The sequence below is a fragment of the Pelobates fuscus genome, chromosome 1, assembly GCF_036172605.1.
Source record: "Pelobates fuscus isolate aPelFus1 chromosome 1, aPelFus1.pri, whole genome shotgun sequence".
NCBI lineage: Eukaryota > Metazoa > Chordata > Amphibia > Anura > Pelobatidae > Pelobates > Pelobates fuscus.
In genome coordinates, this window is record NC_086317.1 from 165774058 (window position 1) to 165918236 (window position 144179).

The window sequence follows — 144179 nt, forward strand, 5'->3', positions numbered from 1 at the left end:
GTGGATGTGAGCTGGATATTTGGTTAAGGACATTGAAACAGAGGTATTTCTCACTAAGTGTATGCTGGTAGGACTGTTCACTCCCCCATGGTGTTACTCATCACACGGAGGAATAGTTGAACAGATCCGAGACATATTAACAGCTAAACAGAACGTGAGAAAGATTTGTTCACATTTTTCTGTACATTTATGTTAAGTAAATACGTTAAGTACCAGTTCCTTATACCTTTACCGCCGCTTTCGCAGCATTTATCCGCTCTCCATTACTTTTACTGCTCTGTATTGCTAGAATCTGACTATTAGCTCTACCCGATATAGGGGAGGTGTATGCTGGTTATTCTGATCCTTTTTTCAGGTCTCTGTACTCCTACCCATCCCTGTCCCCTATAACATATATGGGTACCTACATGGGAACATTTCCAGGCTTTTAATAGATGTTTTTGCATCTTCCACCTTAAAACACTTTTGTTAGGGTGTGTTCAATATTATTTATTATCTTTATATTTTTTTCGGGTGAATTTGTTCACCAATCACTTTAACACTTCTGCTAGGGTATATCTATTATCCTTTTTAAACATTAAAATTAAAGTTCAATATGTATTTTTGTTAGGTAAACCTGTTTACCCATTACTAGAAATAAAGATTTATTACCATATTTTTGTGACCCTATACTTAAGGGAGTAGTTAGAAGTGGGAATGGACTCCACCCATCTTTAATGGGTGGTTCTCCTTTTTCCCATTTTCTTTCCTTTTGCCCAAATTTTTGTCTAACCGGGGTTAAGCCCCTACTACTCCCCGTAACCTCGCTGAAACTTAGATGTGATTCATCTTACATTCTAAGTCTCTTCCTCTTCTTTTGTTATAAACTTTAAGGTTTCAATACCTAGGTTACACGTCACTTCAAACACTATGGCTGGTTTTTTATCTAATAAGCAGGATTTCAATACATGGTGCAAAGACGCCGAAAATGTATTTTCCAATGATAATCTTGAAAATAACTATGCTTCTCCCGACATTAATCAGTCCTTTAATACAGTAACTAAAACTTACAAACAACAAATTAGGACATGTTGGGAAATATCCTCTTTAGAAAACTATATCAAGAAAGACATGATCCCGAGGGGTCTCAGAGTAAGGAACACTCCCACAGCTTACACCGATAACTCTGATTTTATGAAAGAGTGGGAACTCTCAGCTGGAACCTGCTCGAGAAGGTTTATGGAAATTATATGTACATTTGAGAAAGCTAAACTAGACAACACCAACTTAAAACTTGGAGAGGAAATAGAAAAACTAAACCAGTTCAAAGGGGAACCCACTTTCCCACCCCTTGAAAGTAAACTCAAGCTAAACCTGGAAAGGTATCAGGAGTCAATTAAATTTAGGAAGCATCAGAAATTTCTCAGAGACTCTAGGGATTATCAAACCGGTAATATTTACAATTTCCCCACCCGCCGCCTGAGACGAAACTCTGAAAACTACCTAACTTCCGATTATGACTCTTCTGACCCTGACTCCAACAATATACCGTCGAACTCACAACCCCCGACTCAAACCCCCTCTAACCCTGCCAACCCCCGTAGCATTCTAAAAAACAAAGGGGTGGATTTTTTAGAAATAAGCCAACAGGAAGATTTTCCCAACTATCAAACACGGTTCCAAACCAGAAACAGGGACAGAGGGAGAGACAGAGAGGGGAGGAGAGGGGGAAGAAGAAGACGGTATTAAGACCTGACCCTGTACCTAAAACCACCTATACTCCAAAATTGCAAGTAATTAACCTATCATCGTGTCAACTAGATAAATTTCAGCTTAATATCTTGGAAAAAGGCCTTTCATTTGTCCCCACTCCAGCTTTCGATAGATTCATATGGATTAAAGATTTACATCTATTCGTACGGAAGCTGGCACTTCACAAATTTCACGAATTAAACAAAGAGAAGAAAGCTAAATCTCTAGGTCTCTCTGGTAGGGACATTGAATGTCTAAACACTCTAGTCTCCCTCCTTGACGAGAATGATATACAACCATCATTTAAACACACTGAATTAAAACCTAAAAGTCACTTTACTCCCAACTTTTCATCTTTCAGAAATATTGATTTATTCCTTGAGGCTGTCAAGAGCGAGATTGAGGGTATACAATATAACAACCTCCACTCCTTTCCTCACGACAATCTGTCCAAAAAAGAACAGACGGCCCTTAAATCACTTAAAGATAACAATGATGTGATCATTAAACAGGCAGACAAGGGGGGCAATGTTGTAGTCATGGACACATCTAACTATGAGAAAATGGTGAAGAAGGTTCTGAATAATGAAGATACCTACAGGATCATCCCTTCTGACCCTACCAATACTTTTCTCCAGAGTTACAAAGCAATTTTGGACGATGGCCGCAGTGGAGGGTTGCTATCGGATGGGGAATATCACTTTATCCTCAACCGTCAACCAAGGATAGCAACCTTCTACTGCCTGCCGAAAATCCACAAATGTTTGGAGGATCCACCAGGCCGCCCAATAGTTTCTGGGATCAACAATCTCACCCAGAACGGCAGCCTTTATATTGACCAGATCCTCAGACCTTTTGTCGAACGTTTACCCTCATACATCAGGGATACAAAACAGGCTCTATCTTTACTTCTTAATCAAAAGATAGAACCAACTGCAAACCTTTGTAGCCTCGATGTTGAGGCACTTTATTCCTCCATCCCTCACCAAAGAGGGATCCAACATGTCAAACACTTTTTGGACAGAAGAGGCCCTGAATATCAAGCACACACTACTTTTACCCTAAAACTTCTCAACTTCATTCTATCCCATAACTACTTCTTGTTCCACAATAAGTACTACCACCAGGTGAGAGGTACGGCGATGGGCACGGCTTGTGCTCCATCGTATGCCAACCTCCACCTGGGCTGGTGGGAAGAACAGTTGAGGGCATCCGACAGTCTCTCCCCCTTTATATCCAAGATTATTTCTTGGCACAGGTATATTGACGATGTCATTATAGTGTGGCAGGGCACTAGGGAGGAATTCGACAATTTCGTGTCCCTCCTAAACATCAACGAAGATAACCTTAGATTTACTGCAGAATTTGGGGGCTCAACTTTAAATTTTCTCGACCTAACTATTTCGGTCTGTAATGACGGTTCCCTAAATACCACCTTATTCAAGAAACCATCTGCATCCAACTCCCTTTTGAAATGGGACAGTTTTCATCCTAGCCCCTTAAAGCAGGGTATTCCCACAGGACAATATCTCAGGCTGCGGCGCAATTGCACAGATACATCGGACTTCCAATTGAAAGCCAAAGCTCTGAGACAACAGTTCAAGGAGAAGGGGTACCCGAATAGGTGCCTCAAGAGGGCCTATAAAAGGGCACTGTTAACTGACAGGGAGGACTTATTGACAGAATCACCCTACCCTGACAACATTAATAAGAAAACAATCAGGATGATAGGGACTTTCGATACCGGCTGGAACGAGGTCAAACATTCCATTCAGAAGTTTTGGCCCATTCTCCTTAAAGACACCCATCTTAAGGATGTACTGAGCCCTCAAGCCTCCATAACAGCCCGGAGAGGTAAGAACCTCAGAGATATTCTTGTCCCCAGCCATTTTTCAACTAGACAAAACACAAACCCCACATGGCTGGGACGCAAGATCCCAACAGGCTCATATGCCTGTGGCAGATGTGTGGCTTGCAGATTTATCCTTAGAGATTCCAAAAGCGTAAGCGACAGTGAAGGCAAACAAACCTTCCAAATTCCCCATTTTTTCAACTGCAACTCAATGGGGGTAGTATACCTGCTCACTTGTAGTTGCAAGATGATGTATGTGGGGAAAACATTCCGGGCTCTCAAGGAACGTATTAAGGAACACGTCAGGTCCCCAAAAAACCGTCTAGACACTCCAATCTCTAGACACCTCAAGGAATGCCACGATGGGTCCTCTAAAGATATACGATTCTGTGGCCTTGAACTCGTAAAACGCGAACAGAGACGAGGTGACTATGACAAGATCCTACGTCAAAGAGAGTGTAGGTGGATCTACAAATTGAACACCCTAAACCCTAAAGGCCTAAATGAGGGGTTTTCTTTCTCTCCATTTATTTGATTCATCAGGCACCAGTCAAAACTGAGGTGCTTATAGTATATATATTTTCCTTTTTTCTTTCTTGATATTATATTTTTCTAAATGTTAATCTACTGGCAACTAATATACAGTGTGTGGATTAATAGTGACTATTATATGTACACATTTCATGGTAATACTAACAATTTTTACAAGACCACCATATCGCTACTTGTCCACAGGTGACTAACCTATGTCTAATCGACTTAATAAGGTACACTTCTGGAATGAGGTGCCCCAGTGGGGACCTTTGTACACTGGTTCAACACCTACACTACTATAATCCAGACTACTGTCGTCACAGCGGGGATGACTACCTCGACACAAAAGTAAGAGGTCCGCTGCACTAGGGGACACTTTGTATCCAGGCCATACTGCCGGAGAGTCACTCAGCTCCCTATAATGGAGCGATTACACCCCCTGCCTGACGATATAACAGACTTTATACTTCTGTCTCAATGATCCCCGTTGATTTTGACTGACTCTGTACCCATTTACTGAGTCATAGACATGATTTATGCACTATGGACACTGTGCAACACTTTGTGTTTTCACAGTTTAAACCATTGGTAATCATTCCCCTTTAGGGATATAAGGGCCCTGCACCAGTTTAGCAGTGATGCCCCTTTTTTCCAAACACGCCCACCGACCCCTCCAGGATTGGCCTGGAGAGGGAGTGGGTGGCGAAATCCACTTAAACTCAAGTAAGTACGGATTGGATGATTACCAAGGAGGGGAGGGGTTAGACCCCCCTTATAAACAGGTCCGGGAACTCACACTGAGTAGCTCTTGAGAAAGGCGTCCAGTAACGCCGAAACGCGCGTCGAGCTTGCGGGCTTGCTCTTTGCTGATGCATTCACTCTGAAGTCTTGACCCACCTGGGCTCCCACTATGTCTATGCCGACTCTAGCATATTATTTTGAGGGATACCATTAGGCTGCCTCGAAGCAGCAGTTGAGTTTGCTACAAGGTAGTCAGTTAGTTCAGGGCATATTTATAGGCAGTTCACTTTGTATCCGCTGGGATCTTTATTCTCCTATACGTCCATACTAGTAACAACTGTACTTACCTCTCCGCTACTCTCTATCTGCCGCTAGCCGCTGGTCCCACTATTCAAGTTTTGAGGGATAGCAAGAGGCTGCCTTGAAGCAGCAGCTGTTGTGGATGTGAGCTGGATATTTGGTTAAGGACATTGAAACAGAGGTATTTCTCACTAAGTGTATGCTGGTAGGACTGTTCACTCCCCCATGGTGTTACTCATCACACGGAGGAATAGTTGAACAGATCCGAGACATATTAACAGCTAAACAGAACGTGAGAAAGATTTGTTCACATTTTTCTGTACATTTATGTTAAGTAAATACGTTAAGTACCAGTTCCTTATACCTTTACCGCCGCTTTCGCAGCATTTATCCGCTCTCCATTACTTTTACTGCTCTGTATTGCTAGAATCTGACTATTAGCTCTACCCGATATAGGGGAGGTGTATGCTGGTTATTCTGATCCTTTTTTCAGGTCTCTGTACTCCTACCCATCCCTGTCCCCTATAACATATATGGGTACCTACATGGGAACATTTCCAGGCTTTTAATAGATGTTTTTGCATCTTCCACCTTAAAACACTTTTGTTAGGGTGTGTTCAATATTATTTATTATCTTTATATTTTTTTCGGGTGAATTTGTTCACCAATCACTTTAACACTTCTGCTAGGGTATATCTATTATCCTTTTTAAACATTAAAATTAAAGTTCAATATGTATTTTTGTTAGGTAAACCTGTTTACCCATTACTAGAAATAAAGATTTATTACCATATTTTTGTGACCCTATACTTAAGGGAGTAGTTAGAAGTGGGAATGGACTCCACCCATCTTTAATGGGTGGTTCTCCTTTTTCCCATTTTCTTTCCTTTTGCCCAAATTTTTGTCTAACCGGGGTTAAGCCCCTACTACTCCCCGTAACCTCGCTGAAACTTAGATGTGATTCATCTTACATTCTAAGTCTCTTCCTCTTCTTTTGTTACCTCTGGAAATTCTACAGGTGTTCAGATTGACGGCATGGCTGTTAATCATCAGGGTCTTCATGAAGACTGGGTCCAATTACTCCTCCAATCTACCAGACGTTCCACCTCAAAGTTGTACATGAGAATTTGGGTGACATTTCTACATTGGTGTAAGGAACATCAATGTCTTCAAGCGCGTCCTTCGGTTGATTCTATTTTACACTTCAGGATTGGCTTCACAAAGGTCTAGGTGTTTCTACTTTGGAGGTCCAACTATCTGCCTTGAGGTTTTTTTTTTTTCTTCTTTTTTCTAGTGAAGGATTTAGCGTTGCATGTTCTAATTAGGAGATTCTTCAAAGCAGTAAGGCATCTGAGACCACCCAGGAAGTCATACTTTCCTTCCTGGGATCTTTCTTCAGTCAGTGGTAGGTTGCTTGGTGTCTAGTGGCTTCCTGCACCGCTCTCCTGTCTTTGGCGGACTGAAACTGGACAATCAGGTCCCTTGGGGCAGTCGGCGGGGCCTTCGGTGGTTTCGGTGTGCGGAAGAGGCCCTCCGGGGCGATTGCTTTTGCCGCTTTAGGGTTCAGTAACTCAGTGAGGAGCCGTCTGAGAAAGTGTGGGAGTTCTTCGTCGGGTATTGAGTCGGTGACTCCCCGGAGCTTTAAATTATTTCTGCGGTTTTTGTCTTCCTGTGCAGAGATTTGTTGCTCATGCTGCCAGGATTTTTGTTGTAGCGTCCGGACCACCGCTTGGAGGTCTGCTAGCTGGGTGGTGTGGTCAGTGGAGGAGGCTTCCACCGCTCTCAGCCTCGTCGTTAGGCCTTGAATGTCCCCTCTGATGAGGGCCACCTCGGCCGCCAGTTTCTCGTGGTGGGTCGCCATTAGGTCCCCGATCGCCTCCATGGTCACTGGAGTAGGGGATTTCTTGTGGGTTGGCGCCTGTGTTGTCGCTGGCGCTGACTTGGCCACCACGGAGGTACTCTCTCCTTCATCCGAGGAGCCATCCGTGAAGTCGGAGCAGCCGCCATGCAGGTACGCCATCTTGGCCTCCGCCGCCTCTTGCGCTTGCCGCCACAATTCCCCGATATCCCTGTTCTGGCGGGGGCTATCAGGCTTAGCTTTTTTATTTTTTCGACCCATCTGGTTCGCGTGGGTCTTAGGTGCTCTCCTGGCGAGTGTAAGGTGGGTGTATGGGCCCTTATTTCTCGGCTGATTAGCTTTTTGGCCCGGAGGACTGCGGCCATGCGACCGTCTGCTTCAAGCTCTTGGCTCCGCCTCCGTTAACCTCCTTTTTAAACCTTTGGAGACGGTCCCATTGAAGAATCTAACCCTCAAGGCGGCATTCTTGGTGGCCATCACCTCTGCCAAAATAGGTGAACTTCAGGCTCTTTCTTTCATCGGAAGAATTCATTCTATTCCATCAGGATAAGGGAGTGCTCCCTTCTTTTTTTTTTTTTTTTTAAAATTCTTTATTTTGTCGTGCAGATGAACACAAAGCATAAACGTACGCCACAACAGCGTGCATGAATGGATAGACATTGGATTAACAGTGGCATGAGTAGTTTGCACATTTTTGTTTTAAGGAGAAAATAACAAGCTGTTCAACAACATTATGTAAGCTTACAATCGTTAGGCTAGGTAATCTAGTGTGTGGTTCAGTCACGTTGGAAGTTGAGTGAAATGTATAATAAACATAATAAATGAGGGTAATAAACAAAATATAATTAAACAATGGACAATCGTCATGAGAAACAAGGTTGTAGCAAGTACTGATGTTCGTAGCTTACAGGCTATATATATCCTAATCAGCCTCAGTGGTATGCAGTGTTAATGAGTGTGTAAGTACAGAGTATGAGATTTACGACTTTATAACCTGCTGGATATTAGAGATTGCATGCTTTAAGTGCTATAATAGACATCTAGGCTAAAGTGTGGCTAGACAAGATCAGTTTGGCCGCTAGACTGGCTGTAAAGTTATTATTCACACACATAAGCTTATACTTTCCAGTCCTATGGATTTTTGTGTGGAATTGCCACACTGAGTGCAGTGTCCGAGAGCCTGCTGTGAAGCCCTGTTTCAGCCGATTCCGGTCGGGTAGGTGGTACCTGAGTCCGCCGATCGCCTTAGCCTGTGCGAGAGCAGGGCTATTGGGTAGGTTCTCAAGTCGCCTGCAAGCGAGGCACCGGCAGTACGCAGAGGTAGTGTCCACAAGTCGGTGGTGCTTCTCCCGACTGGGGCCTTGGAGCAATGTCCTCTGGAGTGAGGGGGGTTTGGTGTGTAGTGGTGGTCTTGTCGCTTTGTTCGGGTGTTCCCGCCGTAGCTCCGCTTCCCGGGTCTCTGGCTCCGGGCCTTCACGAGAGCCCTCGCCTTGGGTCCATGGAGCCTCCCAGTCACGGTGGTTGGCTCGGGGGCCCGCGGATTCTCCCTAACCCGGGTGTCCCCGCGGGTGTATGGACGGCATGGGGTACTCCCCCGGTGGGCTCCCAGCCCAGAAGGACGTCGGGCAGTCAGGACGGCAGCTTTGTACACCCGTTTGATGGGCGATGCTGGTTTGGGGCCGAATGTGGTCTGGACAGTGATTTTCTGCACATGTGCTGTTAGGCCCGCAGTGCGCCGCTTGGTATGTGGCTCAGTGTCCCTCCCGGTAGCGCCGTGACACTTGCTTTGCCGTTGTGGGGCTTTCGGCTGCAGTGTGGCCACCAGTTTGCGCCAGAGGTCGTTGAAGATTATTGCAAGTCTTTGCTGTGTCTCGTGCTGTGAGTCTGTAGGCTCTAGGGAACATGAGGTGTCCGCCATTTTGGGTGCATCCTCGTGTAGTATATTTCCCCCTGTACTCCCTCTCTGCTCTTTCACCGGACTCGATACCCCTCTCAGGTGTGGACCGCGATCACCCCCGACGGTCCAGGGGGGGGGGTAACAGGGTTCCTTCTTGCGTTGTGTCAGCCTCTTGTGGTACCGGACCGGGGGATCGGCCGCCTCTCCCGCTCTACGGTCACCAGGCCTCATGGCGCAAGTCGGTCTGCCAGCTGGTTCCAAGATGTTCGCAAGCTGCAAGCTTCGTTTAGTACCCTGTCATGGGTTGAGTGAAGCTGTTTGGGTTGCTTTTTTTGTTTAATTTTGGGCCAAAAAGCGGTATTTTGCCCTATTGTTGGAGGAGCTCTGCAGTGGCACGTCTATCAGCTTCGCTGGTCAGGCCCCGCCCCCGGGAGTGCTCCCTTCTAAGCCTTCATTCATTCCAATGGTTATTACTTCTAGAGCTGTTAATAAGCCCATCGTTTTACCTTCCTTCTGTAATAATGCCACCTCGCCACAGGAACAAACATGGCCACAGGAACAAAAATGGCCTAAATTGGATGTTAGAAGAGCTGTACAGATCAGGAGCTGAGGATTATAGAAAATCTGATCCAAGGGAAATTTTAAGGGGGGAAAAAGCCTCTCATAATTCGCTCTCGTTGATTGATACAATAAAGATGGCTTATGCTTCCAGTAACCTTCCTATACTTCTCTAAGCAAATTCCACAAGAACATTGTCCACATCATGGGCAGAAAAGGCTCTTGATTTGCTCGAAGAAATTTGCAGGGTGCCTTCTTGGTCATCCAACACCTTCATCAGTCTTTACAGGCTAGATGTATTTACATCATCTGAAGCTGCATTTGGGCATAAAGTGCTTAACGCAGTTGTGGCGTAATGCCCACCCACTGGGAATCTTGCTATATCACAGGTATTGCCACCATATGCCAGAAAAAAATAATTTTTACTTACTGTAAATTTTTTTTTTTTTAATATGGTGGTAGTACAATACTCCCTCTGACTTAAAAAAATGTACTTGACTTGTGTGGTGTTTTCTTGCTACCACTAAGGTGGGTTTGCCGGAGGAAGCCCTTTATGGGATAAAGGGTAGGGACTTTTAATGCTCATCTTGCAGATGCTTGTCCCAATTAAGGAGGCACAACCCACAGGTACTGCCACCACATAAATTAAAATGTCTGTTTTCTCAAGTTGTGCCTTGTCCGCTAAACGAGCTATACAGTGAGTAAATATATCAGTGTCAAAGATAAGACAAGTATGTGTTAATTAAAAAGATCAGCAAACACGCATATTGCTATAAGTTTATATATATTTAAATAGTAATATAGTGTGATGTATAAATAACATAATACATTCTGAGTTAGCTATATATATATATATTAACCTATAAATACATTTGTTACACAACTTACAAATCTTGAAATAGAATAATGCTTAGGTAAAAAAGGACACATTTGTTTGAACGACGTAAGTCCAAATTGAGAAAGGAGAAACGCTGACTAAAGCATCTAAAAATTAAAACATTCCTCAGGACCACACACCAGCCTAGGGCAAGGTGGTCACCCTCACGAGTACCTACGCACCAGTGGCTTCCCGAGGATCATCAGCGGGTGCCGACCGTCTCCCATAAGAAGGCTGTAGCGGAACGCCGTAAGCCTGTCCTGCAAACTGCCTGTGTGACTATATTCATTATAATTTTACCTGTGTTGAATTGCTATTCATGTATGTAAAGTGTGAATTGTATGTTATTCGGTAGTTTCCCTCCGTACTATATACTTATGGAAACTACCGAACGGAGGGACCACCCCGGAGAGAAGTGTGCCAACAATTAAGGTTCACATTCTCTCCAAAACCACAAGTTAACATTGTATCGGGGTGGCCGCCATTCGGCATGCGTACACGTGGCGGCGGCCATCTTACGCATGAAAATCTCAGCGGTGTTGTGTCGTCGAGTGTCTGGAACCCAAATCGGACACTCAGACAACCAAACACCGCTGAGACCTCCAGAGCTCCGTAACTACCGAACGGAGAGTCCTAACAAATCCCCATTCGGTAGTTACAAAGTACCGAATGAGGGAATCACTATCTGGGTGGATTAAAGTATGGATGGCTGTTATAAATGTCTGTTTTATCTGCCGAACGGAGACCGACCGCAGGGCCCATTCACGTGGAACCCTTTTCGGATACCAACTCGTGTGCGGTCGGTCAAACTTCACCTTCTGGTAATTGCCGAACCACCGGTCCGATCTGGGTGAATTTTGGATATTATATTCACCCAGATCAGGGCTACCTAGCGGTACCCTAATATTAAGGATATGTGATGGTTTAGGGGTACATCCAAGTTTGGGGTAAAGTCCTGTACAAGTTAAGGGGATTATGACTCACACCGAGGGGAGGAGATGTGTGGGAGGTAACAAGCCCTGCATTGGTCACTGTCATAATTATTGTAGTTCCCTCCCTTGCATGGGAGCAGGCTTTATAAGAAACCCTGAAATAAACAATTGCTAGTTCTACTCCTGAAACTGTGTGTCGTCCAGTTATTGGGAGTGCTGTGGGGATATTTCTGTACCTTTTTACCTGCTGGAAACTCTGCTGTGGATTTACTAATGACTTGTTCCTGAGCCTTCCTTGGATCTAAAGTGGAGAATAGCTGCGAGAAATCAGCTCTCCGCTACATTGGTTGGCAGCGCTGGGATCCAGACTCACAGAGGAACAAGGATTAATGGAGATTGACCTTTCTACGCTAAAGAGAACCACATTGAAAGACCTTCTAGGATCGAAAGGTGGTTCTGCCAGCAGCAAATCCAAAGCAACGCTTATCACCGAAGTAATGGCAGAGTACAGAGCAGAAGAGGTCCAGGCCACGGAACAAAGACCTGAAACAGAACAGGAGGAGTTCCAAAGGCACTTACAATTCAGACTGGCCTTTTATGGAGAAAACCCACCAACAGAGATCATCTCTAAAACGATGACAGAGGTGCAGGAGTTTGTGATGAGAAACAGGAGACCACAAACACCGGAAAGAAGTGCAGCAGGAGCTGTGGCACAAGAGGGTAAGCCCAAAATTCCCTATCAAGCTTTTAAAACGTATGTGGAAGCAGAGGAGGATATAGATGCCTTCCTCCAAGACTTTGAGAGACTGTGTACGCTGCATAACATACCAAGGGAAGAGTGGGTACCCATATTAGCAGGACGGCTGTCAGGAAGGGCAGCTGAAGCTTACCGCACTGTGCCTGATATTGAAATTAGGAACTATAATCGGGTAAAAGAAATTATCCTGGCCCGGTATGCAATAACAGCAGAGGCATACCGGAGGCGCTTCAGGGAATTGAAAAAGGCGGACAAAGATTCGCATGCAGAGTGGGCTTGCCGACTGGAAAGGGCAGCTCTTGGGTGGATGCAGTCCAGTAAAGCGCGGTCCATGGAGGACTTGTTACAAATGCTGCTGTTGGAGCAGTTTTATGAGGGGATATCCTCAGAACTACAGGAATGGGTGAGGGATCGTAACCCCACCACCCTCACCGAGGCTGCCAAAAAGGCAGATGATTTTATGGACGCTCGCAGACAGACCAAGGCAGTGAGTACCAAACCTGCCATGCGGCCACCAGGGGGGAATTCCTTCTCTCCTAACCCTCAACCCCCACCAAGACAACTCCCTCCACCAGCACCAGCAGCAGCACAGCAGAGATACCGCACACCTGCTTCTGTGCAATGCCACCGATGCCAGAAGTGGGGACATTTCCAACGAGAGTGTCCACAGTCTAGAGACCGCAACACCTGGATCCGACCAGGGCCTCCACCACCACCACCGAGAGCAGCCGCGCATCACTACCAAGATGAGGTACCACTTCCCTACAGCTCTGCCGTTCCAGTCACGACTGTGGAACAGTGGGAAGTGCTGCATGAGGCCAATCCCTTACAAGCACAGGCGGATAATCGACAGCACCATAGGCAGACCGTATATCTCGAAGGGAAGCCTATGCAGGGGCTCAGAGACTCGGGAGCCACCATCACCCTGGTGCAAAGTCATTTGGTTTCGGACAAAGCCAAACTGAATAAGACTGTGGCTGTCAGGGTTGCAGGGGGAGCCGTGTATCGGCTAGACACAGCCCGGGTACACTTGCATTGGGGTGCGGGGTTTGGGAATGTGGAAGTGGGACTAATGCCGCAATTACCTGCTGAGGTGGTCCTAGGGAATGATCTGGGCAAACTCACCTCCGCCTTTGAACCCCAAACTACTGAGGAAGCACACCCAGTAGTCACCAGGCAACAGGCCCGCACCCAGCACAACAACAACGCACTGCCGGAGGTCCAGGTAAGAGATTCCTCCCCTTCCCTAGACTGTATGCCGTGGGCCCCTCCTGACGAGTTTGTAGCCGAGGTGATCACTGACCCTACCTTACAAGTATATCGAGACAAGGTCACCTCTATCCAACCTGGGGCGGAGGGGGAAAGATTTGTATGGGACAGGCAGTTATTATACCGGGAGACGAGTAAAGAGATAGCTGGGTCAGAACCCATAACTGCAAGACAGCTCGTGGTACCGCAGAGGTACCGAACCGAATTACTCCGGATAGCGCACGATATTCCGCTATCCGGACATTTGGGGGTCAGCCGTACTAGATATCGGCTGACCCAAAGTTTCTTCTGGCCAGGGATTAGCCAGGAGGTGCGCAGGTATTGTAATACCTGCGATATGTGCCAGAGGGTAGGAAAGAGAGGGGATAAGCGTAAGGCGAAGCTGCACCCCCTACCCATAATTGAGGAACCCTTTCATAGGGTTGCAGTAGACATTGTAGGCCCCTTCCGGAAGCCTAGCCCATCAGGCAAACGGTACATTTTGACCGTAGTAGACTACGCCACCCGCTACCCCGAGGCGGTAGCCTTAACTAATATCCATGCAGAGACGGTGGCTGAGGCGCTGATGCAGATTTTCTCCCGGATGGGGTTACCCAGGGAGATCATCTCGGATCAGGGCACTCAGTTCACAGCAGAGGTCACCCAACAGCTCTGGAAGTTCTGTAAGATTAAGCCCATCATTAGTGCCCCGTACCACCCCCAGACTAATGGGCTCTGCGAACGGTTCAATGGCACCTTAAAACAGATGCTCCGAACCTTCGCAGAGACCCACCGAGACTGGGAAAAATTCCTGCCGCACTTACTGTTTGCTTACAGGGAGGTGCCGCAGGAATCTACGGGATTTTCTCCCTTTGAACTGCTTTTCGGGAGGAGAGTAAGGGGACCCCTGGACTTGATTAGAGAACACTGGGAGGGAGACCGTAGCGCTGACGGCACCCCTATTGTACCATATGTGTTGGCCCTCCGAGATCGCCTGGAAGCTCTCACAAAGACGGTAAAGGAAAACCTACAGGCAGCTCAGACGCGTCAGCGCACCTGGTACGATAGAGGCGCCAGGGACCGTAGCTTTCAGGTCGGACAGAAAGTTTTAATTTTAAAACCTGTCCGACACGATAAGCTACAGGCCGCCTGGCAAGGCCCTTATAAGGTGGTAGAGCAACGGTGTGACACCACTTATATAATTGGCCACTGCGCAGGGAATGGGGGGCGACGCATGATCCATGTGAACATGCTGAAGCCTTACCAAGAGCGATCAGAGGAGGTGACAGCTATCTGCGCCCCCACCTCTGAAGAAGGCGACAGCCTACCCCTCCCCGATCTGTTAGAGGACGGACAGATGGCTGGGGATTTAGGAGCAGTTGTACTGGAGGATCGGTTAAGCCCACAGGAGCGTATCGAGGTACAACAACTACTGCAAGAAAAGCAGGAGACCTTTTCTAATGTACCTGGATACACCCCTCTGGCTACCCACCGAGTAGAAACCCCTGGCCAACTTCCCATGCGGCAGACTCCGTACCGCATCCCTGAAGCGGTACGGGAGAATATGCGCAAGGAAATTGAAGAGATGATTCAGTTAGGAGTCATTGAGCCCTCCGATAGCCCCTGGGCCTCTCCCGTAGTCCTCGTACCAAAGCGGGACGGCACGACCCGCTTTTGCGTGGACTACAGGAGATTGAATGAGAAAACCGTATCCGACGCATACCCGATGCCTAGGATAGATGAGTTGCTGGACCGGATGGCCAGGGGTCAATACCTTACCACTATTGATTTGTGTAAAGGGTACACAAATCACCTTCCAACGGATGGTGGACCGCCTCCTAGATGGGTTCCAAGACTATACCTGCGCGTATCTCGATGATATTGCCATATTTAGCGATACCTGGCAGGAACACTTGGCCCATATAGGAGCGGTTCTAGACAGAATCAGGGAGGCTGGCTTGACCTTAAAACCAGCGAAATGTAGCATTGGGATGGCCGAGGTACAGTACCTGGGCCACAGAGTGGGCTGTGGTAAACAAAAGCCGGAACCAGCCAAAGTAGAGGCAGTAGCACAGTGGCCTACCCCGAAAACTAAAACCCAGGTATTAGCCTTCCTAGGGACAGCAGGGTATTACCGGAAGTTTGTGCCCAATTATAGTGCCCTGGCCAAACCCCTCACTGACCTGACCCGTAAAAACCTTCCCCGCCAAGTAACCTGGACCCCGGAGTGTGAGCAGGCATTCCAACACTTGAAAGATGCACTTGTTAATGCCCCTGTCTTGGCCGCTCCCAATCCAACTAAACGTTTTCTTGTCCACACAGACGCTTCTATGTTTGGATTGGGGGCAGTACTGAGCCAAGTCGGGGCCGATGGCGGAGAACACCCCGTGGCTTACATCAGTCGCAAGCTTTTACCTCGGGAAGTAAGCTACGCCGCCATCGAGAAGGAATGCCTAGCTGTGGTGTGGGCCTTAAAGAAATTACAACCCTATTTGTATGGACAGGCTTTTTCTTTGCTCACGGATCACAACCAGTTGGTCTGGCTGAACCGGGTGGCTGGGGACAATGCCAGGCTGCTGCGCTGGAGTTTGGCGCTGCAGCCTTTTGACTTTAACATTCAATACCGCCCGGGTAAGCAAAATGGAAACGCCGACGGGTTGTCACGACAAACTGATCTGGAGAAATAATCCGTGAGCACCCCGGTCATCCCCAAGCCGATCCGTGTGGGATCAGACTGTGTATGCCGGCTTGTGGGCAAGGGGGAGCAGTGTAGCGGAACGCCGTAAGCCTGTCCTGCAAACTGCCTGTGTGACTATATTCATTATAATTTTACCTGTGTTGAATTGCTATTCATGTATGTAAAGTGTGAATTGTATGTTATTCGGTAGTTTCCCTCCGTACTATATACTTATGGAAACTACCGAACGGAGGGACCACCCCGGAGAGAAGTGTGCCAACAATTAAGGTTCACATTCTCTCCAAAACCACAAGTTAACATTGTATCGGGGTGGCCGCCATTCGGCATGCGTACACGTGGCGGCGGCCATCTTACGCATGAAAATCTCAGCGGTGTTGTGTCGTCGAGTGTCTGGAACCCAAATCGGACACTCAGACAACCAAACACCGCTGAGACCTCCAGAGCTCCGTAACTACCGAACGGAGAGTCCTAACAAATCCCCATTCGGTAGTTACAAAGTACCGAATGAGGGAATCACTATCTGGGTGGATTAAAGTATGGATGGCTGTTATAAATGTCTGTTTTATCTGCCGAACGGAGACCGACCGCAGGGCCCATTCACGTGGAACCCTTTTCGGATACCAACTCGTGTGCGGTCGGTCAAACTTCACCTTCTGGTAATTGCCGAACCACCGGTCCGATCTGGGTGAATTTTGGATATTATATTCACCCAGATCAGGGCTACCTAGCGGTACCCTAATATTAAGGATATGTGATGGTTTAGGGGTACATCCAAGTTTGGGGTAAAGTCCTGTACAAGTTAAGGGGATTATGACTCACACCGAGGGGAGGAGATGTGTGGGAGGTAACAAGCCCTGCATTGGTCACTGTCATAATTATTGTAGTTCCCTCCCTTGCATGGGAGCAGGCTTTATAAGAAACCCTGAAATAAACAATTGCTAGTTCTACTCCTGAAACTGTGTATCGTCCAGTTATTGGGAGTGCTGTGGGGATATTTCTGTACCTTTTTACCTGCTGGAAACTCTGCTGTGGATTTACTAATGACTTGTTCCTGAGCCTTCCTTGGATCTAAAGTGGAGAATAGCTGCGAGAAATCAGCTCTCCGCTACAAAGGCATTGGTTAATAGAGACACTACCATAAGCCCACAGAGCGCTCATCGTTCTAGTATTGAGCAGCTACTGCAGCTAGGCTGCTTAACCCCTTAAGGACCAAACTTCTGGAATAAAAGGGAATTATGACATGTCACACATGTCATGTGTCCTTAAGGGGTTAAGAGATCTAGAACTATTCAGACTCGAGGGCAGAATGTTTTGTCACCATCTTACAACGTTGTAACACCGTTTTAGCACTGTTTAATTACTAATGTTTTACTATTGGTGTCACACTGCAGCTCCAGACTACAGTAATCTACATGCCTAAGTGGAGCCTGCATAGACCCATTAAATGAAAGGAAAAGAGGTAAACAGCAACAGGCTACAGATGTTAACATATCTATACATATTTACCATTTTAGGCATTAATCAATATAATCATTAAGTTGTTCTCAAGATATTAAAATTGTGCATGTTCCTGCAACTACCCCAATTGTACCGCATTAACTAAGCCTGAGGACTGCTGTTGGGGCATCTAAGGCCTGTATGTATTGTTTCAATGCACTACAAAAATATAAAATAAAATAAAATTTCAAAAAAATAAATAAACATTCCTAAATTGTCCTAAATAAGAAGTTAACCCTATATGATAATAGCTGGTTATATTCCTGACGTAATCCAACAGCTCCACCTGTTGTTTGAAACATATAGAAATATATGTCAAAATGACATCGGCAGCCATTAAAAAGATTCCCATTGGATCAGGTCAGAAGGTTAACAGATAAGGAATTACATATAACCCCATGTCATAGGGATATAAGGAATCATCATCTTCTCACATCATCGATTCATCATACTACTCGGACAATCTCTTGAAACCTGACTGGCAGCAGACATCTTGAAACTATCTCTACCAGGAAAAAAGTTCATAGAAATTCTACCTATCTCTAGCAGAACATTTAACTAAAATTCACTAACACTGAATCAATCTGCTCAAATCAAAATCCAGCAGACATCGATCGGTAGCCAATTATAGGAAAATTGCATAACTAAAAGTTAGTATTTTTCTCGGTAAAGGCTGATCGGAATCCTCCAGATTGGATTTCATGATAACTCATGATCAAAATTGTATCTCAAACTGCAGATTGGGAGACTAATTGAAATCAGGAAATACAGGTAGAATATCAAGGGTTACCCAGATTAATATTAATCGGATAACAATCTAGGAAATGTTTATCAGATAAGAATTGTTTGAACTAAACCTGCAAGAATTTAGTTACTGGGTGAATTAATTAATCACAATTAATTACTCTGTGAAACAGCACTGAGCTGGTTAAAATTCTTTGGCTAGCTGATAACATTGTCCCTAGAAGTTTGTGTAACTCGTTTTACAATCTATGTCCAGCGAAGTCTAATGGAATGGTGTTTACAATAAACAAACAATCCACACATTGTAAATCTAACTAATTATTAATTAATATTTATATAGTGCCATCAAATTCTGCAGCACTTTACAATGGGTGGACGAACAGACATGTAGTTGTAACCAGACAAGTTGGACACACAGGAACAGAGGGGTTGAGGGCCCTGATCAATGAGCTTACATGCTAAAGTGACACACAAAGGTAAGGATAGTATTAGACTAGTGACAGTTGCAAAAGAGGAACCAGTCGGTAGCTATTAACAGTTTAATTGATATGCTTTTATGAGGAAATGGGATTTTAATGATTTTTTTGAAGGAGTGGAGACTGGGTGAGCATCTAACAGAGGAGGGAATCGAGTTCCACAGGAACGGTGCAGCTCTCGAGAAGTCTTGAAGGCGAGCATCAGAGGTGGGAATACGGACAGAAGAAAGATGCAAGTCTTCAGCAGAGTGTAAGGGCCTAGAGGGGACGTACTTTTGTATTAGGGAGGATAGTTGGATGTCTCAAAAAAAAAAATCTAAAGTTAAAACGTGTACAATACATCTCTTAACAAAAATTTGCTTTTCTCTATTATGTAATGACAAAGTTGAAATGTGTGTCTATGCTCTGTTGTCGTGACAAGGCAGACCATTGTCTAATTCCCTGCACAAAAAATAAAGAATTAAAAAAATAAAAATAAAAAGAATGCAATATTTCTAACTCTTAGTGAAAATATATAAATATATACATATGGAAAAAAAACAGGTTTATTAGTAAAGTTATATCCTATATGGATTCAACTATGCAACTCCTTAGGTGATATGCCTTGACAAAAAGAAATAGAAAAAAAGTCCCTAATTGATATGCCACCTCAATAACCAGTATTGTAGTGAATGAAAGTTATATGGGTAAAGACCCTATCTGCAGTCAGACATGCCTGTCTGCGTAAATAATTGCAAAGAAACAAAATATGAAAAAAATTAAAATAAAAGAACAAAAAACAGAAAAAAAAACTTGAAAAATGTAAAAAATGGATATACAGTCACAGTCCCAGTGTGCACACACTAAAAAAATATACCAAAACATGCACCCATCTGGGGGTGCTATAGGATGGATCTCACCACTCCTGTGTACTGGGTATAGCTGAGCTGATGAGTCTTGGTGTTATAGCTTGTCCAAATCTGTGTGTTACTGCAGCATGTATCCAAATGATTGCATATGCCTTTTTCTGTTTTTTCTTATTTTCATTTTTTTCATATTTTTTTCTTTGCAATTATTTACGCAGACAAGCATGTCTGATTGCAGATAGAGTCTTTACCCATATAACTTTCATTCAAGCTACAATACTGGTTATTGAGGTGCAGGGCCGGACTGGGAAAAAAATTCGGCCCGGGCATTTTTTTATCACAGCGGCCCACTAAGAAGGGGGCGGGGCAGAGAGAGTGTGTTTTGTCATCATTAATGACAAACACGCCCCCTCTCAAAGTGAGCATGTTGGTTCAATGCTCTTCCAGGGCAGACCATGCGCAGAGCTCTGCTGAAGAGCTCTAGCATGAGAAAAAAGCCCTGTATTTGTTCTGCACAGCACAAGCAAATTTAATAACATGCTTGCACTGTGTTTCCTTGCAACTTGTCTCTGGTGTCTCTATAAATGGATACCAGGAGACAAAAATGCCAGGAAAGAGTATTGTGCATGTTTTTGGAGCCTGCCATTGTGTGTGTGCAGAGTGAGCTGATTGTGGTGTGGTATTGTGTTATAAGGTCGGTTTTAGTCGTGTTGTGTTTGTGGTGTAATGTAATGCATATGTGGCTAGGGGCTGAAGAGAATGTGTGTGTATAGGGGATGTAGCAAGAGTGTGCATACAGGCTATAGTTTGTGTGTGTGAATATTATATATATATATATACTGTATATATATATATATATATATTATATAAATATGTTTGGAAGTATTGTGTATGTGTGTGGTGCAGTGTGTCGGGGGGGTTCTGTGTGTATGTGAGGTGTGTGAGGGTGCTGAGTGTGAGGGTGCTGTGTGTGATTGATTTGTGTGAGGGTGCTGTGTATTATGTGTGTGAGAGTACTGTGTATGATGTGTGTGTGAGAGTGCTGTGTGTGAGAGTGCTGTGTGTGTGAGAGTGCTGTGTGTGAGAGTGCTGTGTGTGTGAGAGTGCTGTGTGTGAGAGAGGGCTGTGTGCGTGAGAGTGCTGTGTGTGAGAGTGCTGTGTGTGTGAGAGTGCTGTGTGTGTGAGAGTGCTGTGTGTGAGAGAGGGCTGTGTGTGAGAGCGGGCTGTGTGCGTGAGAGTGCTGTGTGTGAGTGCTGTGTGTGTGTGAGTGCTGTGTGTGTGTGAGTGCTGTGTGTGTGAGAGTGCTGTGTGTGTGAGAGTGCTGTGTGTGATGTGTATGTTAGAGGGCTGTGTGTGATGTGTATGTTAGAGGGCTGTGTGTGAGAGTGCTGTGGATGATGGGTGTGAGAGTGCTGTGTGTGATGTGTATGTTAGAGGGCTGTGTGTGAGAGTGCTGTGGAGTGTGCATGATGGTGTGAGAGTGCTGTGTGTGATGTGTATGTTAGAGTGCTGTGTGTGAGAGTGCTGTGGATGATGGGTGTGAGAGTGCTGTGTGTGATGTGTATGTTAGAGTGCTGTGGATGATGGGTGTGAGAGTGGTGTGTGTGTTTGGGAGGGTAGATAAAAACAAAAAACAAGTAGGCATTATGTCCCCCCCTCCCTTCTTACCTTTTAGCCTGGGAGGGGGGGACCGGCATGCTGGTATCTGGGAGGGGGGACCGGCACGGTGACACCATCCCTGGTGGTCCAGTGGGTGAGTGAACTCTAGCCTGCGGGCTAGAGTTCACTCTCGCGAGATCCGGTCGTTGCCATGGCAACGCTCCGGATCTCGCGAGAGGAACCCGGCGGAGCTGCAAGATAGAGCTCCGCCGGGTCCTCTCCTGGCTCCCTCCCTCTCTCCCTGCTGGCGGCCGGAATATACTGTATGTGGGCCGGTGAGGGAGATCTTTGATCTCCCCACCGGCCCATCATTGAAACCAGCGGGGCCGGCGCTCGGATAGCGCTGGCCCTGCAGGGGCCGGCCGGGGAGATCCTGGGACTTCCCCTGCCGGCCTCGGCCCCACGGCCATCGCGGCCCACCGGGCATTTGCCCGGTGTGCCCGATGGCCAGTCCGGGCCTGTTGAGGTGGCATATCAATTAGGGACTTTTTTTCTTTTTGTCAAGGCATATAATCTAAGGTGTTGCCTAGTTGAATCCATATACAGTTGCAAGAAAAAGTATGTGAACCCTTTGGAATGATATGGATTTCTGCACAAATTGGTCATAAAATGTGATCTGATCATCATCTAAGTCACAACAATAGACAATCACAGTCTGCTTAAACTAATAACACACAAAGAAAGAAATGTTGCCATGTTTTTATTGAACACTCCATGTAAACATTCACGATGCAGGTGGAAAAAGTATGTGACATCTCCAAGAGCTAATTGGAGTGAGATGTCAGCCAACTGGAGTCCAATCAATGATATGATATTTGTGAATGTTGCTATTTTAGACCAGTCTTGTGTGGTGAATGATGTCTGTAAACATAGAATGTGATGGTAGATAAGAGCCATTCGGCCCATCTAGTCTGCCCATTTTTCTAAATACTTTCATTAGTCCCTGGCCTTATCGTATGGCTACGATAGCCTTATGCCTATGCACGCATGCTTAAACTCCTTCACTGTGTTAACCTCTACCACTTCAGTTGGAAGGCTATTCCATGCATCCACTACCCTCTCAGTAATGTAATACTTCTTGATAATTTAAGACTGTCCTCTTGGTAGTTTTTCTTCTTTTAAATATATTCTACTCCTTTACTGTGTTGACTCCCTTTATGTATTTAAATGTTTCTATCATATACCCCCTGTCTCGTCTTTCCTCCAAGCTATACATGTTAAGATCCTTTAAACTTTCCTTGCAAGTTTTATTCTGCAATCCATGAACCAGTTTAGTAGCCCTTTTCTGAACTCTCTCCAAAGTATCAATATCCTTCTGGAGATACTGTCTCCAGTACTGCGTACAATACTCCAAGTAAAGTCTCACCAGTGTGCTATACAATGGCATGATCACTTCCCTCTTTCTACTGATGATACCTCTCCCTATACAACCAAGCATTCTGCTAGCATTTCCTGCTGCTCTATTACATTGTCTGCCTACCTTTAAGTCATCTGAAATAATCACCCCTAAATCCCTTTCCTCAGATTGTGAAAAGTGCTCTGTGCATACAAATAGGCGCTTAAAATAAAAAGATATTTGAAATGCAGATCTTTCAGCTGCTGCAACACTGTTGTGGAGATCTCTCCAATCCACCAAAAATTCAAGTATTGTAGATAAAGGGAATTAAAGGGAAACATCCACCATTAATCCCTTAAGTGGAGCGCTGTAAATAAACACTCACCCTTAAAGAAACACTGTACTATCTATCAGATTGTTATATTTCTGATGTATTTTATATATATTTATATACTTTATTTCACCAAACAGCATTAGAATTATTTAACTAATATTAATATTTACTTTTTAATAAAATAATTACCTTATTTTCTTCAGGTCCAATCACTAGCTTCTCATATGCGCCAATCAAATTACACCCATGTATTCAATGATTCCCTATGAGAAACTCCGAGCGCGCTATTGCGCATGCGCTCCACTTGCGCGTTCACGAGCAGTGAGCTGAATCATAGGTCAGCTCACTGCTGTGAACTAACTGTTGAAACAGGTGCCTATTTTCCCGCCATAATTCCACATACTGTCCCTTCGCCCCCTGCCCCCACCCATGAGTGGAGGGTGGGGGCCTAACATGCAACAGGGGGTTGGGGACCTATTGTCCTGGCCCCCACCCATGGTTGGAGGGTGGGGGCCTAACATGAAAGGGGGGGTGGGGCCTATTGTTCTGGCCCCCACCCATGAACGGAGGGTGGGGGCCTAACATAAAAGGGGGGGAATTAATGGAATTAGTGCCTATCACAACAGTGTAAGCAGTCAGCCATGAAGGGCACCGAAGAAGACAAGTTTTGTGGAAGTATAATTTGTATGGTATGTCACATTCTTTACACATTTATCCATTTAACTGTTAGTACTCCCTGAGCTGAAATGCAAAATACAAAGCACACTTTCAGATTAGTAGATAGTGGAACACAATAGATTCTGGTGTTCACCATAAGAGACAGCACAGGAGCATTTTGAAAACAGATATGACCACAAAGTCAAGTGGCAGCGGACGCAGCCCATACTGTGTGTGGTAGCTCCCCATGGCAGTTAACATCACTTTCCACAGATGGCTTTGCTATATTGGAATGTTTGTAATATGGCAAATATGAGGCAGGATCAGAGTGTGTTTGCTTTTTCTTTTCCGGAGTACATAAAGGACTGAAACTATTTTAGGGTCTATTGCTTTATTAAAATTTGTATTTGAAAATGATTTTATATTTTTTGACAGACATCACCCATCATTAATAATTTGTCAGTTCTGTGAGCTCCTGTACTACTCCAGTAGAAAGATTTTTGTGTCACTGGAAGGTTCTCATGGCTATCACATCTGGAAAGAAAAGAAAAATGTTATTAGAGATTCACTACGTCAAGGATATCTTTAATAAATAGTGTGGGGCATGCTTTGAAATATTTACATGGTCATGGTGTCACTTGAACTATTATCCTAAACGCTACATTGGTGTAAGTGGGTTCATTGCAGAAGAGGAAACAAGGCCCCCCCAGATATTTATGTGATAGAAACAAGAGAGGGCAGATCCCCCAATCATGCTATTCCTTCTTAGGTCAGCTGACTGCCATGCCCATTCAAGCATATCTCCCAACATTTTAAATGGACAGAGCGTCCATTATTTTAGGGGTGTGGTGGGGGTGTGGCTCCACAGCAATAATAATCCTAGTAATGTGTCTTTAAGCTACAATGAATGTGGTTAGAATACTGTTATCCTTGTAAATTACAGTTTAGTTACATAAATTATTTTGAAGTCACCTTAATTTCTCAGAACTGTCCCGTCCACAGCTCCAACTCCACTCACACCCCTAAATTTAAAGTGTCCCTCTTTGTCCGTTTGAAATGTTGGGTGGTGTGGTATTGCATGCTACAGCTGACATCATGAGGTTGATGACGGGAAGAGAGGGGACAGGTACCAACTGTAGAGGTATTTGGGGAGAGTGGGTTGGAGCAGATGAACACCAATCTGGGAGGGAGAAACAATCTCTTGGAGGGATTTGGGGAATAATACACGTCATGGAGGGGCAGATAGGGGCACACATTTTGGAGTGGGATTGGGACAAACAAAAACTGGGGGTGAGAGATTTGGGTAAATACAAAATAGGGGAAGGCACAAACACACACTTGCATTCTTGCACAGACACTGCACATACATTTTAAACTGCACTTGAATACACTTGTATCCTGGCTCACAAGTTGAACCCTGTTTTCACACTCCACTCCACTACAAAGAGATACACACATACAAGGTGTAAAGTGTAAATTGTCAGAAATTCAAAGTGAATTTCAAATTTTACGACAAAATGGACTGAAAACATCAGTAACCAGGTGCATTTGTCAAATTCATTTATTTTGGTCTAAGATTAATAATTCACATTGAACAATTCACTAATATTCAATATAGAAAATACATAAAAGATTCAATATAAATACATGCACACTAAGACTGCGGGCTTTTTATATCCTTTTTAATAGTGTTTCTCATTTGCTGTATAACCTGTTTTGTACCATGTCTGTCATTTTTTAATTCCTGTTTCAGTTTTTTTGTTTTTTGTTTACATTTTTGCTGCTCTCAATGTATCAAAAAAGAGGACCAAATATGCAACGTTGTTTTCTGACAAATGTTTCACCCATTGTCAGAGTGATATGTTTTTCATTACAGATAAGGAGCATGTGATTTGCTGTTGATCCAAAAGAAAGCAAAAAATAAAATAAAAACTGAAGTGCTTCCAATTTTGCAACAAACTAGGAAACATTTTTATTCTTGACCCCAAAATGGCAGTCAAAAATCTCCTTGGAACAAGAAGCTATTATTCCACTAATTAAAATGTATATTCCTGAATATTATGTTTTTGCAAGTATTTAATTGTTGTTAAAATATCTATACAGACTCTGATTAAACCACCTCTCCAGGCAGAGGATTCCACATCAGTATTGTTCTTACAGTGAAAACCTTTGTTCTTTCAGTCTATATGTGTGATCTTGTGTCACACTTATGTATAGTCCTGTGTATGAATATATTGCCAGACAATGTTTTTTTATGGCCCGAATATATTTCTATATTCTGCTATACGGTCTCAAAGGCAACATAGGCCCATCAAACCAATCTGGCAAACTTCAATGTGCAAACATGGAAAAGGGGAAAGCCCTACATTTGACCCATGTAAGTTTGCAAAAACCCATAAAACCCGTACATTGGGGGCACAGTTGTACTCAGGAGATGTAGGACACAGAACTGAAATGTTGATCAACTGTGGCATTTTCTGAATAAAAGCTAAGTTTTTTTTCACCTTACTACTGAATCCTTGGAGTGCTATCTTTACATAGACAGTTTTATATATATATATATATATATATATATATATATATATATAGGTCAAGTTCTGCGGAAAAAAGTTTGTGAACTTACCCAAGATCCACCTCCCCCCCCACCCAAAATAAAATACTCTTGTATGCATATATATATAGCTGGGTGAAGGGGTGACAGTGTGTGGGGGCTGAAAGTGATTGTGGATGGTGATATTGTATGGAGGGGGTGTCAGTGTGTGTGTGGGGGGGTGACAGTATGTGTGTGTGGGAGTGTGACAGGGTGTGTGGGAAGGTGACGGGGTGCGTGTATGGGGGAGTGACAGGGTGTGTGTGTGGAGAGGTGACGGGGTGTGAGGGGGCTGTGACAAGGTGTGTGAGGGGGCTGTGACAAGGTGTGTGAGGGGGCTGTGACGTTTTGTGGGGAGACAGGGTGGGGATGGCTGTGACAAGGTGTGGGTAGAAAAGCTATGAGAGGATAGGGGGCTGTGAGAGGGTAGGGGCCTGTGAGAGGATAGGGGGGCTGTAAGTGGGTAAGGGGGCTGTATGGTGGGTAGGGGGGCTGTGATTGGGTATGGGGACTGTGAGTGGGTATGGGGGTTGTAAGGTGGTAGAGGGACTGTGAGTAGGTAGGGGTTCTATAAGGTGGGAAGGGGGCTGTGAGTGAGTAGGGGGCTGTGAGGTGGGTATGGGGTCTGTACAGGGCAGGACTGGCCCACCGGGATACCGGAAAATTTCCCGGTGGGCCGTGCGGCCGCACGGGGAGCTCTTTTGGCGGCCGCAGGGGGAGCTGGCTGTTCTGTCTCTGCTCCCCCGCCCTCGCGCGCTAGAAAGAGACTGGGGCCAGAATATGACGTCATATTCCGGCCCCGGTCTCATTAAGCTGCGCGATGGGGTGGGGGAGCAGAGACAGAACAGCCAGCTCCCCCATGCGGCCGCCATCAGACTGAGCTCTCCATGCGGCCGCCAGCACACAGGTAGAAATTATGTGTGTCAGGATGAGTGTATGTGTGTGTGTCTGTCTGTGTCATTGTGTGTGTGTCTGTGTCATGGTGTGTGTGTGTTTGTCATGGTGTGTGTGTGTGTCTCTGTATCATGGTGTGTGTGTCTGTCTGTGTCATGGTGTGTGTGTGTGTCTCTGTATGTCATGGTGTGTCTGTCTGGGTCATGGTGTGTGTCTCTGTCTGTGTCGTGGTGTGCGTGTGTGTCTCTGTGTCATTGTGTGTTTGTCTGTGTCATAGTGTGTGTGTGTCTCTGTCTGTCATGGTGTGTCTGTCTGTGTCATGGTGTGTGTGTGTGTCTCTGTCTGTGTCATGGTTTGTGTGTGTCTGTCTGTGTCATGCAATGTGTGTCTGTGTCATTGTGTGTGTGTCTGTCATGTAATGTGTGTCTGTCTGTATCACGGTCTGTCTGTGTCATGGTGTGTGTGTCTGTCTGTGTTATGTAATGTGTGTCTGTCTGTGTCACGGTGTGTGTGTGTGTCTGTGTCACGGTCTCTCTGTGTCGTGGTGTGTGTGTGCCTGTGTGTCATGGTGTGTGTGTCTGTCTGTGTCATGTAATGTGTGTCTGTGTCACAGTGTGTGTGTGTTTGTGTCATGGTCTGTCTGTGTTATGGTGTGTGTGTGTCTTTTTTAAGGTGTGTGTCTGTCATGGTATGTGTGTGTCTCTGTCATGGTGTGTGTGTGTGTGTGTGTGTCTATGTCATGGTGTGTCAGTCTGTCATGGTGTGTCTGTGTTTCTGTCTGTGTCATGGTGTGTGTGTCTGTGTCACGGTCTGTCTGTGTCATGGTGTGTGTCTGTCATGGTATGTGTGTGTGTATGTGTGTTTTTACTCACTTTTTTTTCCCCCACGTCGTGCTGGTCTCCCCACGACTGGCCCTGCCTCTGTGGCTGAGATCATCAAGCTTGATGATCCCAGCCAATCCGCACTGACACAGGAAGCACCTCTAGTGACTGTCTGAGTGTCTGTGACTAGGAAGCAATGTAAACACTGCCTTTTCTCTAAAATGTCAGTGTTTACATTGAGCCTGCAGGGACAGGCTATAGACACCAGAACCACTACATTAAGATGTGTGTGTGTGTGCGCCTGCTAGTGAGTGGGCTTGCTTGTGTGTGTGTGTGCCTGCTACTGAGTGAGCTTGTGTTTTTATGTCAATTACCTTATGTATATCAGTGAAATTGTTTGTCTATGAGGCTGTGTATCAATCAGCTTGTGTCAGTGAGATTGTCTGTGTCTGCATGTGAGTATGCTTACTGTATAATTAAAGATTTTACTCTGAAAGGACCAATATTTTATATTGGAAAAAGCACTATATATATATATCAATCAATCATCTAGGGTGGCAAGACATAGCCTTACATATAACATGCGACAATATATGGCGCAATGACTTATGGGGCTGGCATAGATTTTTTTTCCAGGGCTGTTTTGGAATCCCCAGTCCGGCCCTGGGTCTGTAAGTGGGTAGGGGGCTGTATGGTGGGTAGGGGGGCTTTGAGTGGGTAGGGGGACTGTTAGTGGGTAGGGGAGTTGTGAGTCGGTAGGAAGGCTGTAAATTGGGTAGGGGTTCTCAGCTCCCCTGAGTGGGTAGGGGAGTTTTATGGTGGGTAGGGGGTCTGTGAGTGGGTAAGGGGCTCACTGACTCACTGAGAGACTGACACACTGACAGTTACACACACACTCATTCACTCACACATTTACTGACACACTCACTCACAGACACACACTGATAGATATACACACACAGACTCACTGACAGACAGAGTCATACACACACAGAGACAGGGGGTGTCAGTGTGTGTATGGGGATGATAGAGTGTGTGTGTGTGGGAGGGTGACAGGGTGTGTGTGGAGGTGACAGGGTGCGTGTATGGGGGGAGTGACAGGGTGTGTGTGAGGAGAGGTGACAGGGTGTGTGAGGCGGCTGTGACAAGGTGTGGGGAGGCAGGGTGGGGATGGTTGTGACAAGGTGTGGGTAGGAAGGCTCTGAGAGGGTAGGGGGGGCTGTGACAGGGTAGGAGGGCTGTGAGAGAGTGGGGGCTACGAGAAAGTTGGGGCTGTGAGAGAGTAGGGGGGCTGTGAGTGGCTAGGGGGACTGTGAATGGGTAGGGGGCAGTGAGTAGGTAGGGGTTCTGTAAGGTGTGTGGGGGGCTGTGAGTGGGTAGGGGGGCTGTGGAGTGGGTAGGGGGTTTGTAAGTGGGTAGAGGTGCTGTATGGTGGGTAGGGGGCTGTAAGGTGGGTAGGGGGGCTCACTGACACACACACACTCATTCACTCACTCACACATTCACTGACAGACACACACACATACTCACAGACACACACATACTCACTGACAGACAGACACACACACTCACAGACACACACTGGCAGATATACACACACAGATTCACTGACAGACAGACACACACACTGACAGCTAGACACACACACACACACACATTTCCCCCCAACACTACCTTTGGGAGAGCTGGGTGGATTTTTTACAGTGGGGCTGCTGGCCAGGCTGTTTGGGCAGGAAGGCAGGGGGGCGGTCAGTTGAAATCCAGGCAGGCGGCAAGGGAGCGCTGATTTGTGAGCTCTACCTTCTAAGCTCCCTCGCGCACTGCAGAGTGACGCTAGGAGCCGTAATAAGAAATTACATTTTGGCTCCCGGCACCACTCTGTGGCCACCTGCCCCAAGGCTAACAAGGTAACAAGGCAAATGCGGGCAAACAAGTCCTGCAGGACTACTACAGGAAACTACTCTGTATAGAGTGTTGTGTTTTTATTCCTGTTGTTGTGTAACTCCGACCCTATTGTTTTGTTTTCCTAAGCTCATGGTTAGTCTACTATCTGATAGAAAATATGAAAAATATTTCAAAATGAAAATCTTACGACAGTCGACCATTTTAGATAGGAGCTGTGATAAATAAAGACTATTTATTCTCGTTTGATCATTAGGAATTCCTCACCCCACGACCTCCATGCAATGCATTGAGCTGTGTGAATACACGTCCACCTTCCTCAGGACACACGGTTTTTAATTCCTCACGGCTTAAGGCCAATAACTGGTCCCCTCTAAGGACTCCAAGGCACCGCACTGTGCTGTACAGGTCAACAAAGTGTGATGGGAATAAATAGAGAAAAAGAGAATTAATATTAGGGAATAAAACAAGTATTTGTCTTAATGGTAAATGAGATAAGGGCCCACATACATGTTAGAGAAGCCTTTTTCTTTTAGCCACGCAGTCACCTCCTCACGGCTTGAGTCTTGGTGCAGTGGCACACCGTCTCCAAAAACCTATACAGTAACAGGAAGGATGTCATTTGTTTTATATTTTTCTGTTACCAGTCATACATTTATTATACAGGGTGGGACAAAAACCAGAGCAGGATTTGACAAGTACTAAATAACCTATTTGTAAGTAGTTCCATTTTTTTGATGCAGGTACATATTATAACTGGGTCTTGAAGGATTCATCCCGGGTAATTTTACAAAGGAACAATGAATTAGCCATAGAAAACAATTAATCTATTCATTAACTGAACATGTCTGACGAAGCTCATTTTCAATAAAATGGCTTCATCTATAAGCAAAACTGTAATTTCTGGTTACAGAAAGTCCACAGATAACTCATCAGTGTCGATTAAACCCTACCAAATGCACCGTCTGGTGCGGGGTGACCTTTCATGAACTTATTCGGCAGAAATTTGAGTGCTTGCACCTCAAACATTAGCTAATATTATGAACAATGCAATCGAAAGAGCCCGAGTTTGCGAGGTGGCAAATGAAGCTCATCTAAAAGATGCCATTTTCCATACTTAGTCAAACAAATCTTCATACATATGCATTCATTGCATGTAATACCATTGAAATGGGCTCATTAATAAAAAAACATGATTGACTCCTCAAACCCTACTCTGAATTTTGCTCCACCCTGAAGTATTTTTGTGCACCCCAACAACCGCAGTACTCATACCTGTCCAACTTCACCAGTGTCAAGAATGTTACTTGGGATATATCCTTTCTGTCGTTGATAATCCTCCACCAGCCACCACTGCCGGCTCTGATCAAGAACCTGCAATAAAGATATGGTTTGTAAAAGAGGCCTGATATTGATGGAGGAATTCACAGATATGCATATTACATATATAATGTATACTGCAAAAAAATATATATATATTACAGTGTGTTACATCCCAAGTCCAACATATCTTTTACAACATTTATAAAAAAAAAAAAAAAAGAGAAGGGCTACTAAACTGAATCATGGATTTCAGGATAAAACTTACAAGGAAAGGTTAAAGGATCTTAACAGAGTTGTAATTTGTGTTAATAAAGTTTGTTGTGGGTGGTTGGGAGAGTGCCCACAGAGTGTTTTAAGCTGCTTATCACTTTCACAATTAACATACATTTATAAGCCCCTATTGTATCACAAATGTATTGCATTTTTCTTTTACTATTCACAAGATGGCCTAAAGGTCCATATGGATGCTACTGGTGTCTTGACTTCCCTTTATTAAAGCTGCAACAAGGTTATATATGTACAGAGTACACCTTTACACCTAAAATCTGACTGACCCACTAACTGGTACCATCCAGCAAATCTTACTATATGTCCATATAGTAAGCACTAGCCTTTGCTGGGTGCTAAAAATTGATAGCAAAAATTGATAGCATCAATGGAAATTGATACTCTTGCTGCATGCACGGCCGTCTTTAAAGCGTGGCAAACGGGGCGGCTGCCCCGGGCCCACTTACTCCTGGGGGGCCCAAAGCAGCTACCCCGTGGGCCCCGCTGCCGCCAAAAAAAAAAAAAAGTTATTTTCCCCCTGGGCCCGCGGGTGCTGCGGCTGCACTGGGGGCCCACACACAAGGAGGGCCCGGTCGAGCACTGGGGTCTTTTAACAACGCGACCGGGCCCCCTTGTTTTACTGCAGCAGGCTGGGAGGAAGTGACTGCCGTGAGTCACTTCCTCCCAGATAGAGTGAAGCCGCATGGGAGGAAGGAGGAGGCCGTCAGGAGGGAGCTGGAGTGTCAGAGCCTCACACTCCCAACTACCTCAGCCTGCCACTGGACCCCAGGGAACCCATAAGGTAGGCTGGCGGGTGGCTTTATAAATGTAAACTTTGCATGTGTGTGTGTCAGTATTTGTGTTAGTCAGTATGTCTGTGTGTGTCTTAGTATGTGTGTGAGTATGTCTGTCAGGGTTTCTGTGTGTGTATATATCACCATTTCTGTGTAGGTGTCTGTTTGTGTCTTAGTATGCGTGTATGTGTGTGAGGATGTCTGTCAGGGTGTTTGTGTGTGTGTGTGTGTGGGTGTCTGAGTGTCTGTGTGTGTCTTAGTATGTCTGTGTGTGTCAGTATGTCTGTCAGGGCGTATGTGTGTGTGTGTCAGTGCGTGTCCGTTTGTCTGTCAGTGTGTAAAAATTTAAACGTTGCATGTGTGTGTCAGTATTTGTGTGTGTCTTAGTATGTCTGTGTGTGTGTATGTCTGTCAGGGTGTCTGTGTGTGCGTCTGTGTGTGTCACTGCAGCGTTACTTACCTTATCCAGGGGCCGGCCGCGGTCCTCTCTTCGAGCCGCGCGCGGTCCTGCTGCTGCACGAGCCGCGCACGGCTCATCCGACGGTACAACAGGAAGGCGGGCAGTGACTGCGAGAAGCGGTCATGTGTCCATCCTGAATCTAAGAGCGCGCCGTAGGTCTCGGGCGCGCTCTTAAAGAAACAGTGGGAGCCTAAATTGGCAAAAGGCTCCCATTGGCCCCTGTCATGCCACACTCCCCATACGCTTACCTTTTGGGGGTGTGGATATGACAGGAGCCAATCACATTAATTTAGAAGGTACTTATATATGACCTTTTTCCCTTAGTCCTTGCCCTATCATGGTTTCTGTTGCAGTTCCCTTTAGCGCTTGTTATGTTCAGTTGTGTTCCTTCGTATTGACCTTGGCTTTGTTTCTGACTACGTTATCTCTTTATCCTTATCTGTTCTGTTTGCCGGCTTGCTATTTACTGTGTACCAGACCTCGGCTAGTCCTAGTTTATGCTGTCTCTTTGTGCCCTTGACCTCAGATCGTTCCTGATTCTGTCTCCTCTCATATACGTCGAGTCTGGCCATTCTAAGGTCCGGTAGACATATCTCTCCTCTGTGTTGTCTTTTGTTGAGTTGAATCCTGCAAGTTGGGGTATATTTTCGTTACATTACGATAGGGCCATGGACCCCGCAGATTTAGCTCAGCAAATGGCTTCTCATGAGGCTAGGTTTGTAGAGCAGGACCACCGTATGGATCAGATAGCTCAGGCTCTCCAGACGCTCTTGTCTAGAACTATTCCTGCAACCGCACCTAACCCTCCTACACCACCTCTTCTTCCCAAAGTATCCACTATGCCTAATACTTCGCCCCATTTACCACCCCATCCCAGGTATGGAGGGGAGGCTAAGACATGCAGAGGTTTCATTAATCAAATAGAATTCCACTTTGAGATGTATCCACGTTCCTTTCCCACTGATAGTTCTAAAGTGGGGTTTTTGATGCATCAACTTACTGACAAAGCACTTGAGTGGGCAAATCCTATTTGGGAAGCCAATGGACTTATGGTGCATAATTTCAATAGTTTCCTTACGGCTTTCCGTAGAACTTTTGACACCACTAAAAGATCAAAGAATGCCGCCAGAACATTAATGAGAATCAAACAGGGCTCTAGGTCTGTGGCTGACTATGCCATTCAGTTTCGTACCCTTGCTTCACAGGTAGATTGGACCAACAATGGGTTAACTACTGCATTTATGGAAGGTTTATCTGACACTATATTGGATGAGGTAGCAGCTAGGGAGCTTCCTATTGCATTAGAGGACCTTATTGACTACCTCATTGATATAGATAACAGAATTCGCGACAGGCTCTATACCAAGAACAGGAATAGACGTTTAGTTACACCTAATAACCCCAAAGTTGATAAACCTGAGAGTTTCAGAGTATCTGAGGAGGAACCCATTAGGGGTTGCCAAACTCTCTGATACTGAGAAATTGCATAGAAGAAGGGACAGACTCTGCCTATACTGTGGTAGGAGAGACCATATGATAAAGGAATGTCCTGTGCTTCCGGAAAACTCTCGCACCTAAGACCTTATAGGGGACTGGCCTTGGGTGTGATATCTAAGTCTCCTAAATTGCCTCCTAACCGTTTGCTTCTCCCTGTTTGTCTTCATATGGGAGAAAGTTGTATAGCTGAAAGTATACCAGCCTTGGTTGATTCCGGGGCTGCTGAGAACTTCATAGACTCTGGTTTTGTCAGTGTGTCAGTATGTCTGTCAGTATGTATATCTGTGTATCTGTATTTAATATATCTATGTTTCTTTATGTGGTCTGTGTGTATCTGCATGTGTGTCAGGTTTTGTATCTGTGTGTCTGTATGTGTGTCAGTGTGTGTATCTGTATGTTATCATTGTATGTATCTGTGTATCTGTATGTTGTCAGTGTGTGTACCTGCGTGTGTACATCTGTGTGCATCTGTATATAGTCAGTGTTTTTATCTGTGTATCTGCATGTGTGTCAGTATATGCATCAGTGTGTCTGAGTATCCATATGTGTCAGTGTTTGTATATATGTCTCTGTATGTGTGTCAGGTTGTGTATCTGTGTGTCTGTATGTGTTAGTGTGTGTATCTGTGTCAGTCTGTAACTGCATGTGTGTTAGTGTGAGTGTCAGTGTTTATATCTGTGTATCTGCATGTGTTTCAGTGTGTGTATGTGTATCACAGTGTGTGTGTGTGTGTGTGTGTGGCAGTGTATGTGTACATGTACATACATCTCATCATTCAAATCGCCAACACTACACACAAGTACACCCCTGCATTTAACCTTCAAGACTACATACAAACACAGTCCTGCATTGAAACGTCAACAATACATACAAACACATCTTTGTGTTAAACACCAAAAATATATATAAACACACTCCAGCATTAAAAAAATAAATATACATAGATGCATGCTTGCATTCAAACACCAACACCACATACAAACACACCTCTACATTTACACAAACATACTCTATACAAAAACATGCTTCCATTCAAACACACAAACACAACTCAGTGCTAAATACAACTCTGCATGCATGGGAAAATGGTTCCGCTACTGTGTTGGGAAATGGAGATCGTGATTGCATGTCAGGGAGTGGGGGTCAGGGGCCTCATCAAATGCTTGCCCAGGGCCCAATCAATATTAAAGACGGCCCTGGCCGCATGTCTACTTGACTCACCTTTACATTATCTCCTTTCTGCACAGACAGCTCACGGCTGTTTCGGGCATCAAAATCATACAGAACTTGTAATGTGTGTGACTGATTGTACCTGGAAATTGAGGGAAAAATGACAAAAAGAAGGCATTATCAAAATGTAAAGAACTGTGAGAAAGTAATATCTCCAAAGATCATGAGGAGGGAAATTAAGTCTTTTAAAAATAAATTAATAAAAAATTGAAATTTTAAAAGCAAATAAAACACAAATGTTAGTATAAAAGTAAAAAATAAAGTATGTGATATAAAGTACACAGGAGTTCACATCATAACCCAAAGAGGGAAGATGGGGAATTAAGTTTTTTTGTAATTACCTGTTGATTGGTGGAGTCTGAATGCCACTTTGGATCTGAAGTAACAGGTAAAATGTTATGATATACACAAACTGGAAATTTATAATTAGCATTTAGTTAAAAAGGTATTAAGAAAAATGCATGTATTGACATAGGACCAAATCATAGAATTTCACACAATTTTTTTAATTACAATTTTTAATGAAATCAAATGAAGACCAACATTCTTTTCAGGGAACCTCTTTCGCTCCCCAACAGCCTATACTTTTTCTACTACTTTGCTCTATACCTAATACTTCAGATGGGATTTGCATCTCTTTTCCAGTACCTAGTGAGATGTCGTGGGGAAGTCTCTTGGGGCACAGCAGTGACCACACAGAATGTGCTTTACTAGCACAATACTAGGACTGGATGTTTGGGTTACCTTTTTGTCTATTTAGTTTTACACCCTGTTTCTGATGAAAAAAGTGAATATCCGATATGTCAAATGCATTATCAACATTTTTGTTACAATGCACTTGTTTTTCTTTGGTTTATGCTTCCATGAATGCCATGCCCATACTATCTTGCATTCACAATAAAACATTGTATTTGAAAAAAAAAATAAAGGATGAAAAAAATGCAAAAAAAGAAAAAAGCATATTCTTTAGTGTCATATCACCTAAAGCTGATTTCGCTTCTCTCATGAAACTTTTTCATTTAAACATATCCCACATCTAACCTTAATTACAACCGTTCAGTGTGGGAATGAAGCAAAAGACTGTCTTCTGTTAATTATGTACCAATAGCAATCCTCGAGTCATTAGAATGTTCAACTATAAATTATTGAGTGCATGTATGCTGTTCCTCATACAGATATTTAAAGAGCCCATCCATTGCACTTTGAGGGTATGTGCTCCATCTAAAAGGAATGCACATACACACATGTATATGTAGAAAAACAACTCACCATTCCATTGTGTATACATACACTCATTAATGTTTTCTTTACCAAACCAATGTTTAAAGCGGCTTTGTCATAATTTGCGAAGACCCCCAACAGTGACATCGTTGGTGGGGATCTGGGGCCTATGGGGGGGTGGGGTATGGAAAGTTGAGATTTACTTATCTGAGCCTGTCACTCATGAGTGCCGCCATCTTCTTCCTGACGCTCTTCTTCAGCTTCTGGCGGTCCAGCTGCCAGTAGCCTACGTTAGTACTGTACTCTTAAGCATGCACAAGACAGTATTTCCCTTCTGCTGTCACTGGTGACGGGACAGGGAAATAGCAAGCTTCACGTCGGTTCCTCTGCCTTTTTGTCAAAAATATTGTGCTTTATTTTATTACCTAAATCAGGTAACTGAAAAGAAATTCTCTCATTGACATTTATGAGTGTTCGTTTACCTGAGATATACTATCTAGCGGTCTACCCATTGTGTTTAATTGTCCTATGTTACCTACCTGTGGCTGTTCACTGAGGGAAGGAATTTCTGGGGGGATCCAACCATCAGAAAACGTGGGTATATATTGAGGGACCATTTTTGAATTTGGCCAGTCAGCTCTAAATGGAAGAGACGGGGAAAAAGGGTACAGATCATTCACTTATTTACTTATGATACTATCAGGTTTTTCACTAAACTGAGAATGCCTGGGAATTCAAATAGAATTTCAAATTGAAAACATAGCCGAACAGAAAACATAGCTGATTGGGAGAAGTTTTCCATTTCAGCTATTTTGATCATAAATTGGGATTCACTTTGAAATCCATGTAATTCTCACTTAAGTGTATAACCCTATTTATTTTAAAAGATCATATTCCTCCTACCTTGTCCGCTTCCAAGCATCTCCCAGATCTTCCCAGAATCGTCTTTCCTTATCGGTGACACAAGAGCTCAGCAATGTCAAAGCCTTTTGAGTAAGAAGAGGCGACACCACAGTAGGAGCAACATTTTTTCGAGGACACTTAGACAAGACCTGAGACAAGGACACATCAATGAGTATAATGAAGAAGCTGTAAGAAACATTGTGGCAACACATGTCCTCTATCATCCTCACCAGTGGTAAAATAGTGAACATCGTGTGGACTAAATCTGGTGCGGTTGGCTGTTGCATCTGGCTTTGAGCCTTACCCTGATAAAAAAACAAACAAAAAAAAAAAGAACAAAACATTTATATGCAGTTTCATATAATATCAAAAAAGAAACTGTATGAAATCACCATGATATTTAGTATCTTTACAGGAATTTCTCCACTTCATATAATAACAGACTACTGAGGCTGAAATTGGGTTATATCTATATATTATATTATATTATATTATATATGCCAGTAGGAGAGCTGGACTAGTTCTTTATTTACTTGGTAACTCAGACTTCCTTCTAGGTGAGTACAGTTGGATTCACCCCAGCTAAGGGTGACCATATTCACCATGCTTTAAGGGACACATATAATTTTGTCATATTCATGAAAACGCATGAAAAGGGTTGACCTGAAGTATGTATAATGTATATCCTGCAGGATTCTTCATTTCCTAATTGCTTAATCGTATACACCTTCTTCTAAATTTACATACTACAGGGCAATCCTTTTCATGTGCTGCCCATCAATATGCATACGTGTCCCTGAAAACCTGGTGGTTCTTGTCACACCAGTTGCTCCAATTAACAGAGCAAGCTACTTGAGTTAAGAAACCTGGAAGTTTTGGGATTAATTTAGTGGGACAGAACATAACTCAGCAGCTAGGATTGTTGCTAGGGCAGTTGATTGAGTTCTTTAAAATTATTCTCATTTTATTTATTTCTTTTTCATTCATGTAATGTAGGTAGGTGAAGATATTAAACTGGTATCCATGCTTGTAGCAATCACTTATTGACAAGTCGGTAATCTCTAAAGTGGCGGCCTCTATGTCATGCCGCCGACCTGGGGAGTCCACGTGCCCGCGCCTGATTGGCGCGTTCTGAAATGAAAAATAAACTTCCTCTTGCCGGTTCTCCCTCTGCTCTCCACGCTACACGGCCAGGAGTCACGCTGTAGTTCCCTCGAACGCTGGCTGCTTTCAAAGGACGCAATTTAAAGGCACATCGCCCATTTTGGACTCTAGTGATGCAGATGTTTTAGCGTCATCAGGTCCCAATAACCAATGAGAGCCTTTCCTAGGCTATTTAAACTCCTTTTTTTCCTTTTGTTCGATGCCCTGTCATGGTTTCCATTTGTTTGGTTAATCCGAGAGCATGTTAGTATTTCTGGTATTTTGACCTTGGCTATTCCTTGACTATTCTCCTCTCTATTTGTCCTTGACCTTTGGCTATTTCTAACGTTTATTCTGTCTTCTGTATCCCTGACTTCGGCTTGTATTGTATATTCTAGTGGCATTTAATCCGGCCATTCTAAAGTCTGGGATTGCGTTTTCTGTTCTTTGGTATTTGCTGTGCTTGTCTTTGCTTGTTGGATCCTATTTGTCCGTGACACTGTAAAGTTTAAGTAATAGTAGAGTGTTAAGAATACAAAATTGTTTTCTTAATGCTGTAATGTTCCTTTGCTCTCCACCATCTGGCAATTGAAGGGTTAAAAATGCACACCTGTTTCCAGTGCCAAGGGCTCTCGGTGCTGTATTGGTCTCCTCCTTCTATGGGGATTTTGAAATCATTAGATGACCTCATGCAAAGAGTGAGGACATCCAACTTTGTTTCATCCCCCTTCCCCCCTCCCTCCCAATCCATTTCCAGTAAATCCTCCAGCACAGTGACTTCCTTGGGCCTTCTGGCTGTACCTCCTCCCACAACATCCTCCTGTGAATAAGCTAATGGCCAGCCCAATGCTCCTTATACAGGAGCATTGGAAACTGATTTACATGTGCAGTATGCTTGTCATAGTAAAAATGCTTGTCATAGAAAAGCATTGCATTCAATGCTTTTCTGTGAGCTGCAACAACTGAGTTTTACTCAGTTATTGTTGTTAAGGCACCTCGAGTGGTTGCCTGGGTGTGTTTGACCCTGTTATGTAACATTGCAGTTTCTACAAAACTGCACTTTTTACATTGCAGGGTTAAGATGACAGTACTACACAGACTGATGGTTAAACATGACAGGACCACACAGAGAGGACCTGGTCATTGGAGGATTGGGCGGGTAAAGTGGTCCCATACCTCATTCCTATTCCCCTTTTCCCCTACTCTTTTCCACTTTCTGTTTTTCTTCCTTTTTCTTTTCCCCATACTTTTTTTCACCCTTTCTTTCAATTTTGCATTATATAGTCCCTTTTATTGTTCATGAAGCTGGGGTGCTCTCCGGTCAATGCACACAGAGTTCCCATTAGGGGATGGGGGTCAGCTGTGTAGGTGGTAGGGGTCAGTATGTGAATAAGGTTAATGGTACCAGTCATACTGGTTAAAGTAGCATTTTTGCCTGATCATGCTACCAATGTTCTCTATTTACTGCCAATTGACTTTCTACTATTATGTATTACTGTTTTCTCTGAATCAATAAACAATTATTGGACATAAAATGACAGGACCACTGCACCAGACCACTTCATTGAGATACATTCTCAATGAGATACCACTTCATTGAGATGAAGTGGTCTGGGTGACATTTGTGGTCCTTTAATTGTGACTCCCATAGTTATAACCAGAACATGGTATAAGACCGTGGAGTCAACTCATCTTCTCCATTTCAGTATAAAAATGTCATTGCTGTGTTAAAAAAAACAAAAAAAAAACTATTTCTATAAAAGAAACAAAACCAAACAAAAAAATATTGCACGAAACACAATCGTTGATTAGTAGAATTATAGATCATACATGCTATGTGGGTTATTTTGTGTCTCTACTCTCTAAGCAATGACTACAGACCACTTTAAAATGAACAGAGTTATAGATATTGGGATTTTGTTGACAAGGGAAACAATAGGCATGTGATAGGCTGAATTTCTTGGATGTGCAATTTCCAATACTATGTAGCAATGAAGGAATTCTGTGGTAGAATGAGGCAGATAAGACTTGTGACTAAACTCGAAAGGAGCTAATAACTAAATCAAACTTTCTCACACATTGAAGGCCATTTGTAGCACTCACAAATATGCATGGAACTTGATACATGGGTTTTTGGACATTGTATGGCTTTATTTCACCATTCTAGTGAATTTGTTTATTTGCATTTACTAAGCATTTTTCCAAAACTTTTTGAGCAGGCTAATTTTGTATGTGAAGTGACCTAGGTGTTTAATTGACACTCTAAAAAGAGTTAGGCTGAAATAAATATGATTTCCAAGATTTCTCAAAAATAGAAACAGAGAAAAATTTTCAACATAGGCAGCTCCATTTGTATTGAGCAGAGGCCTGAAAAGGGGTAAAGTAGGGGTAAATTGTGGACCAGTAAGTTGAGTACTAACTTCTTATTCACTTTAAGTGTTGACACATTGGTACTCGATGATCCAAAATTAAAGTTTTGTTTCCTCATAACACTCTATTGGGCATTGCTAAGCAGCCCTCACGCAGTCCAATCACAGACTTCTCATAGACCATTGAACCATTTCACTAGCTCTGAGCGCATGCGTGTGTTCTGAGAAAGAAAGGCATGTGGGAGTGGAGAATCAGAGAGGGAGGGATATTTATTTAGTTATTTTAAAAACTGCTATTTATTTAAAGGAGGGAGGCAGAGGGATCCCACGGAGGGAGAGGATAGCGAGTTTCCCCTTGCAGACATGATGTCTGCAGTCTGCAAGGGACAAGATTGTTATGTGTGTTGCCAGTGCGCAGTGTGCACTGATGACAGATGTAATATATGCACAGAATGCGAGGGGGGGGGGGTTGGGGAAGGTGTGGGGGTGAAGGTGTGGGGGGGGTGATGGTGTGGGGGGATGATGCTGAGGGAAGGGGGATCACGGTGAGGGAGGGGGGTTAATGGTGAGGGAGGGGGGTTGATGGTGAGGGAGGGGGAGTGATGCTGAGGGAGGGGGTTGATGGTGAGGGAAGGGGGTGATGTTGAGGGAGGGGGGTTGATGGTGAGTGGGGGGTTATGCTGAGAGAGGGGGGTTGATGCTGAGGGAGGGGGGTGATGCTGAGGGAGGGGGGTTGATGGTGAGTGGGGGGTAATGCTGAGCGAGGGGGGGTGATGCTGAGCGAGGGGGGGTGATGCTGAGCGAGGGTGGTGATGCTGATGGAGGGGGTTGGGGTAATGGTGAGGGAGGGGCGTTGATGGTGAGGGGGGGTGATGCTGAGGGAGGGGGGTTTATATTGAGGGAGGGTGGTTGATGCTGAGGGGGGGTGATGCTGAGGAAGGGTGGTGATGCTGGGGAGGTTACTTCCGGTCTGCAGCTCAGCAGATCTGTCAGAGCGTTGCCGTGGTAACCCGCGGGAATGCTCTGATTGGCCTGTTTTCGCGAGACACATGGTCTGCAACTCTGCTCACTGCGGAGCTGCAGACCAGTGTCTGTGGTGGCTGGCCGGGCAGACAGGAGGTGCCTCTCACCCGGCGGCATACCGGGCAGGCTGCCGGGCCCCCTTCCTGGTGTTGGGTCTTCAGTCACTGACTGAGGACCCGACACAGTCTGCCCTCAGGCGGTTTAGGCAGCCGCGAGGCCCCAGCCAGCACGAGGCCTTAGGCGGCCTCCTAAACCACCTAATTAGAGAGCCGCTCCTGCCACCGTGGTACTCCACAGAAGTGGCCAAAGTAGTAAAAAACAAAAAGTTAGCTTTAAGTAATTATATAAAAAAAACAGAGTGAGGAAGACAGAATGATCTATAAGATTAGGCAGAAAGAGGCTAAGCAAGTTATAAGAGCTTCCAAATCACACACAGAAGAGAAATTAGCACAGTCAGTTTTTTTTTTTAGAGAAAAGGAAAGTAAAACAAGGATTGGTTAGATTGAAAACAATCCAGGAGGGATAAGCCTAATTGAAAATGATTTAGGTAAACTAGAAAAATGGTCAGAGCTGTGGCAGCTGATATTTAATGTGGATAAGTGCAAGATAATGAATCTTGGATGTAAAAACCCAAGGGCAGAGTACAGACTATTTGATGGAGTCCTAACCTCAACATCTGAGGAAAGGTATTTAGGGGTAATCATTTCAGATGACTTAAAGCGACACTGTCACGCTGAATTTCCCCTATTGATTCCTCTTCTCTCCCCTGGATTAACCCTAGTGTAAACATAGCAGTTTCTCCGAAACTGCTATGTTTACAGCTGCAGGGTTAGCACTATATGGACCTGGCACCCAGACCACTTTATTGAGCTGAAGTGGTCTGGGTGCCTATAGTGGTCCTTTAACATGTATAGTTTGGAGGAAAAACAAGACAGGGGGGATATGATAGAAACATTTAAATACATAAGGGAAATTAACACAGTAGGAGGAGACCATATTTAAAAGAAGAAAAACTACCACAACAAGAGGACATAGTCTTAAATTTGAGGGGCAAAGGTTAAAAAAAAATATCAGAAAGTATTATTTTACGGAGATGGTAGTGGATGCATGGAATAGCCTTCCGGCTAAAGTGGTAGAGCTTAACACAGTGAAGGAGTTTAAGCATGCGTGGGATAGGCATAAGGTTATCCTAGCTGAATGATAAGGCCAGGGACTAATGAAAGTATTTAGAAAATTGGGCAGACTAGATGGGCCGAATGGTTCTTATCTGCCGTCACATTCTCTGTTTCTATGTTTCTATCTGTGAATGTGCAGCATTTCAAGCAGATAATATGCATAGTATCTCTGGAAAATGGGATAGAGCAAGAATGAAGAAAACACAAATTATTTAATATCTAGAATTAGTAGAACTGGTCGAATGTCAAATCTTTGGCTTTAACAGGAATTTTTAAGGGATTTTTCTGCTAGCTTGTTGCAAAATTGGAAGTGCTTCAAATATAGATCCAAATATGGATCAATATAGATCCAAAAACATAGAGAACCGCTATACATAGCTAGATGGTGGTAAATCATACATTTCACAGTCTCAGTGTAAAGGGCAAATTAACAGCAGTCTGAAGCTGACTGATCATATTTAATACATGAGACTTGCTATTTATGTGTATAATATCTATATATTAAGACTGAAAATTCAGAAGAGCACAGGCCAGGCAAATCATCCTTTTAAAATTTGACATTTTAGAGATTTTATGAAGGTTGGCATTAAAACAGAACAAACTGGTTATAAAGTTGGAATTGGAAACGGGTTAATATATTGAATAGACTTTGCATTAGCACATTTAGGAAATTCCCTGGTATAAGAACTGATGATGGATTTGTAACCAGAGCACACATTTAAAGGTCAAGCAGGCAGCAATACAAGAGAGTGGGCATGTATGCAAGTAAGGCTAAACTACAAACTGGATTCAAAGCTACTAACTGGGACTAGAGGGTTATTCACTACAGTGAGAATTCTAAGTTAAATTCAAAGAGAATTTAAAATTTAATGCTAGTGTAGCCGAACTCACTAGCTGACTTTTCCAATTTTGCTATTTTGACCTTAAATTTGAAACTCCCTTTGAATTGTTAAAAATTGTTAAAGGAACACTATAGTGTCAGGAACACAAACATGTATTCCTGACACTATAGTGTAAAACTACCTGCTATGGTTCTCAGTCAACCTTAGATGGGGTAGATGTCTAAAGGTGTTTTAGCCCTGCCTGGCTCCACCTCTATGACTGAGATCATCATTCTTGATAACATTAGCCAATCCAATGCTTTTCTATAGGATGCGCCTCCAAGGCTGAGATTATCAATCCCATAGGAAAGCATTAGGAGGAAATTGCGCATGCGCGGCAAAACGCTATGTTGTGCCAATCAGCATCTCCTCATAGAATCAATGTATCTCTAGGGTGGGCATTCAGCGTCTCCATGCAAAATGTATAGAAAGCACCTCTAGTGGTCCTCTGAGTGACTTCAACTAGAGGTGTTAATAGACACCAATGTAAACACTGCCTTTTCTCTAAAAAGGCAGCATGTACAATGCTCACCTTGCATCTACAAGCTATAGACACCAGAACTACTACATTACGCTGTAATTGTTCTGGTGACTATAGTATCCCATTAAATAGTCACTTCAGTGAATACTCTTATAGGGGTTTTCTGCAGTAGGAGCCTCAGTTTCACCAGGATGATGTACTTCTGCATCTGGCTATAATGGGGGCTTGTAAGTAGTAAGTGGCATTTCTACATTGGTGCAATTTTTCATGTAATGTAATAATAAGCATTTCTACCAAGTTTTATTCCTCTTTCTGAGTTATTGTTCCCCTTTTCTTCCTGTTGATTTCACCATTGATTGCTTTCACAAAAAAGGGCAAACAACTAATATTAATAGGAGCAAAAGGTGCCATCACAATTTGAAGGATATTTTCAGACATTAAATAAAATATAAAATTGCAAAAACTCCTAACCACTCCTAACACCTGCCAATCTGACAGTAGTGAAAATGTATTGGAGCATAAATGTGCACTTTTGTACCTCTTTTTTCTACATTGGAAGTGACAAATTTGTGAACCGCAACAAATAACAAAAAACGGAATGGGAAAATGCAAAGGCGACACTGAGAATTATTTTTGTGCAAATAAGGGGATAAATAGTCACAAATAGAAACAGCGAAAGAAAAAACAAGTGGACATTACACTTTTATATATAACACCAGTTTAGTCTACTCCTATATATTATGTGCTCTCCCATTAAAACACAAACAAACGTTAGAGCAATAATTGTGGCTTTGCGTTCGTAGAAGTCAATCGTTAATTTGCATTCTAGTATTTTTTGCTTCTGCCCTTAAAATTTGGAAACTACATATGTATATACTATCTGTTTATTAACCTCATAAATGCTCTCACCTGAGGAATTTAGGAATTTATTTTAAAGCTGCAGTTCCACATTTGGGGAATCTAAAACATCATTCACATAGTTCTTATGTAATATTTCTAGCATTAGTTGACACATATTTTGCTTTTAAATTCTTATATCCAGTTTACCATGATCCAATGACATTAATGAACAAATATGTGTAGGAGCTATTGTGTTCCCCCGTATGAAACCAATAACAGTACAAACAGCTAATATGTACATAATGCACTTTCACACACACTGCATTAGATTGTTTGAACATAATGTACCAGTTAAACTAAGCAGTTGCAATTACTGTTACTGTTGTGTCGCGTGTACATATGCTACAAGGAAAACCTGACATCTGCTGTGTAGAAGTGGTACTGCAACAGATTTCCCCTGACACTTAAACGCGTAATATTTGCTTCAATGATCAAATTACATTTTAAAATCATCTTCAGTCTGAATTACCAATATATATATATATATATATATATATATATATATATATATATAAAATTAAATTATTAAAACTTTATAAAAAAAAACAGTAATAAACAAATTATTTTGTTACCACTGAAGAATACTAACAGGGTTATGTACTAAAGTTAGATTTCAAAGTGAATAACAAGTTTAAAGCCAAAGTAACTGAACTGAAAGCATAGTTGGCTCAGAAAGGTTTATCCAGTTTAGCTATTTTTGCTGTAATTTTCACTTTAGTAAATAACCCAGTAGATCTTCATAAATAGTACTTTTTTCTGAAGGTGCAAATTGATTATATTAGTGGATTACTTACTAATAAATTAAATGCATATTTTATCTTTTGCAGACAATCTATAAATTCTGATTCCGGAATGACAGACTTTCCTGTAGAAAGAGAGAGAGAGAGAGAGAGAAAGAGAGGAGGGGAAAAAAGTTTAAAAGATGACTTTATAAGTATTAATCTAAAGAACATTCTGATAATTTCTTGATAGGTTTGGAGCAAAAGACAATTTATGTTCAGCATACTATGGATACTTTCTTTTAGTTTAGAGAGTGTCTAACACTGTGTTCCATGTTGTTGTCAATAACTTTTTAGTTTGACTGATACTTTAAATTGAATCAGCTCTTGAGCTCATTAAAGGAAAACTCCAAACACATAAAGCACTTTAGCTTAGTAAAGAGCGTGGCACATTTTCCCTTTCATAAAAGTGTTTATTTCACTAGAAATCAGCACTTTTATAAATAAACTTTGTTACACCCTCATGGACGTGAATCAGACAGCCGTCCTGCCACTTCCTGGTACTTTATCTCTGTGCCCATTGCACTTGCCTTGCAGAGATTTCACAATGAGGTGTCTGTGATTGGTTAGCAACAGAACGTTCTGTCTGTGCTGTGGAAGAGGGCTTGCTATTGATGCAAATACAAGATCGGAAGCTATTATGAACCAGATTTCATATATCCCCAAAGAAAACAGGCAAAACAAATTACGTGCATATTTTCTTAAGGAATGTATCTATTAAATAATTTTTAATTAATAGTTGATTTAATAGGAATAAAGGGAATTAGAGAATAAAACATTGTCTATATGTTGTGTTAACATTTTTTTTAATCTGCAGCTACCAATGGTCCAACCTGTGTGATTCTGTTGGACTGGTTCCAAGAGTGCCGTGGAGGGTGCAGCGAGGTGAGAAGCAAAAGTGCTCTAAAATAACTTGACCACTTACAATGGATCAATGCTGTTCCTTTAAACTCAAAAACTATAGTTGGGAACCAGTATAGTAAGTGGTTAAGCAGTTTTCAAGATCATTTTAGTAAAAGGCTGCAGCTCACCTGCATTGATACTCGCTATGCTATTAGCTTATTGGTCAAACATCTAAACCTGACAATAATTTCTGTTTCAGCATTGGTTATAATAATAAGTAGCTAATGTAACAGAAGAGGCAAGATGCATCCTGGGAAATATCTAAGGTATTATTAAAAACTGCTGAAACATTATGCAATGTCAAATGTTATTCTCTGTTGAACAGCTTGGCACATGACACAAAAAGTTAATGCATATTTATTATTAACACTAATAAAAACTGCCAAACCACTACACATACAAGTTGTTATGCTTTGTTGATTATTTTAATCTTGTTTCCTTGTGTGTGTTACTTTCGACACTAAAGGAAAAAGTAATACGAAGAATTTAAGAATAATCCATCATTGTTGATCACCATAGTGATTTATGTTTTCATATAACCATGTAAGTGCTGGACTCAACAATTAGTAAACAATTAGTAAAAATGTGTTTGTTTTTAATTTAAGCTGTGGTCTCACCTTTTTTTTTATTCTTTGGGTTGTTCAACTTCCCAACAAATAACTCAATGTCTTGGAGTACATGATTTAATACGTCCTGAAAGAAAAGAGAGGAAAGTGGGTGGTAATGCCATAAATGAAGTCCAAAGAAATAATGCTTTGTTAAAGGACCACTATAGTGCCAGGAAAACATACACTACAGTGCCCTGAGGGTGCCCCCACCCTCAGGGACCCCCTCCCGCTGGGCTCTGAGGAGAGGAAAGGGGTTAAAACATACCTTTCTCCAGCGCCGGGCGGGGAGCTCTTCTCCTCCGATCCTCCTCCTCTCCTCCCATTCGGCTGAATGCGCATGCGCGGCAAGAGCTGCGCGCGCATTCAGCCGGTCTCATAGTAAAGCATTATCAATGCTTTCCTATGGACGCTTGCGTGCTCTCACTGTGATTTTCACAGTGAGAATCACGCAAGCGCCTCTGGCGGCTGTCAGTGAGACAGCCACTAGAGGATTTGAGGGCTGGATTAACCCATTTATAAACATAGCAGTTTCTCTGAAACTGCTATGTTTATAAAAAAAATGGGTTAACCCTAGCTGGACCTGGCACCCAGACCACTTCATTAAGCTGAAGTGGTCTGGGTGCCTATAGTGGTCCTTTAATACAAAATGAGGGTAGTTAAGCTTAGACTGAGCTCTCAAGGTAGGATCATTAACTGCAAACATAGGCATGTGATAGGAAGATGTTATATTTTTTTTAAGTGCTTAACTCCAACCACTCTAAGACATATCACCAAGTTTAGAGTTTTTGGAGTTAATGAAAAATAAAGATGCCTCTTATAGTTGGTGTTTAAATAACCAAAACAGGTGCTAACCAAAATCACAATTGGTTCTCACTTCAATAAATAACACATGGCTCAAGTGTCCAATGTTCCTGACAATGTGGCCTTGACATGGTCCATTTAGTTATATCCCCTCGCTGTTTATACTCCCTGAATCACACTCTTTGTAAGTAGAGGAGACAAGACAATGTTATCTTCCCATCCTGGTCCCTCCACATGGAGTTGTATATAAGTTTTAAGCTAAATTCTTTCTCTCTGTACTATAGCTGTTTTTTCCTTCCTCTACCTGCTCCTGTATGCAAAAACACTGCCAACACTTCAACAGTATCCATCTCAAGAATAAAGGATAACCAAGAAGAATCAACCTTGCACATTTGGAATATTGTGTACTCCGCCTAGGAAGAAACTGTCATAACTACTGTGAAAGTTTTGTCACTTTTGTTGACTGGATAATTATTCTGTTGGACTTAACTTTCCCTACCTCCCTTTTTCTTATTTAACTTTCTGCTTGATATTTTGATTAAATATACAAATAATTTTGCAATATTACTATATTATTGAAAAATAAAAAAACTTATAAAAATGAAAATGAATGAGAGCCTCAGATCCTTCTCCTCTCTACTACTACTTCTGACATCGAGCTGGAAGGTGATTAGGTGATGTTCACAGCCACTGAGCTAGTCATGCTTTACAGAAGTTAACTTAGGTAAGCTAACAAAAGCTCCATGTTAGGAGCTTCTGCCTCTCCATAGAAACTAGTAGAGGCGAGCCTGGCAGACCCCAGGTAGAAAGTCAAACCATTATTAAATTATGTAACTGTCCACAATGCAATGCCGCTAGGGCACTCTTGGCATCATAACCACTGCAGGGATGTTTATTCATTTTGGCCATCCACCTATTAGAATGGAGGCATGGATTACATTTTCCCCAAGTTTGTTTGTTTGTTTTTGTCCTTATGTCTTTATGGTAAACAGTTTGAGAATTTAAAGAGTCCCAAGTTACACTGTTGGATACTGGCAGCACTGTTTCTGCAGTATGTATTATATTTTTTTCCAAGTTATTGGAAGTGGTTAAGGGTATGTCAGTTAATATACATTTCTAATTTTGTTTTAGTGAACTACAAATATCAATATAACACAAATCTATTTTCTACATAAATGTTGAAATAGTTGGCAATGTGAAAATAACTGTGTCTATATATGACACTCGAAATGACATTCTATGACACATTAGCTGGCCCCACCTATACAGATTAAAATATGAACTGTAAAGGAACAAACATGTTACCAGAATAGTAGCGATACTTGCTTTATGGCTTTAGACGAATAATAGGCCAATAAAGATAACACATTGTGTGTTCACCTCGCTTTATAATATACTTAATCACAATAAAACCAAAGTCCATATTATGGCACCAGAGATATAGAAAGGCACAGGAAACTAATAAAGAATAAAAAGAAATGATAATAATAATAATAATACAACATTTACATTCTCAAATGCCCCATGCAAACTATGTATTGAGTTCTAAAAATGTTTAAACCCGATTGGTAAAGATCAGGTATATTACACATTTTTGGACAGTATACTTTATAAACCAACAGCAAGAAAATGACAAACGAAGACAACACATAAATCAAAGGAAAAAAAAAAAGACTTGATTCAGTAGAATAATGCTTACAATATCACGTTGCATATCTGCTACTTGATTTACAGGAGGAGCCTGGAAGGATGGTGGGGCATTAAAACCTTGGAAGTTTTCAGGGGAATATCGTCTCTGTTGCAAAGGTGACTCTGTAAAGCAATCAATGTTCACGTTATACTGTATCACTGTATTTGGTAATACATTCCAATTTGTACCCTGATGTATACATAGGTGCCTAATGAAAGCATAGTTTACTTTGTTTTTTAAATCATTAGTATAGACTAAAGGGTCTGACTTAAAAGGACCGTTTAATCATCATAAGTACTTCAATGGGAATATGTAGGAGCAAAAAAACAACATAAGAAAAAGTACAATGTGCAGCTTAGTTAATCAGGTCCACTGGTGAAACATATATTTATTAGAAGAACAATACGTAGAAGAACAAATCTATATTTATTAGAAGAGCCAAAATATGAATGGTCGGTGACCCGTGTCCCTTTATCAATATAACATTGCCCTGTAACAATGGCATTGTTACATTGATAAAGGGACAGGGGCCCCAAAATATTTTTATTTTGGCATGCTTTTCTAATAAATGTAGGTTTCAACATTGGTCCTGATTAACTAAGCTGCGCATTGTACTTTTTCTTTTCCTCATATTTAATCTTAATGAAGCAATGTTGTAGATGTTACAGAGAAATTCAGTACTTAAATATATTTTATGTCTGGTATCAATATGCAATTCCCAGGTACTAGCACTGCTTCCTCCTTAACAATCATCAATTTTCAAAGGACGTTAACATCTTCATGTAAGACGATACTGAACTTTGCTAATGGTTCTCACACAGAATCATTGGATTCAACACTTCTCTTTAAGAAAATTGGATTGGATTGGTGGATCTCTATGATTGCCACTCTTACATTCTTTGTCCACAATGTTTTTTTTTTTGAGAAGCAGACTTACGCACATTGACAAAATTTGGCTCGGCCAAACTATTTTTCCTGATAATATAATTGTTTTTCGGGATGCCTGATTTTTGACCATTTGTCAGTTTGGCTCTGCAGGATTTTGGTCTGAAACACTGGCTTGTCAGCAAATCAGACAAACCAAAAGGGTTTATTTACATAATATAATATTATTTATACATTTGCAGTACACTGATATGAGAGTTTTCCTGCCATTTGGTTCACGGAACAAGGGACATAGAGTAACCAATAGAGTAGGAGCTGTAAAAAAAAGCCTGTATTTATATACAGTTGTGCTCAAACGTTTGCATACCCTGTCAGACATTGTGAAATTTTGGAAATATGACTAATCATGCAAAAAATTATCATTTGAAGCCATTTATTATCACATAGTTGTTTGGCTCCTTTTTAAATCATAATGATAACAGAAATCACCCAAATGGCCCTGATCAAAAGTTTACATACCCTTGAATGTTTGGCCTTGTTACAGAAACACAAGGTGACACACACAGTTTAAAATGACAATTAAAGGTTAATTTCCCACACCTCTGGCTTTTTAAATTGCAATTTGTGTCTTTGTATAAATAGTTAATGAGTTTGTTAGCTCTCACATGCATGCTCTGAGCAGGCTAGATACTGAGCCATGGGGAGGAATTTGTCTAACCCGTTAAGGACTGAGCCAATTTACAAGTTGTGATCAAAACAAAACGTAAACAAAACCTGGAATTTTTTATATGTCTGTTCAACCGTAATTCACCTCTTTCATATTAATTTCAGGAGACACAGGGTTTTCATGTCACATCAAATATGTATATATTAAACATATTTTAAATTGAACAAAATAGAAAAAAATTGAGAAATTAAGAAATTAAATTTTTTAGGTTCTGCATGGCCTTTTAACCGTGAATGTCATAATACTGTATACATATATATTAAAATACACTTAGAATAATGGTTTATGCATGTGTATATGCACATAAAAGTACTTAGGTCATATATATATATATATATATATATATATATCAATAAAGTACTTTTATTTACTTTATTAAACTTTTTAACAACTTTTATTAACTTTGAAAAGTTTTTTGCAGGCATTAGGGGGACAGTCTGGAAGTTCAGGCAGTCCCTCTGCAGGCACTGCATAAGCCGGCTATTCCGGCCATGTGATCGCAAGGACCCCACGATCACATGGCCCGGGAAGGCTGGATCGGGCAGTGGGGGTCGGCCTGAGCTCCCAGGCAACCCCAGGATCACGACCGCTGGCGTGGGATTGGTGGGGACCTAGTAAGTCCCCTGGACAGCGGGGATGTTCTATGCCACCCTCTGGCGTTTAGAGCCACCAAAAAAAGAACAGCATAGAACGCCCGCCGTCCTTAAGGGGTTAAAGAACGGTCTTTATTTCTTTTACTTTTTTTTTTTTAAAACATTTTTTTTTTTTTATAAGGAACAAGGTTATGTCCGCCAAAGGTTTAAAACCCCAGATTTCCATTATATGTAGAAGAATAGGCAGGGCCGTGTTACGAGCCCAATGAGCCTGGTTCTGACAATTATATTGGGCCTAATTACAGAGTCTTATCAACAGAAAACACGAAAATAGTCATATTTCCCAAGCGTAATGTTTCTGGTGGAGGTGATACTGGAGAGAAACCCATAGGATATTGCTATCAGAAAACACATACCCAATGCTAACCTCTCGCTTTCATCTTTAAAGTAAATCCATACCCCCTAACAGCAGTTTTCGGTGTGGCATGTTCTCCTCCTCAATGAATTCTTGAATATTATCCTTTGATAGCCCTTCAAATACTTTCAGAGCCATAGACGTTAAGCTCACAGGTCTATAATTTCCAGAGAAATTGTTTGAACCCTATTTAATGCAACATTTTTGCATCAAATTCTATCTACAAATATCACTACACATGCAGCAAATTAGTGGAAAGGAAGTGTGGAAATATGTCCACAGTGCAGGGATGTCAAGATAGTGAACCAGTTACTCTAATGCTCATAATTGTATATTTCTTCTTTTTTTTTTTTTTTACCAATATGAGCTCTGCTTAGGAATTTTGCTAATTAACAGGGTTATTCACTAAATTGAAAGCAAATGGAATCATAGCTGACTTGTTCCATTGAAAACCGAGACAGAAGACAGAAGCTCGGAACGACGAAACGCGTAGATCCCACCCCAAGAGCGGCTATTTTCACTTTACTTTGCACGTTATATCCTGGACTCATTTTTCACTTTATGTTGCAAAGGCAGGAGGTGCCTGCAACTACCTAGTGGGAGATTAAGTCTATTTAGGCAAATACTGCAATACTGCGATTTTATATATTTTATATATATATATATATACATATAGATATATATTATAACGTGCCATTGCTTAATGAGAGAGAGTGTCTAATTATTGTTTTTATTTTTCACTCTAATAAATTTGTATAACTATTTTTCTTCTCTCCATCATACATGAGATACAACCTCTATGAAACTGGTAATTATATGATGATTGTGGTGCCCTAATATTGTTTATAGATATTCTATATTTACTTTCCTTTTTTGACTTGTTGTTTCCATTCACTTTAGAGAATAACAATGTTTAACACGTTTGCACATGCACAATAGCTGAAAGGTTAATTCACATACCAAGAGGACTCTCTGTTGTCATCTCCATTCGATTAGATTTAGGACTCTCCCGTCCTACACTCTGAGGTGGAGATGGAGCAAATGTTGTCCTTGGCAGTTGTGGGGGCCTCGGTACATTGTTTCTAAATAGATTACATAGAAAAAACTTTTTATTCCGATACAGAAATAATTGCTAGATGCAATGTTGAATTCCTGGTAAATATGGTAAGACAAGTTCACTTGCAAGGAACCAGTACAAATAACAAAACAGAGATTGATTACATTTTAAATTCTTCTATAATTGTTTCACTAGAGGATTTATTGATTAAAGATATTTGTGGTTAGTTGACAAATTGATATATATGTAAAAAACAGATAACATTTGTATCTTATAATACCTTTTTTATTGGACTAACAGAATTTTGTAACGACAAGCTTTCGGGAGCTTTCTGAGCAAAGACGACACTGGTGTGACATAAGAGAAGTTCTTTATATCTATATATCTTTATATCTATATATTTTATTCTTGTATTTTATTTACTTGTAATATTACTTTTAACTATTATATATATATATAAATAAAATGTATTGTCTACAACATCATATCCAATTTGTTGTTTTGCTGCTGAAAAACAATCCTGCTTCTTGCACATCCTCTGGTGGGGATTATACCACCAATGCTTTATACCACCAGAGCAAGTTTATTGCTCTCCAAAGTGTAAGTACTTTGCTTTTGCGCACCTTATATATTTTAATATATTGTATTCTCTCTGCTTTATTTTATATGCTGGAGTTGTACTGGACACATAAATTATGGATCTACATATATTCCAAGATGGGGATTGAACCATCAAAGCGCTAAACAGCAGAGCTCTCAGTAGCTCATAAAAGTGTGAGTGAGACTCACTTTACTCCAGAGAGAGTATGTATATACATAATTTATTACACATTATTGGGTTATTGTTGAGATTGAATATACCCATGTGCTTTTTTTCAGTTCTGTTTGGCGCGGTTTATCACCTGTTGTTTTATCACATTTCAGTATCTTACGCAAGGTTTGTGAATCCTTGTAGATTTACTGCTGCCTGTTCACATTATAGCGAGCGCTTACATCTGCCTTTTTTCTGTACATATTACAAGAACTGTACCTCTTGGATGGGAATTCAGTGGAAGATCTTACTGCTAGACTAATGGACACGACTCTAAAAAATAACTAAATTTGGCTTCCTTGACATGAACCCATCTTGCATCCACTGCCTTCCCCACCTATCATTGTGTTGCCCTTCCATTTTGCAACCTCAGTTTTTTCTCTTTCCTTTTTCCCTCACATCTTAACCACCTATCCGTTAATCTATCAGTTACTTTTCCTGTCTGAGGTCGAAAATTCAATACCTTTCCCATTAAAGGGATTCTCCAGTGCCAGGAAAACATATTAGTTTTCCTGGCACTGCAGGATCCTCTCATGCCCCTCTCCCTCCCAACCCCCATCCCAAGTTGCTGAAGGGGTTAAAACCCCTTCAGTGACTTACCGGAGTCCAGCGCCGATGTCACTCGGCGCTGGGTCAGGCTCCGCCTTCTCTCCTCCCGCGCCGACGTCAGCCGGCCGGGGAGACCTAATGCGCATGCCTTGGGAAAGCATTGAATAATGCTTTCAATGCTTTCCTATGGGTATTTCCTCAACGTTGGACGTCCTCACATAGCGTGAGGACGTCCATCATCGTTTTAAATCACTTTTCATGTTCTAAGAACACGGAAGTATTCTCTAGTGGCTGTCTAGTAGACAGCCACTAGAGGAGGACTTAACCCTGCAATGTAAATATTACAGTTCATAAAAACTGCAAAAGTTACACTTGCAGGGTTAATGGTAGTGGGAGTTGGCACCCAGACCACTCCAATGGGCAGAAGTGGTCTGGGTGCCTGGAGTATACCTTTAATATCTAAAATGTGTATACTGGGGTCCAGTTCCCTTTATTTTTAAGTAATGCTTCCATGCCATGTTTTTATGCAATGAATTGCTTCCAAGGTGGTCATTTTTTCTGGTTTGATACAACTTTAAGGATTACTTCAAGCACCATGACCACTTCAGTGATTTGAAGTCGTCATGGTGCCTGAAGTAAGTGTGTGCAGAGTTTCGCTTTGAAACAGTGCATATACAACGATTACCTCCTTAGCTGTCAAAGGTGTAACTCCACCTGGGAACCCACGGTAAAGGGGCAAATAGTTACTAAATGGTGACATGGTCAATCTATAAAAGTGCTATTAAAAGCATTAGACATTATCATGGTTAATCACTAAACTCTGAACCGAATAGCAAAGAATAGCAAAATTTACAAGTGATCTGACTATCTGTCTAATCTACCTTTGTACGCATACATTGCATATCATCACTTGGTAGCAAAGCAGTTACATGTGTTACAATCAACTGTCTTGAGCATGAGAAACTGAATTCTGGCCTCTAGAAGAAGGAATATTTACCTGGAATTGTTGCCTTCTGTATTTGATTTTTCTTGCTTTAAGGCTTTTTCCAAGAGTGAATGCAGAACATTGGCCTGTAGATATAGAAAGAATACTGTAACTTATTTGCTAAACTGTTGCCACATACTTCAAAATGGACAGCCATAACACATAACATCTCGACTAGTGGTGCTGCACATATAGGCATCATGGAATTAAAGATGATCTGGTTAAAGTAGATTGGATACAGACACAAAACTCACAGCCATTCAATATTAAGTCCTCTGCTCAAATTCCCACTGCTTCCTGGTGGCAGCAATGACTACAGTGCACTTCACCTACAATACATGGAACAAAAAAACAAACAAGACCCACAGATACCTATTTTTGCAGACACAGTGACATCACTCACCGGCTGTTCGTCACACTGGAAAATAAATACAGTTGATTTTTGCGGATCCTGTATAGTAACTGTGAGAACTGAATTATATGTGGGGCCCCCCATTACTGAACGACAGCTCAGTACATTACGTAGTGGCACACTTTCCAGACTGTCCTGTGCAAAACACAAATCCAAAATAAACATGGTTATATTTGGATAGAGGAGAAAAATGGTTTTAATGCACAAGTACCAGAAGAAGAAGTACAAGTACGGTATAGTTTATGTATTCGATCTTCTATAGACTTCTCAATTCTACACTCTAACTCACCCGCGTCTCCAGGTCATTTAGCTGCAGATTTCCATTTTTCACTTCTAGCATCAAGTCTTGACCCCATATTCTTCCCTCAGCATCGAGTGAACGAAGACGCTTCATACAATCCTCTACACTACGAACTTCATTATCCAAGTCACATGTTAGGAGGTGCTAGGAAAAAATTAAACCAATCAGAGACCCACAGAGTTCCTGGCCATTACCAGAAGAGACTTTATAGAAAGTTAGAACTCGTACTTATGAATCCAGATAGAAAATATCCAATAGTAATATAGACGGGATGTGTGCATCTTTCAAAGCAGAAGCAAGATTCTTTGTGAGCAAACAATCTTCATACAAATTATTATGGTCAGCTCTTGCAATATTATTTTTCCTTATACATTTAAAACTGCGCTATCAAAAAGGTATATTTTTTTAAACCTGCAATGTGTCTTTACAGCATAGAGTAAAGCGGTTTTCATTGCTCTTTAATGGTGCTTTCCAATATAAATGGACCACAATGTTCTTTTAGAGAGATATTGGGGACTTTTATTGCATCTGTTGCAATCACCAAACTCCACCAATCTGATGATATTCATAGAGAAGCATCAACTCCAATGCCTCTCTGTGAGAAGCATTGTGTTAGTGGTGTTCAGATTCCTACATGCTGTGCATGATGACACACCCAATATGACATTGTTTAAAAATAGAAGGTTCTAGGCAGTGGCAGAAAGAAATTATTTTGGGCCCCCAATAAAGCATGAGTAGCCAACTCAACTGATTTGCTAGCAATGGATATACCATTTGCCCATCCAGAGTTGTATTTGTGTTTTATTTGTTGCGCAATGCCTGTGTGAATGTTTATATGGAGTATATGTGTGAATGTTTGTGTATGTGTGTATAATGCAGATGTGTACTTGTATGTAGTGTTGCTGTATGCATGTAGGGGTGCTTGCTTGTAGTGTTAGCATTTGAATACATGGTGTATTTGTGTAGGGTTGGAGTTAGAATGTGGGGGGGGGGGGTTGTGCAGATAGTGTGGTCATTTGAATGCATTGGTGTATTTTTGTTTTTGAAGTGGAGTGTATGTTTGTAATCTTGGTGTATGTAATCACATTTACACACACGTAGCCACAAAACCTACAGACACATATAATGCCACACAAAGACTGCCAGACAAAGATATACACACATACACTGCTACACATAGATGAACACAGATACAAACACACAAATATCCTCCAAGAGACATACACACATAGATGCACATACAAACACAATGCCACATGCACAAATACACACACAAATTAACATATATAGACAGACACACAAACATATAGACCCATACCAACACACATACACAGGACACATAGATACGCAGCCTCTCTCCAACTCTCCCTCCTGCATTTTTCCTTGCATCCTACTGTCGACACTACACGTTTTCCCCAGTTTGGCTCCCTGTTGCCCTTCCTCCCTCTTTGGTGCTGCAGGAACTACTGGCTGTGACAGTGTGGCCAGGAAGGGTCACATGGTGGCTGAGGCCTTTATCTTGCAATGTGTTATGCCAAAGCTGGGCTGCACCACAGGTATTTCCACACCTGGTTCTACAGAGACAGCACCTCTAGTGGTTGTCAGTCTGCTAGTCATTAAAGGCGTATTATCTGACAAATGTCAACATTGCTGTTTCTCAGAACAGTTTTACATTCTCCTAGTAAACACAGGCAGCAACTATGCACCACAACTACTTAGCTTTTGGCACTTGTATTGTCCCTTTATTGGATGATTATCACTTGGCAGTAGCTTCTTTGTCCCAGCAATACGATCATACAATTATGACAGCACAGTTTAGTAGTTTGCAGTAATGTAATCCACTAAGGTGGATGCAAATGCCACAGAGGAGTAAAAAAAAAAACAGACCATGGACTACGGCTTTTGCATTTAAAAAAACAGCTTTATTGGAATATATACAGTAAAGAAAGAGTACCGTATATACTCGAGTATAAGTCGACCCGAATATAAGTCGATGCCCCTTATTTTACCCCCAAAATCTGGGAAAACGTATTGACTCGAGTATAAGACTAGGGTGGGAAATGCAGCAGCTACTGGTAAATATCTAAATAAAATTAGACCCCCCCCAAAAAATTATATTAATTGAATATTTATTTACAGTGTTTGTGTATAATGAATGCAGAGTGTGTGTATAATGAATGCAAGGTGTATGTGTGTATATAATTAATGCAGAGTGTGTGTGTATGAATGCAGTGTGTGTGTGTGTGTGATGCAGAGGGTGTTTGTGTATGTGATGCAGAGTGTGTAACCTTGGTGGGGGGTGGGCATTTTTATTATTTATTGTTGTTATTTTTATTTTAATATTATTATAATTTTTTTTATATTATAAAAAGAATAATGTATTTTAATATTATTAAAATGTTTATTTTATTCCCCACCCCCCTCCCTGCTTGTTAGCTGGCCAGGGAGGGGGGCTTTATTATTCCCTGGTGGTCCAGTGGATGGGCTGTGCAGGAGCAAACTGTTACCTTTACAGCAGCTCCTGTCAGCTCCCTTCTCCTCTGTGCTGCTGTAAAGGTAAGTAACAGCTTGCTCCCAGCCCCCAACAGGAGCCCGGCGGTCCTGGTCTGTATTATGGCAATGTAAGTTGCCATAATGCAGACACTGACTCGAGTATAAGACGAGTGGGGCTTTTTCAGCCCCAAAAAAGTGCCGAAAAACTCATCTTATACTCGAGTATATACGGTAGATACATTTTGCTGGCAGATATTAACAGAGAGTAGGGGCCAATGATCATGCAAGTACCATTTTTGGATCTACATTAGAAACTGAAGGGTGATCAGAGGTATTTGGAATTTACTTTGTGGTGTTTAATGCTTTGTAGTAGGAGCTGGTGGACAAGATCAAAGGTCCATGTCTATAAAAAAGTAAAGTAACTATTTTGCTTTACTAGAAAGCTAGCTCTGCAGATTTAATTTGCTTCATAAGTTAAAGAAAACAGATTTTATTTTAAGACCATGCTTACCTCCACACGATGCTCTAAACTGTTTTCAGCCATCGTTAGAGACTGTGCGTACTGCTTCCTTTGCTCTTCACAGGAGATAGAAAAATAATATGATAAATAAGAGAATATATTAATTTATTGGGGGTATAGAAAGTAGCTGTATTGTATAGCATAGGGGTTACCACATTCACCTATGATTAAATAATTGTATAGCATAGTGATTACCACGTTCACCTATGATTTAAAAAATGTATACTTCAGGGCTTTACATAAATATATACAGTCTGCCATGTTCATTAATGAACAAATTCTTGCATTTCTTTTTTTTTTATATTTACATATTATGGACGAAAGTGCAACAACTTCTTTAGAAATACTTGGCAAAACATTTAGTTTAGCAAATATGGGGTGGAATCTCGGTAAAAATAAATTTAGTAGGCCGAGATTACCACGTGGCATGTGTACGTGCATATGCTGACGTATCGATCAGTTGGTTGCACGAGGCAAGATACGATCAGTAGTGTACGGAGCATGTGCAAGAATACAGGATGTAGTATTCCCCTCCTCCATTGTGCTGGACAAGCCATGCGGTCAAACAGGAAGTTAATTCTTATTTGTGTTGATTGGTCAAGGGAATGTGCGGGTGGAGCTTAATATGGGAGGAGTTATATGCCTATATAAGGAGCCTGCACTATTGTCCGGGGCTCAGAATTTGCTGTATTTTGGTGACGCTAGTCCCTCTGAGTCCCGATCGGTGATCCAATAAAGAATCTCTTCCTTCCTGAAGAAACCTGTGTCCATCTCTCTGTGCTTGGCTTCCGTCAGTTTCTCCGGTATCATTTGGTGCATTGGCCGGGAAGCTCATCGTTCAACGGTAGCTGAGAGGCAGAGGCGTGAGACGGTCTATCTTTGCCCACGTTCTCTACGGCTGCACCCCTGAACTTCTGCGTGGACCTCCCTTCGTCTCGGCGCCACTGGTCTGTTGTCCAGGAGATCATCGGTCTCTACGTGAGAAGTGCTGGGGTGTCCCCGTCGATGAGTGTGAACTCAGGTTCAGGAACGAGGAGGTAAGACAACTGCTGTTTTAGACGGCAGGACCCGCTAGGGGTATACCGATTGTGCGGTAGGCCCAAAGGGGTTTTTGAATCTGTATCTGCCCCCTCTGTCGGAGGGAAGGAGCGAAGGCGCACCGCTCGATCGAACGCTCTTTAGTCAGACCGTTTGATTTGGTTAGTCAGGCGGGGTCCTGGTGTAAATAGCCCTAGCCGGACACCGGTGTCTTGTCTAGACTAGCGTTCTAGGGTGTATATTACGTTCGCTAGGTCGGAGGGACCGGGAGACTAAGCGGCGCCTGTGTAAATTCGGTTCGCTAGTTCTCATCCTATCTGGGCTAAGTGGGAAGGCGTGTAAATTTGGAACCCACTAGACTTTTGATAGTACGACTAAGAGGCGCCTGTGTAAATTCGGTTCTCTAGCTCGTTGTATAGTGCGACTAAGAGGCGCCTGTGTAAATTCGGTTCTCTAGCTTGCTATATATGTGGTGATTGGGCAGTGTGGCTAACCAAAACGGGTGTATATAGTTTTAGGTAGTCCATTCAAGGTACTGGCCAATAGTTTAGTTGGGAATTGTAAATGTGTTAACGATTGTTTTAGTAAAGTGTATATCTTGTTAGATAGCGCGAGCTCAGCCGTCTAGCGAGAGTGTTAATAGTGTGTTGCTGTATTATAGTGCACGGTACCATAACCCTGTATATTTACTGACATTGTATAATAAGTACTAATCATTGTCGTCAATTGCATGTTTTAACACCATAACCACTAATAATTGTATTGTGACCTTAACTTGTACTTTGACCTATGCTAACCGTACTGTAACCGCTATTTGTAAAAGACGATGTTACTGGGGTGTGTTATAGACGGGTAATTCGTATATAGAGAATTATAGCGTGGGTGATTGTATAGTTACGCCAAAGGGCATAATATTGATTATATAGTGACTGGTGTAGCAGCTGTGTGTGTACGGGAATTCCCTGAGTGTTTATTGTTATTGTGTACGTTTCACTTGGTAACCGTACCACGTGGTGCTGTTGCCAGAGGAAACGGGTGTGACTGTTGAATAGTACGCGTGTATAGTAATCGTTATCGACGACGTTCCATTGTTAAATATGGGTGCGTCGCAGTCAACGATTCCGGATCCCTTAGGATGTATGGTTAAGAATTTTAAAAAGGGATTCAAGGTTTGTGATTTTGGGGTTAAGATGTCTTCTGTGCGTTTAGTTACTTTGTGCACTAGGGAGTGGCCTACTTTGGTTGCGGCATGGCCGCCACGTGGCAGTTTGGATCCAACTCTGGTACAGCGCTTACACGTGGCTGTATCAGGTAGGCCTGAACTTTACGGCCAGTTTCCTTATATTGACTGTTGGAGACAGGCCGTAAATGACTCGCCAAAATGGCTCCAGACATGCCACGAGGAGCAGTGTCGCCTCATGGTAGCTAGGACTTGTTCGTCCACTAGGACTGGTGTTAGGCCCATTTTGGACACGCCCCCTGAGTCCGAGATCCCTTTGCCGCCCCCTTACTTTCCGTTAAGAGGAAGTGACGCAAACGCAGGAAGTCCTGCACCCCTCCCCTCATTACCCTCATCCACTTCCGCTTCCTCCTCCAGTACAGGATCCACACCCCCTCGTACTAAATCTCCCCTTCCGGAACCAGAACCCACCCCCATTAGAAACGAATATCCTGATTTGGCGCCACTTCAGACTTCCGGTCAAGCTTCATCTAGCTCGGCCCGAAGTGTTCTATTTACCACCTTTTCCCAAAACCAACCTCCCACATCCCCATACCCTATCTCTCCCCGACCGGAACCCATGACTGACGCCTCCCTACGTAGCCCCATCCAAACCCGACAGTTGACTGGTGCCCAACAATTAAAGCACTATCAGATGCCTCTTCGCCTAAATCCCGGGTCAGCTTATATCGATGCCGCAGGTCAAATGGCACACGCTGACCCAGTCTTCGTATATGTCCCATTTACCACTACCGACCTTTTAAACTGGAAGACCCATAATTCCTCGTATACTGAGAAACCACAAGCCATGACTGATCTGTTCACCTCAATAGTACAGACGCATAATCCGACATGGGCTGATTGCCAGCAGTTACTAATGACTTTATTTAACAATGAGGAAAGGACAAGAATAAATCAAGCAGCCATTAAAGCATTAGAAGATAGAGCCCGTGCCTTGAACCAAGCTAATCCAGCAGCATGGGCCGCAACACACTATCCCAACACTGATCCCGATTGGAACGTAAATGGTGCTGATATGGTTCAACTCAGAGCCTATAGAGACGCTATAATTGCTGGCATGAAAGCCGGAGGAAAGAAAGCCATTAACATGTCGAAGACAGTTGAGGTGATTCAGAAAAGCGATGAAGCGCCCAGTGTCTTTTATGACCGATTATTGGAGGCGTACCGCTTGTACACCCCCTTTAATCCGGAAGACGCAGACAATTCCCGAATGGTTAACTCCGCCTTTGTCAGCCAAGCATACGGAGATATTAAGCGCAAGCTACAAAAGTTAGAAGGGTTTGCAGGTATGTCCATCACCCAACTAATGGAGGTAGCAAATAAGGTCTATATGAACAGGGATACAGAAAATAAGAAAGAGGAAGAGCGCAAGATGCGTAAAAAGGCTGATATGCTAGCGGTAGCAATCGCAGGCGTAGATAAGCGGGGCCCAGATAGAGGCAATAATAGATGGAGTAGGGAGCCTTTGAGTAGGGATCAGTGCGCGTATTGCAAGGAAGAAGGGCATTGGAGGAACGAATGTCCGCAAAGAGAGCAGTACGAGAGAGACCTACCCAGGGCAGGCTACGGAAACTTTAGAGGCAGAGCGAGAGGTAGAGGAGGTCCCGGAGGGAGTAATGGTTATAGAGGGAGTAATGGGAACAGAGGAAGTGTTAGGGAAGACAGGTATATTCCAGCAGCGCAAAGGTCCCGCGATAGAGAAGGTAGGGACTTCGTAGGATTGGCTGACACAGTCATGGAGGACTATTGATACCGACCGGGCTCCATCCCCCTTGGTCGAGCGGAGCCTATGGTCGATGTATCAATAGGGGGGAAAAGGAGTGCATTCATGATCGACACTGGTGCTGAACATTCAGTGGTGACTAATCTAGTTGCTCCTCCATCTGGAAGGACTATTACTGTGATAGGAGCAACTGGAAGAAGTGCTGAAAGACCGGTTCTTAAAAGTCGACTCTGTACATTGGGAGGCCACATAGTAAAACACCAATTCCTTTATATGCCTGAATGTCCAGTCCAATTGCTGGGACGTGATATGCTATCAAAACTACAAGCGCAGATTACGTTCCTACCAAATGGAACAACATCTTTGAAGTTTAATGGACCTTCAGGTATTATGACTTTATCCGTACCAAAGGAAGAAGAGTGGCGACTTTATACAGTGTTGACTAGCCAAAACCCTAGGAGTGATGAGACATTATTTAACATACCAGGAGTTTGGGCAGAGAACAACCCACCAGGACTGGCCCGCAATATTCCACCAATAAAAATTGAACTGAAACTTGGGGTTTATCCAGTGAGCCTAAGACAATACCACATCCCACAAAAGGCTAAGAAGAACATCCAATCCTATCTGGATAAGTTCATACGGTATGGTATCCTAAAATTCTGTACTTCCCCCTGGAACACCCCATTGCTGCCTGTTCAAAAGCCCGGTACAGATGAGTATCGACCTGTGCAGGACTTAAGAGCAGTCAATGATGCGGTTGTTAGTATACATCCAGTTGTACCCAATCCATATAACCTGCTTGCTTTAATTCCGGGCGGGGCTACTTACTTCACAGTCTTAGATCTCAAAGATGCCTTCTTTTGCCTCCGAATTGCCGCAGAAAGTCAATGTATTTTCGCTTTCCAATGGGAGAACGCTGTAACGGGCTCAAAACGCCAGATGACTTGGACAAGACTGCCCCAAGGGTTTAAAAATTCACCTACCCTATTTGGTTCAGCCCTAAGTCAAGATCTACTGGATTTCGAGTCCATCCCAGGAGAATGTGTCTTGTTACAATACGTAGATGACTTGTTGATAGCAGCAGTTACAAAAGAAAAATGTCAGCAAGCAACGCACGATCTACTACACATTCTCTGGAAGGCAGGATACAAGGTGTCTAGAAAGAAGGCTCAGTTGTGTTTGCCAACTGTCAAGTATCTGGGATTCCATATCTCTGAAGGTCAAAGGATTATGGGGCCAGAGAGAAAAGAAGCTGTCTGCCAAATACCAATACCCAAGAATAGAAGACAAGTGCGAGAATTCTTGGGGGCAGCAGGCTTCTGTAGGATATGGATTCCCAGCTATGCGATACTAGCAAAACCTCTGTACGCAGCTATCAAAGGTACAGAGCACGACCCCTTCTTATGGACCCAAGAACAGCAAACGGCATTTGAAGATGTGAAGAAGGCTTTGATGAGTGCCCCAGCATTAGGTCTACCTGATCACACACGACCATTCTACTTATATGTACACGAGCAAAGAAGAATGGCTGTGGGAGTATTGACACAGTACTTGGGATCATGGCAAAGACCTGTTGCCTACATGTCTAAGCAACTGGATGCAGTGGCCAGCGGACTTCCACCTTGTCTAAGAGCCGTAGCTGCAGCCGCCCTGCTAGTAGCTGAAGCCGATAAACTCACTCTGGGTCAAGAACTTTATGTACGAGTCCCACATGCAGTACAGACGTTGTTGGATTACAAAGGAAATCATTGGTTTAGTAACAGCCGTATGACCAAGTATCAAGCAATGTTGTGTGAAAACCCAAGAGTGCATTTAGAGACTGTAAACACCTTAAATCCAGCTACCCTTTTGCCACAACCTACTGAAAGTCAACATGATTGTTTGGAAGTAATGGATGAAGTATTCTCAAGTAGACCAGATCTTCGTGATTTTCCCATCCAGAACCCCGATGTTCAATATTACACCGACGGCAGTAGTTATGTGAAAGAAGGGATCCGCTATGCAGGATATGCAGTGACAACAATACACAAGGTGATAGAAGCTCGGCCACTGGCGAAAGGAACATCAGCACAAAAGGCAGAATTAATAGCACTAACACGAGCGTTACAATTGGCTGAAGGTTTAAGAGTGAATATCTATACGGACTCTAAGTATGCGTTTTTAACCACTCATGCCCACGGAGCTTTGTATAAAGAAAGAGGACTACTGAATTCAGAGGGCAAAGAAATCAAGTACGCAGCTGAAATCCTACAACTATTGGAAGCAGTGTGGGAGCCGAAAGAAGTCGGTATCATACATTGTCGAGCGCATCTGAGAGGAGATGGTGATGTAACAAAGGGAAATCGGATGGCAGATAGTGCAGCTAAGCGTGCTGCTGAATCAGGAAGACAGGAGTATGTGGGGCATATAGCTGCTCTAATACCAACCCCACTGTCTCAATGGACTCCAGTTTATACAGCTCAAGAAGAGGAGTGGTTAAAGACTGAACCGGGAAAGTATCTGGAGAACAAGTGGTATCAGCTAGAAGATGGAAGAATAGTTATACCAGCATCACTAGCAGTAGAAATTGTCCAGAACTATCATAACGGGACACATTCTGGGAGAGACAGTACAGAAGAATCTCTTAGAAAACATTTCTACATACCAAGATTGTCCAACTTGACTCAGGCCATTGTACGTAGATGTGTAACGTGTGCTAAGAATAATGCAAGACAAGGACCAGTAAAGCCACCAGGAGTCCAGTTTATGGGGGGACTCCCCATGTCCGATCTACAAATAGACTTTACAGTGATGCCTAAATCGGGTGGACATCGTTACCTGCTGGTAATTGTGTGCACCTATTCAGGCTGGGTAGAAGCATGTCCTACTCGTACAGAGAAAGCAGGAGAAGTTGTGAGATTCCTGCTACGAGAAATAATACCCCGATATGGACTACCCTGTTCTATAGGATCGGACAATGGTCCAGCTTTTGTTCACCAGTGCCTACAACAACTGACTCATATGCTTGGTATAAAGTGGAGGCTTCATACTGCATATAGACCCCAGAGTTCTGGTAAGGTAGAGAGAATGAATAGAACTATAAAGAACCAGTTGGCTAAAATGTGTCAGGAAACCCAACTTAAGTGGAACGTTCTCTTACCTATAGCTCTATTGCGAATCCGCAGTACCCCTACCAGAAGGATGGGCCTCTCTCCTTTTGAAATTATGTATGGGCGACCACCTCCCGTACTTGGTAACTTAAGGGGGGACTTGAGTCAGTTGGGAGAAGGAATTACCCGGCAGCAGGTTGTAGAGTTGGGTAAGACTATGGAGGAGGTACAGAAATGGGTACAAGATAGATTACCTGTGAATATTTATCCCCCTGTTCATAATTATCATCCAGGAGACCAAGTGTGGATTAAAGAGTGGAATAATGTACCGTTAGGGCCCAAGTGGAGAGGTCCTTATGTTGTTCTTTTGTCTACCCCTACAGCGATAAAAGTAGCAGAAGTGACTCCGTGGATACATCACTCCAGGGTTAAACCAGCAGCAGTCGATTCTTGGCAAGTTACAGCAGATCCAGAGAATCCCTGCAAGATCCGGTTGAAACGCACTACTCAGTCGGAGTAACGAGGAATTATTGTGGATTACAAATTTTATTGTTACAGGTGTAAGTGAGAAGGCCATAATAAAGCCTGTCCTCTTACCAACACATAGTGTATAAGCCAGGAAAGTCCCGAAGGGACACCTGTGAAGACGAGCAGAACTCCATTCCCTGCAGCCCTCACATCCTGGAAGCTGAGGTTCCATCGCACGGACGAAGACTGAGGATGACGGCGAAAGATGTGCTTTTGATTGTGTTTATTTACATGTGTTTTTATATTCAGGAAGGTAGAGGTACCGACACTCCTAGCTGTGAGGTATGCATTAAGACTACGAGAACAGGTAACCATATTTCCCAAACCCTAATCTGGCATTCACAATACGAGTGTAAAGGAGATGTATCAAGATGTAGATACTTAAATATAGATTATAGTGTGTGCCATTTAGGAGTAGGAGAACCTAAGTGCTTCAGTCCGGAGTATCAGCCTCGTACAATTTGGTTGACTCTTAGGAATGGAGATCCTCAGGGGACCCTAATTAATAAGACAGTGTTAGAATCCGTATATTCTTCGGGTGTTCTGCTATTTGATGCGTGTAAAGCGATATCGAGTGGTAGAAAGCCGTGGAATGTATGTGGGGATCTTAGATGGGAGAGGACGTATGGGTCTAACGATAAATACATTTGTCCCAGTAGCAAAAATAAATATGTGAGTCCTAGATGCCCAAATAAAGACTATAATTTCTGTCCATATTGGTCTTGTGTGGGGTGGGCGACTTGGGGACAGACAGTAGACAAAGACATGATAGTGACTAAGTTGCCGACTAGCCCATATTGTAAGTCTATGGAATGTAACCCAGTCCATATACTTATTAATAACCCCGACAAGTTCTTAGATAAGTATGGCAATTTATTTGGGTTTCAGATATACGGGACGGGTTTAGATCCTGGGACATTATTGTTTATAGGAATAGAGACTGATACGGTATCCTCCCAGACTCATCAAGTATATCATTCCTTTTATGAAGAGATGAGTATAGATAATAAGATCCCCCATAACGCTAAAAACCTGTTCATCGACCTAGCTGAAAGTATTGCCGGTAGTCTTAATGTTACCAACTGCTATGTGTGTGGAGGTACTAACATGGGAGACCAATGGCCTTGGGAAGCAAAGGAGGTAATGTCCGGTTCTGAGGCAGTTGACCAACTAATATCTGCACAAGCCGATTATCATTTGAGTGTTAGAGGTAAATCTGAGTGGAGATTAAAGACCTCCATCATAGGTTATGTTTGCATAGCAAGGAAAGGAATAATGTATAATACTTCTGTAGGAGAATTAACTTGTCTAGGGCAAAAAGCTTATGATGATGATACTAAAAATACAACTTGGTGGTCGGCTTCAAATGTCTCAGAACCATCTAACCCGTTTGCTAGATATGCCAATTTAAAGGATGTGTGGTTTGATCTATCCATCACATCTACCTGGAGAGCCCCAGCAAATTTGTACTGGATCTGTGGTAAGAAAGCCTATTCGGAGCTGCCACAGGACTGGGAAGGGGCATGTGTGTTGGGTATGCTCAAACCATCCTTCTTCTTGTTACCGATTGAAACAGGTGAGACTTTAGGTGTTAAAGTATATGATGTGAATCATAGGAAGAAAAGGGGACCCCTAGAGATAGGTACCTGGGAAGATAATGAATGGCCTCCCCAGCGTATCATAGATTATTATGGGCCAGCCACGTGGGCAGAAGATGGTACCTTTGGTTATAGAACCCCTATTTATATGCTCAACCGCATTATAAGGTTACAGGCGGTGGTTGAGATTATCACAAATGAGACATCACAAGCGCTCAATCTCCTAGTGAAACATAATACCAGGATGAGGACAGCAGTATACCAGAATAGATTAGCCTTGGATTACCTTTTGGCAGTAGAGGGAGGTGTATGTGGGAAGTTTAACCTAAGCAATTGCTGTCTACAAATAGATGACGAAGGACAAGCAATAGCTGAGCTTACTAGCCATATGGTTAAACTAGCGCATGTGCCTACTCAGGTATGGAAGGGGTACAATCCAAGTAGTTGGTTTGGTAGCTGGTATGAATGGTTTGGAGGACTTAAGGCAGTGGTAGGTGGAGTCCTACTGATTTTACTGTTGTGTCTACTCCTACCGTGTCTTATACCCTTAGTAGTTAGGTCTGTGCAAAGCCTGATAGGAAGTATAGCAGAGAGGAAGGCTGCTGCACAGATAATGGCGATATATAAATATAAGGCTCTAGATCAGGGAGAACCAATGCAAGAAGATGAATGTTGAAGATTCACATCATAAGATAAGTCTGGTCTGGTTCAAGGTAACTTGCGGTGTAAGCAAAACTAAGGTTATGTGATGCCTCAAGTAATTGTAAAATATCAAGAGGCATCAAAGGGGGGAATGTGGTGGAATCTCGGTAAAAATAAATTTAGTAGGCCGAGATTACCACGTGGCATGTGTACGTGCATATGCTGACGTATCGATCAGTTGGTTGCACGAGGCAAGATACGATCAGTAGTGTACGGAGCATGTGCAAGAATACAGGATGTAGTATTCCCCTCCTCCATTGTGCTGGACAAGCCATGCGGTCAAACAGGAAGTTAATTCTTATTTGTGTTGATTGGTCAAGGGAATGTGCGGGTGGAGCTTAATATGGGAGGAGTTATATGCCTATATAAGGAGCCTGCACTATTGTCCGGGGCTCAGAATTTGCTGTATTTTGGTGACGCTAGTCCCTCTGAGTCCCGATCGGTGATCCAATAAAGAATCTCTTCCTTCCTGAAGAAACCTGTGTCCATCTCTCTGTGCTTGGCTTCCGTCAGTTTCTCCGGTATCAAATATAGTTTATAGTTAAGCCTATACAAGGCTTTTACAAATGTTGTTAAAGTCTCATAAAGCTCTACAGTGGGCACATTTTCAAAACGTTAGTGCCACAGGGTGTACAAGACTGTAGAGTTATCACGCTCAGGGGCGGACTGACGACTCGGGCACATCGGTCATGGAACGAGGGCCCGAGGCAGCCAGGGGCCCGGCTGCACAGCCATGCTCCAGCTGGAGAGATCAGAGATCTCTCCAACTGGAACGGCAAAAAATAAATAAATATATTTTCCTTAATTAGGTTGCTGGGGCCCCTGATGGAGCGGGGCCCCAGCAACCTACCGCTCAGCATAGAAAAACCCCCTCCTCCCTCCCACTTAATGAGACCTGGCAGCTTCACCTCCTCTCTGCCAGGTCTCCTGCTTCCTGTCCCACGCGGCTCTGTGTGATGGGAGAGGCGGAGCCAGGAAGTGACCACACTTCCTGTTTACTCCTCACACAGAGCCCGATCAGCAGGGGAAGGAGCAGCAGCCAGGGAGACCAGAGGGAGCAGAAAGACAGGTAGGCACTAGTCACCCCCCTCCCTCTGTCACCCCCTCCCTCTGTCACCCCTCCCTCACTGTGTCACTATGTCACCCCCTCTCTCTGTCACTATGTCACCTCCTCCCTCTGTCACTGTCACCCCCTCCCTCTGTCACTGTCACCCCCCTCTCTCTGTCACTATGTCACCCCCTCCCTCTGTCACTGTCACCCCCTCCCTCTGTCACAGTCACACCCCTCCCTCTGTCTCGGTCACCCCCCTCCCTCTGTCACTGTCACCACCCTCTCTCTGTCACTGTCACCACCCTCTCTCTGTCACTGTCACCCCCTCCCTCTGTCACTGTCACCACCCTTTCTCTGTCACTGTCACCACCCTCTCTCTGTTACTTTCACCCCCTCCCTCTGTCACCCCCCTCCCTCTGTCACTGTCACCCCCCCTCTCTCTGTCACTGTCACCCCCCTCTATCTGACACTAGTCACCCCCTCTCTCTGTCACTATCACCCCTCCCTCTGTCACTAGTCACCCCCCTCTCTGTCACCAGTCACCCCCCTCCCTCCCTCTGTCACTAGTCACCCCTCCCTCTGTCACTGTGTCAACCCCTCCCTCACTGCCACTAGTCACCCCTCCCTCTGTCACTGTGTCACTAATCACCCCCACCCTCCCTCCGTCACTGTGTCACTAATCACCCCCACCCTCCCTCCCTCTGTCATTGTGTCACCCCCTCCCTCTGTAATTGTGTCAACCCCTCCCTCTGTCATTAGTCACCCCCTCTCTCTGTCACTAGTCACCCCATCCCTCCCTCTGTCACTGTCACCCCCTCCCTCCCTTACTCTGTCACTAGTCACCCCCTCCCTCCCTCTGTCACTAGTCACCCCATCCCTCCCTCTGTCACTGTGTCACCCCCTCCCTCCCTTACTCTGTCACTAGTGACCCCCTCCCTCACTCTGTCACTAGTCACCCCCTCACTCTAGTGACAGTGAGGGAGGGGGTGACTAGTGACAGAGAGAGGGAGGATGTGACTAGCCACGGGAGGGGGACCCTGAGGGTGGGGGCACGCTTAGGGCACTATAGTGTCAGGAAAACCGTTTTGTTTTCCTGACACTATAGTGATCCTTTAACATTTATTTAATGCACATATATTTGTGCATTCAAAGGGCCTGGGATCTAATTTTGCCCGGGGGCCCCAAAGGGTCTCAGTCCGCCCCTGATCACGCTATTACTTCATGCATTCATCCTTTCTTTATATAGCTAATGTTAACTCTGTACCTGCTGTTGTGGCAATGCAAGATTCTCTGTACCCTCATGCACGAAAAATAAAGAATTATTTAAGACTGTAGTGTTTCACAAATAGAATTTATATACTATTTCTAAAAGAGTCTCTAACAGGCCATGTGGCTCCGAGGACAGGGGCTCAGCCAGTACTCCAGTAAGGGCCCAGCTGTGACAGACACATTTGTTGAGTCTAGTGATAATAGCTGAACTGGCATAGCTGATCTATCTAAGTATAAGTTGGAAACTAAGAAGGGTAAGGATTGCGCATAGATGAGCTGCTCAGCAATAGAGGATGCTAAGATGGACACCGGAAGAGTTAAGGAAGAAATGTTAAAGAGTACTGGGTGGGTTAATACATATCTAAATGCATGTAGATTTGCCTGGATACCATCAAGTACAGTGATTGGGAGCCAGCTGCACACATGGGTGGATCTGTCCATGAAAGGAGAGGGCCCAATCCTGAAAGGGACGGAGCCACCCCTAGAGTGGGTACCTAGCATGACTTACAGGGTCCCCCTCAGGGTAGACAATATATGGATCGCTGTTCAAGTATTATCAGCATGATCCTATTGTCCCCTCCTGCTTCTCAAAACCTGTGAAGCAGATTGAACCGTTGGGCAAACTTGAGAATGCAGACAGGTTTCCGGAATCAATTTTTGTTGAGACAGGACCCCAAAATGTAAGACTGTCCCAGCAAAATAGAGACTGACACAGTCAGCAGCTCTAGTGTGAAGGTTTATCAAGGTGCTCTTTTGGGTGCAAAGTGCTAAATGTTGAGACACGTTATACTGGTTGCCATGGTGATGTCTCCTTTAGCTCTTTGTTCCAGAATAGCAGCTATTTTGCTTTGATTAATCTACACTCTTGACTCCTGTGGGTGATTAGAATAGCTATATGACAAGGACAATTATTAACATTTGTAGTGAGGGATTTTAAAGCAGGTTGGAAACTGAACATTTAGTCAATATTAAACAATTACTTGAGACATAGTGAGTTGAAGTTTTTTAGTATAATTTAAATTGTTAAACATACCATAGATGCTCTTGGCAGATGGCCTCATGCTGTGTCTTGAAGGTTCACCTCGGTGTGCCAAGACGCTACTGAATGAAGAAATGTTTTTAAGCATGCACACAGCATTACAGACAATAAAAATAGACAATGAAATAAAGACAAGGGTCATAGACTGCATGTACTACACACAGTGCCAGAGGCTGCATTTATAATACAGAACATGTGAAAGCTAGTAGCACAAATGTGTCCTTTAAGTAGCTGCTAGATCCTGACCTTGTTAGTTTTCCCTCTTTTCCCCATCACAAAATGATGTGGTCTTCCTGTGCGCTTGTTCTAGTTATCCCGGTTATCCTATCAATATTAGGTGCAGGATCATCCAAACTTTATAAGGATGCTCTGGGAATCAGCAATCTGGTGTGTGTGAGTTTAAGGGGTCTTTTTGGAGCTTCATTTCCCCTGGAAAAAGCAACATATTTCTAATGCTGCCTGTCCTGTTTATTGGGCATGCATATGACAGTGACAGGAGCCTGGGAATCCGGTCTTCCGCACTGGCTGCGAAACAAATACACACAAAGAAATACATACCTCCCAATATTTTATATGGACAAATAAGAACACTTTAATATTAGGAATGTGAGTGGGGATGTGTCCAGAGACCAGACTGTTCTGAGAAATTTTATGTGACTTACTAATCACAATGTATACCACTAGAATGTAATTTAAAACAAGAAGAATGCTTCTTATATACACACATTGATTTCTAAACACATTTTTAGTTTATTGACACATTACTGTGAGTATAATTGCTGTGGAGCTCTGTTATACACTCCGACACACAAACACTATGGATCAAGAGGGACATTAGGATAGAAAAGGGGTACGTAGAGTTTTGAGCCCAAAATATGGACTGTCCCTCCTAAATAGGAACACTTGGGGTATTGAAATATATTTGATTTAATGTTATCCCTGTGAAGTATGATTTGGTACATGCACTGTAGGACTTGGTAATTTAAAGAATCTAGAGCAATTTGTCTAGGATAGAGGAAGGAGATAGACAATATTTCAATACATAATTAAATCTGTAAATAAATAGATCCAAGCTGAGTGGTCATTTAGTTGCTAAAACCTATTTTTCCTATTCTTGAATTCACTACAAGTTTTATTAATGCTCCCAAATATGGTCTGGTGAAGGCCCTAGTTTGAGACGCGCTTCTCTACTCTTTATAATGCAGTTGCAAGTAACTTTTAGTATTACAAGGACACACTCACATGTCACATGTCACGTGTTTACAGAATTGATACAGACTTGTACTAATGACAGCCCTGAGCAAGCAGGACCTGACAGAAGTCAAGTTCAAAGCATGCCAGTAAGATGTGGGAAGAGTCCAGTGACCTCAGAGAGGGCTAAAAGACTATTTGCACAACCTAGATCTGTCTTCACTCGTAGTGGCAGACATTCACAACTACCTGAGAGACTTAACCTCTAGAATGTTATGACAAGGACAGGGATTTGGACTCCAAATTTCACAATGTTGATTTATTAATACTAGATTAGGGAGATGTTATGGATGTTATGTTTGGTTTACCTGCAACTAACTCTATGGTTTATTTTCTATTGCACGTGTTTCCTGTAGGGGTGCGTGCTTTCTTCCTGTATCTCCTGAAATATGGCTGCTATAATCTAATAACTTGTAGTGTCTTTATATCACCTGAAACAGTAGCATAATTGAATTGCTAAGCCCTGGAATAGGGTGGGACATAGGTACAATAAACAACATCTGCTTATTCTACTCTCGAGTTCAGGTGCACACAGACATCAATGGGAAAAAAATCATGAGTAATTTTTATGTTTGTATAGATTTCACCCTGGGTGCTGTTTGTTTTAATGTATCCTAGGCAAAAACTAAACTAACAGTCTTACACCAAAAGTGTTTCTTTCTTTCTTTCTTTAACATAAAATAATTAAGACTATTGCGCAGCTAAGTAAAGTTTAAATATCCTCAAGTGTTCAGCAGACATGCACCTGAATAACAGGCCAGCACTGCACAGTGTAATGATGCCTTAATTAGTTCCCTGCCAAGTTAATCTAACCACTGTGCCCTTATATCATTATCCTGCCTATTACCTAAAAATGTGAAGCTAACTAGTGTATATATTCAGCATGTTTTCTTTCAAGCATGTCCTAATTGTACAGACATGGGTACCTAACATTTTATTTAATTGCCATACTGCAGTTGAACGATGTGCTGGGCTATAGATAAAAATTTGTCTTACCAGGCAATCTCCCTCCTGATGCCCATAGCAATGTGTAACAAGCCTACTGTATCTAACCGCATAATTTAAGCTATCATATTATACTTATTATTTAAAGGAGCTCAACGTTAACATTTTATGTTACCCATCATTATTTTATGCCTAGCTAAATGGTTAATGCCTGTTTAAGCATACATATAAAAAATGTGCATGTTCCTCAAATGTCACTGCAAGTTCTAAACATATTGTACTGAAGCTTGTCCATGATGCTGTGACTTATATTAAGTTTGTCTGTCATTTTCATAAATGCACGACCAAAATAAAGATTTAAAAAGAAAAATTATTAAGACTATTTGAGTAAATGCCATATGTTCATCTACCTTTTTAATAGATTATGCCAAACTAACAGTATATTTAAATATTTGGTTTAGCTATAGTAATATCACTTACATTATAAAATAACCAGTAATAACCTCATAACAAACCGCTGCCCCTAAATTCATAAATCTGTTTTGTAGATGGTGGCAGGGATTGTCCAAGGCTGTGATGGTCCGGAAGAATTTAGCATGCGAGAGCAGATAATTAAAGGGATTACCTTTGATATCTTAAAAAGTCTATATAAAGGGTCAGTAGAGCAATTAAGTGTTTTTTTTTTTGTTCCATGTTGGAAGATAAGCAAACAATATGTAGATGGAAAGGTAAATACTTACTCTGTTGAATTTAAGTAATCATCCATCTTTAAAATGGGATAAGACTGGAAAAAATGAAAAAATAAAATACATTATGCACAGTTTAGTAATACAAATTCAAGAACATTACCCTTGGTTAATAACCCCAAAAATCTGAATCTGTGGATATTTATCAGCAATTTCTTTACATTCGTAATCTGTATTTGGTTCCCTCAGGAAAAGCTAATACTGTCATACTAATATTAAGACTCATGTTAACCATAATTCCAGCAATATGTGTGGTGTCTAAATAAAGACAGGCACACATAGATTTATTCACTAAAATGTTGAGACTCAAAGTGAATTGAAATTGAATGTTCAAATTTTAGACCAAGATAGAAAATAGGAAATGTCAGTAATTTTTAAAATCCTAGAATTCAGGATATATTTTCATGCCAGCGAAAAACCAAAACAGCCAAAAGGTAAAAAGACCACCCCCCCCCAAGAAAACGAGATTGGGTGGGCATGAGTATAGTTAACAGAGTAAAGGCTAACGTAAAGCTTGAATGAATATATTTGGTATCCTCCCTTCCGTTACTAATACCATTAGTCCACCAACGATTGAAAGAGCATTGTTTCATTTGGATTTTAATATGTTACCAAATAAAGACAAAATAATGGTTATACAAGGTTTTTGGCTTTAAAAATTAAAATAGCCAGGAAATGGCGTCAATCTATAAAAATTAAGGCGGTAATCAACCAAATCCGACACTAGGTTCTTATGGAAAAAGAATATTACTTTGCACACTAACAATATGAAAAGTTCAAATTGATCTGGCAATCGCGGTTAGTAATTTTTCCTATCTGTCGATGATCCTCCTTTGTACTTTAATTATAATATAATAGACAGTTTTAAGGATGATCGGTTCTCCCAGTGGCGCACAAATATTTGTAAAATTGTAATGTTCGTACAAGTATGTCCTGTCTTGTTTTGTTAATTAGTTAATTTGTTAATATTCACACATAATGACTATGTTTATGTCTATAATGATATGAATAATGTTATAATACTTGTTCTCTGATGATATGTACAAACTGCTTGACAAATCGGTCTTTAAGATTTTTTTTAATGTTAAAAAATTAAATAAAAATTATGAATATGAAAAAAGAATGCATTCTGTTCCCTGATCCTCATGGAAGCCATCGTCAGAAGATTTCTAGTGGCCAGTCTCAGTAAGATACTTTGTATTTCAGGACCAGGGAGAAGCTGGTCTATAGGTATATGTTTGTACTGACACTATAGTATTTCTTTAATAAACTGAAAGTTTCACTTACATTTTTACAAGGCCACTGCTCCCTCGGCGCTGCTCATCACTCTGCCCTCCTGCAATGTCATCGAGGAGGCATGGCCTCCTCTGCAATGGTTTAGTGTGCGTTTAAGTTCAATGTTTACAATCCTTCATGGTTGCCCCAGCTCCATCTTATTTTTTCTATAACTAGTCATCTCAGTTTCTCCCACCCTAGTTCACCTACTTAATTCTTTTTTTTTTAATTCTTTATTTAGAAAGACAACTAGTTCACAAAGTCTCCAGAAATGGCTTATTGTACACAGTGATGAACATAAGTACAAGTTTATACAACCTTACATATACATCTATCATCTGTTGTCACCTACTTAATTCTATCCCTACAACATTGGAATTTAACGATAGGTGAGCCAGTGCTGGGATAACTGCAGGTTCCTCCACACATATTTGAGATGCTGATTTGATTTGTACTGACTTTCTTAAAGGTATGCTATAAGTTCCAGGAATACAAGGCTGTATTCTTGGCACTATTGGTCCCTCTGTCTCCCCCCTCCCTCACGCCCCCTAGTCAGTGAATAAAGGGTTAAAAACCCTTAATTTACTCACCTTTCCCCAGTGCCGATGTCCCTCGGCTTTGGGTCATGGCTCCGCCTCCTCCGACGTCTTGCAACGAGAGGACACTAGTGCACATGCGTGGCAAGTGTCGTCCGCGCATTAGACCTCCCCATAGGAAAGCATTGAATCAATGTTTTCCTGTGGGGACAAATCTGACACTAGATGTCCTCATGCAGAGTGTGAGGACGACCTGCGGCAGTTAATGGACCAAAGGTCCGTTAGGATGCAGGAAACACTGCTAGTGGCTGTCTGGGAGACAGGCACTGGAGGAAGACTTAGTGCTGCAATGTTTAACATTGCAGCACTAAGTGTAATAGTGACACTGCACCCAGACCACTTCACTGAGCTGAAGTGGCCTGGATGCCTAAAGTGTCCCTTTAACATCATGGTGCTTTGTTTCCAGTGACTGTCTATGACAGAATCATTAAAGTACAGAATCAGAGGAGGTAAAGAGCCTTTGGGCATCTTTGATCTAGCTGTGGCTGGATACACTTCTTGCTCTTTTGTTAGAACACTATGCCATTCTGTGATAATTATCTCTCTCTATCTATCGCTCAGTTTTCTCCCACCATTGTGATGGCAGCTTGGCTCAGCTCTATCTCATTGAAACAATCTGTGTCACTTTCATTAGCAAGTCTTCCATTAAAACAGGCTATTTATAACTGCAATAAACAGGGAGTCAGCCAAGCCCTTGTTGCTAGGATAACAACATACTTTTAAATGACAGTATACACCTCATGATGGCTGCCCATTTTAAGGAATTGTGTCTCCATCATATGTAGTATTAGGGAGCTGCAACATGGCATTTCCAATTACTTTTATGACCCAGGTGTCCCTTATAGCAGCAGGGTAACTAATTATGCAGAAATGCTCTACTAACAGACACAGGAGGGAATCTCCACCTTCAGTTCACCTTTGTAGCATTAAAGTGACTTAGGCAGGCTATTCATTTACGGTATATAAAATAAAATCCAGTCATCATAGAGTGACTTTGCAAATGACTTTGTCAGTTCTTGTTGCATTACGTTTCCTCAAAGTAAAAATAATTAAGGTCAGCTTGCACGGGGCACTGGAAACCTGTACTTCATAGCCTTAATTCACAAAGAACTGCGAGAAAAAAGTTTATCGTGTTACTTTATTTGTCCTTTGGCACCATTACGAATAGGTATGGCTTCTTTTAAATTGTATGTTGACCTCTGCATTTTTGTGGTGCTTTGCCATACACAAAGGTTGCTTTCCCCCTAATTATTTCAACATATGTGGGCCCCTGTGTGGTCCTTGAAATCCAGTTCTGTTTGTGACGAGGCCCTCTCTGTGCCCCCTCATTTCAAAAATGGAGCATTGTGGTCTGCACCCGTGTGCTTCTCAAAGACTCAGACACTCCAGCCAATAAATCAATGACTGAATGCTGGGATCACAAGGAGGCTCTTAATGTGATTTGCACCCAATAGAAGTGCAGACCACAATACTACCCAATCTTTAGGAGTTAAACTGTCTGTGGAGATACTGTAATAACTTTTTTTTATGAATGGAGAGTTACCGATTGGCTTAGAGAGCGACACTCCTGACCCAGCCATCTGTTATCTAGGATTTTAGAAAGCGGAAAGATGCAACTTCACTGTTTATTTTTTCATTTGGAGATTTATTTATTTTTGTTGACGTAACATATGGAGCGGGTACAGAAACAGAAAGGGGGGAGCGGGAAGGAAGGGGGGGTGCATCACGGTACAGAACAATATGTCGACAGTCAGACGGTATTGTACATTTTATACGTAACATTAGGGTGACGAGGTTTAAACATTCGCCCAGTATCAGTATAACGCTTGGGTAAATAGATTTGGTTGTGAAACCCAAGAACCCTCATAGGACTACAAACATAGCAATTTACTAGATCTCCATGCATGCCAAAGCCCCCATGTTTTAGGGTAGAGTGTGGAAGGAGGGAAGATGGACTTATAGGAAGTCTCATAGATCCACTGCTTGTGCAATTCCTCAATTAAGCCCACTTTCTTGGGGAGTATTGGAGATTTTCACCTCCTCGCTATTAGTTGCTGTGCTGTCAAGGCGATGTGTAAAATCATTTTTCTCATGTGTTGGGGCATTTCCCTCGGAAGATCTAACAATAGGCAAGATTTTAGAGTAAATGGGAGGGAACCTTTCGTTATGTCTTGGATTAGTTTGTGGACTTCTGTCCAGTAGTGGGCTAGCTGTGGACAGCTCCACCAGATATGGCGCATCGAGCCCTCAGTTTCATGACATCTCCAACAGAGTGGGGAGGTGGAAGGAAAGATTTTATGTAATCTGGTCGGCACCGGTACAGAATTTTTTGGTGTTGTTCGATGTGGGAGGATGATTTTAGTAGCTTAAGGGGGTCGGATATTATGGTATCCCACTCTTTAGATGTCATTGTGCATTGGAGATCGTCCTCCCATTGTTTTGCATACTTGGTAGTGGAGAATTGGTTTTAGTTGGAGATGGAGCTATGGCACATGGAGACCGGTTTACATTGAGGTAAGAGTTTTGCATTAATACGCATTTGTTCCCATGTAGTAGTTGATTTTGTGTGTAGAGTGAGACCTGGGTATTGTTTTATCTCTTTGGACAGATAAGACTTTAGCTGTAGATACGTGTATAGTGAGGACTGTGGGAGTGCATATTTGTCAGACAGGCTTGGGTAGTCGAGCAATGTGTCTGCTGTGAACAGGTGGTAGAGGTGTGTTGCGCCCTTGCGATGCCATGGTATAGAGTTGAACGTGGGCATAATGTAAGGTAAGGCCTTGAGAAAGGGTTGCCAGGGAGAGGTTGGGGGTGCTACCGAGTTTGGGCCGATATTTATCCCAAATTTGCAACAATAACAGGACCTGAGGGGTCCTGGATCGATCATATTTGGTCTAAGGTGTTTCGGCGTCCAGAGCAAATGGGGGATTTCATGATTTCCTATTAGGTCTTTCTCTAGTGAAACCCGTTGTGGTCTGATTCTGAAGATGATATGTGGTATGGCAGTGGCTAGCTCTGCTGCATTGTAATAGGGTTGCATATTAGGCATTGCCAGACCCCCTCGTTTATTGGGGGCTTGTAACACCTGCCCACACAAACCTCCCCATGTCGGCCTGGATCGTCTTAAAATAGAAGGAAGGAGGCGTAGTGGTATAGTGCGGAACTGGTACAATAACCTTGGCACAATGGACATTTTTAGTGCTACTATACCAGGACATGTACAGGTACAGCGGTGTCCATTGTTTCAGTAACTGGCTGCACTTGTTCCAAACCGAGAAGTAATTCGCCGCCATTAAATTTGTGGGATTTTTCGTGATTGTTAGTCTTAAGTATCTTATGGAGTCTGTTCTCCAGTCAAAGTTGTAAGCGGGGGTAAGGGTGTTAAGTACGGGGGCTGGGATGCTTATAGGCAAGGATTGTGTCTTGGTCGCATTAATGGAATAGTATGAAACCCGTCCATAAGCCTGAATCAACTGCATCAGTGTGGGCAGAGAGTCTTGGGGATTCGCAATATACAATAGTACATCGTCATCAAATGCACTAATTTAATCTGTTTATTGCCCAGGCTTATTCACTGTATGCTCTCATTTTGTCTAATAAGTTGCAGTAGGGGTTCTAATGCGAGGACATAGAGGAGTGGGGAAAGGGGGCAGCCCTGTCTCATTCCATTCGTGATTCTAAAGGTAGGGGATGGGAATCCTGACTGGATCACTTGTGCCGAGGGTGATGAATATAATGCAAAGGTTTTTCTGCGTCCAGTGCTAATAGAAGACCACCTCGAGTTGACCTCCTGAGCTCTCATTGTACCAAGGTAAGTTTCCAGGTGTTGTCTAGGCCTTGTCGGGCCATCACAAAGCTTTTCTGGTCATCATGGATTACGTGTGGCAGAATTGGACTAAGTCTATTAGCAATAATCTTGGCATAGATTTTCGCGTCTGTGTTGAGTAAAGATATAGGTCTGTAGTTCTTGCATATGCCCAGAGTTTTGTCTGGTTTGGGGATTGTAACTTTTGTAGATAGTAGCATATCAGGTGGCAAATGGCCTGAGGATGCAGTTTGCTGGTACACCTGTAGGAGCTGCGGCGCCAGTATGGTACTGAACGCCTTGTAGTAGAGTTAGAGAGTCTGTCTGCACCCGGAGACTTCCCCAGGGGCAGTAGTTTAATAGTTTGCATAATTTCTTGTATGGTGATAGGCTGAAGAAGGGCTTGGGGTTGTTCCTCCGTTAATCTGGGCAGTGAGACGTCAGTTAGGTATTAGGTGATGTCTGAGGGTTGGGGATGGGTCATAGTGTCATCAAGTTGAAGGTTATATAGTTTGGAGTAGAAGTTTGCAAATGTGCTACTAATTGCTTGGGGGTCAATATGTTTCTTTCTTTCATCGTCTATAATGTGGGAAATCTTTGAGTGAGCCATTTTAGCCCGGAGCCTTGTCACTAATTATTTGGTGGCTTTACCAGAGGTGTGGTAGGTGGTGGCTCTTAATTTATAGAGAAGGCAGTTCGCTTTTTCTCGCTGTAATTGGGCAATTGTCGAGTGTAATGCATTGATTTTGGCCAGTTACGTCTGCGTAGGCTGTGCCTTGTTTTTTGCGGAGATTGCGGCTTCCTTATCCTACAGTCTAGCAGTTGTGCTAGGGTGGTGTTATTGAGGAAAAAAGTGTCACTACGGGTATATGTGTTGTGCACTCTGGAGTGAAATGTGTAGTCAGCCTCTGCGGGGTGCAGGGTACGCCATGCGTCATATAGACAGTGATGTGTGAGCAGTTTAGTTATATTTTTGCATGTGGCGTTGATTTGCTTTTTTCTACGACCTGTGGGACGGGCTGTACTGTCAAGTGTTGGTGTTTGGATAAAGTTAAAATCCCTACACAGGATCAGGCCACCTGTTCTGACCATGTCCATGGTCAGAAAGAGATTCTGAAGGTACTGTTTGGCTTCTGTGTTGGGGAAGTAAGTAGATACTAAGGTATACCGTGTGTTGTTAATTAAGCCTATGAGGATTATATACCTGCCCTTTGTGTCTATGATTTTTCGATGCAGTGTTAGAACTATATCTTTATGAATAAAGACTGAGACCCCATTTGTCTTGTTTTCAGAGAGGGTGTAATATTGGGTAATATTTATTATATATAGCTGGTGTGTAATCCCTACTGAAATGCGTCTCTTGGATGTGAGGCCGTGATGTGGGTCAGAGGGCCTGTCGAAAGGTTTCCAGTCCAGGTGATCTTGAGTGCAGTTGTTCCTCATGTTCCGGAGAATGCCGGCATTGGTATTTTTTTTTTTTTTTTTTTGTCAATCTTTCTTTTATTGAAGCATTTTGATGGGGTACAGAAGAGAAGGAGGGAAACGTATAGTTTGAATACAGTAGAGGATTAAAACATTATCAGCTTTAAACTAGTACATTTCTAGGATAGCGATGCTTCGTTTTTTAAGTTTTTTCATAGAGTTAACAGCCTCGCTTTATATTATACAATCAAGCGTGAAACATGAAATTGAGAGCTTTGACTAAACATAAGTATGGATAGTTTGGCAGGTGAAGCATAACAGTTGCTATAGGGCAGATATAGAGTGCTAATATAGGTGATTGATGCAAAACTATGCAAAACTTAGGTACACAGCAAATAAGTTATATGCTAGGTCACAGCAGAAAAAACTACGAGTGGTATTCGCCGGGTACCTGCAAGCATTCCTTTAAGACATTTAAGATAGGTACATGTATATAGATGAGCTTAAGTTAGTCTAGGTAGCAAACTGTAACGTTTAGTGCACTATATCTTCCATTAAGTAGGGCTACATAATAGGTAACAGGCTTCTTGATACATTCCCCTCATTATCAGAGATGTATGGCATAACAGTAGTGTGAATTGGAGAGAGTCCTAGCATTGCAGGGCAGAAATACAGGCAGTCCTCTACACCAATGATTTCAAGCTAAAAGGTAAAAAGCAAAAATAAAAAGGGGGGTAGAGATAAAGAATATCATGTGTCCGCAAACCAGACCTCCTCAGCCCGTGCCGATTCTTGGCTTGCAGGTTTTCGGTGCCATTCTGTAGGTGTGTATGCGGTGCGCATCTGTTGCTGGGCGTTTGTGCCCCGTTGCGGTGCGGGCGTCGGCGAGGGTGGTTCCCCAGCTCCAGGCTGGTGTGCAGGCCTGCATCTTCTTGCCACAAACTCGGTTGCCGCTGGGGTCCGGGTTTACTCCACTTATGGGAGGGACGGAAGAATAGGTCGTTGTCTGTCGCTTGCGTTGCTTCTTCCTCCGCCAATGTGGACGATGCTTGCGGGCTCTTCGCCCTATGGCCTGCTGCCCGGGTGGGTTAGATTGTGCGTGGATGGGTTGGTGAGGCGTATGTGTGCCCAAGGGTATCCCCCCTGCTTCCCGCTTCGCATGGTTCCGCTCACCCTTCAACTGAGGTGGAGGTGACATGGGTTTAGCTGCTTGATGCTGCCTTTTGAATGCCTCCTGTCGCTGTAGTGATGCAGTCCCCGGTGCCGGATAGTGTGACACACTCGCTATGTGGGTTGCTGTGCCTGCCGCCATGTTGGTCCTTCTCTTGGAGGGCCTGTTGGTAAGCATGTCCCGTGATCTGTTGGGAGTTTGTCGCGCCCTCGGGGAGTGCTGGGATCTGCGCGGCTGGCCCAGTTTTTCCGCCTTCGAGGGGCTTTGTGGGTCCTTCGGAAGGGCACGCCTGATAGTGGTGAGGGGCCCCGCCACACGTTTTTCACTGGGTGCTCGTTTTAACCTAGGGTGCTCCCCTTGGCGATATTTGTCCCCAGGGGGTGTGCTTCCCCATTGTACCTGCTTAAGGTGTTCTGCCTTGCTCTCGAGCTTTTTCCAGAATCTCCTGAACAGGTCGTCCAGGCGCTTTTCTAGCGTTTCGTATTGCTGTTCAGCCTCCCTCTCGCGGTCAGCCGCCGCCATCTTGCTTGTCATGGCTTGTCTTTGTGTGCAGCGTGCTGTCCAGTGGGGAGAGTCAGACTGCTTGGTGGAGACCGGGATAACCCCCGCCGGTCGGGGGGGGGGAAAGTGTCGTGCCGCGGCTCCTGGTACAGCTGATGCCCCAGGGAGCGGCCGTCTCCCCGTGGCTCGGTCCCAGGTAGGCCGCAAGCCTCGTTTCTTCGGTATGGCAAAGCAGGGGCTCGTGAGGGACACCGTTCGAATCGGTAGCCCCTCTGGAGTGGAGGTATTATGGTCTCTTAGCTGCGACCTGCTGTATTCCGGCGTTACACCCTGATTTTCCTCCCCAGACGTGGGAGCTCTTGCTAGGCACGTCTGGGCTGCTTGCCTGCTTGGCTCCGCCCCTCCGGCATTGGTATTTGATTCCTAATATATACCCCTGGGGGCCAGAAGAGTGTTTGGAAAAGCACCTGCAAAGTGGAAAGGGGAAGTGAAAAGGACGTAGAAGCCACAGAAACTTTTCTGACACGAAAAGGTGGGATAAGGAAGCATCGGAAGAAGTGCCTGAGCAACCTGCTGGAAAAAAGATAAAAGGTGGGTGTAGGGGAAGGTAGGGTCGGCTCCCGACATTAAACAGAGCGGTAAACAGCGCAGTGATTTTCCCTTATTCAGGGAGTTACTTAAGGGGGGCTGTACTAATGTCTATTCAGCAATCCAGTCTATTCGGTATACTTAAAAAGAATTAAGAGGAGTTGTGAGGAATGATAATCTTCATAGCCTTCATAACCAATCTAATAAGCAATTGGATGCATTTGTGAAATAATCTGATAAGCACTATAAGAGCAATATATTTGCAATATTTCTGCTGGGTAGATACTGCTGCATTGATACTGATTGCTACTAATTGAGCACGGCAACTGTCATTGGCATCACTCTATTAAGAAATAACCAATATGGTCGACCAGGAAGCAATTAGCTAGTATGGTCCCAACCCGGCAACGCTAAAATCACCACAACGGAAGTTCCTGACGGAACAGGCAGACCACGACCTACAAGACAAAATGACTCCTCCAGTAAGCAAGCAAGGAAGCCCGCCAGAAAGCCCACCAATCTTAGAGTGTTCAGTCGAAGGGTTGGACCTTAGAACAATCCTGACCCAATTACCTTCAGTACGATCTCATCATTATGTTTAAGAAAATGGAGGATAGTTTCAGTGAAAAGTTAGTAGCTGTTACTACAGAAATACAGCATTTGGGCAATAGAGTGCAGGCATTAGAAGAAGATGGGGAACCTGCTCTTCTACCACCTTAATGACCTGAAGAGCCCTGCAACCCATCACACAATTATTGACAGAGAAACAAGTTAAATACCGTTGGTACTTCCCATTTGCATTAGCATTTATACAACAGGGGAAGACATTTAGTATATCCACTACGGCAGATATACCTGATTTCCTACAGGCATTGGGGCTTCCACCTATTGAGATAGAGGACTAGACTGGGATGTCTCACTGCTTCAAGTCACAGAGCCCACAAAAACCCAGATGGCATAGGAATTCGAAAAATAGAAGCAATCAGCCACCGTCATAAGGAATTGAAAAAAAAAACTAATTCAAGAGATAAGAGCTCATGAAGATTTAGATATTAAAGGGGGAAAAGTTACACATAGATACTTATATAGTATTTATATTATCATTTGATATGAGGTTGTGAAGATAATTATCATAAATATCATAAATATTATTACCCTTTGTTTGGGTTGGTGTAACTATTTATTATTTAGACAAGGTACTGGGATATATACGCTCCATTACTCCCTAATCAATTATAGGGCGTATTAGTGTTTGAGATTATGAGGAAATTCTTTCTAACACACTCTCTAAAGGACACTGAGATAGCCTCTGCTAGAATGACCCCCCCTTCATGGCCCATTAGCCCTCAATTGTAGTCTCTACTATGGCCTGGAGGCGACTGTTTCCAGCAGGGACGCTGAGATGGCCTCTGTTAGAAAGACCCCCTTCCAAGCCTATTAGACTCCATTGTAGTCTCTAATGGGGCCTGGAGGGGATTCTTTCTAACACACTCTCTAAAGGACATTGAGATAGCCTCTGCTGGAAAGACCCCCTCCATGGTCAATTAGCCCTCAATTGTAGTCTCTACTGGGGCCTGAAAGGGATTATTGCACTTTTGTTCCTTGTGTCTAAAGATTGTGTAGGGTGTGGCTGGAGGTGGTGCATGGAGGTGGGACAAGGGTGGCACTTGCTGCAGAGTATGGGTGGGGCCTGTAAGGGGACCCTTGATTTATTTTGCCCGGGGGCCCTGAGGGTTCTCAGTCCGCCCCTGCATGCAGGGAGTTATGACTAATGCTGCATAAACAAAGTGATTTAACTCCTCAATGGCAGAGAATTGATCTATACACTGTAACTGCTTCATTAAGCTCAGGTTGTTTTGGTGCCTATAATTTCCCTTTAATATTTAAATATAAGGCAACATAGCAATTTCAGTGAGATTAGTTTCGTATTTTTTAAAATATTATGTATGTTTGCCATTTTGGTTTGGAGTCATACACTATCATTGAGGCGTGGCTCCCTTGCAGTCATGTGGTACTAAACCGTGAATCATAGGCTTAGCCAATATCTTACTTACAAGCAATGAGTTAATTTATCTGGCTCTAAAATGGAGCTGAACCCTAAGGAGACCACCCTATTGTCAAAATTGAGACTATATGGGTTTACATCTTATCTGAGAACATCTTACCCAAAAAACTGTATGCACACAAAGTGATAATGTGATAATGTCACACAGAGTCCATTATTAAGAAAGGATCCTCTGTCATTGGAGTCAATGAATGAACCTATTAACCACCGTCTCAACAGGTCACTGCCTCTATAAAGGGTCTAAGGATTTTCAGTTAAAAAAAATCGAAACTTATTCTGCTCACTTCCTCCAACTCATTTTGTCGTTTAATGTGTTTCTTTGTATTCTAATTATAGAATAAAAGCTGAATAAACGTAAGTAACGTAAGTAAAAAAAGAAAACTATTAGATGGGTTACCGGTATATAAGACAAAAATGTAACGATAAACAGTAAAGAGAAAATTATGGATGCAGCATTATAATAATAAAAATTTGATGTGCTATATAACCAGAAACAAACCATAAACAATGTTGACATTGAGACTGATAATAATTTATTATTGAAATGTTCACTAAGATATGAAAGGAATTCTATCTGTAGACTTTGAAATGTGCCATATAATTTAAAAAAAACTTACTGTAAATATAAAGACATGTATTCACTTCTTTAGGAAAGCATATCAATTAAATGGGTTAATAGCTTTACACCCCCCAACCCACCCAGCTTCCTCTCCTGCAACTGTGCCATCCAAACAAACTAACCCGTCATTGTAAACTATTCTAGCAACTTACTCTTTTCCATACTAAAAATATATCTTCTATAAATCTACTTCACATCGGTGAATATGAACATCAGTGATTCCTTCCTGGGTTTAAAAGATGGCATTGGACATTTCCAGCACCTGAACCCATACAAATACCTATCCAGGGGCGACCCGGAGAACCAAAAGAACCAAATGGGCCGAAAGAACAAGAAAGCGAGGCCCGACAAGCCTCGTCAGGGCATGGACATCGGGGAATTATGGTGGCAGGCACACGAGGCAGGAGGCGCCAAGATGGCGTCCCTACACGGGGGCTGCTTGGACTTCATAGAGGGATCATCAGACGAAGATGAGGGAGACTCCACAATGGCCCTGCCGGTCCCACCGCCACTACGGGCGCCACCACACACAAAGGCCCCCACCCCATGGAGGCTATTGGGGAGCTAATGGCAGACCACCACAGGAAGAACGCTGCTGAGTTGGTGCTAATCAGAGGCGACATCAAAGGCATTACTGACAGACTGGGAGTGGTAGAAGCCTCCTCCACCAGCCACACTAACCAGATCACGGATCTGCTAGCAGCGATTAGGGACCTGCAACAAAAATCCTGGCAACACGAACAACTAATTGCCGCTCAAGAAGACAGGCACCGCCGAAACAATCTCATGCTCAGAGGAGTCGCTGACTTCATACCGGATTCTGAACTTCCATACTTTGTTAGAAGACTCCTCACAGAACTATTGACCCCAAAGGCGGCGAAAGCGATCACCCTGGAGGGTCTATTTTGCATACCGCAACCAGCAAAGGCCCCACCTGCCGCCACAGGGGACCTAATACTACAGTTCCAAACAGCCAGGGACAAGAAGACGGTCGTGGAGGCCACAAAAGGTCAGTCATCTTACCCCTTTGAAGGGATAACCCTCTCCTTTTATGCGGACCTGTCGGCCAGGACATTGGCGTGGAGGAGATCCCTGAGCTCATTTACGGCCCTCCTGCGCCTCCACCAAATACGCTACCACTGGGGCCCAAGCCGCACTCTCACCATCGATAAAGGAGACACCAAGCACGATGTCCACAATCTCCAAGAGGCCACTGAGATACTGGGGCTACTGAACCCCCCACAGACCCACTGGCTCAAGCGACACAACCTGCAGGCCACATACGCCCAAGCGGAAGACACACCGTGGATGCCCCGGAGTTCGTGCCCAGGAGACCACCCGCAGACTCATATGCTAAGGCCACCGCATGAACCTAAACCCGGCAGAGAGACCCTTAGGGTCTTATAGGTGAAGGAACCTCACCACGGCACAAACCCTGTCATTGAACTTGGCCCACCAAACTAGCCCCCAGAGCCGACACTGGCTAATTGAGAACAGACTGCACTGGGGATGGACTAGGAACCCTGCAGACCCAAAAACGGGGATACCACACGAGTTCACCGAGCAGGCCACAACTAACGCATTGTACAGATGAATGCTGCTAACCCAACTTGCCAAAGTTATAAGCACTTCCTAACCACTTTAGTTTATTTATTTTATTTTTTGTCAGTCAGCCATGCTCCTTGTTTAAGTTTTGTTTAGCAGTACGACAAGCCTACATACCTGGCACTAGACATAGCTACCTAGTATGCTAAATTCTCAACACTGATTTGACATCAGCCTGTGTGATAGGATGGCGTGTTGGGCAGTATTTTGCACGAGCAAGGAGTAGCATAATATGGCAGCCAGTCATTAATGTCCTCAACATGATAACAACTCGTAGTAAGACCACCATATGGTTTGGTGTCAATAATAATTCCAAGCCGCCACACCATCTTTGCTTACTCTGGGAGTGACTTCTTAGAGCAGTTAATTGCAGACTGATTCCTTTCTTATCAATTTTACAAAGCAACAGACAATTAACTACAATATAATATAGCAACTTTGATAACACCACAAATACACATGTGCACAATAAGTACAATTTCCATATGGAACTGTCAGGATTGGTAAGGAGTCCCAATATGTAAATATAGGAAAGCTAAGTAAATAGAATGTGTTACTGGACCTTAGCAGTGACCGGGATTAAGTTAATAGACAAGTGCGAGAATGTTCAAAGAATAGGATGAGTTCAAATTATACAGAAAGACAACAAAACTGTGAGACGAGCCACATACAGGATTGGAGAGATAACAAACCAAGGTCAAAATTCCAGAAAAAAACAAACATAGTATAAGCGCACTCTTGGGTACTAGAGACTTCATCAGGTTTCAGGGCTCATTGTGGACTGGGATTAAATATCCCTAGCATCATCAGAGTGGCGCCAAAAAGTAATTAAACTGTAATGCCGGATGCTATGCTTTATTGGGTATAAATTGAGCATGGACACAATGGTCCACATCACTCTTGATGCTGGAATGATGCATGACATCACTTTTGTCTGAAAAAGATTGATTTCCGCCAATGTTAATGCAGAAATAATGAGTTGCCTTGAATTGCCTTGCATCAATTTTGACACTGGAATGATGGACAATGTCATGTTGGCCTGAGAAGAATCCCCAGAATTGACATTGGAATGAAGTAGAATTTTGCAATGTGTACAAGATTGACACATGGATTGAACAGGTACCATGACAGGAACATAATATGTGAATTATCTATCTGTTAGCATCAACAATGTAATGGGCAGTGTGTAACTTTCAACAAGCAACAAATATAGCTTAAAACCAGATGAACTCTCCATTTTAAATGTTTTTAACTTGTAGGTCAAGTTCAACATTCCAGTTTAATGGATATATCAAGAGTTAGTGTTTAAGTTAATAACATTTTCTGTCTTTGGTTGCATTAAAATGTAATGCATCACTTTGAATAAGACAAGTATCTCATTCAAACCTTTAGCTTTAAATTACATGATTACCTCACTCTCTACAGGCTGAAAAAACAGGTACATGTTAGTTTACTGATTTAAAAAATCTATTGTGATGCATGTCCCTTGAATGGGTGTAAAATTGAGTTTTGGATTGTGATCAATATGAAAATTATCCAACAATTCCAGGTGAAAGAAAATATTATCTACAAGCAACCTGGATTGTAATTTACCCCTGGGTGAGGTAATTCTAAACCATGTGAAAAATACTGCCAGGAAGTTGTTCTAAATAACAAATCTTCAAAAAGCCAGTCTTAGAAAGAAGTACATTTGAATGTCTATTATTTATTTTTTTTGCATAAAAAAATGATTCTCTTGTTACTGAATGTAACCCAAGTCAAATTCATTTGAGCTACTGAGAAATTACTGAGAAATCATGTAATGCTGCCTATTATACTTAGACAAGTCTATCCGGAGCTTTGTGGGATTAGACAAATAAGAAATTGGCACCTTAAATGCCAAATTCATACTCACATGACAGTAATATTAACTAACCAAACATATTTGTATATTTAGATGTCTACTTTTGATTTCTTAAATCCAAAAGTTGATTTATAGTTTCATACAGTGATCTAAAAAAGCCATACTGTCTGTAACATTGCTTTACAAATGCAGATCAATTGCTGTAAAGAGCAGTCCACACCTCTAAGCTAGCTTTGTCTACAAACAAACTGGTTTTCAAGCCACCTGTATGACAACTGCTATGTGCCACATGCGAAATGAAAGCTTTTTCTTTTTGGTCATAATGAGGGAATAAGAGGTATGGCCATTTGCTGATTGTTGACTCTATGTTGCCATATATCTGTCTACTAGCAGCACATAGGGTAGAAGAAGAGAGTGACTAATCTCTGCGTCCGCATTACAGGTGGGTAGTTCTCCAGAGTGAGTGCCAGATTCCCTTAGTCTTATATACCTGTCTTCAAGGAAAGTCAGTAGTTCCTTATCAGGGCAGCCCAGCAAAAGACATTGGTACAAGCAGCTGGATGGACCTGGCAGTTGGCCAGACTGTTCAGGACCACCAGTACTCATGCCAGGTCTGTGCGGTTAATTATCTCTTATCTACAAGCTCTCTTTGTACTGTTCTACAAAGAGATGGCAACATAAGTTTTTTGATGGCAACATAAGTTTCTCAAACGGCTGTAGTGCTTTGTCAGCTTAATAAACAGATGTAGTGCTGTGTCAGCTCTTAATAGCTGTGGCATAGCTGTGGCCTTCAAGTCTGCATCTAGTAATATGTGCTATGTGAGCTTATATGCTTACCGGTGCCATCTTAACTATCTATAAATGTTTGATTTGCTCAATAGTGATCAATCAATCATGCTTAGTTAATATGGAATATTATCATCACAACACCTGAAATACCCTGGTATAAGATTACATTCCAGATGCTCCATTTTATACTGATCTGATGGATATCCTATTTCTCTTTCAACACAAAATATAATTTGAAGATGTGACTTGAACAAAGTCTTAGATAGATCCATCGCCACTCCTATGGATTCAATTGATTACACATGCCCACTGCCAAAGTTGTTTCAACTTCTTCACTTGACAGACATTTCAAAATTATGAGCTCTACGGTCAGACAATACATGCATTGCATATCTCATGTGCACATTAATTAACCACTAGGCTAGATTATTTCCTTCTTTAATCTCATTTTATCCGACTGTTCCGCACTTTACCCACTTTTCAGGGCATTACTGTTGGCTACCTGACTATCAAACCCACAGCATTTGTGGATGATATATTATTATAATGTATTGCTAACCCAGATATGGCTTTATTTACCTTCAAGCTTGTGGCCGAATTGTGGGGTTTGACATTAATCTTTTAAATCCTCAGTTTAACTCTGAGCATCTATACTTCCACCATGCTTCAATTTTGTCTCTCTTTACAATGGCAGTCGAAACATATTAATAATATTGGAGCATTACTACCTAGAAACATCACTCGTCTTTCCATCCTTAACATTTCTAAAGCTAAATCAAATATTGGAAACCTCTTAAAAAATTGGACGCATTTATCAATCACTTTTTGGGAAGGCCTTGTCTACTTAAAAACATACTTTTCTTTTGTATTTTTTACAAGTACTATCTATTATAATATCTTCTAAATACCTTAAAAAGGTGAAACTCCTTACTTTCCTTTTGTCCCTCAAAACACCTAGAATTTCACTAAACCGTCTCCAACACCCTATATTTAATTTAGGATTAAACACACCCAATAACTTCAAAATTAATCTAGGAGACAGATACATACATGCTCTGGACAGGGTCTTGGGTAGAAATCTTTACACTACATGAGCTCTGGACAAAAATATGTATCCTGACTTTACTGTTTCTCAGATGCTGCACACCCCACACTTGGACCTACCGACTCTTGTATGAACCCTCTCTTATATTCCACTATTTAAGACTGAAAGTTAGACTAAAACAAGTACGGAGTTGGCAATACTCTCTAACTGTACCATTTGAAAATAACATATATTTTCAGAATGGAGACTCCTGCCTTTCTTGGTTTTGTCAAATCAATCACATATTAAGTGTCGGTTATGGATTGGACACACTCCATTGACACCCTCACCTCCTCACTGATGAGAAACGTCAATTTGATGCTTGTCAGAGCTCATTGAACTGAAGGTACACTTATGTCAAGGTAAAAATGAGCCACACTCTGGGTTTTGATGTGATAAATTGAAAACATACTCCAAAACATACATATTCCTTTACTTATAGTTTGTAGAGGTCCCTTCAATTGATAATCCATCATGTAAAGCTCTGCAAATTGTATCATTCCTAGGTGACAATTATTATTATTATTTAGGAAGAAACATTATATAGTTCTGTTCAATTGGTGATTAAACATAAGTAATTGGAACAAGACAAGTATGGCTTACAGAAAAAAAGTGGTGGGTAAGGCTTCTGCTCACATGTGCTTGGAATGTAAAGGAAATGGGATAATATTACACAAAATGTAAATAAATTCCTTTTAAAGTAAACGTTACTTAAAGAGGGAATTAAAAATACTGTAGACATTACATCACCTAAACTGAAAACAAGGAGAAGATGGAATTACTGAATATTAGACTCAAGGCTCAATATTTTTGAGACTGGAGAAGTCATTCTAAGTTGCATTGTCAGTTGGATTTGGAGAAGCCATTTGAAGCATTCGTTGTGTTGCGTTATTTCAATTGCTTTTGTTTGCTTTGTTCATTGCAAATAGCTGAAAGTCGTATTTTCAATGGGGGTTGAATAATTTCGATTTCAACTGTATGCAGGCTACATTCTACAATAGCATACTGTAGAGAAAAATTGACAATTGTTTTGCAAATCATATATCTTTTGTGATTTCTCCTCTTCCTGAAAGTTGTGTCAACGTGGGGAGAGTAATTCAGAGGCAAATACACTAAATACCAGGCTACCAGAAGTAAGTGAGGTCACAAGAGATGCTACAGACTACATAGAAATGCAAAAGTAGAATACAGTGTAAGCAACATTTTGCTGAATTTAGGGAGGTGATGTCAAGGAGCCATATTCAGCCTGGTGTCTATAAAGGGGGTGCCAGTATACGGTGACACTGATGGCAATTTGAGAAAAAATAGAAGATTAAGCCTAAATATGCAGATACAGTCTTGAGCAATTTGATGTCTGGCAATACATTTGTCAAATGTATCACCTCCTCATAAAGTACAGTACTTTAGACTTTTCACTATGGAAACATATTCATAGATTTTTGCTTACAGCACTTTTTTCATGAAATATGCAGGAGAAATGTGGAATTTGGCCCAATGGAAAGAAGCTGACTAGAACTTACCTTAAAATAATTCATCTGAAACACTGAATAAGGAATCTCAGTAGCCCCTAATAACCAAGTGCGTGTCCAAACCAGCTCCCTCCTCTTAACTCATGTTATACAAAAGAGATAAAAACTTAAAAAAAAAAAAAAAAAAAACTCTGGGGCTGTGGGAGATAAAAGTAAAAGATCTATGACTACATAATTATCCATCTAAAATGTAAAGGGTAGGTGAGTGTATAAGCAAGGGGGCTATGCAGAATCATGCCCAGTCCTATGTAATATTAGTGTAACGGATTGACGGGCACCCCGACTGGGTACCTCCGTTAAAGGATGCTCCTAGTGTTTCCTGAGGACCCCAAGCACTCTGGCAGACACCACAATCACTGAACCGGAGAAACATATAAATTCTCTCAAGCATATGATTGCTGTATACAGCCGAATAGGAAAAAACATGCGAATAGGTTTACACTCCTAGCAGTCAAACTGGAACAGCATACAATAAATCCTCCCCCAATAATGAGACGACACTTCACTTTGAGGGTTAAGCAGGAACTCAAGATTTATTCACACACTGCCTTATAAAGGATTCTCCCATGCAAGGGAGGGATTTGCAATACACCAATCACACAATGGTTACATCCCACAGATTCCCTCCCCTTAGCCTGGAAGGTAATCCAATTATACATACATTTTAAAACATACTTTTTAACCAACATTCATAACTCTAAAACCATACATCCAATCTCCATGAATAACATATTTAGACTCAGCATACTTTAAACATAAACATTCTCAAAAATCATACAAATCCCTCCAGTATATCAAAAGTTACATGGAAGTTCTTTTATGACCGACCGCAAGCACATTTTCTTGCCCAAAACAGTTCCATGGATTTGGGCTGTGCGGTCGGTCAGTTTCCTGCATAAAAACGGCTAAGTCCCGTTCGAAGTGTTGCCTGTACTTCGACTTTAGTCGAAGTGTCGAAGTGGAGGCGATAGTAAGGGTTGGCGGTGTTCGACGTTAAAATGGCCGCCGCCACGTGGTCCTTTGTCCGATGCCGGTCACTTCGACGACTTTGACAACTTCGGTAACTTCGGCACTTTGGCAACTTCGACAACTTCGGCATCTTCGACAGCTTCGACTGCTTCGACAGCTTCGACAGCTTCGACTGCTTCGACTGTGTCCGAAGTGCCATATAAAAAGTACCAATCTTTCCCCAAAGTATTAAAAGGGCTAGTGTGACAAACCCATCTGTATAGACTTATATTGCTGGTTCGTCTGTTTGCCTTGATTTCATGGATTTCCTGTCCGTATACCCTTGTTCGTATGTTTTCCCTAATACCGATTGAAACTACCGAACAAACGGCCGCCCAGGAGAGGAGTGTGCTGCTTGTTAACACCTTGACCACAATTAGAACGTTGCGGTTAACCGCAGACACCTCTCCATTCCATTCGTACGGGTGGTCGTCGTTCGTATGCCGACCACGAGGCGGCGGCCATTTTGGGACACGAGGAGAATCAGCGGTGTTCGGTGCAAAACCTATGGAACTAAAAATGGATACTTTATCTGCCGAACACCGCTGGAGGCTGCCGCCCGCCTTCTATTTCTTTGAGGCGTACGAACACCATCTTTCGTATGGACTTTACCCAGATAGCTGTCCCATGGAGTCATTCGTATACCGAAGGACTTGTGAGAGACTTTGACTCCATGGCGATCGAACTATGTACAACGGATCTGAGCGCTATTCTGTAGGAACATGCACTCAGATCCAGGCTATCTGGGGATACGTTACACGAACCATATGCAATCGGTATTTCTGACTTTATGTATTTTATTGTATTTTTGTTATTATGTTTTAAAATGGCGATGGTCTCTATCCTTGGAGATAATTAGGTTTCTTCCTAATTATCTCCGGGATAGAGAAGAAAAATTTATGGGTAAAATGGGAAGGGCTTATATTGAAGCCACTGCGATTGGCTACTGTCCAATATGTTTTACAGTCTTCCACAAGGTCCCCTAGGGGAGTGTCCACATTGTGGAGACCCGCATAAATACCGGGCAGGTAGCCCCCATTAAACACATTCCTGTTTGACCTTCAAGACGGAGCTTTGTCTCGTTTGTGGAGGGATTTACTATTGGGACAGCGTTTTTGTTTATTTCTAGCTGTGAAAGGATTTCGGATGGATTGCTGATCGGGAGTTGCTGTATTCGAATACTCCGTTCGGGAGTTTAACGATCGGCTGGACTAAAACTGCATTTCTGGAGAAAGGGGATTATTTACTAAACGGCGGCTTCGTCCTCCTGGCGGTGAGTGTCGTAACAATTGGTGGCAAGCGACGGTCTGAATCCCACCGCCCTGAAGGCCAGCTACACACCCCAGATTGGAAATGCAGTATGAAGAATTAAGGCGTGCTACCCTTAAAGATATTTTGGAACGCAGAGGACGATCAGCGAGTAATCTCAAGAAAAGGGAGATTATTGCTATATTGTTGGAGATGGATGCAGCACAGGGAATGGAGAGAGCTGATGTGCCTGGCCTGCTGGATTTAACACCCGAGGAGATACAGTTTAACCGGGCAGTCCAGATAAGGCTGGCACACTTTGGCCCCAACCCTGCAGCGGATATTGTGGTGCAGGTGCAAACCGCAGTAGCAGCACAACAGGCGCTCCAGAGAAGAGGAGCTGCAGCAGCAGAGGTACCTTATAATAATAATAGATGGAAAAAGGTACCATTTGCTGCTTTTAGAAATTTTGTTGAGACTGAAGGAGAGATAGACGGGTTCCTGGCTGATTTTGAAAGGCAGTGTGCCTTACACCAGGTGCCCGCAGAAGAATGGGTTACTATCCTCTCTGGGAAATTATCCGGCCGGGCCAGTGAGGCTTTTCGGGCCATCCCAGAGGAGGAAATCACTAGTTACCGGGCAGTAAAAGATGCCCTTTTGGCCCGATACGCTGTTACCCCTGAGGCGTACCAGAGGCGATTCCGGGACACTAACAAGCAGGCTGGCGATTCCTATGTGGAGTGGGCATGCAGGGTACACCGCACAGCAGCTCACTGGATGGCAGGGTGCCAAGCGGTAACTGGGGAAGAGGTGCTGCAAGTATTTCTACTAGAACACTGCTTTGACCGGTTACCTGCAGGAGTCAGAGAGTGGGTCAGGGACCGCAAACCCGCTACCTTACCTGAAGCTGCTCGTCTGGCCGATGAATACACGGATGCACGAAAGCTAGACCAGACAGCAGCCAAGGTCCCTACTCGAGTGGAATACAAACCGGCAGCACCTCCAACCACTAACGTATATCACCCCCCAGCGCAACGTACACCCACTATGCCACCAGCAACCAACTATGGGCAGCCAGCCCGGTTTAACGCCCGGGATTACTCACAGCAGATCCGGTGCTATGGATGCAAGCAACTGGGGCACAAGAGACCAGAGTGCCCATTGAACAATGCCAACCAAGCACAGTCCTGGAGAAGACCAGCCGGCGGAGCCCAGCAGCCACCTCAGCCTTCTGCTCACTGCCTTGAGCAGGAGGAGTTTTGGGGTATCCTACATGAGGCAGACCCAGTGCAAGCAGCCCAGCAGGACAACCGCCAACAGCACAGACAGACCAATAAGCTAAATGGTAAAGTGGTCACTGGTCTGAGAGACACCGGAGCTACTATGACCCTGCTCCAAAATAACCTTGTCTCGAAACACCGACACACGGAAAATACTGTAGCAGTGAGGGTGGCAGGAGGCGCCGTGTTCCGTCAACCTGTTGCCGGGGTTCATTTGGACTGGGGAGTGGGCTCTGGACATGTGAATGTGGGGGTTATGAAGGATTTGCCTGCTGCCGTTTTGCTGGGAAACGATTTGGCCCCTTTGGTTTCTGCATATGCTCCAATGGGACCTGCTGAGGCCAACCCAGTAACTACTCGAGCTCAGACCCGTGCTGCTGGAACCAGCCCACCTGCTGCTGAGACCCAGGTAAGAACCGATACCCCAGGGCAGACTTTGGTTAGCTGGGATTCCCCAGATTGGGAGGGAAACCCAGACAGATCCAACCCTCCGGAAGTATAGGGATAGAGCAGATACTGGAGAGGAAGGAGTAGATGGGGAGCGGTATGAGTGGGTGGGGGACAGGTTATATAGGATCCCTAAGCCGTCACAGAAGAATGTTGCCCATCCGCCGAATCGACAGCTGGTGGTGCCCGCAAAATACCGGCAGGAGATTCTGCGGATAGGGCATGATGTTCCGTTAGCTGGACATCTAGGGCCGCCGCACAGCCTACAGGATCATGCAGAATTTCTTTTGGCCAAGTTTTAATCAGGCTGTGCGGATATATTGTAGTACGTGTGACACTTGTCAACGGGTAGGAAAGCGGGGGGACCACCCAAGAGCTAGGCTTATGTCTATGCCTATCATTGGGGAGCCCTTTGCCCGCATAGCCGTTGACATTGTGGGTCCACTGGCCAGGGCTAGTCCATCCGGTAAGAAATACATTCTCACCGTGGTGGACTATGCCACTCGCTATCCAGAGGCAGTAGCGCTGTCTAACATAGAGGCAGAGACAGTCGCTGATGCCCTGGTTAGGATTTTTACCAGGGTCAGGTTCCCTAAGGAGATTCTCTCTGACCAGGGAACCCAATTTACCGCTGTGCTCACTCAGCAACTGTGGAGGGTATGCAGCATTAAGCCGATACTTAGTTCCCCATACCATCCACAGACGGTCTCTGTGAGCGATTTAATGGCACCCTCAAACAGATGTTGAGGATCTTTTCTGACACTTGCAGGGACTGGGAGCGATTCCTGCCTCATCTGTTGTTTTCTTACAGAGAGGTGCCCCAGGAATCTACTGGGTTCTCCCCCTTGGAGTTGCTTTATGGGAGAAGGGTCCGCGGACCCCTAGATCTCATTAGAGGCCACTGGGAGGGGGAGACAGAGCAGGAAGGGAACCGCATGGAGAAACTGTCTCTGATGGTAAGAGAGAATCTCCAGGTGGCCCAGGGGAGACAGAGGACATGGTACGATCGGGGTGCCCGGCAGCGGGCCTTCCAGGTGGGGCAGAAAGTGTTAGTGCTCAAACCTGTGAAGGCGAACAAGATGCAAGCATCTTGGCAGGGCCCGTATAAAGTATTAGCTCAGGTGTGTGATACGACCTACCTTATAGCCAGCTGTTCAGATGACAGGATCCAGCGATCCTTTCATGTGAACATGCTAAAGGAGTATCAGGAGCGCCCAGAGAATATAGCTGCAGTATGTGCCCCGGCTGCAGACGACCCAGAAAGTTTACCCCTTCCTGATTTACTAGAAAGAGACCCCCAGACCGACCTTACTAGCCTTGTACAGCTAGGGGACTGGTTAAGCCCCACCGAGAAGGGACAGGCAAGACAGCTTCTGTGGGAGAAGCAGGCGACGTTCTCCCAGGAGCCCGGCTACACTACCCTAGCTGAACATAAGGTAGAGACAGAACCCTCTGGACAGAACCCTCTACGACATTTTTACTTCTGACCTTCTTTAAGTTTTTCCAAAGATTAAATCTTTAAGTTTTTTAAAGATTTCACACTACAGGGAGTGCAGAATTATTAGGCAAATGAGTATTTTGACCACATCATCCTCTTTATGCATGTTGTCTTACTCCAAGCTGTATAGGCTCGAAAGCCTACTACCAATTACGCATATTAGGTGATGTGCATCTCTGTAATGAGAAGGGGTGTGGTCTAATGACATCAACACCCTATATCAGGTGTGCATAATTATTAGGCAACTTCCTTTCCTTTGGCAAAATGGGTCACAAGAAGGACTTGACAGGCTCAGAAAAGTCAAAAATAGTGAGATATCTTGCAGAGGGATGCAGCACTCTTAAAATTGCAAAGCTTCTGAAGCGTGATCATCGAACAATCAAGCGTTTCATTCAAAATAGTCAACAGGGTCGCAAGAAGCGTGTGGAGAAACCAAGGCGCAAAATAACTGCCCATGAACTGAGAAAAGTCAAGCGTGCAGCTGCCAAGATGCCACTTGCCACCAGTTTGGCCATATTTCAGAGCTGCAACATCACTGGAGTGCCCAAAAGCACAAGGTGTGCAATACTCAGAGACATGGCCAAGGTAAGAAAGGCTGAAAGACGACCACCACTGAACAAGACACACAAGCTGAAACGTCAAGACTGGGCCAAGAAATATCTCAAGACTGATTTTTCTAAGGTTTTATGGACTGATGAAATGAGAGTGAGTCTTGATGGGCCAGATGGATGGGCCCGTGGCTGGATTGGTAAAGGGCAGAGAGCTCCAGTCCGACTCAGACGCCAGCAAGGTGGAGGTGGAGTACTGGTTTGGGCTGGTATCATCAAAGATGAGCTTGTGGGGCCTTTTCGGGTTGAGGATGGAGTCAAGCTCAACTCCCAGTCCTACTGCCAGTTTCTGGAAGACACCTTCTTCAAGCAGTGGTACAGGAAGAAGTCTGCATCCTTCAAGAAACACATGATTTTCATGCAGGACAATGCTCCATCACACGCGTCCAAGTACTCCACAGCGTGGCTGGCAAGAAAGGGTATAAAAGAAGAAAATCTAATGACATGGCCTCCTTGTTCACCTGATCTGAACCCCATTGAGAACCTGTGGTCCATCATCAAATGTGAGATTTACAAGGAGGGAAAACAGTACACCTCTCTGAACAGTGTCTGGGAGGCTGTGGTTGCTGCTGCACGCAATGTTGATGGTGAACAGATCAAAACACTGACAGAATCCATGGATGGCAGGCTTTTGAGTGTCCTTGCAAAGAAGGTGGCTATATTGGTCACTGATTTGTTTTTGTTATGTTTTTGAATGTCAGAAATGTATATTTGTGAATGTTGAGATGTTATATTGGTTTCACTGGTAAAAATAAATAATTGAAATGGGTATATATTTGTTTTTTGTTAAGTTGCCTAATAATTATGCACAGTAATAGTCACCTGCACACACAGATATCCCCCTAAAATAGCTATAACTAAAAACAAACTAAAAACTACTTCCAAAAATATTCAGCTTTGATATTAATGAGTTTTTTGGGTTCATTGAGAACATGGTTGTTGTTCAATAATAAAATTAATCCTCAAAAATACAACTTGCCTAATAATTCTGCACTCCCTGTGTTACAAATCGCTATTTGTAACTGGCCCTTTAAATGAAAAATTGCCCTGCTTCCCTGGATTGTGGAGAAGCCTATTTGCCAGCCTCCTTCCTTATGACTATGGCCCTGTGTGAGCGGTGATACCCCAGATGGCTATGCCATGGAGCCTATTCATATAATGAAAGACTATGGGAAAGACTTTAGCTCCGTGGCAATTGAACTGTGTGAATAGGATCTGCGCGCTATTCAGTAGTTTTGTGCGCTCAGATCCTAGCTATCTGGGGATATGTGAAATGTCTGTGTGTTATGTGTAAAATGTGACTTTATGTATTTTAAAGTGTTTTATGTTGTTTTGCAACCATGTGGTTAATGGAGTCTGTCTCTAGTCCTGGATAATTGAATTACTTCCCCCATTGTCTCCAGGATAGAGGGCCCTGTAAAACCATGCTTCCAGAAGGTCAAATGCACATTTTTACTAACTTCTGAACCCCTGGTCCAATTCGTATGATTTTTGAGTATGTTGTTCCCCTGAATGGATTGATTGTGAATATGTATTTTTATGCGAATGTGATGTATATTTTGGGAGTTATGAATGTTGTGTAAAAACTGTATTTTTACTGTCTGTGATAATTATGTTAATCCCTTGTGTAGCATAATTATATCACAGACATAGGGGAGGATTTTGTGTGTAATTACTGGGAGTGGTTTTAATGATGTACGTGTATGATTGGTTGTTTTGCCTCCCCCTGGGTGTGGCCTGTATGTGTACTCATGTAATAAAAACCAGGCTGGGTGTTCCAGCACCTCAGACCTCTTCTGACCCTCTAACTTGCAGCCTCGACTCATGTTTGTAGGGGACAGCTATAATCACTACAGGGATTGCTATGCTCTTCATACTCCCTTAGCTGTTGAGCTCCTGTAAGAGCTCTTGTTCCTGATCCTGCTTCGCTCAACAGAAGGAAGAGGTTCGCCTATTGGAACCTGGAGCCTGGTCGTAGGTCCAGGGCGCAGAGCAGACGGCGAGATACCAGCCCAGCAGCGGTGGTTCGTGGAGTCTGCAGTGCTTATGGTGGCTGCGGTGCTGATGGTCCTTTGGTAAGCGCTAGGAGCATCCATTTCTACGGTCCAACTTCCAGCCAGCCTGGAGGCAACCGTAACATTTGGTGGCAGCGGTGGGATGGCGTCCTAGCGCAAGGAGCAGCACCCCAACAGCACTGGTATTGTATGAGAGTTATTGAGGGCAACGCTAGCCACTGCGCAGCGTCCCTACCTTGAGCAGCATGGAGCCAGCCAGTCCGTGCACAGCAGCCGAAATGGAGGAGAGGTTCCTCAACAGATTGCATGGCTTCCTATCCTGGAGAGATGGGGAAGTCTCAGAAGAGGAGATGTGTGGGTACAGACATGAGGCCAGATTTGAGCTGTGGGAAGAAGCCCTACAGGAAGTTCAACGTTGGCGAGGAGATCGTAGTATCAGCCGAGAGCAGCAAATCCAGGCTCGAATGGCAGAGCGGATGCCCTTCCTGGGCAAACAACCCCTTCCAGTGTGGGTAGCTAAACTAGAGAAACTAGTATACAACGAACTGTGGCTCGACACCGCATACCAGGCGCTACAGTGGTACGCAACTCAGCTCGCTCCAGAGATGGCTGAGTATGAATTCCCAGAGTGTGGGGATTACGATGGCCCTGATCTATTCTGGGAGAATATGGACGATGATGACTTTGGTAGGGCTACAGATTCACGCTTCTGGGACCTGTTTGATGACCGGGAAGACAAGCTGGGCCTCCCTAGAACTATTAACCTAGAGGCAGATCTGCGGTACCTAGTCACCAACGAATGTGACCTTGAGTGGAAGTACCAGCACCTCATCGATGGGTCCCGGGAAGAGACACCCGGTCCCCTTCCTCCACAGCATCCAGAGGTACCCCAGGAGAGCACAGCAGCAGAGCCAGGTCGAGAGCCCTTCAGCTGGCAGGACATCGTAGGGGTATACTGGGAGGAACCTCCGATGGCAGGTGGAGATGGGACCGCAGTCTCTCTACCGGCCCTACAGGGATGCTGGGCAGGCGGCCCAGATCCCCAACCCCAGGGTGAGTTACAGGGAGAGGAGAGCAACGACCTCCCTCCCCAGCGGCAGCGTGAGTTAAAGGGAGAGGAGAGCAGCGACCTCCCTCCCCAGCGGCAGTGCACTGTACAGAGGGAAGAGACAACCGGTCTCCTTCCCCAACCACAACCAGAGGTACCCGAGGCAGCAGGCCTCAAAGACTGGTCCTGGGAGGACCCCCAGCAGGCAGGTGGAGATGGGACCGCAGTCTCTCTACCGGCCCTACAGGGATGCTGGGCAGGCGGCCCAGATCCCCAGCGGCAGCCTGAGTTACAGGGAGAGGAGAGCAGCGACCTCCCTCCCCAGCGGCAGTGCACCGTGCAGAGGGAAGAGACAACCGGTCTCCTTCCCCAACCCCAACCAGAGATACCCGAGGCAGCAGGCCTCATAGAATGGTCCTGGGAGGACCCCCAGCAGGCAGGTGGAGATGGGACCGCAGTCTCTCTACCGGCCCTACAGGGATGCTGGGCAGGCGGCCCAGATCCCCAGCGGCAGACCCAGCTACAGGGAGGGGAGAGCATCGACCACCCTCCCCAGCCGGAGTATGCCTTCCAGGGAGAGGAGACAACCGGTCTCTCTCCCCAGCCGCAGCATGTTCCACAAGAAGCGGAGAGCATCGACCTCCCTTCTCAACGGCCGCAGGAGTATCAGGAGGAGGAGGTAAGCCAATTCCCCCCTCCTCAGCTAACTTCTAACCTGGGCCCAGGGTTAACAGTTCCCTTTGCCCCCGGGCAGGACTATGCCCCAATTCCCCCAGCAGAAGCGCTGGCACCAGGGCAGAGTGCCGCTGGCCTCTGCCCCCCAAGTACTACCAGCTATTTGCCCAGCTGCACCCGGAAGGCAGCGAGTGCTGCATGTTTACCCTACAACCTGGGACCTACAGGCCAGTACTATTTATTGTGGGGGGGCTTCTCTGCCAATGTTTATTTGTGGGTGGGCTGCGAGACTAACTTAGGCACTGACCGACAGAAGGTCAGGTGCCTGGTTAGTCTCCCTCCAAAAGGGGAGATGTGTTACAAATCGCTATTTGTAACTGGCCCTTTAAATGAAAAATTGCCCTGCTTCCCTGGATTGTGGAGAAGCCTATTTGCCAGCCTCCTTCCTTATGACTATGGCCCTGTGTGAGCGGTGATACCCCAGATGGCTATGCCATGGAGCCTATTCATATAATGAAAGACTATGGGAAAGACTTTAGCTCCGTGGCAATTGAACTGTGTGAATAGGATCTGCGCGCTATTCAGTAGTTTTGTGCGCTCAGATCCTAGCTATCTGGGGATATGTGAAATGTCTGTGTGTTATGTGTAAAATGTGACTTTATGTATTTTAAAGTGTTTTATGTTGTTTTGCAACCATGTGGTTAATGGAGTCTGTCTCTAGTCCTGGATAATTGAATTACTTCCCCCATTGTCTCCAGGATAGAGGGCCCTGTAAAACCATGCTTCCAGAAGGTCAAATGCACATTTTTACTAACTTCTGAACCCCTGGTCCAATTCGTATGATTTTTGAGTATGTTGTTCCCCTGAATGGATTGATTGTGAATATGTATTTTTATGCGAATGTGATGTATATTTTGGGAGTTATGAATGTTGTGTAAAAACTGTATTTTTACTGTCTGTGATAATTATGTTAATCCCTTGTGTAGCATAATTATATCACAGACATAGGGGAGGATTTTGTGTGTAATTACTGGGAGTGGTTTTAATGATGTACGTGTATGATTGGTTGTTTTGTCCCGCCCTGTGGGTGGTCCTGTATTTTCAAAATGGTAATAAAAACCAGGCTGGGTGTTCCAGCACCTCAGACCTCTTCTGACCCTCTAACTTGCAGCCTCGACTCATGTTTGTAGGGGACAGCTATAATCACTACAGGGATTGCTATGCTCTTCATACTCCCTTAGCTGTTGAGCTCCTGTAAGAGCTCTTGTTCCTGATCCTGCTTCGCTCAACAGAAGGAAGAGGTTCGCCTATTGGAACCTGGAGCCTGGTCGTAGGTCCAGGGCGCAGAGCAGACGGCGAGATACCAGCCCAGCAGCGGTGGTTCGTGGAGTCTGCAGTGCTTATGGTGGCTGCGGTGCTGATGGTCCTTTGGTAAGCGCTAGGAGCATCCATTTCTACGGTCCAACTTCCAGCCAGCCTGGAGGCAACCGTAACACCCTGTATGTCCAGTTCTTCTTTTTTCTGCATGTACTCCTGAGGAATTATACTTCAAGATCTAAAGACATCTGATGGGCTTGAAATACTCCTTTATTTTGTGAGTGCAAAATATTCATAGCAGGGACATATACACTAAACTGTGTTTCCCTATGAGTATTCTCTGCTTTTGTTTTATCTAGGTGTATCTTGTTTTACATATTGGTTTGTGAGGATCCGAGGAATCCTTTGTTACAGCCTAGACCGAGAGGGAAGTAATCAATCTTTCCTCCCTAACCTATTGCTGCACCTGGGTGGTCTTTTTTGTCTATATATATACCCCGGAAGTAGCCTGGTTGGAGCCTGGTTGTGGGAGGGGGAGACCGACTGTCTCCCCTCTGGATACATGGCTCTGTGGCTGGGGGACAGGACTGACCATCCCTACCTCTTGTGCTGCAAGTGCAGAGACTGCGGTCCCATCTGCACAGTTGTGGGGTTAAACATCTCCCCTTGGTGGGTTATGCTGCCGCTGGAGAGAGGGAGTAACAAACTCCTCTCTCTGCACTGTAAACTGTCGCTGGGGAGAGGGGGTAACAGGCTCATCTCCCTGACGCTCTCTCTGCTGGAGGGGAAAACCGACTGCCTCCCCTTCCAATACCTTGGCTTGCTGTTGGGAAACAGGACAGACTGTCCCTATCCCCGGTGGTGCAGATGCAGAGACTACGGTCCCATCTACACTGTTGTGGGGCTTAACATCTCCCCTTGGTGGGTTATGTTGCCGCTGGAGAGAGGGGGTAACAAACTCCTCTCTCTGCACTGTAAACTGCCACTGGGGAGAGGGGATAACAGGCTCCTCTCCCTGACGCTCTCTCTGCTGGAGGGGGAAACCGACTGCCTCCCCTTCCAATACCTTGTCTTGCTGTTAGGGATCAGGACAGACTGTCCTTATCCCCAGTGGTGTGCTAGACTGCTGCTGGGGAGCAAGGACGGCACCTTCAGCCCCCTGTAACACACACGGCCGCTGGGGATCTGGGCCGACTGCCCAGCATACCTGTAGGGCCGGTAGAGAGACCTCGGTCCCATCTCCACCTGCCCTCTGTGGATCTTCCCAGGACCAGTCTATGAGGTCCCTCATTTCTGGGGCTGGTTGGGGAGTAGATGGTACAGACTCCAGGTCTCCTGATGACGGGCTACGTGGTTGGGGAGGAAGGACGAAACTCAACGCTCCCAATGGTGTACAGTCCATAAGCCCCCTCAGGTTATAATCAGGCAGGGTTACTGTATAAAATAAAAGGGTATAATCCTGTTCGAACTCCCCCTGCTCTGGTGGTACCTGCAAAGTATAAGATGACTGGCTGGAACTAATCAGGTGCTGGTAATCCTGTTCAAGCTCCCATTCCTGGACGGCCAATTCCATCAAGTCTGGCTCCAGGTCTCCAGCCATAGGGAGATCCAGCATGGCCCCTCTATAGTTAAGAATGTCCCAAAACCGGGATTCTGCTGCACTCCCAAAGTCCGGTTCCGCAAAGGCCCCCCATAATAAACCAGGGCCATTGTACTCCTGGCCCTCCGGTTTGTCGAACTTGGCCATTCCAGGGACCCGCTGAACCGCGTACCAACGTAGTGCTTGGTACGCATCATCAAGACCCAGTTCCCTCCATGCCAGTGAATTAACTTGTATCACTAATTCCTCCTGGGGCTGTTCTCCCAGCATAGGTATCCGTAGGGCCACTCTGGTTTGTAATCGCTGCTCCTTGTTGGGAAGAGGCTCACCTCGCCAACGCTGGACACCCTCCCGGGTTTCTTCCCACATCCCCTGTCGGGCGTCCTCTCTGCATGCCAACCTGGATGCCTCTGCTATCGGCTTATCCAGTGTGGCCAAGATGCTCTGTAATCTCCAGTTAAACTCCTCTTCCACCTGGAGCACTGTCCAGGGACTCGCTGGTTCTATGCCGCTCCATAATAATTCCTGTGTCTCCAGGGTGTTGTTCCTCTCACACCAGGACGCCATCCCACCGCTGCCACCAATGTAACGGATCGCCTGGCACCCCGACTGGGTACCTCCGTTGAAGGATGCTCCTAGCGTTTCCTGAGGACTCCAAGCACTCTGGCAGACACCACAATCACCGAATCTGAGAAGCATATAAATCCTCTCAAGCCTCTGAATGCTGTAGACAGTTGAATAGGAACCATACAAATAGGTTTGCACTCCTAGCAGTCATACTGAAACAGCATGCAATAAATCCTCCCCCAAGAATGAGATGACACTTCACTTTGAGGGTTAAGCAGGAACTCAAGATTTATTCACACACTGTCTTATAAAGGATTCTCTCAGGCAAGGGAGGGATTTACAATACACCAATCACACAATGGTTACATCCCACAGATTCCCTCCCCTTAGCCTGGAAGGTAATCCAATTATACATACATTTTAAAACATACTTTTTAACCAACATTCATAACTCTAAAACCATACACCCAATCTCCATAATATAATATCAATAACATATTCAGACTCAGCATACTTTAAACATAAACATTCTCAAAAATCATACAAATCCCTCCAGTATATCAAAAGTTTCTTGCCCAAAACAGTTCCATGGATTTAGGCTGTGCGGTCGGTCAGTTTCCTGTTCGAAGTGTGGCCTGTACTTCGACTTTAGTCGAAGTGTCGAAGTGGAGGCGATGGTAAGGGTTGGCGATGTTCGACGTTAAAATGTTGACGACTTCGACAACTTCGGTAACTTCGGCACTTCGGCAGCTTCGACTGCTTCGACAGCTTCGACTGCTTCGACTGTGTCCGAAGTGCCATATAAAAAGTACCAATCTTTCCCCAAAGTATTAAAAGGGGAACAGTATTATACAATCCATTATGCCCAGATACAGTTCTTAAAGGGTCAGCACAGTATAATAGCAGTCCATAAGCCCCAACTTAGTCCCTTAAAGGGCAATATCTCCCAGGGGCCATAATCACTGGGCAGGAGGTGAGCAAGCAGTCCCTTCCAGGAAACTGGGGCAGACTCTGGTGCAGGGTCCTGTCCGCTACAAATAGTACAGCAATAAAACAAGGTACCCCTTTTTTCTGCTCCATCTCACTCTTGAGGTTGTTGAAAAGTGCAGCATTCCCATGGACTACCCTTATAACCACCAGGGTTGGACTGAGACAAAAATCTGATCTATGCATTTTAAGGCAGAGCAGCCAAATAGGAAGGGGCACATTGTATCATTCGAATGCACTCACTCCAAAGTGGGCGTGTCAGGTTGATGTCCCTCCAGGACTGTTTAACACAGTGCAAGACATTCTACTTCTGTGTTTGCTGGTCACTTGTCCCCCTTATTTTACCATACGTGAGACACAAGCCAAAGAGGTAAAAAGAGAATAGAGTGTGTGTTTGTGTGGGAGAGACTCTGGTAGTACTGAGGGCTGGCCGGTGAGGGAGGTCCTTCATCTCCCTGCCAGCCATGGAACCCTCTATTGAGCTTAGCACTGGAGGGGCTGATCTTGAAGCTTCTGTGGTCCATGGTCATTGCGGCCCACAGGACATTTGCCTGTTTTGCCCGATGGCCAGCCTGGGCCTGATAACCACAAATCACATGTGGCAAGGGAAGGGGCATAGAAAGGGAGTGCGTGAGTTTTTATATCTATTTAATTTCCCCCAATACATTAGTGCCCCTTGGTAAATAGAGTATATAAGATTTGATCACTCCTCAGATACTGTTAGAGCTCCCCTCCATATATATCATAGAGAGTCTCCTGGGCACTATTGCCTGCTGGTGGATAAGCAGTACCTCGGGCATGGGTGCCTAGCTTAACTATTGCCCCTGCTAGTCAACTTTTGCTTAATGAAATAGGTGTACTAAAAAAAGATAATTGAAAAGAAGGAGAGGAAAAAATACTAATTCACCGACACATATACCCAAAAAGGGGGTATAGTGCCGGGAACAAGTAGTACAACCCTTTGGAGCGTGCTAAATCATTAAAAGAAAAAATATTTATTAATAAAGCTTAAAAACACTTAGTCTCCTATCAAATAGATGCTAGAGTTAGGTGGACTTCAAGGCCATAACGCAGCTGCAGGTAATTCTCAGGAGTAACCCAGAAGTGCCGATTAGAGAGAGGATATAAACCCTGTGTGTGTATATCTTTAAACGCCAAGGCACTCAGTCTATGTCTAAAACACACAGTCTACGGTAACCTAATCTCTCTATCTGTACCTCATACTGACTACCAGATTCCTACCAAGGATCCCTGATTACCTCAGCACTGCAAAATGCCAATGCCTACCATATTACTCCATCTAACGAGGGACTAAAGAGAATACAAAATTCCAAAGTGCTACCACCCACAACCCCAGTGCATGGTGAAGAGAAATCAATTTAAATTAAATTAAATTAAATAAGAAAGCCCGACGCGCGTTTCAGCGTATCTAGACGCCGTCGTCAGGGGCAAATGCAAACAATCATAGGACTGCCTCCAACTCCTTAAGTAGCCGGTACATAATTATGCAGACCCATATCAGCTGGTTCGTATCCCCAGTGCTTACTTGCCATTGGTCCGGACGGGAAAGCCCGCCCAGCTGTCAGCAACTATGCCGACCAATCCACTTCCCTGCAACCCACGTGGTAAGTACATCATCCCTGAGTCACGTGAGCGGGGAGGGAGATGGGCGGGGAATGACCACCGTAACACCCCCTATATTACTCACCATTTACAATACATCAAATAAGACGTCACAGGATGGGCGGGACTTACTCCTACACCACTGACAGTATCAAGCAAAATTGCGAGGATGTCACTAAGTGGGCGGAGTATCAAATCCCGTTATAGTGTGTATAGATAGTGAGAAAACAAGGACAAATAAGTCTCTCATAAATGTATATATACACTTGTCCCATCGAGATGTTTATCGCCAATATATATCCAGGATGATGTAAGATCCTACTGAAAAGTAGGATTATAATGAAAAAGTGACAAGTAAGAGGGTTCAAATTACGGGTAACCCAATAGGTAGTACATGGTTTGTACGGACCATCCGGAGTTATCAATGGAGATATGCCATATGATTTTTGTTAAATGATCCCTAAATAGTAAGCACAAATGAAACAAGAAAGGAAAGAGCTCAAATAAAACTTTAAAAATAAAAAATCAATAAATCATAGTTTAGCATTTTATAGCCCACGTAATTACTAAATATGGATCATTAGTTAAATAAACGGGGTATATGAAAACCCCTCATTAAGACCATTTGGTGATAAAGTTTGGAGTTTAAAGATCCAGTATGCCTCCCTCTGACGGAGTTTAGTATCCCAACCGCCTTTCCGTGGGGGCTGAGGGATATGTTCAATCCCCATAAAGCGTATTCCCTCTGAGGAGTGGTTATGGAAAAGATGTAGATGTCTTGATATGGGGGTTTCCAACCATCTCCTTACCGAATTTACATGCTCCCTAATTCTGAGTTTAAAAGGTCGGAATGTCTTGCCCACATACATTAAGCCGCATGAACATGTGAGTAAATAAATCACCCCAGTGGTACGGCAATTTATGAATGAGCGAAGATTAAATGTCTCCGACTTAGTACTGTTGGTACAGACCCTGGAATTCTTATTGATATATGGACAGGCACTACAGTGGCCACATCGATATGTGCCCATAGGTAAGTAGTTACCAAAGGGTCCTGACTTAGTTGGTAGGGAAAGGTGACTCGGAACAAGTAAATCTCGCAGATTCCGCCCCCTACGTGCCGTTATGGAGGGGTATGTGGGCACTACCTCCTTAAGGTGTTTATCCGAAGATATGATGGGCCAATATTTCTTAAAGATACCCATCATCTTAGCCCAGCCTGCATCAAATGTTCCTATGCACCTTATTGTTTGACCCTCCTGTTTCACGGTGTTGTCGTCAATAAGAACTTGGCGTTCTGTTGAGAGGGCTCTAGCATAAGCTCTTTTTAGGACCCTATTAGGATATCCTTTTTCCCTAAATGACAGCCTTAACGTTCTTGCTTTGGATTTGAAGTCATCCAGAGTTGAACAATTGCGCCGTAACCTCAAGTACTGGCCGATCGGAATTCCAGCTTTCAGTGGGGTAGGGTGGTGACTAGACCAGTCTAAAAGACTGTTAGTAGCTGTCTTTTTACGAAAGAGGGTAGTGTGTACTTCATTCGTGACTCCTATTTCTAAAGACACATCCAAGAAGCATAAGCTAGAGCCCCCTATCTCACTTGTGAAGCGTAGATTTTGAGTGTTATCATTAAGGGCTGTAACGAAATCCCCAAAATGCTCCGAGGTACCCATCCAGACAATAAGGATGTCATCAATGTACCTCTTCCAGTGTAGGACACAGTCCATATATTGTTTAAGGGTAGGGTCCTCCCTGATTACTCTCTCCCACCAGCCCAAATGTAGATTTGCATATGATGGTGCACATGGTGTCCCCATGGCCGTGCCCCTCACTTGATGATAGAGTTTACCATTAAAGAGAAATATATTGTGGGTCAAAACAAATCTTAATAGATCTGATATAAAATCAATATATCTCTCAGGTAGTTCAAGATTCAGTGAGAGAAAAAATCTACAGTGTTCAATTCCTAATTCGTGGGGGATTGAGCTATACAATGCCTCCACATCCAGGCTACACAGTTTAGCTTGGTTAGGAAGCTCAGTCTGGTTAAGAAACCCGAGTAACTGCTTAGTGTCCCTAAGATGTGAGGGTAGCTCTTGTACCATCGGGGATAGGACCCTATCCAGAAACACACTAGCATTTTGAGTGAGATTGCCGCACCCAGATACAATCGGTCTGCCCGTTACGTCAGACATGGATTTATGTACCTTGGGTAGGCAGTAAAAGGTTGACAGAACTGGGTCTTTGGGATTCATAAATTCAAATTCATCTTTCGAGATGAAATCCATATCAATAGCGCCTATCAAAAGTGTGCGCAATTCAGTCAGAAAAAGTGAGGTAGGATCACTCTTTATCACACGGTATGTCTTTTCGTCCAATACAAGGCGTTCAGCCATCCTTACATAATAATCCCTGTCCATAACCACCACATTCCCTCCCTTGTCGGATAACCACTCCTCAGAGGGAATACGCTTTATGGGGATTGAACATATCCCTCAGCCCCCACGGAAAGGCGGTTGGGATACTAAACTCCGTCAGAGGGAGGCATACTGGATCTTTAAACTCCAAACTTTATCACCAAATGGTCTTAATGAGGGGTTTTCATATACCCCGTTTATTTAACTAATGATCCATATTTAGTAATTACGTGGGCTATAAAATGCTAAACTATGATTTATTGATTTTTTATTTTTAAAGTTTTATTTGAGCTCTTTCCTTTCTTGTTTCATTTGTGCTTACTATTTAGGGATCATTTAACAAAAATCATATGGCATATCTCCATTGATAACTCCGGATGGTCCGTACAAACCATGTACTACCTATTGGGTTACCCGTAATTTGAACCCTCTTACTTGTCACTTTTTCATTATAATCCTACTTTTCAGTAGGATCTTACATCATCCTGGATATATATTGGCGATAAACATCTCGATGGGACAAGTGTATATATACATTTATGAGAGACTTATTTGTCCTTGTTTTCTCACTATCTATACACACTATAACGGGATTTGATACTCCGCCCACTTAGTGACATCCTCGCAATTTTGCTTGATACTGTCAGTGGTGTAGGAGTAAGTCCCGCCCATCCTGTGACGTCTTATTTGATGTATTGTAAATGGCGAGTAATATAGGGGGTGTTACGGTGGTCATTCCCCGCCCATCTCCCTCCCCGCTCACGTGACTCAGGGATGACGTACTTACCACGTGGGTTGCAGGGAAGTGGATTGGTCGGCATAGTTGCTGACAGCTGGGCGGGCTTTCCCGTCCGGACCAATGGCAAGTAAGCACTGGGGATACGAACCAGCTGATATGGGTCTGCATAATTATGTACCGGCTACTTAAGGAGTTGGAGGCAGTCCTATGATTGTTTGCATTTGCCCCTGACGACGGCGTCTAGATACGCTGAAACACGCGTCAGGCTTTCTTATTTAATTTAATTTAATTTAAATTGATTTCTCTTCACCATGCACTGGGGTTGTGGGTGGTAGCACTTTGGAATTTTGTATTCTCTTTAGTCCCTCGTTAGATGGAGTAATATGGTAGGCATTGGCATTTTGCAGTGCTGAGGTAATCAGGGATCCTTGGTAGGAATCTGGTAGTCAGTATGAGGTACAGATAGAGAGATTAGGTTACCGTAGACTGTGTGTTTTAGACATAGACTGAGTGCCTTGGCGTTTAAAGATATACACACACAGGGTTTATATCCTCTCTCTAATCGGCACTTCTGGGTTACTCCTGAGAATTACCTGCAGCTGCGTTATGGCCTTGAAGTCCACCTAACTCTAGCATCTATTTGATAGGAGACTAAGTGTTTTTAAGCTTTATTAATAAATATTTTTTCTTTTAATGATTTAGCACGCTCCAAAGGGTTGTACTACTTGTTCCCGGCACTATACCCCCTTTTTGGGTATATGTGTCGGTGAATTAGTATTTTTTCCTCTCCTTCTTTTCAATTAAATCAATTAGGGTTACCCCCTGTGTATCAGTACAACCTGGTGACTTGCCATTTTTTGATTTCGGGTTACCAATTGGAACCGAAATCGACCTATATAAAAAAAGATAAACCTTTTTAAAACTACCATTGAAAAACGTGCTTACATACATAATATGTTTTAAACAGTCATGTGGCAGCTATGATAATTTTTTTCACCCGAATGACAGGGGTAGAGGCCCAGTAAATGGCCACATGGCACATGATATATAGGAAACAGGGTCCATGTGTCAACCCAAATAATCTAGCTAGACTGCGTGACAGCTGCAGGACCCAGGTAAGACATCAAATCGTTCTAAAACAGTTTCACTACTTACATCGGGGGGCACTAGGACACTCAGTGTCTGTAATTTTCCTTTAACTGTATTTGTATCTCACACACATTTGCATTACATGGTGCTTTCACCTACCTCCATAAGTGCCTATTTTGGATGAATTATTAGTGTGTTGTAGCCCATGGAGCAGCGCAGCCTAAGTGGAATGGGCCTTGACATGGCTAAGAGACAGGCATAGGAAGTGATAATGTGGGGGGTTTGGTAATAGAAAGTGAGGGTGGGGTTTTTAGATTATGGGAGTATATATAACGGCCATTTTAGATCAAGGGCCATCTTAATTAATCCTCACTTACCTGTTTTGTCCCACCCTCTCTCCCTTTAAGCAGGTTCTGGATCCCGTTTGGTCACGGCAGTGGGGGATGGATAAACAAGTTGGGGTGTAGGTTGCTAGTACAGATGTAACATAAGTTTAGTTTGCTAAGAACGGTTAGGTTTGGTTAGATTTCGGTTGGTTCGAGCTCGTCTGTAGCGCCGAACCTGGTGTGTGTAGGGTGTATCTTGGTATACCCCTACATGGTGGAACATGTTAAATCATGCCCTCGGTGGCAATGGTTTAAGTGGTTAGATGTTATATATGTTAATATTGTTTGTTTATGGGGGTCATTGTCAGGGTCAAATTGTTAAAAGATTTGGGGCTGAGATGTTATGTAAAATAGGTTGACAATGACATTTAATAATTTATATATATTTTATTTATTAATAAAGCTGTGATAATTTTCCCAAACATAAAGTGTCCGAGTATCATTGGTTTTTCGGGGGTATTTTATACCGCATTTGCTGGAAAGGCGACTATGCATATGTCAAGGGTTTTATGTAAAAACCCAGGTCCATCTATTTTGACTTTTTGACTTTGAGCTACAAGCAGACACAAAAATTTAACTTAGGACTTATTACGAGGTTTGCCTTGTTGGCAGTGAGCTTACATTTCGATGACCGTTATAGTGGTATTAAAATCTCGGTTATTTCAAATCGTTCACAGTGGCTATGGATTTGGATTTTTTTTTTGTACATTTTGTGAATTATTTTCTTAGGCATGAGCACAAGGTAATGAGAGTGAGCATATATGTAAAATTTACCAATATCCTGACATGCTAACACAGGTGGTCTTTACAGTAACACTCTGACTGTTAGAAAAAAATAATGTGTTCTAAATCTATTTACTTTTTTACTATATACATTATACATATTACATATTACTATTGACTATATACATATTTTTCCAGCTTTGCCTATAAGTGTGTTCGGTCACAATTCCCTAAACATAATTTGCTCACCAGGCAACTTGATCCTGTCAGTGTATTCTCAGTAACCACACATCCATCCACTTATGTCCTGAAGTTGTTGGAGAGGCAGGAAAACCAGAATGTAAACGATCAGGTGAAAGAAGGTCTCTGCAATTAATCCCTTTCTCAAAGCCACCACTGTCTTGTTAGTAATCACTCACTGCGATGAATGTCTTCCAGACTACACACCCTTTGCTCTTTGCCCAGGAAACATTGACATCCCCCTCCTCCTCTCCTCTTCATATGTGTTTATGCAACTTAGTAATACATGCAATCGCATTGTTAATTCAACTCCTCCCCTTACCTATGGATTCCTCTTATCCTTTGACCTGAGACAGTCTCTGTTACTGATTATTAAAAAGTCACATAATGAATTAACACATGAAAACACAGGGGGTTTATACACTAAATAATGAACTATACTGTTTCAGGGTTCTACTCATTTGCTATTTATATAACACTAGAAAAAATCTTTTTTTTTTTCTTGTGTATTTGCCAAACATTAACAAGGTTATTCAATAAAGTGAGAATTCAAAGTAAATTCAAAGCTAATTTCAAATTTAAAGTCAAAATAGCGAACTGGAAAAAATATCAGCTATACTTTCAGTTCAGCTACTCTGTCATTAATCCCTTAAGGACGGAGGCAATTGTCAAAATTCTGAATCAAAATAAGACCTAGAATTTGACTATATATCTGTTTCGACCATAATTTATCTCTTTCAGATTAAGGGCACCCACACTTATAATATATGATTATGTTCAGGAGAAACAGGGCCTTCATTTCACAATCATTCATAATATATATAACCCTTTTGAAAGTCTGGTAGTTACAGTTTTTGTCCACCCACTTATGAGTGAAACATACTATTTGCATTTGTATTTATTGTCACATATTGTCACAAGCACATTGTTGTTTGGCCCATACGTAATAAGGACCATTTTAATTTTATTTTGGCATTGCACAATATATCATCTACCCTCTCATAGATCCCAACCTTAATGACCCTCAGGACATTTTATTTTTTTTACTGTGTTTTTACCTTTATACTATGCACTAAGGGTGCTGCTTCTGCTCTACAGACAGGGGCGTATTAGCTGCGAGGCAAACACGGCATTTGCCTTGGGTGGCACTTTCCAGGGGGCTGCAAAAAAAGCCGCCCCCAAATGCTCATGCAAATGTCTTGTTAGCCTGGTGGCTAACTGACAATCCGTTCGGGCGGGCGGGAGGGCGGTGCTGGCGAGGGAGCACTGATTAGTGAGCTCTCTGCTCAGCTCCCTGATGATGCCGGTCACCTAGAGCCGGAATATGACATCATCACTCTGTGGCACGCAAGGAGCTGAGCAGAGAGCTCACTACACAATGCTCCTTCGCCAGCGCCGCCCACCCGCCCGCCCAGCAGCCCCACTGGACCCCAGTGAAAGGGAGAACCCCCCCAGCATTCCCAAAGGTAAGGAGGCAGAGGGGGGATTGAATTTTTAAGAAAAAAAAGTGAGTGTGTTAATGTGAGTGAGTGTGTGTGTCTGTTAGTGTGTGTGTGTGTTAGTGTGTGTCTGTTAGTGTATGTGTGTGTGTGTTAGTGAGTGAGTGTGTGTGTGTGTCTGTTAGTGTGCGTGTGTTAGTGTGTGTGTGTTAGTGTCTGTTAGTGAGTGTGTGTGTCTGTTAGTGAGTGAGTGTGTGTGTGTGTGTGTCTGTTAGTGTGTGTCTGTTAGTGAGTGAGTGAGTGTGTCTGTTAGTGAGTGTGAGTGTGTGTCTGTTAGTGAGTGTGTGTCTGTTAGTTAGTGTGTGTATGTCAGGGAGTGTGTGTATGTCAGGGAGTGTGTCTGTTAGGGAGTGTGTTACTATGTGTGTGTCTGTTAGTGAGAGTGTATGCGTGTCTGTTAGTGAATGTGTGTGTCTGCTTGTGACTGTATGTGTCTGTTAGTGAGTGTGTATGTCTGTTAGCTAGTGTACGCGTGTCTGTCAGTGAATGTGTGTGTGTGTATTTAGAAGGCGGGGCAGGGGAGAAGGGTGGGGTGGCACGGGGGGCGCCTGAGTTTTGTCATGCCTAGGGCAGCACAAAACCAGGGTACACCACTGTCTACAGAGATGACCCAAAGTGGGTAGGGTAGTATAAAGTGCCCGATCTATTTAAGCAGTTCATTGGAGATCGTGTTGTTGACTGTTTGGCAACAGGTGTATGGTGAAGAAGTGTGCTACACTTATTTTTGTATATTGTGACAACAAATGACGACCCATCTGTTATGTATCTGCATATTAGTCAGTGCTGAAAACTCAGCTGGAAAAAAAAAACAGACTTTGACCGTGACGCATTGAAACAAAGGCGTAATAGCTAACGGCAATGGCTAATTTACTTTTTATGACAAGCAAATGCGCAGACTCTTGCTGGGTTTCAGCTTAAGGATCTCTATCACCAGAAATGTGTTCAATCATAAACCAGTTTAAGCAAAGCTTTAATTGCTGCAGTATAAGATATTTTTAACGTCACTGTTTGCATAAAGTGCGTTAAGTCTTACGTAAATGTGTTACACAATTAATAATAATAATTTCTGATTAATAAGTGATTAGCAGATCCTTATCACATCACGTCTCATAAGGATAACCATTATATTTAAGAATTTTAACTTGAAGGTAAGATAGTTTCATGGTGTGTTAATTTCAAGAGACAAAATTAGTCTTGTGAAAATGTTAATTCATTTAATACCTAAAAATGAAATAAACAAACAGCCAAAGTGGAAACAATTTTCAAGTCAGCTATGCTATCAGCTTGGCTTCTTTGGACTTAAATTTGAATTTCACTTTGAATTCTTACTTTGGTAAATAACATTGAAAATATATTCGCTGCAAAACTAAAGCACATGATATCACATGTACATCATATGTTATTAAGTAAATGTTGATAAAAACATACCCTCCTAAGAATCCTTGACTCTGTCGGAAAATCTCACTTTGGGGCTTCAAAAAGGACCTGTTCCCAGGTTCCCACAGTAATCATGTATGTCTAACACTATAGTGTGTCCTACTAACTATTTAGGTGTCCCGCTGCCAATTTGTAATAAAAAAACAAAACATTTTTACATACCTTTCAGCTCTTAACATGCCGCCATGCTACATGATCTTCCCCCCCCGGCTGAGATCATGTAGATTGATAATCTCAGCCAATCCAATGCTAACTTTGTTCTCACAGGGGAAATGCCTCTAACGACTATCTGGAACATAGAAACTAGAGGTGTATTAAACCCTGCAATTAAAGCATTGCTGTACCCATCACACAGTCCCTTCACCTGGCCTATTTTGGTATTAATTGGGAACTTAATGTTTTTAAAAATTTAGATTTTTATTATTGAATGAATGGAGTTAACTGATTGGCACTTAGTGTAAGTGCTGATTGGATCTCTGTTATTACATGTAACAAATTATTGTTTACACTTAAGGCCAGAGAGCCAAGGGTGCGTCCCTTAGTATTCCCACTCTTTTAGCTGAGGCAGGCAGAGGGGGTTACTTGCAAACTCCGGGGTCGAGTGCATGCGACCTTCTCAGTCACAGGGCTCCTCTGGACATTTATTCTCCTTTCTTAATGGTGCCAATCCCACTGAAAGTGGACGCAATTAAAAGATGGCTGTTCTTTTATGTTTGCCCCCTTTCCACTGCATAGGTACATGTGTTAAGTTCCTGTCCACCCCCCCACCCCCACCGATGAACTGTGTAACTTGGGGCATTTGAAGTCAGGTACAGAGGTATAAGTTATATGTTTGCCTCCTTTCCACTGCATGTGTTAAGTTCTTGTTTTCTCATTTCTTGACTATTCACTTACTCAAGTTTGGTTGGTGGGGCACTCGTTTATCCACTGGGTGGCCTTACACATACTCTTCTCACTGCTGAGCCAGAATCTGGCCTTTCCAGTCTTTCAGATCTCTGTCCTCTGGCTGGGCCACTGAGACAGGCTGCAGGATGCTGGGGCTCATTGGGGTAGTATGCATTTCATCGTGCTCCATATTGGAGGCTATTCCTGTTCTGGATCTGGCAAAGGTTGTCTGATTGTATTCTTGATTGCCAGTGTGAAGATTGGGTGGTGCAATTACTCTTGTGGAGTGAGTTTTCTTCAAGAAAACTGATTACAGGCCCCATAAGAAGATTAAAAGGCTGGTAGGTCAGGTGGTTGCTGAGCTAAATAGGTTTGTTATACAGCATCTGGGCATTTCAGACGACCAGAATCCACCTCAGCATTGCTGGTCTTGACATTTTTCTATATGATTTGTGTGAGGCTCTTTTGGTCCATGTCTATCCTGGGCTATGAATAATTTAGTTTTGGGTTGTCGGCAAGACAGTTGTTCTCTTGTGATGAGTGACTTAGGGTGTGGTGCAGATAGAGAAAGAGAGTGGGAGTGATGGCGCCAAGGAGGCTGGATTTTTTCCCCTTCTTGCTCAGTGGCCTAACTGGGAAGCCCACTTGTATTTTTTGTTCAGTGTGGCAGTGCCAAGATCTCCTTTGCTTTCCTTACTCCTCTGTTTGAGCAGAAGTATCGGGTGCTTTGCTACAGGATCAGGTTGAGCAGTATGCTTTTGTGGACTGAAAAGTTTTAGCTAGTCTCTAAGAACTACCACCCTCATTCATTTTGATTAATGTTTATATTTTATGGCCGTCTTGGTTGAAAAATTGTGTTGCCTGATGTGTGTGATGATATCTCAATAAATGCATCCAGTAGGCCAGTAGTGTAGTTTTTGTAGTGTATGTTTCTTTTTGTGGGAGGAGCCTCTGTCTACCTTTTCTCTGTTTCCTGCTCTTCCTCCTTGGTTCCTGCTGTTTTGTGAAGTCCTCCCTCTCTCACTTTCCTCTGTTTCCATGTGTCCATGCCTTTGCTCTTCTAGGGAAGTCATCCCTCTCTCCCTTTCTTTTGTTTCTATGTGTCCATGCCTTTGTTCTCCTAGGGAAATCATCTCTCTTTCCCTTTCCTTTGTTTCCATGTGTCCTTACCTTTCTTCCCCAAATGCCTCTGGAATGCTTACCCTCCTCCTTCCTTCCTAGGCAAATCTCCCCCAACTGACCCCTCCCTCCGCCATCCCTAGAAGACCCTTCCGTGCCCTTGGAATGCCTAATCTACCCACCTCCATCCCTGGGCAAATGTCCTCCAGCTCCCTACCTCCCATGCTCCCTCCCTGGAATGCCACTCTCTTTCCTTGCCTGCCTCAATTGGGAAACCCACCCAACTCCCACCACCCTCTTTGGACTCCCTTCACTGCTCTGTAGTATCTACCCTCTTTTCTTGTCAATATATATATATATATATGTAGTTTTCCCTAAAGAAAGCTATGCATGGGAATTTCTGCTATTCACATATGCAGACTTTTGAGACTAAAAGCAAAGTAGTCTCAAGTAGCAGATTATGTGAAGCATTTGGTGATATGCTTTTTGTGATTTGTTTTTTGTTTACCTTAAGGGCAATTCTTAAGTAGTTCTGGTTTTATAAGTGCAGAGTATGTTGTGTTTTTCTACACTAACGTTTGAGTGACAAGTCTGGCAAAAAGATACAGTGACTATTGGTACATTATCCATTATTGGAAGACACATCTTCTGTATCAGATATCTTGTGAGTGCAACTTTAAGACATGCTCTCCTGGTGGTTTATACGGTGTTGACATATGTATGTTTATTATTTCTATCTGTAAAATCCAATGATTTTTTTCTATTGGATATAGTAGAATTTTGGGGGATTTGCAGTTTTCTAAATATAGCAGGGTAACTGTTCTTCTGTTATTGGCCTCCACTGGTGTTGTAAGGGTGTTGGAGATATACATGTTTTAAAACATATACATGACAATAATCAAAATTAACTTTTTTTTTTTCACCCCAGGGCGGCGTGATGACGTGACCACGTGTGCACGTCGAGAGGCGGATCTATGAGGAGCGGATGAGGGCATGGCGAGGGGAGGTGAGGGGAGGCGAGGACTGACGCCGAAGACACGAAGCTAGAGTCCCAGAGCGATCTGTCAGCATAAACCCCACGGAGTCGAATCGAAAACCGGTGGGCTAAAAGAGAATTAACAAGTTGATGAAAAGGAGAAAGAAACCAGGATTAAAAAGGGGAGACTAAACTACGGTTTAAAGATAAGTGTATGCAAAGTTTCATTAAGAGGTCTGCTAAGGCTGGGAGTCGAGGGGCCACCTTTTTTTGTCAGTGGTCCTAATTATAGATGATATAACTAGTGCATAAATAAGATCAAAATATCTGCACAAAATATCTGAGTATATTGGATATTACTGCAGCCTTATTTAAAGGAGAACTCCTCTCTCTAAACTCCGATAGGAGCTCCAAAATGGCGTCTAAGAAACAAATAAAAACCAGAGATAAAAAAGATGACTCTCAGCCAACAAGACTGTCGTTTTTTTTTTCTCCCAATAAAGAAAAATTGGGCCCTAAAGATAATGATATGGTATATCAAGATCAGAACACACAAACAATAAGCATTCATAATTCAGAACAGAAGAATTATGTTTCTCAAGATTTCTTGGTGACTAAGCTTGATGAGCAAGTGGCACTTATAGCCAATCAGATCACTAATAGTTCGAATATAATTAAAACAGAGATGGAGAGAATAAATACAAAATTGAGCTCTGCATTAGAAAAAAATTCATATAATAGAAGATCAAATAAAGAATCTGCAAACAGAGAATATTCAAACAGAAGATATAATACAGCAAATTAATTTGAAGATTAGAGACCTGGAGGATCGGTCGAGGAGGTGTAATGTGCGTTTCAGAAATATACCGGAATCTGTAACTCAAGATCAGTTAAAATATTTCCTACTATTATTTTTTCAAGAAGCTGGCTTACAGAGTGAAGTCCATGTTCCTATAATAGAAAGAACACACCGATTAAGGAAACCTAATGAGGTCCCGTCTCATTACCCAAGAGATGTTATTGTATGTTTTTTTTCCTATTCATGCAAACAACAAGTGTTAAATCTGCTGAGGAATAAAGTTAATCTATCTGAGAAATGTAAAGATATTACCACATTCCAAGATCTTTCAATTCAAACTAGACGATGGAGAAAAACCTTTCATCAAGCTTTAGAACCACTGAAGCAAAATAATATGAAATATAAATGGGTACAACCATCTAAAATAATTGTGTGGTGGGAAGAAAGATGGAGACCATTTACTTCAGCCAAAGACCTAGAAGCCTGGACTAAATTGTTTATGCTTTCAAAAACTAAAGGACCCAACTAATAGTTAAGGGAGTAAAAGAAGACTTTTTTTTTTCTCTTCTTCCTGAATACGAAGAACAAAGGAGAACAATTATTGGAAACATCGAGAGTCGGGAAGATAGATGAAGACTATTTACTTCAGCTAAAGACCTAGAAGTTTGGACTATATTGACTATATTTCCAAAGAACAGAAAGGAAGATAGAGAAAGGAAGATTACATTTAAAGAGAAGGAGAGAAAGAGAAGGAAAGAAAGAAAACAATTTTTTTATTTTTTTTTAAGGAAAAGCTTACAAGGGTTAATATATCACAATAGTGCTATTTAAGGGTAAACTAGGAATAAGCATTAACCATAGAAGGATAGAACAAGATTTTTGGTAGAGAGATATTCACTTTAATAGAATAAGGCTGTAAGAATATTTATATTGTGGAAGTGGATGACATATTACAAAATGGTTATTTAAGGGTAAATTTGACATAAGCGTTCACTATAGATGTATAGAAAAAGGTTTTTTGTAGAGAAATAGTCACTATAATTATATTAGGTTGTAAGAGTTTGTATAAATTAGCATAATGAACAAATGCATTATAAATAAGGAAATGTTCACAAGGGTTAATACATCACAACAGTGATATTTAACGGTAAATTCGGAATAAGTATCAACTATAGAAGGATAGAACAAGGTTTTTTTTTAGAGAAATAATCACTTTAATTGAATTAGGAAGCAAGAGTCTGTACAATTCGGTATAAGACAATATATCACAAGATGGTTACTTAAGGGTAAATCTAGAATAAGTGTTCACGATAGAAGTACAGAAAAAGGTTTTTGCAGAGAAATATTTACTATAATTATACTAGGTTGTAAAAGTTTGCATAAATTAGCATAATGATCAAATCCACTAAGGTTTTTTTTTTTTCTAAGTAAATAAGGAAAAGCCCACAAGGGTTATAGCACAATAGCACAATAATGTTACTTATATAATATAACGGCAAATTCGGAATAAGTATCAACCATAGAAGGATAGAATAAGGTTTTTGCAGAGAAATACTCAATCTAATTGAATTAGGGGGTACGATTTTGTATAATTCGGTATAGGACAACATATCACAAGTGGGTTACTCAAGGGTAAATTCGGAATAAGTATCTACTATAGAAAGACAGATATAGGTTTTTGTAGATAAATATTCACTACAAATATTTTGGGCTGTAAGAGTTTGTATAAATTAGTTTAATGAACAAATGCACTAAGGTTTTTTTTTTTTTCTTTTTTTTTTTTCTTTTTGTCTTCCCCCTAGCTGATGCCCCATGATGCTAACTCATAGACCTGCCTGATGCTTGTATTAAGCATAAGTCTCGGAGCAGTAGGTTACCCACGAGACGGGGTCTATCCACAGAGGTCAGGTTTAGCCTTCTGTGAGATAGGTTTAGATGTGGGACTACAAGATGTCCCTAGTTTATGTAATGTTGTTTGTTAAATATTTGTGTTATCTGCGGGGCCTTAAGGGCAGGAGGGGGGGAAATAGAATGAGAGGACTAAAACATGTTAAGTTTATGTCTATAAATGCTCAGGGCTTGAATACGATGTATAAAAGATCCTTGTTATGTAACCAAATGATAAAAGAAAAAATCGATATTTGCCTAGTACAAGAGACACACTGGAGGCAAAATGAGAAATTAACATGGGGTGGAAAGAAGTTTCCAATTATTCTACACGCATCTATGAAGGATAAAAAAAAAAGAGGAGTAGCAATGATAATTTCGGATAGGGTTAAGTGGGAGAAACTCTATCAAGAATTAGATAAAGAAGGAAGATTTATGATTTTAGTGTGTCGGATAAATGAAGTAAAATATACTATAGTTAATATATATCTACCCAATGTAGCCCCAGTTTCCCAACTGAAGAAAATACTAAATAAAGCTGATTTGGTTAAAACAGGGATATATATAGTCGCAGGAGATTTTAATTGTATACTAGACCCACAAAAAGATAAAAAATTGCTGAAAGGGAGTGTCATGAATAATACAATAATAAAAAATGCTAGCTCATTGATTAATACTAAAAATAAATTTGATTTATTTGATGTTTGGCGTCTTCAAAATCCAGAATTAAGAGACTATACCCATCTATCTAGAGTCCATTTTACATACTCAAGAATTTATATGATTTGGGGCAATTTAAACTTAGTAGATAATTTGGTAAAAATAAATATAGTAGAAAACGTATGGTCAGATCATAGTATGTATATATTTGTAATAAAAGATAATCTGACAGCTAGAAATAATACAACGTGGAAATTAAATAATTATTTGCTGTATAACAAAAACTGTAAGACTAAATTGGAGAGATTGATAGTCTGCTTTTTTAAGGAGAATGATCCTTCAGATACCTTAAATTTAAAAATGTGGTGTTCTTTTAAAGCAGTTATGAGAGGCTATCTTATAAAGTTAAATCATGAAGTTAAAACTAGGAAAAACTAAGAAAAAAAATTAGCAGAGCTATATATTGAACTCTATAAGCTTACAGAGGATAATAAAGAAGATCCTACAATAGAGAAAGGAAGACGAATAACAGAAGTTCAAAAAAATATCGTACAATGCTTGAATATTAAAACAGCAAATAATATTGAAAAATTAAAACTGAGATTTTATTGTAGAGGGAATAAAACAGACAAGATGCTAACTAATAAGTTGAGGAAACAGCATGCTAATGCTCGGATATCTAAGATTGTATATAACCAAACAACTTATATAAATCCAAAAGATATTGGTAATTGCTTCAGAGATTATTATGGGATATTATATAATCTTTCTGATGAAGTCTCTACAAATAAGATTAAACAGTATCTGACTAGTACAAATCTAATAAAAATAGATCAAACTCAGAAAGATAGTCTCAACAAGCCGATCACAGAGGCCGAGGTTAATATGGCTATATCTAAAACCCAAAAACTGAAAACACCCGGTCCAGATGGATTTTCTAATCTGTTTTTTCATACATATAAATCTATTCTGAGTAAACAATTATCATTCAATAATGCGGTTAAAATAGGAAGTTTCCCTGAAGAGATGACAAGAGCGAATATACTCCCCATCTTGAAACAAGGAAAAGATCCAACTGCCGTTGCTAGCTACCGTCCCATATCATTAATTAATTCTGATGTAAAAATATTCTCATCCATTTTGGCAGACCGCCTTAAGAGTATTATCAAAACGTTAATCCACAACGATCAAATTGGTTTCATACCAGATAGATGGGTAGGCTCTAACTCAAGAAGAATTATAGATATTATAGACAACGCTAATAAGAAACATATCCCCCTTATGACTTTAGCAGTCGATGCAGAAAAAGCTTTCGACAGGCTGAATTGGAAGTTTTTAGAATTAACTTTAGAAGCATATGGAATAGGTGGCTGGATGTTAAGAGGAATTATGGCCCTTTATATAAATCCTTCAACTAGAATAGTAGGTCCAAGTGTCTGTTCAGACTGGGTATCAGTAAATAATGGGCTGCGACAAGGCTGCCCACTCTCGCCATTATTTTATATTCTTTCAATAGAACCCTTAGCTGAAAATATCAGGAAAAATGCAGATATAAAAGGCTATAGAACAAGAGATAAAGAATTTAAAATCAGTCTTTATGCGGACGATATCCTTTTATCAATCACTGACCCAATCAGTTCCCTGAATTATCTGATGGAGGAAGTTAGAAGGTATAGTCAATTAGCTAATTATAAGTTAAATAATGAAAAAACTGTTGTGATGAGTATTGAACTAGATAAGAAATCAAGAGAGGAAATTAGTAATAAATACGCATGGGCATCTCAGAAATTCGATTGCCTAGGTATATCTATCACTAAGAATATAGAGAGAATGATGGAAGAAAACTTTTTAAAGCTACTAAAAAGCACAAACGTATTACTTAAAGACTGGAGAAATATGCAGCTTACTTGGTGGGGCCGCATTAACGTTATTAATTCTTATATCATCCCTAAATGGAATTATTTCTTTCAAATGATTCCACTTAAGATCCCAGATATCTGGTTGACGTTATTACAAAACAATTTAGAAAACTTTATTAATAAGGGTAAGAAAAATAGAATTAACAGAAATATTCTTTCATTAACCCCTTAAGGACCAAACTTCTGGAATAAAAGGGAATCGTGACATGTCACATATGTCATGTGTCCTTAAGGGGTTAAAAACTAAGGATGGAGGATTAAATTTCCCCAATATAAGAGTTATGTATTGGGCAAATGCGATCACTCATATGTATAGGTCCCAGACGGTGACAGCTAAAGAAGAAAGCTGGTTCAATATCGAAATGGAAGATCTGGGATTAAAAACCCCAGAGGGTTTGTTATGGAATATGAAAACTCTAGATAAAATGGGGATTGACATTAAAAATAATAAGATATGGGCCCAAATGCTGCCTGTCTGGGAGGAAATTAAAAAGAAAATAGACCTTAAGTACGTAATTATGGATACGGCAAACTTGAGGATAATAGAAGCCAATATGATAGATCTGTCCTTAGATATCTGGAGAACACAAGGAATAAATAAAGTGTCACAGATATTCTATTCAGATAAAATAATACCTTTTGGCACCATTGTACAAAAGTATCAACTCCGCCAACGAGAGTCGTTTAACTACTTGAGGTTTAAACACTTCCTGCAGAAACACCTTATTAGAGAGCCTGGAAAATCTTCTATATTGATAAAACTCATATTCTCAAATCAGATTATATCTAAAGTTTTAGCTAAAGCAATAGAGGTAATCAGAAATATCAATGAGGTATCTAGTTTTCCCCAGAAGATTAAATGGGAAAAAGACTTAAAGTGTTCTTTGGATCATCAAGATTGGTGTAAAGCTATAAACAATACTCGCCGACAGGTCCAATGTTTAAACCTATTAGAGACCTACTATAAGGTCATCTATAGATGGTACTTAGTTCCTAGCAAGCTATCTCAGATGTATCCAGGAGTTACCTCTAGATGTTGGAGATGTGACAAAGAGGATGGATCATTTCTCCACATTTGGTGGAGTTGTTCAAACATTCAGATCTCAATTAAGAGAATGTTAAGATTCATTAAAGATATAACTGGAATAGAACTAGATAAGAAACCAGAGGTAGTTTTGTTGCATATGCATTGGCCAAATATGCCACACACAATTAGATGTTTTATAATTCATTGTTTTATTGCATTTAAAATTGTTCTGGCACGGAATTGGAAATCTAATCAAGTATTGCTTTGGGATTCTATTAAAGATCAAATCAATCTTCAGGCGAAGATGGAAAGAGATCTGAGCATACCGTATCTGAACTCCCCAAAAAGAATGGACCTATGGCAAAGCTGGGTTAATAAACTAGAAACTAGCTTATAAATTAAACCGGTATACATTAGATCTGCAACTACCTGAATAGTAAGAGTCCTGAGCTAAGACAGATCCCTCTCCTAGCCCGACCCCGCAGATAAGGGTGTAATATGTAATATGTCTGTCTATTGTGAATTGTGAATGTTTTGACTATGTAATTGTGTAATTTGTCTTGTGTTGTTTTGTCGGTTTATGTATTTTTGTCATAAATTGAATAAAATAATTTATACTAAAAAAAAATAATAAAAATTAACATTAAACATTGTTAAATGTAGTCACAGAGTCACAGTTTCAAGTGTGGAGATCTGAGTCTGAGAAAGTAACAAAAGTGGTAATCCACATAATCTCTCATTGATGGTTCCCTGATGTTGGCTTTGTCTCTAGTGAGAGCATCTGCCACCGATATCTTGTAAACTGATAGTGGAATCTGCTCTGGCGGCTTAGAGCTTTGTCCTACGCTGATCTGCAATCTAATGGCAATAAAGATTTGTAGACAGCCAACATGGAGCTCTCAGTTATGAAATATGTCTTGTTAAGGTGCTGTTTACGAGTCTTTTGAATATCTTGTGTACAGAAATGTGATCTTGTGGCAATAATAATCCATCATTATGGGGCGGGGCCTGGCCGCCGAGCTGGCTGGACGTGGGGCACCTCGGCTCCCTGACAAACCCACAATAACCAGCCTAAAAATGCCCCTACTCGCCTGAAAACCCTCAGCTGCCGTGAGAGGGCAATGGGGACCCGACCATCAACCTTCGGGGCAAGTATCAGCCCCCGCTCCGCTGGCGATGCAGTCTGGTGGGCGAGTGGGATTGCGGCCTGCTGTGAGGCCCTGGCGGGAGAAGCGGACAATCTCCTGTACTTGGTCCGGCGGGACCTCCCGCCGCCTGCTAAGGGCCCCGTTACCCCCCCCTGTGGGCCGGGGGGTTAACCCGGACCCCACTGGGGAGGCAGCGCTTGTTCAGGGCATCCAGGATGCAGGAGGACTGAATGGGGACCGCATGGGAAAATCCAAGATGGCTGCCGCGCTCATTGTGAGACGGAGAAGTGAAGGGGAAGTACCTAAGCAACGGCAGACAGACTCCTTCCATCCACAGGATAACTGTATAAGGGATATACTCCACAAGCAAGCATCAGCATTATAACACTCACACCAACAGTGGCATCACCTCCCATTAACACCAGTGGATATAAGGGGACTATTTCTGGACTCTGACCCTGCCTGAGTACAAGGGAACAACGAGAATGGGGAACAAGCTTCACTCCACTCCTAACTGTCAAGCCCCCACACACTGAAATAACCAGCTACAAGCACAGATATAGCACAGCTGCAGGAGGGATCAAGCGGCTTTTAACCATATATGCCTAAAGTTATGACAGGCTATGATGTACCTCTTAATCTAGCACCTCATCCACAATTTTAATGTGTGTCTTTTGCATCGGACTCTCTTTCTGCAGTTAGAAAGTAATCAAAATGTCTGAGCCTGCATGTATATCCGATGCTCTGCTGCCCCCTGGTGGTTAAACTTAATTAAGCTTATAGTAATCTGTTCTTGATGATGACCTTAGCTCCTGTTTTTTTTGTTTTTTTTTCAATGTATATTTTTATTGAATTAAGTATGCAAAGGAAGAACAATCACATTTGGTAATACACTGACAGACGTATACATTTCAATATGAAATAGGTAGAGCACAGCATAAGGCACACAACATACTAAGTACAACATAATGAGTGCAACAAGTACATAAAAGTAGCTTCCTTTTACGTCCTATTGCAACCCGATATTGGGGAGCGAAAGTCCTTGATATCCATTGTAGTTATAGTGACGATGTCAGATTACTGTCTGTGATCGTAGTTCCTTGAAACAGTATGCATTAAAGACAGTATAACTTGTGGAACGTACAACAGGAAAAAATTATTCACACTTACAACCTTTGGGGTAGTGAACTTACGTGATACAAGATGCGTGGAGGTCTGATACAACATAATTTTACTTGGTAGAGAAGCATTGAGAAGCAGTGAGCAGACTATCCTTTATTATTTGCCTTAAGTAAGTCATAACAGTGTATTTGTTATATGATAAAGCGCACCAATGAATATCAACTAAACTCTGCCAGTGAATTGTATGTGAATTGTATGTCATATCTGTAGACTGCAAAGTAAAGCGTTCAGCAGTAGAGACCGACTCATGCAGGTCACCCACTCATATGTTGTCTAGAGCAGTGTCATATTGAGCTTGCTACCCATCCTTAAGGACTTGTTAGTGACTACCATTTTATGCAGTGTCAGTGTGAGTGATAATAGTCTCCCAGAGCATTGTTGCAAAAACTTAACGAAAAAACTTTATAATTTTTAAATTTTGATGAACAGGGAAAGGGGGGGGGGGGAGGAGTATAAATGCAGGGGTACCAGAGACCAAGATATATCATTGGTTGGATTTCCCAATAGATTCCCAGTTGTGCCAAAGTGTGTTGAAGGATTTTTTGTTCCCTCCATGTGCCCATTCTTTTTCAAAGATGTAGGTTGCATTAACTTTATTTATTACCTCCTGAACTGTAGGGTAATTTGCGCTTCTCCAGTGAGCGGCTATGCTAGTTTTCGCTGCCACAAGAATATTCAATATTGCCGCCCTTGAGGGGAGTTTGCCCAGGTCCGGTATTAAGTGAAGGAGGTAGTTAGCTGGCAGGAGCGGGAGATTGTGGCCGCTAAATGATTTGATTAAATGTTGTATATTTAACCAGAATGTATGCAGGGCCTCGCAGTCCCAGAATATGTGTTTCAGCGTACCGTTGAGATTAGCACATCTCCAACAACTCGAATCCAATCCCGGATAGATTATGCCCAGTCTAGATGGAGTCATGTACCACCTCATTAATATTTTGAAGTATGCCTCCCAATGGGTAACACACTTTGAGGATTTTTTAGTATACATAATAGCACTTTCCCAATCAGATAAGGGAAATATTTTGTCTAGGTCGTGCTCCCAGCGGAGCATATAGGGCAACTTGTCATTGTCTTTATTCAATGACAGGGTTGAGTAGCAAAAGGATAGAGATTTTATGGAGGATGGACTTTTGTGAGCTAGGGAGCATATGTGACCTAGTTTATTCCTCACTAATGGGTTGACGTATTCAATGGACCTGGATTGTAAGATGTGTTTTACCCTTAAGTACAAGAAAAGATCTTTTAGGGGCAGCTGGAAGAGTTCTTGGAGAGTAGGAAAAGGATTAAACCCGTACTTGAGTACAGTGAGGACACATGTGAAATACCCCTGGAGATCCAATGTAGTAATGGCAGGTCTGGAGAGATAGCCGTAAGTGCCTGTAAGGGAGCTGTGAATAACAGTTCCGAACGGGAACTCAGCAGTGAGCTCCAAGACAACCATGATTGAAATAATAATTTTGTGGTAGACAACATGGTTGATGATGTGGGAAGTGATACAGACCATAAATTGTAAAGTAAGGGCTGTAAATCACCGCACTTCTCTTCCAAATTAAGCCACAGTGGAGTAGCTTTATGCGTTATTATATCAATACCGTGAGCTAATACAGTTGCTATATAGTAATTTTTGATGTTAGGAATGTGGAGACCACCCTTTTTTATGGGGTACCACAGGGAAGGGAAGGACACCCTTGGGGGTTTTTTCTTCCATACATGAGCGTTCAAGATCATTTGGAAACGTTTTAGAAGAGCATTAGGAAGGGCGATGGGTAATGTCCTAAACAGAAATAATATATTAGGCATAGCCATAATTTTAAGGGAGGTAATCCTACCTAGCCAAGAAACACTTGCCCCATCCCAGGATTCGATTTGTTTTGAAATTTTTGTTAGAACCGCTTGATGATTTTCCAGAATAGTTTGTTTCGGGGAGTGAGCTATTTTCACACCCAGGTAGGAGATTGAGGTTTTGCGCCATTCGAATGAATACTGGGCCTTTAGAGTAGCTATTGTTTTTGAGTCTAGGTTAAAAGGAAGAATTTGTGTCTTAGTAATGTTATTTTTGTAATATGATATTTTACCATACGCCAGCAAGGTGTTTAAAACATGCGGAATCGAATGAGACGGGCTAGTGAGAAATAGCATTATATCATCCGCAAAGAGTGCTACCTTTTTTTCCCTTGCAGGTGTGAGTAGGCCTGGGATTGAGTTTTTTTTTTGAGTACTCTAATCAATGGTTCCAGGCATAAAATAAAAATATGGGGTGATAGGGGGCATCCCTGCCTGGTTCCGTTATTTATAGAGAAACTGCGAGAGAGAAAGCCCGTATTAAAGACCTTAGCAGAGGGCGATGAGTAAAGAGCTTTTATGCTATTTATGAAGGGGCTGGAGAATTGGAACGCCGATAACGTTTTTTCCATATACAACCAATTAAGGCGATCGAAAGCTTTTTCAGCGTCCAATGCCATGAAAATGCCTTGTTTTTGGTTCTTAATAGCCCATTCCATTATATCCATGCAGTATCTAGTGTTGTCCCCCACCTGTTTACCCGGAACAAATCCTGCTTGTTCCGTAGAGACCAAATTGGACAATAAAGGTTTTAATCTGTTAGCGATTAACTTTGCATACAATTTAACATCTGCATTTAAGAGTGAAATCGGCCGGAGGTTACTGCAGATCGTTGGGGATTTGTTTGGTTTGGGCAGGGTTATAATGAACGCCTCCAACATTTCTCGTGGAAATGACCCAGACTTTTGGACTGCGTTAAATATGTTTGTGATGTGAGGGGATAGTTGTGGTGCCATTTTAATATAGTAGTAATTGGAGAGTCCGTCGGGACCTGGAGCTTTGTGCTTGGGGAGGGAACGTATAGTTGATTCGACTTCAACTACCGTAAATGGTGCGCTCAACATTGCGTTCTGCTGTGGCGTGACTTGTGGTAGGTCTATTTGTGTTAAGAAGTTCTGAATTTCGTCTAGATTGGGTGTGTGTGTGTATCAGCGTGTGTTTCTAGGTTATATAGGTCTTCATAGTAGTAAGACAATTCGTCTACAATTTTATTGGGGTTGTACATTTTTGTGTTGTCCCTGGAGACGATATAGGGAATTTTCGTTTGGAGGTATCTAGATTTTAATTTGTTCGCCAATAATTTACCCGCTTTATTACCCATATGGTAGAAGTGTTGTTGTAACTTTCGTGCGTGTTTGATATACTCATTTGCGCTTAGTTGGTGGAGTGCCTCTTGCGTTTTAGCTATTTGCTTAGATATGGATTTTGAGGGGGAGGGTTTATTGGACTGTTCCAATAGCTCCAACTTTTGAGTTAGTGCAGTAATGGAGTTATGGATGCGATTTTTGTTTAAGGAGCCTAGTTTTATGAATTCACCCCTGATGACTGCCTTATGGGCGAGCCATTGTGTTTCAATGGAGGTGTGATTGTCCGAGTTAGCTTTGAAGTAGTTATCCAATTCTGCAGCTATTGTTTTGTGGTTTACCGGGCAATCTAAAATGGATTCGTTCTGCCTCCATTTTCCCCGACCTTTGGCAGGGTAAGGGACTGCAATGATAGTTTCGATCGGGGCATGGTCGGACCATGTACGTTGTCCTATCGTTTGGCTAACTAAGTGTGGTAGTGTAGAATTGTCTATTATGCAAAGGTCTATTCGTGTATATGTAGTGTGGACTTGCGAGAAGTAGGAGTAATCTCTACCCGTGGGATACAAATTCCTCCAAGCATCATATACCGTAAGTCAGATGAGTAAAGTAGATGGGAGAATAATTTACTTATGTGTTCAGACAGCAACAATAAGTACAAATACACCTGTGTGCAGATAAAACACACTTAGTGGGAAATAAGTGAAAAACACACACAAAATTACCCTTAGTTATATAATATTGTAGATGAAAGGACTCCTCATATCCTCATAACAAATATTAACAAAATACCAGAACGGCAATCTACAATATCATACTAGAGACATAGGGCAATATTGTTTGCAAGAGATATGGGTTTATAAATAAAAATGTTGATTGCACTCACAAACCCAGTTTGATTGTAGGCATATCATAAAAATTAATGCGACAGCTTCAGGACTTTGGAACATCAGTGGCATGCATAAGAAAAAGAAAGAGAATAATAGTGCAGAGTATCTCAGTAAAAAATAACATGCTTTATTAATAGTAACACTTACAAAACCGAAGTGTAAATAGGCACATCACACTCAGGTGGAGGTATCTCTTATTCCAAGATCCACAGGAGCAGGAACAGCCAAATAAAATAAATAAATAATAAACAAATAAAACGAATTAAAAAAAAATACTCTGTACACTATAAAGCCCTACGCGTTTTGTTCAATGTTGAACTTCCTCAGGGGCATCTACTAGGATACTGTCCTCATGCAGGCATGGAGTGAAGTCCCAATCTTCTTCTTTTAACTTTAGGGACCTGTGGGATTTGTTTGCTTAAAAATTCGTCCTCAACGAGTAAACCGCAATGTTTTTTAATTATTCTTTGTATGTCGAAAGCCTTTCCATTATACTGAGTGTTAAAAGAAAAGTCAAAGATTGGGTTTTTGGCAGTTATATATTTTTTCCTGTTCTGAAGTAGATTACTATGGCTAATCTTCCCAACCCGATCAATCTCTGAGTCTATAAATTCAGGGGAGTAGCCTTTCTCCAGAAAACATTTTTTAAGGATCTCTGATTGTGTAAAAAAAGAATCTAAATCAGTACAGTTTCTGCGTAGCCTAACGAATTGGCTTTTGGGAACCCCCCTAAGCCAATTCGGATGGTGCCCACTTCTAGTGTCGATAAAACTATTGGAATCAATAGTCTTAAAGAATGTCTTAGTTTTGATCTCCTGATCTTCAATATATATCGATAGATCAAGGAAATCAATATTATGGACACCTATCTTGGGGGTAAAAACCAGAGACAGAGAATTGCAGTTGACATATTTAAAGAAATCATGTAAAAGATGTAAATGGCCCCGCCAGATCTTCAGGACATCATCGATGTACCTTCTCCAGAGCACCAAGTTTGCACCGAACGGATTATTAGACCAAATAAATGACCTTTCCCAACAGTCCATAAACACGTTGGCATAGCTCGGTGCAAACTTGGTGCCCATTGCGGTTCCCTTGATCTGGAGAAAATAATCCCCATCGAAACCAAAGAAATTGTGCGTAAGGATAAAACGGATAGCTTCCTCCAAAAAAGAGCAAAAAGATCTTGATTATACTCATGATTAGGATTGGAGTTAAGTTTTGTATAAGTAAGATGATCATTTTACTTATACAAAACTTAACTCCAATCCTAATCATGAGTATAATCAAGATCTTAAAAGATTGTTACATAGTGTTAGAACAGCAGGCACTATTGATGAGTCCACCTATTCCTTTATTTTTATAGAATCCCCTAAGGTACCCACTTTTTACTTTCTCCCGAAACTTCATAAATGTAAGGAAAAACCCCCAGGGAGGCCGATAATAAGCGGCATTGATTCTCTGACCTCAAAGCTCTCTGAGTATATTGATTTTCATCTGCAAAAATATGCCCAGGGAGCTTTGTCATATCTGAGGGATACAAAACATCTCATTCAGGAATTGGAATGTATTGAGTGGAAAGATGAGTTTGTTTGGGCTACTCTTGATGTGACTTCACTCTACACCGTAATAGATCCTGATCTTGGTGTTGAGGCGGTTAAAAGTAATCTGGCGCAGGATATCGAACTAGAACCCTCTTTTTGTTCTTTTTTGGAGGAAGCTATCCGTTTTATCCTTACGCACAATTTCTTTGGTTTCGATGGGGATTATTTTCTCCAGATCAAGGACACCGCAATGGGCACCAAGTTTGCACCGAGCTATGCCAACGTGTTTATGGACTGTTGGGAAAGGTCATTTATTTGGTCTAATAATCCGTTCGGTGCAAACTTGGTGGTCTGGAGAAGGTACATCGATGATGTCCTGATGATCTGGCGGGGCCCTATAGATCTTCTACATGATTTCTTTAAATATGTCAACTGCAATTCTCTGGTTTTTACCCCCAAGATAGGTGTCCATAATATTGATTTCCTTGATCTATCGATATATATTGAAGATCAGGAGATCAAAACTAAGACATTCTTTAAGACTATTAGTTCCAATAGTTTTATCGACACTAGAAGTGGGCACCATCCGAATTGGCTTAGGGGGGTTCCTAAAAGCCAATTCGTTAGGCTATGCAGAAACTGTACCGATTTAGATTCTTTTTTTTACACAATCAGAGATCCTTAAAAAACGTTTTCTGGAGAAAGGCTACTCCCCTGAATTTATAGACTCAGAGATTGATCGGGTTGGGAAGATTAGCCGTAGTAATCTACTTCAGAACAGGAAAAAAGATATAACTACCAGAAAAGCAATCTTTGACTTTTCTTTTAACACTCAGTATAATGGAAAGGCTTTCGACATACAAAGAATAATTAAAAAACATTGGGGTTTACTCGTTGAGGACAAATTTTTAAGCAAACAAATCCCACAGGTCCCTAAAGTTATCTTTAGAAAAGGTACTAATTTAAAACAGATTTTGGCCCCTAGCACCTTTCGATCTGGGAAAGATCAAATTAAACACATGGGAGGTTTTTACACATGTGGAAATTGTAAAAGTTTTAGTCATCAATTTAATATCACTAAAGATTTTGTTAGTACACAGACACAAGTCAAATTTAAAATCAAGAACACGGTGTCCTGTTCCTCCACCCACGTTGTATATTTACTTACCTGTGGGTGTGGGATGCAGTATGTGGGGAGGACTGGGAGGAAATTAAAAGTTAGATTTCAAGAACACAGAAATAACATTAAAAAGGGTATGTTAACACATTCAGAGCCAGTACACTGTAACAATTGTCCCTTGTTTAATTTTAACACATTGAAATGTACAGGTATAGAACAGGTAACCCTAAATGAAAGAGGTGGTGACCTTATGATGGCCCTAAGGAAGAGAGAGGGCTATTGGATCCACACATTAAAAACTATGAAACCAAGTGGGTTAAATGTGGATTTTGATTTAGTGTGTTTTCTGTGATTTTTGTGATCTACTACTCTTTTTCTAACTTTATTTTTATTTTTGTTTTATTTATTTATTTATATTTTTTATTTCTTCTCATCTGCATTTGTATTATATATTAATTTTTTAATTCATAGTTTGGGATATTTTGATTATTAATTCATATATATTTGTTGTTTCTTTACAAACGTTATTTTGGGGACTTTTTCTTGCTCGATTACGAGCATTGGGACGCAAGTGGAACGCATGTCTTGCTGTCTGTTGAACCGAAAATCAGAACGAGGCTTGGTTAGCAATTCCGGAACGCATTATGGACGTAACCGGAAGTGCGCCAAAGTCCGGACCGGAAGTATGGCGCACAGCTGATCGCTTCGCGCCAAGGACGGATTTAAAAGAAGAAGATCGGGACTTCACTCCATGCCTGCATGAGGACAGTATCCTAGTAGATGCCCCTGAGGAAGTTCAACATTGAACGAAACGCGTAGGGCTTTATAGTGTACAGAGTATTTGTTTTTTATTTGTTTTATTTGTTTATTATTTATTTATTTTATTTGGCTGTTCCTGCTCCTGTGGATCTTGGAATAAGAGATACCTCCACCTGAGTGTGATGTGCCTATTTACACTTCGGTTTTGTAAGTGTTACTATTAATAAAGCGTGTTATTTTTTACTGAGATACTCTGCACTATTATTCTCTTTCTTTTTCTTATGCATGCCACTGATGTTCCAAAGTCCTGAAGCTGTCGCATTATTTTTTATGATATGCCTACAATCAAACTGGGTTTGTGAGTGCAATCAACATTTTTATTTATAAACCCATATCTCTTGCAAACAATATTGCCCTATGTCTGTCTCTATTATTATATTGTAGATTGCCGTTCTGGTATTTTGTTAATATTATGTGTTCAGACGCCTTGTTAGGAAGTTTATTGTGGATGCGTTGAGTGTCCAACTGAGGGTCTAACGTACAATTGAAATCACCACAAATTATTAGATGGCCTTGTTTGAGACGTGAAATTTTATTGAAGGCTTTTTTTAGAAATGGGTATTGGGCTTCATTTGGTGCATAAAGAGAGACTAATGTTAGTTGAATTCCATTCAGGTCACCCACTAGAATCAGTAATCTGCCCGCTGGGTCTGCGTATTGTTTGTTTGTGTGAAAGCCCAGTCTAAATGGAAAAGTATGGCTACACCCTTAGTTTTATTAGGTGCATATGCATGGAACCCTATGGGGTAGCGTGGCGAATGTAGTCTAGGTGGACTCGCTTTATGAAAATGAGTTTCTTGCAAGCAAACGATTGCTGCGTTAGAAGCGTACATATCTTTTAACACTTGATGTCTTTTGTTGGGGCTATTTAGGCCTTTAACGTTGAGAGACATAATTTTCATTGTGTTGCGAGTCATAATAATGGGTTTAAAATAATGCTAGTGGTATGGCCATAACTAAAGAGGGAGAGCATAAAATAGTAACCATCAATCGGGTCGAGTACATTCCCTGTGCTTCCCTGCCTTCCATAATGGCTACAATGTGCATGTCTGTCACTTTTAACCTGTTATCAATATCTGTTACCTTCTCTGGTATCAGGTGTAGGAATTTAGAATTTTTGGGGAAATGGGGAAAAAGGAAAGATTTAAGGGGGAACAACAAACTAAAGTATGTACATTTATCTCCACTCTAAAGGAGATGAGATATGGTCATGTAGAGAACACCAAGTGATGAACTCAAGAGGTGACCTGGAATGAAGGGGGGAACGTGGAGCTCCTGACGCCCTGATACGGTGTAACTCAAATGTAGAAAATGAGAGAATGTGCGCCCATGTGAGGGGAGATATCGTACCAAGATAAGCAGTTAACATCTCGTAATCGGAAACAAACAACCCTTATATATATAATAAATTTGCTCTCGGTGACCAGATGATTAATCTACATCCTAGGAACAAATCAGCATAGTAACAGTACAGGGAGTGCAGAATTATTAGGCAAATTAGTATTTTGACCACATCATCCTCTTTATGCATGTTGTTATACTCCAAGCTGTATAGGCTCGAAAGCCTACTACCAATTAAGCATATTAGGTGATGTGCATCTCTGTAATGAGAAGGGGTGTGGTCTAATGACATCAACACCCTATATCAGGTGTGCATAATTATTAGGCAACTTCCTTTCCTTTGGCAAAATGTGTCAAAAGAAGGACTTGACAGGCTCAAAAATAGTGAGATATCAGAAGGATGCAGCACTCTTAAAATTGCAAAGCTTCTGAAGCGTGATCATCGAACAATCAAACGTTTCATTCAAAATAGTCAACAGGGTCGCAAGAAGCGTGTGGAAAAACCAAGGCGCAAAATAACTGCCCATGAACTGAGAAAAGTCAAGCGTGCAGCTGCCAAGATGCCACTTGCCACCAGTTTGGCCATATTTCAGAGCTGCAACATCACTGGAGTGCCCAAAAGCACAAGGTGTGCAATACTCAGAGACATGGCCAAGGTAAGAAAGGCTGAAAGACGACCACCACTGAACAAGACACACAAGCTGAAACGTCAAGACTGGGCCAAGAAATATCTCAAGACTGATTTTTCTAAGGTTTTATGGACTGATGAAATGAGAGTGAGTCTTGATGGGCCAGATGGATGGGCCCGTGGCTGGATTGGTAAAGGGCAGAGAGCTCCAGTCCGACTCAGACGCCAGCAAGATGGAGGTGGAGTACTGGTTTGGGCTGGTATCATCAAAGATGAGCTTGTGGGGCCTTTTTGGGTTGAGGATGGAGTCAAGCTCAACTCCCAGTCCTACTGCCAGTTTCTGGAAGACACCTTCTTCAAGCAGTGGTACAGGAAGAAGTCTGCATCCTTCAAGAAAAACATGATTTTCGTGCAGGACAATGCTCCATCACACGCGTCCAAGTACTCCACAGCGTGGCTGGCAAGAAAGGGTATGAAAGAAGAAAATCTAATGACATGGCCTCCTTGTTCACCTGATCTGAACCCCATTGAGAACCTGTGGTCCATCATCGAATGTGAGATTTACAAGGAAGGAAAACAGTACACCTCTCTGAACAGTGTCTGGGAGGCTGTGGTTGCTTCTGCACACAATGTTGATGGTGAACAGATCAAAACAGATCAAAACACTGACAGAATCCATGGATGGCAGGCTTTTGAGTGTCCTTGCAAAGAAAGGTGGCTATATTGGTCACTGATTTGTTTTTGTTTTGTTTTTGAATGTCAGAAATGTATATTTGTGAATGTTGAGATGTTATATTGGTTTCACTGGTAAAAATAAATAATTGAAATGGGTATATATTTGTTTTTTGTTAAGTTGCCTAATAATTATGCACAGTAATATTCACCTGCACACACAGATATCCCCCTAAAATAGCTAAAACTAAAAACAAACTAAAAACTACTTCCAAAAATATTCAGCTTTGATATTTGAGTTTTTTGGGTTCATTGAGAACATGGTTGTTGTTCAATAATAAAATGAATCCTCAAAAATACAACTTGCCTAATAATTCTGCACTCCCTGTAGATTATTGCCCTGTTGGTAAACTTGGATTGGATCTGCACCTTAATAGCCATGCCCGAATCCTAAGGACAAGCACGATCACACGGGTCACCACTATCTGAGTTATCATCTTGTCTTATCCCTAAACGGGAAATCTAGATGAAAGGCAAACCATTAAGATTACACTGTGTGGAGTAGCATTCGCAACATGGGGGAGCATACGTAAGAGAACAGTTGCTACGTAGCCTATATAATTTTATATGTAAAAGCAATGTCACCTGTGCGTAAATTTGAACCGTTAACTTTACACAGGATTCAGAACGGCAAAATGATGCGGATAACATACCCGTTAAAGAGAACAGCATAACAGCCATATTAAGAAAAGGATAGCGATAATCATAAGGTCACGTGAGCATGAAACAAACCATAACTGATAAATAAATAATACTATGACCAAATAAAGGGGGTATAAACGTACCCCCCTATTTGTGCTGTTATGCAGCCCTCGGAAAGACCCACCAACGCCAGATATCAATAATATAACAGGTGGGGGTCGCTAGATGTGGATGAATCAACAAGTTAAACAACCTATGTATACAGTGAAGTATCATACCCATACTGCCCGATAAGTTACGGCATGAATGACATCTAAAGTTCATTTCTCTTTGGACTGTGCTCCTGCCATGTGCCAGTCAGTTTTGATTTTCTTCGGAGAAGTCTCCCCAGACACAGCCTGACGTTCTCCTGCAGCACGCCATAGTCCCCATTCTGAGAGTGCCTTCATACCTTCCTTAGGGTCGCTTATTATGCGGGTTGATCCTTGCCGCCAAATAATCAATTTTGTTGGGTATCCCCACTTGTAATTCACATTGTTGTTCCGCAACGTTTTGGTAATGGTGATGAATTCTTTACGTTTTGCCATGGTGGCAGCTAATAAGTCCGCAAATAAAGCAATTTTAGCATGCGGGTCAGGAAGCGTTGGCATTTTTCTTGCTGCTGATAGTAAGTCTTCTTTATGTGCATAGTAATGAAATTTAACGATTATGTCTCTGGGTATTTGAGTAGACAGCCGAGATGGACATGGAAGTCTGTGCATTCGGTCATAGGCCCAGGCGGAGTCGGCTAGTTCTGGGACCAAGGCCTTGCATATAGAAAGTACATATGGAGGAAGAGCGTCTTGGGAGATATCATCAGGAATGCCTCGGAATCTTATGTTTTGTCTTCTTGTCCTGTCCTCCAGGTCTGCCAATTTTAGTTTTAAAACTTCATTTTCATCTGTTAGGGACTGAAGTTTGTCCACAACTTCATTATGGGCATTGCATAGGTCGCACGTTTTGTTTTCAAGATGGCTGGTCCGGTCTCCCAGACTTGCTATTTCCTTTCTTAGGTCTCCATCTATGCGCTGGAAGTCAGCTTTTATAGTTGCTCTCAGCTCCTGTAACATTTTATGGAGACTCTTCTCCGTAATTGGGGAGTCTGAGTACTTGGAGGAGATCGAGTCCTGGTCGGAAACGCCGTCCGACATATTTTCCATCTCCTCGCCGCCATCTTGGTTTAGTACGTGGCGTTCTTTTTTCTTTGTTTTAGTCGGTTCTTGAGCCTTCGGCTGCTTGGAAGGAGACATCTTGCTGTGCCTTTCCGACCACAGAGTTAGGGGTAGGTGAGTAATTGAGTTACCGCTTGTTGTAGCTTGATTTGTAGCCGATCAGGACGGTATAACGCCGGAGCTCCTAATCCATGCGACTGAGCGCACCGGAAGCCAGACATGCCCCCTTAGCTCCTGGCACATATAAGCTTACTGTTTTGTATCTCGTACATATGCCTAGCACAAATGCCGATCTAGACAAGTTAAGCATCAATTATCTTGCTGTATATTATTTAACTTCCCGCTAAATATACGACTGTTTAGCCAAGCTTGCTACAAATATAAAAATGTGCAGACTCTCATGCCACTGTTTAACCAATGTATATCTCGCAATACGCTGTTGTGGCGTCTGTTGATTCCTTGTACCCACCTGCACAGCAAAAATAAAGAATTTAAAAAAAATAATAATCCATCATTATGGGATATCTAGACAAATGAACATTAAATTGCTAGAAATGTAGAAGTTCAAGTGCTGTTTATTTCATCTCTCATTTTGCCCTTGCCGTGCAGACATGTATTATCAGTAGTGATGTCCCGAATGGTTCGCTGGCGAATAGTTCCTGGCGAACATAGCTTGTTCGCATTCGCCACGGACAGCGAACATACGCGATGTTCGGTCTGCCCCCTATTCGTCATCCTTGAGTAAACTTTGACCCTGTACCTCACAGTCAGCAGACACATTCCAGCCAATCAGCAGCAGATCCTTCCTCCCAGACCCTCCCACCTCCTAGACAGCATAAAATTTAGATTAATTCTGAAGCTGCATTCTTTTTTTTTTTGTGTTTGTGTTTATTATACATTATCCTCCATAGCCAGTAACCTGTATTTATTATACATTATCCCCCATAGCCAGTAACCTGTGTTTATTATACATTATCCCCCCATAGCCAGTAACCTGTGTTG

At 42.5% G+C, this 144179-nt stretch overlaps 1 protein-coding gene across 2 annotated transcripts; it reads right to left on the reverse strand.

Moving 5' to 3' along the window:
- Window positions 1–23925: 23925 nt before the first annotated feature.
- Window positions 23926–116767, reverse strand: EPS8L3 (EPS8 signaling adaptor L3). Of its 2 annotated transcripts, none has more exons than XM_063444378.1 (20): window positions 116573–116767; window positions 76151–76194; window positions 73209–73273; window positions 59926–59990; window positions 56910–57065; window positions 56612–56755; window positions 56221–56294; window positions 53767–53888; window positions 50196–50308; window positions 47705–47780; window positions 46200–46270; window positions 37664–37738; window positions 37434–37582; window positions 37070–37169; window positions 35651–35685; window positions 35301–35391; window positions 31014–31112; window positions 30249–30334; window positions 30006–30138; window positions 23926–24065 (listed from the first exon to the last, which is right to left on the reverse strand). In XM_063444378.1, the coding sequence occupies exons 2-20, from the start codon at window positions 76174–76176 to the stop codon at window positions 24060–24062; spliced, it is 1686 nt and encodes a 561-aa protein (XP_063300448.1). In that variant the 5' UTR covers window positions 76177–76194; window positions 116573–116767; the 3' UTR covers window positions 23926–24059. The 2 variants fall into 2 exon arrangements, with proteins under 2 accessions (XP_063300448.1, XP_063300447.1); XM_063444377.1 differs by having other exon boundaries at window positions 73209–73276.
- Between the last annotated feature and the right edge of the window lie 27412 nt (window positions 116768–144179).

Bases quoted from the DNA above. Each gene is read 5' to 3' on its own strand.
- EPS8L3 (XM_063444377.1), bottom strand. From the start codon at position 76,176: ATGGATGATTACTTAAATTCAACAGA. The intron at 73,277-76,150 runs GTAAGTATTTAC...TTCTTCATTCAG, and splicing joins GATTACTTAAATTCAACAGA to TAGCGTCTTGGCACACCGAG. The intron at 50,309-53,766 runs GTATGTGAATTA...ATTGCTTTACAG, and splicing joins GACAACAGAGAGTCCTCTTG to AGTCACCTTTGCAACAGAGA.